The sequence below is a fragment of the Martes martes genome (genome assembly GCF_963455335.1).
Source record: "Martes martes genome assembly, chromosome: 11".
In the NCBI taxonomy this organism is placed as follows: Eukaryota; Metazoa; Chordata; class Mammalia; order Carnivora; family Mustelidae; genus Martes; species Martes martes.
In genome coordinates, this window is record NC_137899.1 from 86,436,481 (window position 1) to 86,580,659 (window position 144,179).

At 42.3% G+C, this 144,179-nt stretch overlaps 3 protein-coding genes across 3 annotated transcripts; all 3 read right to left on the reverse strand.

The window, feature by feature from the left end:
- Positions 1 to 13,580: 13,580 nt before the first annotated feature.
- COPG2 (COPI coat complex subunit gamma 2) lies at positions 13,581 to 86,079 on the reverse strand. Its single transcript, XM_080818008.1, has 20 exons — positions 85,984 to 86,079; positions 84,740 to 84,792; positions 84,084 to 84,164; positions 81,580 to 81,651; positions 64,440 to 64,519; positions 56,251 to 56,326; positions 54,657 to 54,749; positions 53,262 to 53,348; positions 52,064 to 52,221; positions 29,596 to 29,729; positions 28,728 to 28,795; positions 26,293 to 26,481; positions 21,902 to 21,997; positions 21,343 to 21,586; positions 19,478 to 19,553; positions 18,536 to 18,639; positions 17,917 to 18,042; positions 16,758 to 16,820; positions 16,163 to 16,302; positions 13,581 to 15,591 (listed from the first exon to the last, which is right to left on the reverse strand). Exons 1-20 carry the CDS (start codon positions 86,018 to 86,020, stop codon positions 15,238 to 15,240), a joined length of 2,331 nt encoding a protein of 776 aa, XP_080674134.1. The 5' UTR covers positions 86,021 to 86,079; the 3' UTR covers positions 13,581 to 15,237.
- Positions 86,080 to 86,425: 346 nt separating this feature from the next.
- On the reverse strand, positions 86,426 to 98,647 carry TSGA13 (testis specific 13; the record flags this gene model as incomplete). Its single annotated transcript, XM_080818739.1, has 8 exons — positions 86,426 to 86,592; positions 88,493 to 88,620; positions 89,435 to 89,574; positions 94,224 to 94,430; positions 95,514 to 95,585; positions 97,569 to 97,647; positions 97,841 to 97,909; positions 98,637 to 98,647. The coding sequence occupies 8 exons, from the start codon at positions 98,645 to 98,647 to the stop codon at positions 86,426 to 86,428; spliced, it is 873 nt and encodes a 290-aa protein (XP_080674865.1).
- Positions 98,648 to 141,803: 43,156 nt separating this feature from the next.
- KLF14 (KLF transcription factor 14) lies at positions 141,804 to 142,787 on the reverse strand (the record flags this gene model as incomplete). Its single annotated transcript, XM_080819114.1, has 1 exon — positions 141,804 to 142,787. The coding sequence occupies one exon, from the start codon at positions 142,785 to 142,787 to the stop codon at positions 141,804 to 141,806; it is 984 nt and encodes a 327-aa protein (XP_080675240.1).
- Positions 142,788 to 144,179: the final 1,392 nt, after the last annotated feature.

The window sequence follows — 144,179 nt, forward strand, 5'->3', positions numbered from 1 at the left end:
TGCAACTACATGACAGGCATCAGGGATCTTAGAGATGAGATGCGTGGGTTCCAGAGAAGAGGTGGCCTGAGGAGGAGAGGAAGAAAAGTGTCCCACGGGGAAAGGTGGCAGGAAGGATGGTAGAATGGGGCTTTGTTGTAACTAAATGGGAGTGTCACCTCCCAGAGACAGATAAGGTGATGGGAGGCACCAAGAAGAGGAAGAAGTGTGGCAGACAGGAGGAAGGCTGGACACTAATGGGGGTGGGGAGGGGAGGGGAAGGAGAGGGAAGTGGCGGGTTGAAATCCAGTCAGATTTCAGAGGTCCCAACCAGAAGGAAGTTTGGAGCTCGGGGTCTGCCAGTGGAAGCAGAGGCATTGGGTGGAGGGGGAGGAGAAGGGGTAGTCAGCAGTGGGAGTGGAGCCATACCTGTTCTGTGGCCTTGATTACTGTGGTGGCAAAGACAGAACTTTCTGGTGGGCTCTTTACCACTGATTCTGACAACACGTGAGGGAGGGTTCAGGTCTGCATGTGGGTGGGTCTAAACAGGGTTCAATGGGAGGGCAAGGTGGGCATTACTGGGTGCAGAGATAAGGAGGGGGCACAAGCTAAGATCCAGACACTGACAAATCCATCTCATTTGACTGAGAAGGGGGCTCATTTTGCATCCTGTGTGGTAGGTGAAGGCTACAGGGTGGGGAAGCGGAGGGGGAGAAGTGAATCCATCCAGGAAGGACACAGAGAGGAGCTGGGGGGCAGGTGGAGAGGTCTGGTTAGCAGGTAACACAAATGGCCAGGAGCACCAGAACAAGGATGTACAGTGGGACTGCTTCACAGATCTGATGAGGACGGGTACCGCAGGAAAAGGGCCAGTGGCAAGCATGGAGAAGGACCAGATTTGGACCACACATGGTGTCGCAGGGAGTCATTAAGAGTTGGGAGGAAGGGGGGAGTGTGCTGAGGGGGTAAAGAGAGAACGAGGCTGGAATGCAGCCCAGGGTCGGGGTGCAGGGCTGGCATCTGACTGTGGGCAGTGCTGGGACTTGAGGAACCCAAATTGCTGGCAAATGGCAGGAGGCTCGAGGTGCGCAAGGGGAGTGGCCACCCAGGGAGGCAGGCTGGGCTCTCGCCGCAGTGATCCTTCCCTGGGATGGGGCGGTGGGCATGGAACACAATGAAAGCCCAAGAAAAGACTGGAGGGGTGAGTAGGGCTCAAGACAAACCATAAGCAAACAAGTAAATACAGGACAAAAACCTGGGCTGCGGCTGCTGGTGACAGGAGTCCGTGTGTGCTAGCAGTCTTGGGGAAGAACTGCTGGGGGAAGGGGCAGAGTGGGGAGATGGGTGGAGAGATGAAGCCCAAGCAGATGAGGTCCCCATCAGTAAGGGTGGAGGCAGCAGAGTCAAGACTGTCAGACATGGGGTACAAGAACTCAAGACGAGGCAGACGGCGAGTAAATGGACACAGGCCACAAGGCACCGGGAATGATGGAGGCTGTGCTAGGATCTGCCGGCAAGGTTGCGACTGGAGAGCAGAGGCAGTAGCCCAGAAGCTGAGGACACTTGAGGAATAAGACTGAGAGATGGGAGGAGCAACCAAAGGTAGTTGGGTTTTATGGACAGAAGCAGAGAGCACTGTCTCTATAGGAAGGGGCAGACAGGATAGGAGACCGCACTGAAGGGGAGCATCTGGGAGAGAGATGCCTGTGAGGGAGGGAGGGAGGAGGACAGGAGGAGGACTGGGCGGCAGGACCCAGGGCTCTCTGCAGCTGGACATGGAGTGCAGGGGTGTCGGGCTGGGGTTGGTGGGGGCCAGGGTGGGAGGGCAGGCAGAGCGTGGAATGCTGCCCTGAAAGGGAGAAGGGAGGAGAACTGGGAACAGGCTCCCTGAGAGCACTGTCAGAGGAGCATAAAGGGGTCTGAATAGAAGCATGAAAGGTTCAGGGAGGGACATCTGTGGGGCCCAGGAGGCTAGGACGGCGTGGGTGCACAGGGGCGGAAGCACGGGCTGGAGTGGGTTCAGCACCATGTGTCTGAGGCAGAGACACTGACCTGGGCTGAGCAGCGGGCGAGGGATGGAGAAGGGCGCGCTCGGCAGAGAAGACTCCGAGTCCAGCGGGATGACTCCCACAGGGTGGCTGAAGGAACATCCGGTGGCTTAGGTCACAGGACAGTCCCTGTGCCGCATGTGCAGAGGAGACGCCAAGCAGGAGGGGCGCCGAGCCAGGGCCCTGGAGGTGGGGCAGACAAGCAGGCTGCAGCAGGTGGGAGTGTGTGGGAGAGCAGAGGTGGTGCACAGGGTGACAAGAGTGACAAAGGACAGGTGATGGGGCCTGGCAGGGAGGGCGGGAGAGGCTGGTGAGAGGACCAGGGAGTGCACTGTGACGAGAGGGTGGCAGAGAGCCCAGAGGAGGGAGAGGACATGGAGACACCAGGAGCTGTGTGCCCTCACAGTGAGCCAGAGGCATGAGGATGCCCATGTAGGAGGACATGCACAGCACAGATAAGACAACCATGGAACCTGGGAGACACAGGAGGCCAGAAGGATGAGGTCATATAGGTGGTGGCTCATTGAAATGTTGGGAGACAGCCCTGTCAGCGAATGCATGGTAAGATGATGAAAGTTCAGAGAGGAGCTTAAGGAAGCAACACCCTCCAAAATGGCAGACCTGAAAAGGCCTTGGGCAAATTGGGACAAGAGACGGGTTTAGTATGGCATGTTGGGGACAAAGGTGACAGCAAGGAGGAACAAGAGGGCTGGTCCAAATGGAGATGTCAAGGAAAGCCTTGGAAATGTGCTGCATGACAGGCGTGTAATGGGGAAGTGGGATGGCATGCTGAAGAGGAAGAGGTCTCTAGGAGAGCAGGAGCATATGTGGGGGATGGGCCGAGCCAGGTCAGTGTGCAGCTGGTGTGGAAAGAGAAAAAGACAGCCATGGAAGGTGGTCCTTCAGATGAGAGGTCATGGAACTTAGGAAACAAAGCAATAAGCAACATGGAAAAGGGGAGAAAATCATGACATACCAGGGACTCTGGGTCTGTAAAGGGGGGCACCACATAATGGGGGAGGCTGAGGAGCCCCAATCTGGGGACAGCGGGCAGGAGATGGCAGGAGGGTAGGGGGGCCAGGGCAGGAACAGAGCTGAGCTCAGCAGAGCTGACACACCACAGTTCAGACTCCTGACTGCCAGGGGCCCTCGGGAGCAGGCGGGGAAAGGAGTTCTGATAACTGAAGTGAAAAAACAAAGGGGCAACACTGCCCATTAAGAGAGACCCTGTACAGAAACCATGACGAGTCACCTCAGGGTCACTGAAGTGGGTTCTCAGGTGGGTACGGTCCAGTGTGTGAACAGCCAATCTGCTTAGAAGTGGTGGGGGAGTGGGTAGGAACCAAGGTGGAAGGGACTGTAAGGAAGGAAGCCCTGTAATCCAGGGCTGAAGATGGAGGGTTAGCATGGGGCAGGGATACCACACAGGGAACCAGAAAAGGGCTAAGACCTTCAAAACCAGTGGACTGTCACAGGTTTAGAGTAAGATGATGATGAGGGTTGTGAAGGTGCAAAAGAGGGGAGAGCAAGGGGGCAGACAGCGGGGACTGGGGCTTTGGGGACCCCTTTCCTCTGGTGGACAGCAGATGGGGCAAGGCACAATGGGATGGAGAGTGAGAGGAGGGTCTTAAGTCTACAGGTGGGTGTTGTGAGGGGAACATGGCCAAGAGGGAAGGAGGGCAGAGGAGGTCTGTACCACGTCAACGAGGAGTGGGAGATGAAGCACAATGGACTGGGGGGTTCCTCAGACCTGATGGAGAGAAGGAAGCACCAAAGTCAAGGGAAGAAAGAAGAGGAGGAAGTGGAAGAACTGGGGTAAAGTCCCATGGGCAAAGGCTTGACTCAAAGGGGAGACAGAGGAAGGAAGGTGAGGTGGGGTGAGGCTAGGGAAAAGGGAGCCTCATGCAGGGAGTGGGGTCAGAGCCAGTAGAAGGACCAGAAGAGCGACAGCAGATGGTTTTAGAAAGGACAGTGGCCTGCTGAGGGGATGGAAAGAGTGTGAGCTGAGAGCAGGTCCCAGGAAGGCAGCACATCCAATGGTGATGACCTAATGAGACCCCATTAGGGATCTCATTAGGTCTGGGGAGCTTTGAGGTGCATAGGTCCTAGGGAAGAAGCAGGGCTCTCTCCCTGAGCTGAGCAGGGAAAGGAAAGAAACGCAGTCCGTGAGGCAAGATCATGGGAAAGACTGTCCAAATGGGGCCTTGATGCAGTGTGACCGGAGGGTCACGTCTCAGAGATGAAGGGAGGCACTGGGAAGGATGGAGAATGAAGTGTGGAGGAAGGATGATGGGAGACAGACACCAACAGGGGGAGCAAGGAGAAGTGAGAACAGGCAGGAATCCATGCAGGTCCCAGTGATGCCAATCAGAAGGAGATTTCCAGCGGTGGGGCCCTCCAGTGGGAGCAGAGGCAGGGGAAGGAGGGGGAAAAGGGCTGGCGAACAGTGGCTGCTCCTATAGTCTTGAATGTTGTGGCAAGGGGATAATTTTTGGCCAGGCTCTACTATGGATCCGGCGGGGTTGGGGCGGGAGGGGGGGATCGGGGTGGGACAGGGGATGGGGCGGGAGGTGGGATAGGGCGGGAGGGGGGGTTGGGGTGGGAAGGGGGGATAGGGTGGGGGGCAGTATTTGGGTTGGGGTGTGGCATGGGTTTATGGGAGGGTAGGGTTGGGATCAGTGGGGGTTGGGAAACATGAGCCATGCTCTGGGTACTGAAAAAACATCTTTTTTAACTGAGCTTCTAGGCTGATTACACGTCCAGGTTTGAGGATGAGGACTATAGGCAGAAGAGAGGGCAGAAAAGACCAGTGAATCCACCTGCAGAGGACAAGGGAGACAGCTGTGGGAAAGGTGGAAGGGAAGTGGGCTTGGCAGGAGTCACAGAGGGACGTGAGGCCCACAGGGGCAAGGCTCTGCAGGGATACGGTGTCACGGGTCTGAAATCGGGAGGGTAACACAGGGAAGGAGACAGTGGCAAGCACTAAGACCAGTATTGGACCAAAGATACTGTCCCAGTGCCTTGTGTCCTAAAGGGTGGGGGCGGGAGGGGTGTGAGGGTGAGGGGGGAGGAGAACAGTGCCCTTGTGCACACTGGGGTTTGGGGCACATCAGTGTCAAAGAGTAACTACGGAAGGGATGTATGTGGTGGTTCCAAGAGGACAGAGCCGGGGCAATGTCCGAGTGTGGGAAAATGCTGGGAGTTTGAGGAACGGTGTCAGTGACAAGTGGTGGAGGCCAGAGGTGCGTGAGGGCGGGGCGCAGCCCGGGCAGTCGGGGCGGCCTTCCACTGCGGTGATTCTCCCTGAGGATGGGGGGGGGTGGTTTTCACCCGAGGGGGGCTGTGGGCACGGCCCCCAGGGCAGGCCTATCAGAACATCTGAGGGGGAGCAGTGCTCTGCTCAGTGCAAAAGCAAACCCCAGAACATGCCCAGACGATGACGCTGATAGGCAGTCTTGGGGGTTGTGGGTCCTCGGGTGAGAATCACTGGGTGGAAGGGGCCGAGTGGAAGGCGGGCAGAGAGGTGACGCTTGGGCAGGTGAGCCCCGGGGCTGGGGCAGGTGACGGGGGAGGCTGCAGAGTCAGGGCCGTGAGACATGCGGGAGAAGGAGCCCAGCCCAGGCAGACAGCGAGCAAATGGATGTAGCCGAGAAGGCCTCTGGTTCGATGTGGGGATGGGGGCGGTGGGGAGGTGGAGGGTTGAAGGCTGGGGTTTACTGTCAGTGGGTCAGGGGTGCAGACCAGCTGAGGACACTTGAAGAGGAAGGCGGAGGGAGATGGCAGTGGCTGGGGTGGGGTCAGCACCGTGTGTCTGAGGCAAAGACGGCTGACCTGGCTGACCTGGGCTGAGCAGCGGGTGCGGGATGGAGAAGGGCACGCTCGGCAGAGAAGACCCCGAGTCCAGAGGGACGACTCCCACAGGGTGGCTGAAGGAACGTCAGGTGGCTTAGGTCACAGGACAGTCCCTGTGCTGAGTGTGCAGGGGAGACGCCAAGCAGGAGGGGCGCTGAGCCAGGGCCCTGAGGGGGCAGGGGAGCAGTCTGCAGGGGTGGGAGAGTGTGGGAGAGCAGAGGTGGTGCACAGGGTGACAAGAGTGACAAAGGACAGGTGATGGGGCCTGGCAGGGAGGGTGGGAGAGGCTGGTGAGAGGATCGGGGAGTGCGCTGTGCCGAGAGGGAGGCACGGAGCCCAGAGGGAGTGGATGTGGAGAGACCAGGAGCCGGGTCCCCCAAGTGGGGACAAGGGTGTGAGGAAGCCCCTAGAAGATGTGGGAGGATGAGGTGGCCGAGGTAGAGTCTCATTTGAAGGGCAGGAGTCAACCCTGTCTGTGAAGGGCATATGGAGACAACGAGAAGTCAGACGTCCAGAGAAGCAACCACTGTCTCCAGGATGGTAGCCACAGAGGGTAGAGTATTTGGGGTGGACTGGGGAGCAGATGAGTTCGGTACGTCAGGCTGGGGACCAACGCCTGGCTGCAGAAGAGCACGAGAGCTGGTCCGAAGAGAGCAGACGTGAAGTAGAGACCACTGAGTCCAAGGGAGGACCGGAAGGTGCTCGGGGAAGTGGGATGGGACGCTGAGGACGAAGCAGAGCGTTTCTGGAAGACAAGAGTAGGCGAGGAAGCAGAGGACGGACTGTGTGAGGTGCTTCTGCATCCAGTAGGGAGAGAGCAGCCTTGAAGGGAGGAGGAGGGTGCAGGCTGGGTCAAGGTGTCCATGAGCAGAGAAAGGGCAGGGAACCTCATGAGTGTGCAAGGGGCTCAGTGGTGAAAAGAGGGAGGCGGCCTGGAAGCTTCTGTTGGGGACATTAGCATGTCTTAGGTAGGGAGAGGACTGGTGGTGTGTGGGGTGTTCAGGCCCGATGACGGGCAGGACGGAGATTCCACAGGCTGGACATTTGGAGACGGGGCCCCCAGAGTAGAAGGAGAAGGGGACCATCATACGGGTAAACAGAGGAAGTAGGGCAGCACAGCACATGACGACAGGTCCGGCCCAGAGACCTCTAGCAGGTCCCTTCAGAGACTCGGGATGGACTCACGTGGTTGGAGTCCACTGCGTGGGTCGAAAAGATGCGCAGAGTGGAGGAGTGGGTGGCAGCCGAGGCAGAAGGGAGAGTGTGCAGCAGCCACGGAATCTGTGGGTGCTACCTCAGGAGGCTGAAGGGCTGCAGGGCCGGCCTGGGGCAGGGACTGTACAGGGAGGGTATGAAGGAACTTCAAAGCAGTGTGGTGCCACAGGTGTGGTCCGGAACATGATGGCGGCAGCAGAGGGGCCCAGGGGGAGAGCAAGGGGCAGAGAGGGGGTAAGGTCCGGGAAACACTTATTTTAGAGGCTTCATTGGGTGGACAACTGAGGTGGGAAGCCTTCCCGGGATGGAGAGAGACAGGATGGGCTCAAAATCATGTGGCCGAGCAGGAAGGAGGGCAAACGGGCATCTGGACAGTTCAGTGGGGTGTGCAGGGTGGGGGTGCCTCAGGGGACCCATGGGAGAAGGAATGGAAGCAAGGGAGGTGAGGGAAGGAGGACGAGCTGAAAGTCCAGGTCTGGGGTAAAGTCCTGTGTGCAAGGGCTTGACTGAGAGGGAAGAGAGAGGAAGGAGGAAGGTGAGGTGGGGTGAGGCTAGGGGAAGGGGAGCCTCACACAGGGAGGCGGGTCAGAGCCAGTGGAAGGGCCAGAAGAGCGACAGCAGATGGTTTCAGAGAGGACAATGGCCTGTTGAGGGGATGGAAAGAGCGTGAGCCGAGAGCGGGTCCCGGGAAAGGAGTGCCTCCGATGGTGAGGGGACGACCCAATGGGACTCCATGACAGGCTCTGGGGAGCTTTGAGGTGCACGGGTCTTAGGGAAGAGGCAGGGCGCTTTCCCCGGGCTGAGGAGGGAAAGGGAAGAAATGCAGCCTGTGAGGAAAGATCATGAGAAAGACTGTCCAAAGGGGTCTTGATGGAGTGTGACAGGAGGGTCACGTCTCAGGGACAGGCAAGGTGAAGGGAGGCACCCAGGGGACGAAGGAGAGGGGAGACAGGCTGGACACCAACAGGGTGAGCAGAGAAGAGGGAGGTGGCGGAGAACGCATCTGGACCCGTCTCCGAGGTGCCCCCAGGGGGAAGCTCAGAGAGGTGGGCCAGCTGAGGGTGGCCTGAGGGGAGGCAGAGGAAGGAGGGAAGAAGAAGAGGTGGTGGCAGGAGCTGCTCCCATGGCCTTGAATATGGTGGCGAGGGTAGAACTTTTTGGCCAGGCTCTTTACTACGGATCCGGAGGGGACGGGGTGGGAGGTGGGGACGGGGTTAGTGACAGGACTTGGCTTTGACGGGGCTGGACGTGAGGGCAGGGTAGGATCAATGGGTGTGTGTGGAGAGGGGTGTGGGGAGACATGGGCCAAGCTCCAGGCACAGAGATAAGCCCGTTCTCAAACTGAGCTTGTGGACTGATTCACACCCAGTGTTGAGGGCGACGAGCACAGACTGAAGAGACGATGGGGAAGACCGGGGAGTCCACATGGAGAGGACAGGAGAGCAGCTGCCAGAAAGGCAGAGGGAGAGGTGCACTTGGCAGGAGTCACAGAGGGACGTGAGGGGCAAGGCTCTGCAGGGGAACAGTGTCGTGACTTATACCAAGAGAAATAAACTAGAGAAAGAGACAGTCACCGAGGATGTCAGGAAGAGAACAGTGCTCTAGTGCACACAGGGGTTTGGGTTAGGTCACATGTCAGAGAGTAAATATGGGGCGGGGGGACACGGGGGATCCAAGGGCAGAGAGCCGGCCTGGGTCAGCAGTTGGGGCGGAGGACAAGTGTTCCCGGCCGCTGATGGAAGCAGGAGGCTAGAGATGCACGAGGGCGGGGTGCTGCCCGGGGAGTCGGGGTGGCCTTCCACTGCGGTGATTCTCCCCAAGGATGGGGGGGTGGTTTTCACCCGAGGGGGGCTGTGGGCATGGCCCCCAGGGCAGGCCTATCAGAACATCTGAGGGGGAGCAGTGCTCTGCTCAGTGCAAAAGCAAACCCAAAAACACACAAAAGCAAACCCAAAAACATGCCCAGACGATGACACTGATAGGCGGTCTTGGGGGTTGTGGGTCCTCGGGTGAGAATCACTGGGTGGAAGGGGCCAAGTGGAAGGCGGGCAGAGAGGTGACGCTTGGGCAGGTGAGCCCCCGGGCCGGGGCAGGTGACGGGGGAGGCCGCAGAGTCAGGGCCGTGAGACATGGGGGAGAAGGAGCCTGGCCCAGGCAGACAGCGAGCAACTGGATGTAGCCGAGAAGGCCTCTGGTTCGATGTGGGGATGGGGGCGGTGGGGAGGTGGAGGGTTGAAGGCTGGGGTTTACTGTCAGTGGGTCAGGGGTGCAGACCAGCTGAGGACACTTGAAGAGGAAGGTGGAGAGAGATGGCAGTGGCTGGGGTGGGGTCAGCACCGTGTGTCTGAGGCAGAGACGACTGACCTGGGCTGAGCAGCGGGTGCGGGATGGAGAAGGGCGCGCTCGGCAGAGAAGACCCCGAGTCCAGAGGGACGACTCCCCCAGGGAGGCTGAAGGAACGTCAGGTGGCTTAGGTCACAGGACAGTCCCTGTGCTGCGTGTGCAGGGGAGACGCCAAGCAGGAGGGGTGCTGAGCCGGGGCCCTGGAGGGGGGGGCAGGCGAGCAGTCTGCAGGGGTGGGAGAGTGTGGGAGAGCAGAGCTGGTCCACAGGGCGACAAGAGTGACAAAGGACAGGTGATGGGGCCTGGCAGGGAGGGTGGGAGAGGCTGGTGAGAGGATCGGGGAGCGAGAGGGCGGCACGGAGCCCAGAGGGAGTGGATGTGGAGAGACCAGGAGCCGGGTCCCCCAAGTGGGGACAAGGGCATGAGGAAGCCGGTACGAGAGGAAGACCACGGCCGCTGAGGACCGTGGGGGAGAGGGTGGAGGAGGCCAGCAGAGGAGGAGATGGGAGAGGTCGCGGCCCGTTTAGAACGCTGGAGACTACCATGTCCGTGCAGGGGATAGTGACAAGACGGAAGGTTAGAGAAATGCCCAGAAAATGACCTACCAAATGGCAGCCCTGAGAAGGTAGAGGGTTTAGCATGATTTCAGCGTCATAGGGTCTCAGTACAGCTCACTGGGGACGGAGAAGCTGGTCACCCAGGGTGCAGGAGGGCAGGCCAAGTAGGGAGCAGATGTCAAGGAAAAGAGCTGGGACTCCCTCATGTGCCTGGCGGGCGGCAATGAAGTGGAGCAGAGCCCGTGTCTGAGCACAGTGATCCCGCACACAGTGTGGAAAAGAGAGTGACAGGGGAGTCTGGGGCCGCCACGGCAGGGTGGTCGTGGGTGTGTCGCCGGAGTAGATGGGACAAGAAAGGGATAGGCGGGTGGAGGAGTAGAGAAGCTCTGGTGGCTTGAAGGGCTCGGGTTTGGTGAAAGGGCATTACGGAGAATGGAACAGTGCCGTGAAGAACTCCCCATCCGGGGACACGGGCAGCTCTGGGGGCGAGAGGAAAGGCTTGTGTGGTATTGAGGCCAGAAGGCAGGAGCACGCTAGGAAATATAAACAAGTGGGTGCTGTTGTATGTTCAGGCAAGCGCTCTGATGGGACGATAGACAGTGCAGAGGATCTGCAGAGGGAGCGGCTGCCGGACAGCCAAGCAGAAAGCACGGTGGTCCCGGGCAGCCCACTGGACTCTGAAAGCACCGCTTCGAGCACTGGAAAATATGCATGTTGTTGATTGTGACACACTACTTAAGTATTTACTGTCTTTCTAATGGAAATGAGCAGAGTAAAAACGGGAAGAGAAGTGGTTAAAATAAAATTAAGTTGACCGTGTACTTACTAAATAATTCTTGGAATTACTGAGCAACATTCTAATGGTTATGATGCACAGTGCTGCCTGCGAACTTGATCACTGTTAATGGGATAAAGGAAAATGGGAGAAATATATAAAAATAAATTGTCATAGGAAAACAGGTGTCTGCCTGCAAACTCTCTCAGATCATCACATGGAAGTGGGTAGGTCCAGGAGAATAATGTCATATCATCTGGAGATAAATTCATGAAGTGAAGCCTGAAGGTGCTTCACGCGCTCCTGGTGTCCAAAGATCAAGGCGCGTGCCAGTCATGAGAGGAATTGTGAGTGACGAGAGTAGTCACTCGCAAGTGGAACCAAGCCTGACTGCTGCAGACAAGCGGAGGGTTTTCTCTGTGGCCAAAAGAAGGGAAAAGAGGAAATGAGTGGATATGCCACCTTTTGTTGCCTTCTGGAGAGACAATATCATGTAGGAAAGGCAGTGATAAAGATTTGTACGCCGATGATGCTGTGACAAGGGAACATGTAGTAGGACGGGAAGCAGGCAGGAAGTAAGCAGAGAAGGGAATGATAGAAATTTCAGTGTATGTGAGGGGAGCCAGCTGGGGGGCAAGATGAGTGAGCAGGTGGATAAGGAGATCGGAGACTGGGAACCTTGGCCAATCTCATCGTGGGTCAGACTGGAGGAATACTGGCCAGACTGCTACCCGTTCTGGTGACTGAGGCAGAGGAAGTGGTGGTTGAATAATAATGTTCTACCTGTCCTACTTTTTTAGTATTTGAATAAGAAAGTGGGATATGTGCTTAGCTTGGAAGGATGCAGAGTTTCATGAAGGGTCATGAAGAAGGATTCCAGAGAGTGGTTGGAGGTGGGTAAAAGTGAGAAACTCTGGGATGTATTTCAGTTGAGTGAAGCTGCTCATCCAGTGTGTCAGGAGTTAATATGATTAATATCAAACAGCAGACCATGGAATGGAGACTACAGACCGGCAGCGGGCCGGGGCAAGGGGGCGGGGGGTTCGGAGCCTGTCGGAATCCTGCGGTAGCTCAAGTGAGGATGGGGGTTAAGGACGTGCCGGCAGGAAGTTGAGCCCAGCAGCAGACATGAGTTAGGAATTGTCACTAGCGTCCCTCGTGACAGAGAGAGAAGCGCCTACACGTGTGCTGTTCAGCCAGATCTTAGGATGGATACTTTCCACTGCAGACTTTTTAAGTGAGTCATTTAAATGCGGTGAAGACGGCTGAGATGAGAAGTGTGATACGCGAAGGCCGAATGGTCCCATAATGTAAACAAAGAGGGGTCACAGTGATTCAGAACAGGGAGTGGGACAAAAAGTTCAACAGGCAGGGGTCAGCGAGAGGAAAGGCTTGTAGGATGTCGCACACGTCCTCTGTGAGTGCAGTAAAGCCGCAGGGGAAAGAAAGCTGCTGGATGGGAAAGGACGCTAAGAAAGCTAAGAAAAGCCTTGAAGGCTTTTCTAAACATTTTGGCATAAAGGGGGAACAGCTGGAGGACAGAAGATGGCCAGTAGGACTCACGGAATTGAGATCTGTGATACCGATAACTTTCCACACACTGCCCATGATCCGAGGGAAGGACTTACGGGACCATCTTGGTGTTGGGTTTAGGTAAATCTTGTCAGATGGGGTTTAGATGTTTTGTACACATATATAGTAAGGGGGGAGAGAGAAAGTCTCAAGATACAGCAAAGATCAGGATAATTGCTAGGACAACTCTCTGGAGGTTGGAGGGCGTGTGTCCTGTGAACTGTGATAGACTTGAAAGAAGAGAGAGAGGAAGTGGGTAGTTCCAGATGAAGCAATAACAACTTCCATTTATTGAGTATTTACTGTGTGTCTGGTACCATGCTAATCATCTTATGAATTTCATTTCATCCTTGTAACAGTCCTAAAAGGTTTACAGAGAATTAATAATCTGTCTAAGTTACCCAGTCCATATGTAGCAGTCAAAATCCAGATCCCAATCTATCTCCCAAAAATCTATCTATCTCTGTCTTTCTATTATGCTATACAGTTTTCGAGTTGATAGAAATCGCAATCTGTGTAATTTCTTTTTCTCTTCTGTGGTTGTGTGAAAAATATACTTTTTGCAATTAGTAGAAGTGATGTATAGCTCTTCAGGTGATTGGAAAAATTCGTAGTATTTGCGGTGGGGAAAATGCAAAATGGCGGGGGTGAGGGAGAAGACTCTTATTACCACCTATGCCCTGGTATTTCACTTCTGTTCTTTGCACAGCAAAGACTCTGAATTGGCCATTGATTAAAAATGTGTGAATTTCTGACCAAACTAAAGAATAGAAAGGAGTTTGGTTTTAAGCAGGTATGTGATGGGTCAAATTTTAAATTGACTACTGACAATTAAGTTTTAAAAGTCCAAGTGTTGAGACAAAATTCCATTTTTCTCCAAGATGCAAGGACAAGAGTTTATAACTCTAAATGAGAGTTTGACACCAACCAGCAAACCCCTTGAAAAGTTTAATAGGAAACAGAGAAAATTCTTCAAGTGCCAAATTTTTATAAATAAAATACTAACAAACCATCAAGCAAAAGAGTCCACAGCCAGCAGATCAAAGGTTGAAACCTCTGGGCTAATTTGTAAGATCTACGCTTTAAAAATAAATTAACTCTTTAAAAAGGAGGGGTGAGAAAACCTTCCCTATGCTTCTTCTCTTGGTAGAAATGTTTTCTCTTATTGTTGTGGTTGTTTTCTCCTGTACAATGTAATTTCTGTAATTTCGATATTGTTGTTTTCTGTATTTTGATATTGTAAACTTGTATTTCTTGTATTCTGTGAAGACCACTCCCTGGGGTGTGAGGCACCTGAGTTGTCGACTATCCAAGTGAGCCTGGGGAAATGGAAGGAGCTAGTATTCTCAGTTGGGAAGAGTTGGATTCTTCAGTGAGTTCAGTATTTCACTTCCCTTTAAAATTAAATTGCAAAGTAATGGCATCCTTTAAAAAAAGAGAAACCTTAGAAGTCTAATAAGGGGAGGAATTTTGAAAAAAGGAGAGGGGGCTATTGGAAAAAAAAAAAAAAAAAGATAAAACGCAGTTTCCCAGGATGATGGCGGAAGCCACAGGGCCATGTTAAGACTGGGCCCTGATACTGGTTTAGAACAAGGGTGACTAAAACTGGCTTGACTTCAGAGTACAGCCAGCTTCATTAGTGGCTGGTGGACATCCTTTAGACGAATGTCAGAGGGAAACGACCAGGAGAGAAAGTGAAGCCAAAAGGGGCTGGAGCTAGAGAAACTTCATAAAGGGATAAAGGAGGTGATTAAAAGTCAAAGTCAGATGGCCTGATGCTTGAAGGAGAAATACTGGAGGCCAGATAGGAAAGTGCCTTCCTACCCAGGGGGTTATGGATCCAGAGTGGCTACAAAAGAGAACAGCAGGTCCGCCGAGGGCCAGAAGGAACCACCTGGGATTCAGACCCAGCAATGGTGCCAACTTGAATCTACCTCGTGCTAGAGAGAGTAGCCTGGTCTATCGTCCAACACAGAGGAGATTGGGCAGGGGCTCCCAGAACCAACATCTAAAAAGGGAGTTGGGAGAGGGGCTAAGAGAAGGCAGGTTAAGCCCCAGACAGAACTGAATGATGACCAGGGATAACTATTTACTAGTACTTTTACAATTTCTTGTAACTCTGTAACTTCTTTCCCCAGTATTTGTGAATTTTGTTAACTTCTGTTTTTTCCTGTACCAGTAGTAAAAATTGTTTCTTCGTGTACTAGTAGTAAAAATTGTTTTTTTGTGTACTAGTAGTAAAAATTGTTTTTTTGTGTACTAGTAGTAAAAATTGTTTTTCTCCTGTACTAGTAATAAAAATGGTTTAAAACATAGATGTGATACGTGTGCTTATTTCTGTAAAAACTGGGTAACAGTGTCAAGATGTGGAGTGAATGTGGGAAGAGAAGAATTCAGGCGGAAAAATGGGAAAAGAAATCAAGTACAATAAATACTTGACATTCACAGGAGGTCGGTCGCAAGACCTCAAACCCCAAGATTGTAGACACTGCTGGCCCTAGCGGTTGGCCCTCCTTCATAGGCCTCCCCGCCCCTCTCTCAAGACTGCACATGGGTCAAGGAGAGAATTACATCACCCATCTCAAATGTGGGTACACAGAAGTTGGCTAAGCCACTCATTAGGACGGGACGTACTCTCAGCCACCAGCCTTGCGCTACAGGACCCCAGAAGCAATTTTAAAATGCCATGGACCTACTAGATACAAAGTCCTTAGGCTGCCCCAGAAACAAACATCAAGGAGGAGGAGACCATGATCCTTCACAGGAGACATCAGGAACGTGAACCCTCTTCAGTGGTTACACTGTTCTACCAGGAAGCGGGAATTCCTTGTTGAGCTACCACTGTACATTCAGCTTTTAACATTAAACATCCAGCGAATACTACTCAGAGACTTAGTTACAAAACTAGTATTTCTGTAGCACTAATGAATTTTATAAATATAAATACACCGTCATTATCATTACATTTCATTCTGGAAAAGAACCATGTTCCCGAACCCCACACATCTGCCCAGACATTTAAGAGCTCAAGTTGTAATGCATTCCTACTCCGCTCTCTTCCCTCCTGGGGCTTAGTACCTGCGGTCGAGTCATCATCAGGCAGGCGAACCAGAGTGTAACATATTCCTGGTTGATTGTAAGCGAGGCTGGGGGCTGGGATGCAACACAGCACCTCGTAGGAATCTGACGGCTCTACCTGGACGGTCACCTTCTCCAGCAGCTGGTCGTTTAGGGTATTGGTGCAGTCAAACTGAAAAGTCAGCAGACAGAGAAGTGACGAAGGCGCACAACTCCTTCCTAGAATGTTGGTCCTTCCCACCCACGACCCACGACTCCGTTCTGGAACCCACTAGCATTTTCCTCCCTCGACTATCCTGCACATCTCCTCCTAAGACTTTTCTTGAGGCAATAGGGGTTGCCTTGAGTTCCTTTTGTTTCTTTTATTTATCAGTTCCTTCTCTTTCCTGAGATTGAGTTCTACCAAATGAGATGGTAGAAGTCTGATAGCTAAGAATCAAACCGAAATCCAAGTTCTTGGAAGAACCCACTTAAGTTGCCCTGATGTTAAATGATGATTGTTTTTGAATAGGTTGTACATGATGTTGTCTGACTTATTCACACATTTCGCTTTTATGTCCTTTTACATTTTAACCATCATATGAAGGCATTTCTATAGCTATGAAGTTAGGAAACACCCCAGAAATGAGGCCAAGTTCCTCTTCTCAGTAGAAAGCAGCTAGAATCATAAACTGAAGGGGAATCAACACTGATCTCCGGGTTCCTGGAGATGCTATGGGAGCCAGTGGGGGCACCCTCCTCACCTGGAACACGATGTGGTTGGTAAACATGTGCTTGATACAACGAACAAAATATTCCGTCTCTGCTTCTGTAAGTTGAATGGGCTCAGAAGACTTGAACAAGGGTCCCAGATCCATAAACTCGGGAACAGCAGCCAATTGTTCTTTTGAGAAAAAAGATGAGAAGAAAGAAACATGAGAGAGGAAAAGACATTACTCTGGGTGCCTAAAATGTTTTAAGTTTCCATGTTTTAGTCACAGTGGAAGGCTCAACTATGTCCCCAAGCTTTAGTGAAATAATCTTCTAAGAGAGTTTATACACTGAATTAGTACAAGGGGGAAAAAAAAGAAACTAAATTCCTAATTTTGTAGAATTTGAGTTCCCTGTTAACCAAGATAGAGAGTAAGGACAATATTCCCAATTAGTAAGTTAGCAGGTGGGAATTACCGTGGGCTCCAGGTAGCCCCAGCAACTGTCACTTGGAACAACAGATACTCAGTCATACAAAGATTTCCTGCATTAACAATTAATCACTTTGAATAAAAGTAGTGGAGACTTCACTGTATTTACAGTGCCTGGGATGTAAGACTATTACTTCTACACATCAAATCAACATACCTTGGAAAATGTCTTGCCTGGAAGGAGCCAACTTCTCTGGCTTAGTGGCCACAAGTGTAATTTCTACAAAGACAGATATGAGCAATCAAGTGAGTTTCCCTCCCACTATCACGCTAAAAATGCAGACAGAAAGAAAAGCGGGCAGAAACTTCTAGCAGATACATAAAGAGCTATTCCTAAATCATACTGGTAGACTCCTTGTCACCTTTTTTAGAGAGAAGCTCAACTTAAAGTGTATTTAGTGAACATATTTTGTGAAATAAAGTGGCTCCCCAAATACAGAATTTGCTTCAAATGGGCCAGGATGGGGGAAAGAAATTATTCTTAAAAGGAGGAACGATTTATAAGACAAATCTCATGATTCAAACAGGAAAAATTACTGGTATAATATCAACAGAAATAGTGAAAGTTTTGAAGGTTAGCATAATATCTTTCATCCTCAGTTTGAGCCACTAAACACTTTCCTTCCTTCCTTCCTTCCTTTTTTGTTGTTGTTGTTGTTGTTGTTAGAGTTTTAAAGTTAGATATTCTTTGGGAATACTTTTCAGGATCCTGTCCTATATATTCTTTCACAACAAATCTCCAATAGCAAAATTAACTAAGATTTTACCAAATTCAGAAAAAAATAAAACTAGGAGGTAACAGCACAATCACTGTTCTGAGACACACAGTGACCCACTAACTTCAAATGCTGTAACACTCAGCATTAAAAGAAGAAAACACGCAGTCTGGGTCAGGCTTCCTATTCTATGTGAAAACCAAGGGAAAACTTTTAATTTTTTTTTTAAAGATTTATTTGAGAGAGAGTGTGAGTGCACACGTACATGCAAGTGCGGGGAGGGGCAGAGGGAATCTTTCAAGCAGACTCCCCTCCCTCCACCCCAAGTGCAGAGCCAATATGGGGCTTGATCTCGTGACCGTGAGATCACTACCTAAGCCAAAACCAAGAGTCGTATGTTCACCTGACTGAGCCACACAGGTGCCCCAGGAGAAGACTATTTAAATCCCTAATTAAGAAAATACGCCCATCTTCGTGCCATAAGATTTAGAAGTGACAATTAAACAAAAGAAGTATTTGAGAAAATGTGTTAACAGCATGTTCAACGAGTATGAAACTACTCACACATTAGAAAAACTAACAGTTAAGCGCTCCCCTTACCTGCTTTCTGCTCAAAGACAGGGGCCACAGCAAGAGGAATAGACTTCATGTCAAAGGGTTTCTCTGAAGGCTCCAGTGTGTACCGGTGGAGGGCCTTCTCCAGCCCTGGCACCGAGACCGTGAGGCCTACGAAACAGAAATCTTGACATTATCACAATCCCAGGATCCGGACAGGCCCAGATTTGTAATACTTACCTAAGCTTTCTGACAAAGAGAGAAGAGTAAGACCATAGACTTTACAGCTGAAGTCATTCAAAATGAAGCTATTTTATAAAACTGCCTTATAATTTTGCCCAAGGGAGCATGGGAGCAGAGCATAAAAATTTCCAACAGATTAGAAGTACCTTCTGGGAAAGAAAGCAACTTAGCCATGTGAGAATAATCCTAACATAAGAAAAAAAGGCAAACCCAACCAAGAGGGAGCTTGAAGAGAACCGGGAACAAGCCATGTTCTTTGGGCCCTTATATACTTGAGGTTCCCCTAAAAATGGAAGTGCATTCAAAGACAAAAAAAATCAAGCATTTTGCCTAATGAAGTCGGCTCGTATGCAAATAACGCTTCCAAGACCCCATTTGGGGCATAAAAGTGTGTTTGTCTCAATTCCTGGCTCTCACTGACCATTGAAGATGTACGTAGCATTCAGCGCCATCTGCCTCTGCTGCAGCACATTCAGGTAGAAAGTAGCCCTGTCCCGAACCTCATCGTCCGTGTCCATCATACACCTGTCCAGGGGACACAGAAGGGGCATGTCACAGTACCCTGACAACTTCCAATCGCCTTCTTTACCACCACACTGCAAGGGCACAGTTGAGGCCCTCTGCTACCCCCTTTATAAAAGAGGTCCACGATGGCCAACGGTGGATCTTACAATCCCCATAAATTTCGGAGACTGTTCGAGATTAGTAAAGAAATAGGGTTGTTACGAACCAGAAGCACTACGCAAGTAAGCGTTAGAATAATCAGGAAGGCTACGACGACGTGAGCTAGCAGTTTGGCCTCTATTCTTGAATATGCAACCACATGACCCCAGCAGACTTCGACTTCTTTATAATTACGAGACGGGAATATTCTGCTTTCCAAGGATCCTAACAAGCATTCAGAATCCAGGCAGTGTTACTACTCAAATGGCAATTTGTTTTAGTGAAACCAGCCAGCCTCTGGCTTGTAATTTTTCTGCTTCGATTATAAGATGTAATCACAGTATATTTGTGAAAGCAGGTCTTTTCCTCACCAAATAGGGAGTCATGGAAACCATGAAAAGCTGATTTTTCAACTCTCACAGTGCATCACTTTGAAGTTGGCCCCTATTATGCAAATTGAGGCACACGCATTCAGATTACTTCCTCAAACTCACACAACAGAAATTCAAAGTCAAAATTACGCGTACACAGCACACACAAGATTACTAGAAAAGGTAACAGAAATACAGTTTGCCCTTGACTTATTCCATCAACTCTACTCTCAGGCCTCACAAAGCACTTGATAGAAGGAAGTCTCTATTCAGCCATATGGTGTTCTTCAAAAAAAAAAAAAAAAAAAAAAAGACATTGCCTTACTTACCTTTGTAAGAGTACTAGGATGCTTGGGAGAAGATTCTCATTTTGAGCCCCAAATTTAGCCAAAGCACTCACAGCAGCTATAATGAAGCATAAAATAAAACAACGTAAGTACTGTATTGGATTCTCAAAAGTTAAACAATAGTCATTCCAAAAAAATGAGTGTGTGTTTCTTGATTTTATTTCTTTGCTCCATGTAATAAGCATAACTAGAAATCTGCAGGCCCAAGAGAGCTATGAGTAGGAAAATTCTCCATGCACTGAGGAAAAAGAATCATATATATTTCTTACAGGAGCTCTCCTCCACTCTGACCACAACCCCTCATATTCCACAGAGAGGTAATTCAGCTCTAACTCAAACAGCCAGCCCGAAGCATAATAAGAAACTCTATTATCAAATTCACTTCGTTTAGTCAAGATTTATGGCCCACCTAACTTGTGTCAGGAACTGTGCTAGGTGCTGGAGGTGGAAAAGAGAAAAGCCATGGTTCCTGAGCTCCGGGAGTTGTACTTCAGTGGGGAAGACAGGCGAGGGAAGAGATAAGGACAGGGGAGCAGAGGAAGCCCGGGGAGAGCGACACCCAGGATGCCATGTGAGAACATAGAAAGGGCTGAGCCTTGCTGGCTGCGCTTACACTGGGAGGCCAAGCAGCGCTCGCCAGGGGGCCAAGGCAGGAGAGGAGCACGAGGGGCAGAGAGAGGGGGTCCAACCCTGGGACAGACACAGCCGGGCGAGGCTGAGGCAGAGGCTCTGCGCTGGAGACCAGACCGGGTAAGCGTGCGCCTCAGAATTCTCTGAAGCGGAGGGGAGCCCACAGCGGGACTGAGAGAATCCTGTCAGCGGGCAGAGGGGGCTCTGAAACAGCAGCAGGGGCTTCCGTCTTCACAGCGGAGTGGATGGTAAAGGTGAGGATCTGCCTTTGGGTTGAACCCGAAGTTGCCGGAGACCGTGGACACGCGGGTTCAGGAAAGAGACACGGGACGGCGGTGTCCCCGCGCCCTGGTGGGGGGCTGAAGACGCCCCCCCGGAAGACAGCGTGTGTTGTATGACAGTCCCCCAAGGGAAAACTAAGTATTTTATGGAATGAAAGAGGGGCCCTATAAATCAGACAGGGAGAGATGGAAGGGCCAGGCTACTGTGGACACCACAGGGGGAGAGCGTTTCAAGATGTGTTTAGTCAAGAGTCCGTCAGGCTGAGTGAGAGTTGAACAAAGGTAAGAACGTCAGTGACTGACTTGCTTTTCCAACTAGCTTCTAAGTAATTTTTCTAAAACAGTACCTTCAGAGGGCTTTTAAGGGAGAGAGCTAGATTATAGTGAGTTGAAAAAATGGAGAATAAATTCATGGAGGCAGCTAGTAACCGCTGCTTCGAGTTTGCCTGACAGGGGAGGTCTAGTCAGTGAGCTGGTAAGAAACAATGCATCAGAGGTGGGTTTATATTTTTAACAGGAGAGATTTTTGCCTGTTCGCATGCTAAGGGGAGGAAGGAGAAGTAAAATAATTTTCTACCACCTGTGTAAAAAGTCACTTAAACACACACACACACACACACAATTCATAGATGTTCAAATCGATGGTGTGAGTAACTCTAACTCTGGAAAAACAAAAACAAAAACAAAACATGCTGCCATCACTGTGTTCCCATCGTACTGAGAGTCAAGGATCATCTGTCTCTAACATAAGGCAGAAATCGGGGTGGAAACCGGAGTGCAGACGAAGAGCAGTGTGCCTGGCCTAAGCGTGCTCCAAGATCCTACCATCGAACAGACGTCGCGACTTCATTTTCCAATGTCCTCACCACCCCCCTGAGTTAACAAGCATTTCCACAGATGAGCAGGTACATCGGTATCAGTGTTCCAGTGACTCACCAGCTCTGACAGCCTCATTCTCCAGTACGACCCTATTAAAAATAAAGCGGATATACTTGGAGGGGACAGGCGTTCTGGGGCCCTCTTTGCCCAGCAAGTGTAGAATCTTAGTAGCCAGAACAGTGTGTTCACAGTCCTCAATGAATTCACAAAGGTGGGCTAGACCTGCTTCTTTACCCTCGGGATTCTCCTCCACAATGCTGATTATGCAGTCCACAATGGCCCGCTTATATTCAAAGCCTCCCTGGCAAAAGAGAAAACCGCCATTCATTCTGAGGACGCTTTTTGAAGAAATGCTTCTACTCCCAGGCTCAAGCTTCTAATAGTCAAATTTCATTTCCTTTCCCTTCTGAAAGAAACAAAAGTGTTTTTTTTTTCTCTCCAAGTGAGAAAACTAAAACAGCAGCATGTTTAGTAATGATAAAACAGCAAGCAGAATTATGCATACCGTTCCAGAGGCATGCCAAGGTGACAGAGCTGTTTTAAATACTGTCTAATATTTCATGGGAATCATAAAAATTTAAGAGCAACTTCCTGTGATGAAAACATGTCTACCTACATCATCTCGGAGCATGTTGGAGAGGAAAGTCATCATGACACTGTGCTTTCGAGGGTATTTCTGACAGAGAGCACTAATTGCCTGTACAACCACCACCTGTGGAGAAACAAACACAGAAAGGACGTTCATCTTCACACCTTGAGCTACAAGGCATACTTTCCCTCTTATTTACTGCAAGCTAAGGTGGCGCAACACTTCTCTAGAGTGGTTCTTCATGAAAGACAGGCAAGGAGACCTCCAGGGAAATAAAAAACAATGTAAAAATGAAGTTCATTCAAGAGACCCCATTCATTTGCTCTAAGCCAATAACCACATAAAATTTTTAAAGTGAAGAGTAAAGATAAAAAGCAAACAGTGGGGCGTCTGGGTGGTTCAGTTGGTTAAGCATCTGACTCTTGGTTTGGGCTCAGGCCATGACCTCAGTCATGAGATCAAGCCTCGCATCGGGCTCTGTGTTCAGCTCGGGAGTCTACTTGAGATTCTCTCTCGCTCCCTCTCCCTCTGTCCCTTCCCTCTGAGCACTCGTGCTCGTGCTCTCTTCTCTAAAATAAACAGATTTTTTAAAAAAGCATAAATAGGCCAATTTCCATAGAATAGAAAATTACCAGGGAACAACTTCACAAAATGGTTTCTAGAAAAATTTTACCACAATTTTGAAAACCACTGTCAAGAAGTGAGAAGGTTATGAGATTTTCCCCTACTTCCAAGCTAACAAGTTAGTCTGTCACAAATTTCATGGATTGTGGTAGAGAAAACAAGACTCCTGGATCAGGAGGACAATTAAATACAGCAACAGCGTAGCTAGAGCATCAGCATTTGGGGGCCAGTTTCCTCAGAGGACAATGTCTAAAGGGCCACAGTAGCTCTCATTACAGAAAAATCCTGAGGTGTGGAACTCAAATATTTTCAAGAGGGTAGTAAGCCTGTGGGAACTTTGTGCTGAAGGGAAATGTCTTTATTATTCTGGACAGTGAGCATGCTTGCTTATTGCTCTAGGGGCAGCACTAGCTGTATCTTCTAGGGCTGTGTGGAAACCTGCCCTTTACTTTTATTTTTTTTTTAAAGATTTTATTTATTTATTTGTCAGAGAGAGAGAGGGAGAGAGAGAGAGTGAGCACAGGCAGAGGCAGAGGGAGAAGCAGGCTCTCCGCCAAGCAAGGAGCCCGATGTGGGACTCGATCCCAGGACGCCGGGATCATGACCCGAGCCGAAGGCAGCTGCTCAACCAACTGAGCCACCCAGGCGTCCCTGCCCTTTACTTTTAGAGGGAGACACTGTATCTTCTAAGGCTGGAAGAGAACTTGCACTATACAAAGGGAACATATACATGCATAACTAGTTAGAAGATAAAACGGATACAACGATTTCTAACAGCAACAAACAAGAGAAAATAAGAAAAGCATTTTGAAAGCTTTCAAAACTAACAAAAATATTATAAAAGATTCTTAAAAGGCAAAACTGTAGATTTGAACAAATTAAAAGATATCCCTTGTTCTTGGATAGGATCTCTCAACATCATCAAGATATCTTGATGTGATCCCAGTAAGAATGCCAATGATGAGATCTTTCATGAAGCTAGACAAGTTGATACTAAAATTTATGAAGGAAAAATAAACATGGAAGAATAGTCCTGGAAACAATGAAAACAGTCATGCTGAGGGGGGGCTGAGAGATATTAATATGCCCTACAAAGTGTGTATATTTAAAATAGTGTGTGATACTGATATATGAATAAATGAACAACAGAACAGAATAGGAAGCCCAGGAACAGACCCACATACATATGGAACTTCAGCAGATAATAAAGGTGGTACCTCAAATCACTGGGGCAAAGACAGTCTTTTAAATAAAGGGGGGGGGGCTGGATAATCATTGAAAATGGGTAAGATAAGCTCTATGTCTCATATATGATAATAAAATCCAATGTATCAGAGATCTAAATGAAAACATGGAATTATGCACCCACTGGAAGAAATCATAGGTGAATCCCTATTTACTCAATCATATTCCAAAATCTGAAGGGAAAGCTTTCTTCCTTTTTTTATTTTTTTAAGGCGTCAGGGGAAGGGCAGAGGGAGAGAGAAAACGCCCAGCATGGAGCTCTGTGTGGGGCTTGATCAAAGATCTAAGATCAAAGATCTAAGATCTAAGATCATGACCTGAGCACAAATCAAGAGCTGGACGTTTATCTAACTGAGCCACTCAGGCGCCCCCGAAGGGAAAGCTTTCTATTACCCAAAAGTCAAATGCAACAAGATTGACAAATCTTACTACATAAAAAGAACAAACTTTTGCACAACAGAAGACATCATAAGAAAAGTCAAAAGACAAATGACAAACTGGAAGAAAATATCATAACATATTTCATATATAAAGAACTAATATCCCTAACATACAAGAAACCTGAAATAACTGAGGACACGACCAAAATTCCTATAGAAAATGGAGAAAAGAGATGAACAAATGATATTCGAAAAGAAATATTAGATGATCTTTAAAAATGTAAAAAGATGTTTAACTTCCCTCATAAGAGGAAAAATTCATTAAAACTACACTAAGATCACTTTCTCACCCGTCAGGCTGGCAAAACTTCAACACACAATACACTCTACTGGTGAGACCACGGGGAAATTGGCACTCTTATATGTGCTGGTGGAATTTAGCATTCTCTACAAACAGACTACATATTGATTTACCCTTCAACCTAGCATATGAACTTCTAGGAACTGACCCTGAGATACACCTTCAACATTTTAAGAAAACATATGCACCAGGTTATCTGTTGTAGCATTATTTGTAATTGCAAACTGAAATTGCAACTGAAAACTCTCTAAATACCTAAGCATAGAAGGCTCATTCAGGAAGCCGTACAACACAATGACCTTCATAAACTCCTAAGGTTCGCCAAGATTCAAAATGTCTACTTGACTATACAGGCTAAGTTTGATTTTTAAAAGTCTAGATATAAGAGTATCTGGGTGACTCAGTCAGTTAAAACCATCTGACTCTTTACTTTGGCTTGGGTCATGATCTCAGGGTCCTGAGATCGAGCCCTGCATCAGCCTCCGCACTGAGTGTATAGCCTGCTAAAAATTCTTCCCCCCACCTCACTGCTCCAGTGTACTCTTAAAAAAAAAAGGAAATAGTCTAGATATATAGTAGAAGAGAATAAATAGAGCCAGTTATACTTGACTGAGAAAAAAGAATGAAATAATAAAACCTTTCTACCTTACTTTTTTAACTGAAATTTATTTTATTGTTCATTTGATCATTTGTTCTTTTGACACATTCTCACCAGTTCTATTCAACACTATAGTGGAATAGTGGAAGTCCCAGTTATTTTAGTAAGGCAAAAAAAAAAAAAAAAAAAAAAAGGAAGGCATTTGGATTGGAAATGAAGACACAAAACTGTCTCTATTCATAGATAGCATGATTATTTATACAGACAATCTTAACAAATGTGTAACAACTACTGGAACCAATAGGGGTACCTATTGGTAAGGATACCAAGTTATGAGAAAGCAAAAAAAAAAAAAAAGTATTTTCATATACCACTAGCAAACAATAAAATAGAAATTTCAATAGGATATAAAAGCACAAAATATTTAGATATAAATTTAACAAAAGATATGCAAGATCAATAGAGTAAATGCTATAAAACATTGTTCAGAGAAATTAAAGAAGACCTAAATAGAGGGAGAGGTATACCATATTCATGAACTGGAAGAATACTGCAATGATGTCAGTTCCCCCCAGATTTATTTATAGATTTGACATAACTCCAATCATAATTCTAGCAGACTTTATTTAATGGAAATTATAAGCTGATCCTAAATATCATATGGAAATGTAAGGGCCTAAAATAGTAAAAAAAGGACAAAGTCAGAAGACCACACTGCTTTACATTTAAAAGGTACCATAAAGCTACATTAATCAATACAGTATGCTACTGGCATAGGATTGACAAACAGATCAACAGAATGTGATAAGGAAACAAGAATATACCTACTATTATATAGTTATCTGCTTTTCAGACAAAGATGCCAAAGCACTCCAATGGGGGGAAAAGAAGATGTTTTCAATACATTATGCTGGAATGACTAGATATTAGTGTGGGGAAAAAACCTTGAACTTATCACATACAATACATAAATATCTAATTCAAATTGGATCATAGACCAAAATGTAAAAGCTGAACCCATAAAACATTTAGAAAACATAAGAAAATATCTTTAAGGCCTGGAGATAGACAAAGGCAACATAACAGTGAAAGAAATTAATAAATTAGACCTCATAACAATTTAACACTTTTGCTCATCCAAAGATACTGCTAAGAAAAGAAACAGGCAAGCCAGAGACTGGGAGAAACATGATCATATTTAAGCTTTTACCTTGAACTCATCTGAGATTTCAGACACAAAAGAAGATATCTGCTTCATGAGCCTGTCCACACTGCTCTCACTCCCTGTTTTGAGGAGGGTAGTGATGGCCAGAGTAGCAATGCTTCTGTTTGAGTCTGTGATCAAGTTTTCTAAGTCCAGATTGCAGGCAGTAACAGCAGAGGGGTGCTTCATTGCCACCTTGTGGAAGGGCAAGAAAAATAAAGTAATAAGCAAACTGCTACTGAAGAAGACTGGAACTTTCAAAAACAAAGGAAAAGGAAAACAGAAATTTTAATTAACATAAGCAGTTTTTAGAAATCTAAATGGGACAATATAGGTCAAAAGTAATTGTTTTAAGAAGAATATTTCCAACTAATAAGGTATGATATATCATCGGATAAAGGATTAACTGCCAGAGTCACAGTATAACAGCACTTTCTCCTCCTAGGTTTCTATAATCTTTATAACAATATCACAGTCTGTGCTGTGCTATAGTTGGCCCGTTTCTCTTTACAGTACGTGCGTCCATGGGTATCTACTCCCCTAGATGTAAGGATCTCGGAGAACAGTACCTACCATGGTAAACACGGCTCAAAGACTGTTAATATCTTATCACTTCGAAAACATTTCTGTATTTGAGCAAACTCCAGCCAAACTGGACTGCTCACACTCACTGAAACATGTCTGTCATTCTCCTGCTTCTTTGTTTTTGTCAAAATTGTTCACCTCTCCATCTCAATACTGGAATACTGGTATAGAATCCTTTACCCACAATTTAAAAATCTGAAAACTCAGCGAAGTATTGGCATCAAAATTCATTTAACAGGAAAATGAGACCCAAACTAATGTAAAATTAGTTAAATATGAATTTATTCTACATAGTGAGAAGAGTCCTATGTACAGCACAGAAATACTACTAGATCTTTAAAAAAGAGGGGCACCTGGGTGGCTCAGTGGGTTAAGCCTCTGCCTTGGCCTCAGTCATGATCCCAGGGTCCTGGGATTGAGCCCCGTGACAGGCTCTCTGCTCAGTGAGGAGCCTGCTTCCCCCCTCACCGCCTGCCTCTCTGCCTACTTGTGATCTCTCTCTCTGTCAAATAAATAAGTAAAATCTTTTAAAAAAATAAAAATAAAAAGAAATATTAATGTTTTTAATGGTAGGGTACTGCTATAGGCTCAGTGGGGTTAGTATATAATATAAGAGCACCATTTTGCCTTCCTAAAATTCATAGAATACTGAATTCTGAGACACATCTGGCCCCAAGATTATAGATAAAGGAAATGGCCTTATATCACTTCTTAAAAATACAATTCATGTTGTAATTCTGTAAAGGGTTCTTCCCTGGCTGTCCTGTAAAGGTTTATCCATGGCTTCTCTTACCTCCAATTAGTCATACAATTAATTTATAATAGATCACACACTGCCTTATGACAAGCTTCTACTACATTAAACTTTTATTTCAAGAGTGCCCTGATGGTGGCTCAGTTGGTTAAGTGTCTGCCTTCAGCTCAGGTCATGATCCAGGGGTCCTGGGATCAAATCCCCTGTCAGGCTCCCTGCTCGGTGGGGAGTCTGCTTCTCCCTCTACCCCTCCCCCACTGTTTGTGATCTCTCACGTGTGCTCTCTCTCTAATAAATAAAACCTTTTTAAAAACCCCAAACTTTCATTTCAAATGTTTATGATCATTTAATTTATTCTATGTTCCTGAATTGTATCCTCTAAACCTATGGTGTCCAATATGGTAGCGAATAACCAAATGTGACTATTAAGCACTTGAAATGTGGCTAGTCCAAATTAAGATATGCTCTAAACATAAAATAAGCACTGGATGTCAAAGACTTAGTGTGAAAAAATATAAGGTAAAATAGATCTTTAATGATTTTATACCAATTCCACGTTGATACGACATTTTATAAATATAAGGGTAAATAATTCAAATTAATTTCGCCTTAAAAATTTTTAACGTAGTTACTATAAAATTTAAAATTACACATGTGACTCACATTGTATTGCACCAGCATTGTCCAAGAGAACTTTCTACAGTGATAGAAATGTTCTATATTTTTGCACTGTCCAATATTAGAGTCACTAACCACATGACAGCTGAGCAGATGAAGTGGGGTGAGAGTGACTGAGGAGCTGAATTTTTAGTTTTATTTAATTTCACTTAATTTAAATGGAAATGGCCACTCATGGCTAATGGCCATCATACTGGACAATGTGGTTCTCAGCTATAAAGTGCTCAAAGTCAGAAATGAATTATAATCTTTAGCTGAATAGGAAAAATGGCCACACCTCGGGCCACAAATACAAGGAAGGTGCTACAGAAGTGAAGCCCAAAAATCCTTTCTACTAACCTTGGAGAGGAAGCCAAATGCTTCACATGTAATGATTCTCAAGCAAACACTGGTATAAGTCAATAGTTGGCAAAGGGACACCTACCTTGTTCAAGGTCCTCACAGCTGCATATCTCAAAGCTGGCTTAGGAGAGCTACAGAAAAGTTGAAGAACTAGGAAGAAAAAAGATTGTTGTTAATATAGCTCATTTCATCATATTGCATGTATTTAAGGGGTATAGCTCAGGGGTAGACTGTATCATATTGCATGTATCTGAAAATACAGTACATGAAGTATTATATTCAAAATATGCATAAAGAGATTAGGTCATAGCATTAAAACTTCACATGAGAAATGTATCATCAAAAATAACAAAAGCACTTTTTGTAAAACTGTTATACAAAGTTCAAATATAGGAAACAAAGTTTATTTTTCTGTAAGAATTAATATACCTATTAATATCTGAATTTGTGGTAGCAATATTTATAGTTATAAGAGCAAATGGGGGGGCGCCTGGGTGGCTCAGTCATTGAGCGTCTGCCTTCGGCTCGGGTCATGGTCCCAGGGTCCTGGGATCGAGCACCGCATCGGGCTCTCTGCTCGGCGGGAGGCCTGCTTCTCCCTCTCCCACTCCCCCTGCTTGTGCTCCCTCTCTCGCTGTGTCTCTCTTTGTCAAATAAATAAAATCTTTAAAAAAAAAAAAAAAAGAGCAAATGGGCTTTTCAAACATTAAAGAGAACTGAACGCATGAAAGTTACAAAATTTTTAATGATAGGGAAATGGTAAATTCTGAAAAAAAGGTAATTAGGTAAAGAACAACAAAAATAAATCATCTACGTATCAGAACACAAAGGTGTATATAATAGAGCTAGGGTTCAAAAATCATTCTTACTACCTACCCTGCAGAACTATGGAACTTCAAACAAAAACACATGAATAAAAACAAAATCCAGCTATCAAACACACAACTAACCTGAAACAGCAGGTGCCAACTCCCTTGCAGTACAGTTAGGAAGATGGATGATTGCTGATGCAGCTTCATAAATAACCATTTCATGTTTATTTCGCAAGCAGCTCTCAATGAAATCAAAGAGTGGACTTTCATGGCTGACAATAAATATAAACAGGGCATCATTAGGTATCAAAAAGAATAGGTATAATATGTATAGCAGTTAAAAACACAGGCAGACTGAGAAGCACTTTTGGAATTATGGATGAAGGACCCCTGAAAATCCATTCCTCCATAAAAGCAATGAGAACACTGGCATAAATTTTCAAAATTAACTTTCTCAGCACTCTAGAAATTAGCCAAAGGCTTGCAACAATCCCAGAAATATTTATTCAAGAAAAAGAGCTGAATCTTCATAACAACAGCAAACAAGCTTTCTGGTGTTTTCACTTGCTCTATTTTCTATTCCCTCTTCCCAGTTTCATGGTAGCCTTGGAAATCAGCGGCCTCAGAATTGCAGTAGCTCTGAAAGCCAGCAGCCTAGCAGCCATTGGAGGAGGCACATGGGTTTGGAGCTCTCTTAAAAGCCCTGTCCCCAAGGAACTTTCACTATTTGACCTGACTGGTGCTCCCTAGAAAAGCCCCATTCATAGAGCTAGTCTTTATTTCACCTGACTCAGAGCCCAATTCGTGAGGAAAGCCCTAGCCTCAGCCAGCTTGTCCCAAAAAATCAGTGGCAACTGTTTAACACTGCAGTTGCCAGGCCAGTGATTCCACCTGGGGTAAACAAGAGGCTGGCCAAAAAAGTTAAAAGGAAAATCTGAGAAATAAGATCATCATAAGAGACTTTGGCAATTTCTGACACATTCCTGGGGATCCAGAAGGTCATGCACATGTAGAAAGGCATGTAAATACCCAGAAAAGACAAGACAAGCACTAAGAAAGCTCTTATCCATGCCTGACTTTGAGGTTCTGTGCAAGTAGGAAGTGAAGGCTAAGGCAGGGTTGTAAACTACTAGACCACGGAAGGCATGTCCCAACATACAAAGTGCCCATTAGAAAAAGAGTTGGAGACCTACTGGCTTAAATCATTTAAGAAAATCTGTCAAATCATCAGCTGATGACTTAGCTAAGCAAGCAGAGACTTCAGTGACTGCACCTGACAAAGAGTAAGACTGCAGAATTCGTCCGGGAAAGTCACTAAACAGACGACAACCAACAAGCAGCAACAATAACAACTTCTGAGGATGGGGAAGAGGGAAATGTGATTACTGGAGTTACCACAACACTTAAAATACCCAGTTTTTGACAAAAAATTATGACACATGTAAAGAAATAATGAAGTGTGCAGTCCATAGCAATTATTCTTGGGGAAGCCCAGGTATTAGATTTGGTATTGGATTTACCAGGCAAAGACTTTATAATGAATATAAACATGTTCAAAGAAATAAAGGAAACCATATCTAAAGAATAAAAGAGAATTAAAGACATGACAATGATATCTCACCAAAGAGAGAATATCAATAAAGAAAAAGAAGTTTGGGTTTACTTATTGTGTTGTTGTTTTTAAAGAAACCAAATAGAAATTCTGGATTTGTAAAGTACAATAATGAATTAAAAAGAAAATTTAAATCGGCAATTCAGCAGCTGATCTTCACTGACAGTAGAAAGAAATCTGTAAACCTGAAGGAAGGTAAAGTGAGATAATCCAGCTGAGAAAAACAAAGAAAAAAGAATGAAAAAAAAAAAAAGAAGAAGAAGAATAAGAACAGAGCTTTGGAGATCTAGGGAATATGACCAAGGGTATGAACAACTGCATAATAAGAGTCCCAGAAGGAAAAGAGAGAAACAAAGGGGCAAAAGGAATATATGAAGAATAATGAAAAAAAATTGCCCAAATTTGATGAAAGCATTAATCCATGCACTTGAGTAGCTCAAAAAAATCCCATGCAGGATAAAGAGAAAAAGATTCACACAGAGACACACCATAGTCAATTCACCGAAAGCACAAGACAAAGAGAAGATTTTGACAGCAGCAAGATAAAAACTACTCATCTTGTTTTACAGGGGAACATCAATACAATCAGGTGGCTACCTTTCCACCCGAATGATGGAAGAGGTAGGGCAGCACAATGCTATAGTCAAAGAGCTGAAATAGACAAGAATTCTATATCCAGCAAAACTATCCTCCAAAAAAATGAAGGCTAAAAAAGACATTACCAGATATGGACATTGGGGAGGGTATGTGATATGGTGAGTGCTGTGAAATGTGTAAACCTGGCGATTCACAGACCTGTACCCCTGGGGCTAATAACACATTTTATGTTTATAAAAAAAATAATAAAAAAAAAAACATAGTCTTTAAAAAAAAAAAAAAGACATTACCAGATAAGCAGTGACCAAAGAATACACTGCTGCCAGATTTACAAAAAAATACTAAGGAAGTCTTCAGACTTAAAGATTTACACTAAACAATGATGTGAATCATCAGGGAGAAATAAAGAGCAGTAGAAATGATAAATATATGAGCTGTCATAAAAGAGTCATTTATCAAAAATGATAAATTTTTTTCATTTTTTCATTTCTCTCAACTACTTTAAAGGACACAAAATGTTACAAAGCAATAATTATAACATTACAGTTGACCCTTGAACAACAGGTTTGAACCACATGGGTCAATTTATACATAGACTTTTTATAACAGAGAACTGCAAAGATATTTTCTCTTCCTTATAATTTACTTAATAACAGTTTCTTTTCTCTAGCCTACTCTATTGTAAGAACACAGCATATAATACATATAACATAAAATACATGTTGTTTACAGTATCAGTAAGGCTTCTGGTCAACAGTAGACTATTAGTGGTTACATTATGGAGGAGTCAAAAATTCCATGCAGATTTCCAACTACCTGGGAGGCTGGCTCCCCTAGCCCCCACATTGTTCAAGGATCGACTGTATGTTGTTGGATTTATAACACTTACACATCATATACATGACAATTATAGCAAATAGGAGCCCAGAGAGAATGAAAATATGTTGGAGAACAGATTCTATATTTTACTAAAATTAAATTAAGTAATAATCTGAGGTGGACTGTGGTAAAGTAAAATGTATACGCTAATCCCTAGAGTTACAACTAAGAAAAAACAAAAAAAGTGAAAATATTGACAGAAAAATTAATGTGATACATTGAAAATATTTATTTAAGAAAAAACAAGGCAGTCAAAGAGGACAAGAAAAACAAACAACAAAAAAAGCAGGAGACATACAGAACAAATAGCACAATGGGAAAAGTAAATCCAAATATATCAATAATTATATTAAATATAAACAGTCTAATTACCCTAACCAAAAAATAGAGATTGCCAGACAGAATAAAAAAGCAAGCTCCAACGATATGCTATCTACAAGAGCAGACATTAGATTCAAAGACAGTTCTTAAGGATATATTAAGTGCCGGTCATGAAACAAATGTCAATACATTTAAAAGAACAGAAATCAAAGCATGTTTCCTAACCACAACTGAATTAAATTATAAAACAACAGAAAATAAATTAAAAAATCCCCAAATACTTGGAAATTAAACATTTTCTAAGTAACCCAAGTATCAAGAATAAATCAATGGGAAAATATTTTAGGCTGAATGAAAACAAAGACACGAGATGTATCTAAAGCAATGTAGGAAGGAAATACATAACTTTAAACACAGATACCAGAGAAGAAAAGTCCCAAATCAATAATCTAGGCTTCCACAATTAAGAAAATAGAGAAATTAGAAAGAGAAGAGTGAATCAAGCCTACAGCAAGCAAAAGATAGAAGATCAGAGGAGAGATCAATAGACTAGAATACAGAAAAAAAAAAAAAATCAATGAAACCCAAAGCTAGTTCTTTGAAAGATCAACAAAATTGACAAATATTTGGCTAAACTAATGGAAAAAAGGTGGGGGGGGGACGGAAATTATCAAAATCAGGAATGAAGAAAAGAACACCACTACGGACCCTAAAGAAATTTAAATAATTATAAAGAAATATTATGAACAACTGTAAGTCATTTCTAGAGATCTGTCCCTAGAAATATCAAACTACCAAAACTGGCTTATGAAGAAATACATAATCTAAACAGGCTTATGAGTTATTTAAAATCTTCCCTCAAAGAAACACACAGGTCCCAATGACTTCATTGGTTAATTAGATCAAATATTTAAAGAAATAATACCAATCCTTTAGAAACTCTTCCAGGAAATAAAGGAGGAGGGTACACTACTTCCCAACTAATGCTGTGATGCCAATATTACCCATAACAAAGCCTGACTAATTTTTTCAAGAAAACTATAGTCCAATATCCCTGAAATAGACACAAAACTCCTTAACAAAACTTAGCAAGCTGCATCCAGCAATATATAAAAAAGTAATCAATATTCACAATTCACAGTCACCACGTAGCATTTATCCCAGGAATGCAAAATCGGTTTAACATGAGAAAATTGATGCATGTCATATGCCAAATTAATAAAATAAAGGACAGAAATCACAATATCTTAATAGATGCAGAAAAGCAACTGACAAAAATCTAACACCCATTCACAATAAATATTCTCAAAAAACTAGAGACTAAAGGAAATGTCCTCAACCTAATAAAAGGCACTTTCAAAAAACACACATCATGCTTAAGTTTTCCCCTTATGATCAGGGACAAGGCAAGGAGGCCTACTTTCACCACTTCTACGCAACATTTTAGTGATAGTTCAAGACAGTAAAGTTAGGCAAAAAAAGAAATTAAAAACATTGGTTTGGAAAGGAAGAAGTAAAACTGTCTTTGTTCACAGATGACATGATCCTGAAAATAGAAAATCCCAGGGAATAATACACACACACACACACACACACACACACACGGAACTAATAAATGACCATAGCAAGGCTACAGGATACAAGGCCAACCCTCAAAAATCAACTGTATTTCTATACACTGGCAACAATAATCCAAATGAAATTAATAAAATAATTCCACTCATAACAACATCAGAAAGAATACTCAGAAATACATTTAATAAGAGAATGCAAGACTTTTACACTGAAAACTATAAAGCACTGCTGAGAAATTGAAATACAGAAACTTTCTCTGTTCACAAACTGGAAGAATCAATAGCAAGATGGCAATTATCCCAAACGGATTTATTCAAAGTAGATCTATTATTCTATTCAGTGTAATCCCTATCGAAATGCTGGCAGGCTTCTGTTGTAGAAATTCAAAGCTGATCCTAAAATTTATATAGAAATGCAAAGGACTTAGAATAGTCAAAACAATTTTCAAAAACCTAAATATATAAAGCAAACCCTGACATAGCTGAAGGGAAAACAGACAGTGATACGATAATAGTAAAACACTTCAAGACCCTGTTTTCAGTAATGGATACAATATCCAGATAGAAAATCAGTGGACTGGAGTAACATTATATACCAAATGGACTTAACAGACATACACAGAACATTCCACCCCATAGCAGCAGGACACACATTCTTCCCAAGTACACAGAGAATATTCTCCATAGATTACATGTTAGGTCACAAAACAAGCCTTAACAAATTGAGGAAGATTAAAATCACACCAAGTATCTCTTCGAACCACAATGGAATGAAACCAGAAATCAATAACAAAAGGAAAACTGGAACATTCACAAATACGTAGAAAGTAAACACACTTTTGAACAACCAATGGCTCAAAGAAGTACTTAAAGCGGTTTAAAAAAGAAAATTAGAAAATACCATGGGACAAACAAAAACATGCAATAAAGGTAGTACTCAGAGGGAAGTTTATAGTGAAAAATTACAAGTTTTTCAAAATGCCATCTATGTTAACATACATAGAAAATAAGAAAGAATTGCCAGAGAAATTCTGAGAATTAACAAGTGAGGAGTAAGGGTCATTTCATCCGAAACTGACCTGCTGGCCCCCCCCAAAAAGGAGCTGAGCTCCTATGAAGCTCCATGACAACTGAAATCAGCCCAACGGGTATGGCAATCAATTCTGGTTCAACCACAAAATCTGGACTGGCACTCCTTCCCATCATGCCTAGGGAGGGGCTGGTATTTCCCCAACCACAAAAGAGGAAGATTCCTGCTACTAACATGCCACATCATACAGCTGCAAGATTTGGATCCCAGACCCTGAATATGCCACAGAAGGGCTGCTTCCCCTAAAAAACTATGCTGTCAAAACAGGTTCTACTTGGTAGCATATAATTGTTCACGGTAATCTCTTACAATTTCTTTCCCCTGTAGCATCAGATGTAATGTCTATCCTATTATGCTACTTCTGCATCCCACTCCGATCATGACGGTGCATTGTTGTTGCTCCTGCACTTAAAGCAGTTTAAAAGCCACGAACCCCCCTGGTCATAATCCCTGATAGACCTCTGTGCACTGAACCAGAATGAATAAAGCTGGGCACCCAGTGCACCTGCTATGATTTTGGTCTCTATGGGTTTCTCCCAATGAATGCTGCTCCAATAGGTTATGTGCGAGTTTTCCTTGGACATCTGTGCTTATTTGTGTAAGAACTGTTACAGCGAGGTGGGCATCGAGTCAGGTTTCTATTGCGGCCCTCTGGAAGTAAATCAAAGGGTTGGGGGTCAAAGACACATTTTGCCCTTACGACCAGACACTGGGATGGCTAGTCTCACTACCTGTGAGAAATAGCCCTAAAATCCCAATGAATGAAAAACCTGGGGGATATCACTGCCCACTTTAGAACTTCTTGGTTGTTATTAATGGTCTTGGTGGGAGTATCCCAGAAAGAGGCAAATTTGACTGAGCACAAGGCTAAACAATGCCTAATAAGATTACATAGATATGCACAGAAAAATAAGGATGCAAAACAAGAACTGGCAAACATGCTGGCAGGATAGGGGAGGATTTGTTCCGTCATATATCTACACTATTATGAAGCTACAATAATAAAGAACGTGCTGTTGATGCAGGAACAAATAGAGCTCCTAGAGCTGAGGAGCCCAGAAAGAGAGCAGTGACTACAGGGTACCTGATTTATGACAAAGCTGACATTGCAGAGCAGTGGGTATGAACACGTATTTCAACAAATGGCAGCAGGACTCCTCGGTATCCATAGGGAGGACAAAAAGACATTAAATTGCTACCTCATACCATATCCAAAAAACAATCCCAAGTAGATTATAGGCCTAAAACACAAAAGTTAAAACTATAATGCTTAGTGTATGTGCTGCCAAAGCGAGTGCAAAACTATAGTGCTTATAAAAAAATAGCACAGAAGATATATTTGAGAACTTGGACTAGAAGATGTCTTGAGCAAGACACCAAGAGAAAATTATTCCAAAAGTAAAGATTGACAAATTTGACTACATTAAAGAAGTTCTGCTCATCAAGACACCAAGGAAGAGAACAGACAAACTTGAGTAGGAAAACCTATTTGCAATATATACAATCCAAAAAGAACTCCTAGAAATCAGTAGGAACAAGGCACATAACCCAATTGAAAACTGGGTATTTCAATAGAAAAGATATTCAAATGGTTAAAAGACATAGAAAAAGGTTCCCAAACTCATTAGTAATTAGGGAATTATAAATTAAAACCACAATGACTTGACAAAATGTCAAGGAAATACAACGGAAAAATAATCTTTCACCAAATAGTGCTGAGGCAACTGCAAACTCCTATTTCAACCAGATCTCCACATGCAAAAGAATGAAAGTGAGTCCCTACCTCACACTATATACAAATATCTCAAAATGTATCAAAGACCTAAAGGTAAAAGATAAAATTATAAAACTCTTAGAAGAAAGCATAGGTGTAAATCTTCATGACCTTGGATTAGACCATGTTTCCTCAGTATTAATACCAAATGCACAAGCAACCAAAAACAAACAAAAAGCCCAAAATAAAACCTAGATAACCTGGACTTCATCAAAATTTAAAACTTCTGTACTTCAAAGGACACAACCAGGGAACTAAAAACACAATCTATAAAATGGGAGGAAATATTTGCAAATTATGTATCTAATAAATGTCTAGTATCCAAAGTATATTTAACGATTATAACTCAAAAAAAGACAAATAACCCAGTTTTTTAAATGAGCAAAGGCTCTGAACAGACTTTTCTCCAAACAAAATCTACAAATGGGGGTGACTGGATGGCTCAGTTGGTTAAGCATCTGTTTTCAGCTCAGGTCATGGTTTCAGGGTCCTGGGATGGAGCCCCATGTCAGGCTCCCTGCTCAGTGGGGAGTCTGCTACTCCCTCTCCCTCTGCCCCTCCCCCTGTCTATGCTCTCTAATAAATAAAATCTTTAAAAAAATATATCTATAAATGCCCAATAAGCACATGAAAAGATACTCAACAGTATTAGTCATTAGGAAAATGCAGCCTTTGTTGTTATCAAACCGAGAGCTTATTTGTACAATTTTTGGTCAATAAATTTTTTTCAGTGGGAGGGATGCCTGGGTGGCTCAGTCAGTTAAGCATCTGCCTTTGGCTTAGGTCATGATGCCAGGGTCCTGGGATTGAGCCCCACAAAAGGCTCTCTGCTCAGCTCAGCTCCCCCGCTTGTAATTTCTCTGTCAAATAAACAAAATCTTAAAAAAAAAATTTTTTTAATGGGGGAAAAAACCCACACAATGAGATACCTCATCGCGCATACTATGAGCTATATAATAAAAAAGACAGGGAGCACCTGGGTGGCTCAGTTGGTTAAGCATCTGCCTTTGGCTCAGGTCATGATCCTAGGGTCCTGGGATCAAGCCCTGCATCGGACTCTCTGCTCACCAGGAGCCTGCTTCTCCCTCTCCTTACTGCTCCCCCTGCTTGTACTCTTTCTCTGTGTCAAATAAATAAATAAAATCTTAAAAAAAAAAAAAAAAAGACAGGGATGCCTCAGTGGCACAGTCACCAACTCTTGGTTTCGGCTCAGGGTCACGGGATTGGGCCCTCAGTTGGGCTCCTCACAGAGTCTGCTTGAGACTCTCTCCCTTTCCCTTTGTCCCTCCCCACCCCTGTAGGCTTTTTTTTTCCCCCTTTAAAAAATAAATAAGTAAATCTTTAAAAGAAAAAAAAGACAATAATGAGTGTTGGGGAGGATGCAGAGAAATTGGAACCTTCATGCACTGTGGGCAAGAATGTAAAACGATGCATCCATTTTGGAAAACAGTTTGGCAGTTTCTCAAAAAGTTAAACACAGAGTCACATTATGACCCAGCAATTCTCCTCCTAGGTATAGACCCAAGAGAACAGAAAACATACTCACATAAAAAATTATTCATGACTATTCATAGTGGCATCATTCATGACAGCCAAAAAGTGGAAACATCCCAAATGTCCATCAACAGAAAAATGGATAAATAAAATATGGGATAGCTACCCAATGGAATATTATTTAGCCATAAAAAGAATAAAATACTGATACTTCTCTAATACAGATGAATCCTAAAAACATTAAGTGAAACAAACGAGAAACAAAAGACCACACATATTGTATGATCCCATTCATATGAAATGTCCAGAACAGACAAATTCAGAGAAACGAGAAGCAGATTAATGTTTTCTAGGGGCTGAGAGGAGGGGGGAATAGAGAGTGACTGCTAATGGGCTAGGGGGTTTCTTTTGGGGATGATAAAAATATTATGGAATTAGTGGTGGTGGTTACACAACTTTGTGAATATACTAAAGACCACTGAATATACACATTCTAAAAAGGTGCATTTTATGGTATGGGAGTTATATCTCAATAAAGAAAATCTAATACACCCCCTCTGATTAGTAAAACTTTTAAAATTTGACATCAAGTCTTGGCCTCAGGGGATCTCAGCCCACTGGCTGGAAGGTAAATTGGTATAATCACTTTGAAAAACAGTCTTAACAATGATCTACCAATTCCATTCCTGGAGACCAAGCTATAGAAATAAATGCTTATGTAGAGAGAGAGACAGCTATGGTAAAGAGGTAGCATGGTATAAGCACAGGAATGCTGTTTGTGGCTGTTTCATTAGTAAGTGCTCAAAACAGAAAACAACCCAGATGCCCATTAATAGAAGAATGAATATAAATGAACCTGGAAGGATTCAATCAAGGAAATAGAAAATTAAAATGAACTAGAGCTTCAGCAAAAACAAGGTTGTATCTTACACCGAAATACTGAGTGGAAAAAAAAAAAAGATACAAAATCTAGCATGATTCTATTGACATAATGTTCAAAACAAGACAAAACCAAGCCTTACTATTTATGGAGGCATGCACAGGGGGTAAAAATCTAAAGAAAAGCAAAGAAATTATTACCATAGATATCAGAATAGTGACTTCTACTGGGGGGTAGGTATGACCAAGAATATGACATAAAGCATTTCTAGGACACCAGAACTGCACAACTACGTAGCATATGGTCATTAGATGGGCATTCCACATACAACTTTAAGTCTTACGCATTTCCCTATACATATACTATGTAAAAATTTTCAAGAATATTGCATATTCTCTCTTGGATCTAGATTCTAAATGAGGTCAGTCTTGTTACCAGTGATATAGAGACTGACTACAGTCTTCTACTTTTGTAAGTGATTTGTCAGTTTCTCAGAGATGAGTGGTTAGTCATCTTCCAAACCCTTTATTTTCTTATATTTAAGATTTTGCTAGACGTATCGTGAAGCAACGTTATTAAGTACAGTTAGTACTTAACCCCCTGAGCAGTGCAGGAATGAGGGGCACCAAACCTCTAAGCGGTCAAAAATTCATGTATAACTTTGGACTCAAACTTGACCACAAATACCTGTTATTAAACTGGAAGCCCTACCAACACGATAGTTGATTCACACATACTTTGTATGTCTATGTGCATTCTATACTGTATTCTTATAATAAAGCAAGCCAGAGAGAAGGAAACGTTAAAATCAGAAGGAAAATACATTTACGGTACTGTACTATATTTATCCACGTGTAAGTGGACTGCACAATTCAAACTTGTGTTATTTGAGGGTCAACTGTTTATATAAATTCATTTCTGTGATACTGTTTTTTAGACCACTCCTTTTGTCAAAATACAAAATCCCACTCTGTCATTTTTAATGCTCTAAATCCTGATTCCTTGTGTTCTGGCTTGTATTACTATTGCTAGCAGCAATTAGTGTATGTGGTGTTAGTGTCTATCAAGCATGTATTTTTGATACATTTTAAACTTTTCCTTGTCACTGTTTAAAGTGTCTTTTTTAAAAATTATTATTTTTTAAGATTTTATTTATTTATTTGAGAGAGAAAGAGAATGAGAGAGAGAGAGAGAGTGAACACGAGAAGGGGGAGGATCAGAGGGAGAAGCAGACTCCCTGCTGAGCAGAGAGCCCAAAGCGGGACTCGATCCCGGGACCCCAGGATCAGGACCTGAGCTGAAGGCAGTCGCTTAACCAACTGAGCCACCTAGGAGCCCTAGAAGTGTCTTTTATAAAGGGCTATATAATAGGTCTCTTATTTTGTTTACCTGACCTGATACTTTCTCCTTTAAAGATTTTATTTATTTATGTATTTTATTGAGGGAGAGAGTACATGCGGTGGGGGGACAGCTGAGCAGGGAGCCCGACATGGGGCTCAATCCTAGGACCGAGATCATGACCTGAGTTGAAGTCAGACACTTAACTGAATGAGCCACCCAGGCTCATTCAGTTATCCTGAAATAATGTCAGTAAACCCACCCACATTTATTTGAAATATTTTTACTTGCGAGACAACCTCTACGATGGTCCCGCAGACTCTGTACTTTCGAAAACCCACTTCAGCGTGTGGTCCCCTCCCACATACTAGGCTTGGTCTCCGTAACCAAGGGAATACATCGGCGGTGACGGCAGGTCACTGTCAAGATTAACCAGCTTAGGGCACCTGGGTGGCTCAGTGGGTTAAGCCTCTGCCTTCAGCTCAGGTCATGATCTCAGGGTCCCGGGATCGAGTCCCACATCGGGCTCTCTGCTCGGCAGGGAGCCTGCTTCCTCCTCTCTCTGCTGCCTCTCTGCCTACTTCTGATCTCTGTCAAATAAATTAAAAAAAAAAAAAGATTAGCTAGCTTATATGGCACTGCAGTTTTCTGCCTGAGCCTCTCTCCTACTGCTCGCTTGCTTTGGGAAAAGCCACTGCCATGCTATGAGGACATTCAAGCAGACAGCGGAGAGGCTGCCAAAGCGAGAAACTGACGCACCTGGCCAACAGCCAGGGAGAAACTGAGGCTTGTCCACAATTATAAGAAGGAAATTGGAAGTAGATCCTCCAGATCTAGATGAGAGCAGCTCTGGCTGACAGCTTGACTGCAACTTCATGAAGGACCTTGGACCAAAACTGGAAGCTAAGCCACGTCCAGATTCCTGACCACAGAAACTAGGAGAGGATGTCTGTGATAAGCTGCTAAGTTTGGTGCTAATTTGTCACACAGCAAGAGATAACTAATATATTTACACTGAACTCCACCTGATTTGTTTTCTATTTATATACTCCATTGTTTTTCTCTAAACTTTGATCAAGTTTTCTTTCTTGCATTTTTATTTTTTAAGCCTTACATTACATTTATATTCTTAGTTACTAGGCCATATGTTTTTCTGACAAAGTTTAACATTGATAATTAACATCTTGGGGTGCCTGGCTGCTGGATCTTGGGCTCATGAGTGCAAGCTCAATGTTGGGGGTAGAGACTGCTTAAATAAATAAAAATAAGAAGATAAAAATTAACATCTTCCTCCCCAGAAACACCAAAACAGAACAAAACAAAAAAATCCACACCAAAATCTTAGCATGCTTTCATTTCCACCTAATACCACCAGCTACACCATTATTTATCATGCTGCTGTCTTCTGAAATCTGAGCTTTTTATTAAATTTTAAAAAGTTAAAATATTTATAATTACTAATACTTATACTAATCCATTGTTCATTCTTACTTTGTAAATCCCACTGCTGCCTTCTGAGCATGTATTTGTTCATGCTGGAGTAAATCTATGAATAATTCCTACAAAGTGATTGATAGACTATTTATGGTAAACCCTTATGCTTAAAACTACCTTGCTTTGAGCCCCACTGTTGAATGAAAGTTTGGGAGAGTGTTCTAGGCTGACCATTATTTTCCCACAGCACTATGAAGACACTGCTCCATTGCTGCTTTGCATACAATGCCACAGAGAAACCTAAAGTAAAACTACAGGTTAAGTATCTTTGTTTTCATACAATCTCTAGAATTTTCTCTTTACCCTCATTAAGAAAAAATTCAGTGTTAAAGCGTGCTCGCTTATCTCTGCATTGCGTTCTACTTAGCTTCTGGTGCTGCATGTGTGTGTGCTCACTCTAAGGATCCTACCTTTCCATAGGCCTGAGAACTGACCAGCCACCTCAAAGTGTTAACTTCGTATTAAATTATATAAAAATACAGAAGGTACATGAAATGTCTATATCCCCCTCACTCCCCCAAATTCATAGTCAAGCCCTAACCCACAGTGTGACTCTATTTAGAGATGGGACCTCTAGGAAGTAATTAAAGTTAAACGATGTTATAAGGGTTGAGTCCTGATCTGATAGACCATTTGCTCTTGCCTGCTACATGTGTGCATGTGCGCACGTACACAAATGTGCCAAAGGAAGATCACGTGAGCGCACAGTGCTAAGGTAGCAGTCTGCAAGAGAGTTCTCACCCAACACCAACACCAACCCTACTGGCATGCTAATCTTGGATTTCCTGGCTTCCAGAACTGTGAGCAAATACATTTCTGTTGTTTAAGCCAACTAGTCTGGGGTATTTTGTTATGGCAGCTGTAGCATACTAGTACAGTAGCCGAACTTGGAGACGCCCCCAGGGATTCTTGGTTTCTGGTATTCATTCCCTTTTCTAGTCCCCAGCCACACTGAAGAGAGTTGATCTTTTTATCCAAAACAATATTGCAGAAATGTTGAAATGTGGTTTCAAAGACTAAGTCACAAAAAAATGACCGACTTCTGCAATGTCATGAGGATGCTGAACAGCCCTATGGAGAGGTCTACACTGCAAGGGACTCAGATGTCCTGCCAACAGCCTGCACCAAGGAACCAGTCATGTGAGTGAGTGATCCTGGAAGCAGATTCTCCAGCCTCTTCCAAGCCTTCCAATGACCGCAACCCTAACCAACATCTTGATTATAACCTCATGAAGGATCTCAAGCAGGAACCAGCTAACAACACTCCCAAACCCCTAATCTACAGAAACCGTGTGGGGGAAAATTAGTATTTGTCCTTTTAATCTAGTTGAGTTTTTCAGTAATTTGTTCTACAACAGGAGTAAGTGAATTATTACAAAGCTACCATGATGAAGATGAGTATCTCAAGCCCTTAGATGCCACCTCCCAGGCACAACTGTCTTTCTGCCCTAAAGATAAATAGGAACTTTTAAGGCTACAGGTCGGTTGTGCCTACTGAGTCTCAAATTAACTCCAACAGAACCATACAGAATGTATCTGTGTGACTTAGTGACATTTATCCACACGGTTGCATTTAACAGGACTCTGTACATTTCTGGTTTTTTGTTTTGTTTTTTTTTTTAATTTGACAGACAGAGATCACAAGTAGGCAGAGAGGCAGGCAGAGAGAGAGGAGAAAGCAGGCTCTCCACGGAGCAGAGGGCCCGATGCGGAGCTCGATCCCAGGACCCTGGGATCATGACCTGAGCCGAAGGCAGAGGCTTCAACCCACTGAGCCACCCAGGTGCCCTGTACATTTCTGTTGAACACTGCTGACTGTATGAATACACCACAACTGATTTTCTCATTCTAACATTGTCAGACATTCGGACTCCTTCCATTTGGACGGAGTAACAGCACTAGAAGTATCCTTGGTTTGTCTTTTGACCCACAAATGAATGCATTCCTGTTTGGTATTTAGAAGATGCCAACTGAGATTCTGCTCGGGGATCCACTGAATCCAAAGATCAAAGTAAGAAGATGTGACATCTTTATAGTATTGAATGTTCCAATTGAAGAAAAGGATTTAACCCTTCATTTATTCAGGTTATACTTCAAGAACATTTTATAATTTTGTGTAGAAATGTATACGATTTTGGGTAGATTTATTCCTAAGGATTTGATTTCAATACAAATAGTGCCATCTTTTCACAATTTTACTTGTTTTTTATGGTGAACTTTCTTTTTTAAAAAGATTTATTTGACAGAGAGAGAGAAACAGTCTCCCTGCTGAGCAGAAAGCCCAACACAGGGCTGGACCCCAGGACCCTGGGAGCATGATCTGAACTAAAGGTAGATGCTCAACCAACTGAGCCACTCAGGCATCCGTCAAATTTTTATTTTATTCTGGGGCACCTGGGTGGCTCAGTGGATTGAGCGTCCGACTCTTGGTTTCAGCTCAGGTCATGACCTCAGGATCCTGGGACTGAGCCCCCAGATCAGGCCCCTCACTCAGCCTAGAATCTACTCCCCACCCCCACTCTGCCCTTCCCTCAGCTCATGGGCACGCACACTCTCTCAAATAAATATGTCTTTTTAAAAAATGTATTTTATTTTATTTTATGTAGAAAAGGCAAAAAAGTAGGAGAGGGTAGGGCAGGGGAGGGGCAGAAGGAAAAAGAATCTTAAGCAGGCTCCACACCCAGTGCAGAGCCTGATGTGGGGTGTGATCTCACAAACCTGAGATCATGACCTGAGCCTAAATCAAGATTCAGACACTTAACTGACTGAGCCAAACAAGTGCCCCTCAAAATCTTATTTTACTGATTGGTTGCTGGAATATAGAAATAAAATCAATTTTGGAATCTGACCTATCCAGTAACCTTGATAAATTCACATATCAGTTATATCAATTCTGATAGCTAATGCATAGACTTTACATTCTCTACATACACAATCATGTTGTCAGCAAAGACAGTTTTATGCCCTCTTTCCAATCCTTAGATTTTTTTTATTTATTGCATCAAATATGACTTCCAGTAAAATGCTGCTTTAAAAAAATTTTTATATATTCATATATATAAACGTTAGTAGGCATCCTTGTTTCATTTATAATCTCAAGGGGAAATCCTTAATAGGCCACCAATAAGTATAAAGTCTACTGGAGATTTTTCTGGCACCCTTATCAGAATAATGATGTTCCCTTCTATTCTTTGCTGTGAAAAGAGATTTCTAATCATAAATTGTCACTCAATTTTATCAAGTGCTTTTTCTGCATCCATTACGATATTGAGATTATTCTCCTTTATTCTTTAAATGAGGAATGTTATGTTGGGTTTTGACTGTTAAATGAACCTTGCACTGGTGGAATGAATGCATATTGGGAAATCCGTTCATTATTTCTTCGTATAGCTTTTCTGCTCCAGTCTCTAACATCTCCCTCGGGAATTCCAATTACACACCAAGTGGTATAGCAGTTGACAGTATCCCACAGTTCTCTGAAGCGTTTATTCTTCTTTCATCTGTTTTCTGTGTCCTTCAAATTAGTTACTTTCTATTACTCTGTCTTCAAATACACTAACTCCTTCACTTTTTTGTTAGCCATCTCTAGTCTGCTGCTAAGTCTATCCAGTAAATTACCTATTTCGGTTACTGTCTGTGTGGCAGGCAGAATGGTCCCCCAGATGTACAGGCTTCTTCCATGGAACCTGTGAATATGCTACCTTACATGACACACACCAACTCCTGGCTGACAGCCATTAAGGAAATAGAGACCTACTGATCTTTAACCACAAGGAAATGAATTTGGCCAACAACTTAAATAAGATTAAAAGTGAATTCTTCCCCCAAAGCCTCCAGTAAGCATCAGCATCCTGCTAACGTTCTGACTTTAGCCCATGAAACTTCTGTCTAACCTTCAGAACCACAGGATCATAAATGGATGTTTTAATAGCCATTATGTTTATGATCATTTGTTACAGTAACAATAAAGAACGAATACAGATTTTGGTATCTGACAGTGAGGTGTTACTGTAACGAAAATGTGAAACTATGGAATTGTCTCTGGAAGCAGGCAGTGGGTAGAGGCTGGTAGAATTCAGGGGAGCATGATGAAAAAAGCCTAAATTGCCTTAAACAGACTGCTATTAGAAATCTGGTTTTTAAGAACACTGCCTGTGAGGGTTCACAGACCACTGGTAGAAATCTGGTCTTGGACTCTATCCTAAAACAGCAGAACGCACATTATTTTCAAGTGTACATGGAACATTCTCCAGAATAGATAACATATGAGGCCACAAAACAAGTCTCAACAAATTCAGAAAGATCGAAGTCATTCCATGCATCTTTTCTGACCACAACACTATGTAACTAGAAATCAACCACAAGAAAAAATCTGGAATGAGCACAAATACATGGAGGTTAAATAACATGGTACTAAACAATGATGGGTCAACCAAAAAAATCAAAGAGGAAATAAAATACATGGAGACAAATGAAAATGAAAACCTAACAGTCCAAAATCTCTGGGATGCAGCAAAAGAAGTTCTAAGAGGGAAGTTTATAGCAATACAGGCCTACCTCAAGAAGCAAGAAAAATCTCAAATAAACAACCTAACATTACACCTAAAGGAGCTAGAAAAAGAAAAACAAAATCGAAAACCAGTAAAAGAAAGGAAATAAAGATTAGAGCAGAAATAAATTATATATAAACTAAAAAACAGAACAGAGATCAATGAAACCAGAGCTGGTTCTTTGAAAAGATCAACAAAATTGATAAACCCTTAGACTCATCAACAAAGAGAGGACTCAGAAAAATCAGAAATGAAAGAGGAGAAATAATAACCAACACCACAGAAATACAAAGGATTGCAATAGAATATTATGAAAAACTATATGCCAACAAACTGGACAACCTAGAAGAAATGAATAAATTTCTAGAAACATAACCTCCCAAAACTGAATCTAGTAGAAATAGAAAACTTAAACAGATGACCAGCAATGAAACTGAATCTGTAATCAAAAAACTCCCAACAAACAAAAGTCTAGGACTAAATGGCTTCTACCCGACATTTAAAGAATTAATACCTATTACTCACAAACTATTCCAAAAATAGAAGAGGAATGAAAACTATGAGGCCTGTATTGCCCCCATACCAAAACCAGATAAAGGCACTACCAAAAAAAAAAATAAAAAGTACTACTATCTGTGATGAAAACAGATACAAAAATCCTCACAAAATATTAGCAAATCAGGGCACCTAGTGACTTCAGTCAGTTAAGTATCCCACTCTTGGTTTCAACTCAAGCAGTGATTTCAGGGTAGTGAGATTGAGTCCTGTGTAGTGCTCCATACTCAGCATGGAATCTGCTTGAGTTTCTCTCTCCTTCTCCCTCTGCACCTCCCACTCATGCTTTCTCTCTCTAAAATAAATGAATAAATATTTTTAAAAATATATATATTAAAAAATCGAATCCAACAATCCTTAAAAAAAATCATTAACCACAATTAAGTGGGATTTATTCCAGGGATGCAAGGGTAGTTAAATATTTGCAAATCAATCAATGCAATATATCTCTTCAATAGAAAAAAGGATAAAAACCGTATGATCACTTCAGAAAAAGCATCTGACAAAGTACAGCATTCATTCATGATAAAAACGCTCAACAAAGTAGGTTTAGAGGGAATACACATCAACATAATGAAGGCCTTAAATGAAAAACCCACAGCTAACATATGCAATGGTGAAAAGCTGAAAGCTTTTCCCCTAAGATCAGGAACAAGACAAGGATGTCCACTCTCACCACTTTTATCCAACATAGTACTGGAAGTCCTAGCCACAGCAATCAGACAAGAAAAAGGAACAAAAGGAATCCAAGTTAGTAAGGAAGAAATTTCTTTCACTATCTGCATATACTATATATAGTATACTATATATACTAAAGACTCCACCAAAAAACTACTAGAACTGATAAATTCAGTAAGGTCATGGGATGAAAAACGTCAATGTACAGAAACCCACTGCATTTCTACACACTAATAATAAACAGAAGGGAACTAAAGCAATCCCTTTCACAACTGCACCAATAATAATAAAATACCTAGGAATGACTTAACCAAGGAGGTGAAAAACCTGTACTCTGAAAATTATAAAACACTAATGAAAGAAATTAAAGAGAACACAAATGGCAAGATATGGATGGAAGAACAAACATTGTTAAAATGTCCATAATACTCAGAGCAATCTACAGATTTAATGTAATCCCTAACAAAATACCAACAGTATTTTTTACAGAACTAGAACAAACAATCCTAAAATTTGCATGGAACCACAAAAACCCCAAATAGCCAAAGCAACCTTGAGAAAGAACAAAACCATACAGGAGGTATCACAATTCCAGATTTCAAGTTATACTACAAAGCTGTAGCAATCTAAACAGTATGGTAATGGCACAAAAACAGATTAACAGATTCAAGGAACAGGATAGAAAGGCCAGAAATAAACCCAAAAATTAAGGCCAACTAATCTACAAAAAGAGACAAGAATATGCAATGGGAAAAAGACAGTCTCTTCAACAAATGGTGTTGGGAAAACTGAACAGCTACCTGCAAAAGAATGAAACTGGACCAGTTTCTTTCACCATACACAAAAATAAGCTCAAAATGGATTAAAGAGCTAAATATGAGACCTGGAAGCATAAAAAAACCTAGAAGAGAGCACAGGTAGTAATTTCTCTGACACTGGCTATAACAGTATCTTTTTAGATACATCTCCTAAAGCAAGGGAAACAAAAGCAAAAATGAACTATAGGGATTTCATCAGAATGAAAGGCATCTGCTTAGCAAAGGAAACAATCAACAAAACTAAAAGACAACCTACTAATTGCGAGAGGTCATTTGTAAGGAGAGGACATATCTGATGGAGGGTTAGTATCCAAAATATATAAAGAACTTCTAAAACTCAACACTCAGAAAACAATCCAATTAAAAATGGGCAGAAGACATGAACAGATATTTCTCCAAAGAAGAATACTGATGGTCAAAAGACCCATGAAAAGATACCCTCTATCACTCATCACCAGGGAAATGCAACCCCAAACCACAGAGATACCACCTCACACCTGTCAGAATGATTAAAATCAAAAACATGAGAAACAACAAGAGTTGGTGAGGATGTGGAGAAAAAGGTACACTCATACTCTTGGTGGGAATGCAAACTGGTGCAGCCACTATGAAAGACAATATGGAGTTTATGGTTTCTCAAAGTTAAAAATAAAAATACCCCATGATATTCACCCAAAGAATAAAAAAAAAAAACAACACTAATTCAAAAGGATACATGCACCCCTATGTTTATTGCAGCATTATTTACAGTAACCAAGTTATGGAAGCAGCCCAAGTGTTTATCGATAGATCAATGGATAAAGAAGACTGGGTATGTGTGTGTGTACACACACACACACACACACACACAGGAGCATATTCAGCCATAAGGCAGAATGAAATCTTGCCATTTGCAACAACATGGATGGAGCTCAAGAGTATAATGCTAAGTGAAATAAGTCAGAGAAATATATGATTTCACTTATATGTGGAATTTAAAAAACAAAACAAATAAACAATGGAAAGAAAGAGATAAACCAAGAAACAGACTCTTAACTATAGTGAACAAACCGATGGTTACCAGAGGGGAGGTGGATGGGGTGAGGTAATAGGTGATGGGGACTAAGGAGTGCACTTGTTTTGATGAGGACTGGGTGATGTGTGGAATTCTTGAATTGCTATATTGTACACCTGAAACTAACAGAACACTGTATGCAAACTATACTAGAATTAAAAAGGAAGGAAGGTAGGAAGGAAGAGAGGGGGGAAGGGAGGGGGGAAAATCCAGTCTTGGAGGATCCTGCAAGAGCACAGAAGGAAGAAGAAGTTATTGTGAACTGGAGTAAAGTGGATCCTTGTTACAGGTTAGTGGAGAGATTAGCAAAATCGTGTCCTGCAGTTATATGGAAAGCATAACCTGTAGATAATGAATCTGACTCTTTACTGGAGGGAATTTTCCAGGGAAAGTGCTGAAGGTGTGACCTGGTTTCATCTTGCTGCTTATAGTAAAATGTGAGATGACAAATTCCACCAGTGGACAGCAGCTTCACCCTGCGCCCATGAGTTTCAACCTGCCTGTGGTATCTTCCCTTCCCAACAGCCTGCCCTAAAGATCTTGGACTTGCTTAGCAAGCTCCCACTGCAAATGCCAATTCCTTGTAATAAATCTCTTTATGTATTTATCTGCTACAGGTTCTCCTTCTCTGGTTGAATTCTGACTGGCAAGGAATTTAAAGCTCTGGAATGTCTTTTTAGTTCCTTTTTATAGTTTTCATTTCCCCTGCTCATCCATATAACTATTTCCCACTTAAACTCTTAAAAGCATCTTTTATAAATCTGCTCAAGTTTTTGTCTGCTGATTCCAATGTCCAAGTCATATCAGAGTCAGTATCTGTTGACTGCTTTATCTTTTAACTACCAGTCACATTTTCCAAATTCTTTGCACTTCTATCAATTTTTCACTGTATATAAACCACAGAGTTTTACAGAGTTTGAAATGGCCTTGGGGGGGGGGGGGCTTATCCCAATTGTGATTCCCTCCTTTCCAGGATTTCCACCACAGGTTTTCATCACTCCTCCAATCTCAAACTATGTTCTGACCAGTAAATACTTGTCCAGTAAATACTATGGCTTTCTGTGATCCCACATCTGAGAACTGTAGGATCTCAGGAGACTAGCCAGAAATATAAAAATTTCACCTATTACAGCTTCTGCCTCTCAGACATCAACTTCCTTTCAGTTTTGCCTACTTTTCACCACTCACCAGTACTTCAAACAGTGGTGGGTTTTCCTACTTTTGAGGGAAGGCAAAGTTTTGTACTAATGATAGAAGTATTTGCAGTGGACTAGTATGAACAAGCTACTCCACCATTACCAGAAGCAGGAAGCTCAACCGAATATATTTTTTTTAATATTCCATTTTATCTTCTCTGTTGACATTTATGCTAGATCTATTTTCTTTTTTGTGGTTAGTTAAGGGATTACAATATTCATCCTTCTACTATCACAGTCTACCATCAAATAATATAACACTACTTCATGAACAATTTGAGCCTTACAAATGTGGAATTCTCTTTTCCTCCTTCATGCCCTTTAAATAAATAAATCATTAAATACAGCACTTCAATATTCTTTTATAAAAATAAAAGGAACAAACAAGATTCTTCATGTCACTTCTAGCTTTCACATTATTGCACACCCTAAAATCTATAAGTATTTCTTATTCGATATCAGTTTCTTAACATATTATTGGTGATCATAATCTATTAAACATATATACCAGAGCATACATTAAGGTAAATTTAAAAAAAAAAGTTGCATTACTTAGAATCCCATGAATTTTCTTTATTTGGAAAACACCAAATCCGTCTGTAAAATCAGCACTACCCCAAAAAAATTCATGAAGGAAATAAACTCGGAAGTAGGTTAACCCAGCAAACAGAAAATAACTGGGGTTTAGGTGAAGACACTTACCCCTCTTCGTTTTCTTTTAGTAAGCGACTGGCAATTCGGATCAGCATGCAGTAAGCAAACTGTGATTTGAGACCGGATTTAGTAAATTTATTCAACATCTTAGAAACAGCAAGGCGATCATTCTTTTTGAGGTGATACAGGACTCCCAATGCATGGTACTGAAGAACAAGAAAAATGATGTCACACACAGAAAGCTGAGGAGAGAGAGGACAAACTTCCAGGAAAATCAAATCATATGGCCCTAGATTTTTAGTAAAGAGATACCCAAGTGAAATGTATACCAACAGAATATCTTTTTCATACTGAATCAAACACAGGCAAGACTGAGAGGATAAGAGCTTCACCCCCAGAAATCAAAGACTCAGATTGGACCAGTGGTATTAAAGAGGTGACCTACAATCCAAAGATGGCTCTAGAAGGTTCAGCGTGGCCCCACATATCCTTAGGACAAAGGCTCTCGGGTCCCGGGCTTTACCAGTGTCACAGGTCTCTGTTAGTGGCTTTAAGTCATCTGCGGCCATGTTAGTAGTTAAAGGAGTAAACTCCTAAAGCAGACTTAAGGAGTGTAATTATTGCGGCACTTTGTGTAAAAACACAATAAGAGTTAGAAGAGTGAGAATGTTCCTTGAGGGAAAAATTACTACTCTGTTTCCTCATAACTGAATATGTTAACGTGAGAAATTGTAAACACTGAAAGGGGATGAATACGTATCCTCTCAAGTACACAAAATTGCCGGTTAAAATTTTAATCTTATTCCTTTTAATTAGGAACTAATGAGTATCAAAAGATCTTCCCAAGAAGGTTTTTAAGTTTCACAAACTAAAAATTACTCTTCACGGTTTGTGTAATGTCTACCATAACCAAGTTCTGAAAAGCTTAGAACTGGGACATCCTTCATCACAAATTATTTTTCAAATAAAGGTCAGAAATGCAATATGAAGGACCTTTGGAATGAGCATCTCCAACCACCACTGAACGTAAGAATCTTTCTTGAACTTTCCTACAGCTTTTATGAAACACTAGCAGGGCCTCAGACAGTAATTCTAATCAATGGGATACGTACTTGAGAATATGTACTAATAAGCCACTCCGTATTAGCCTTTAACTAGTACACATCTGGGGAGTCAACACATTGCCCCGAAGTCGGAGGGTTAAAGAAAGCTGGTCCCAAGACCCAGTGTGACTTGATGGCGGTACCTGGACCATAATGTTGTCGCTGGAAGCGGCTTCTTGGGCTTCGTTGACCCAGCGCTTAACCACATCATGGCTTATCTTCATCATGTGCTAGACACAGAGCAAAGTAAGAGGAGATCATGCACGATGACTAGAAGTTTGCAAGCATGAATTGGTTTTCTTAGAAAATCACTAACAGACATTTACAAATGAAAGAGACAACTCTGTAGCTTTTAGGAATCTATTTCAAATCTCTACTCCCAAGGCAATTAATAAACCAGAAACTTTCTCCAAGATGTTGGGGCGGGGTGGGGGGTGTCGCTGAGAGACATGCATGAAAGGACACAATGAGAGGGGAAGGGCAGCAAAGGAAGGGCTAGTGAATAGAATGGTGCTTAAATAACGCTCGCATTCTAGGTTCTACTTCCAGGAAAAAGAACTCAACTGGAAGGGAAAAAAAAAGAGAGAGAAATAGTACTGATATAGCCCCTGCTTGACCAATTATATTCCAGACCCAGAACCTCTTCTGGGTCTGACCTAATCCATTCACACAAGAACAACCAATTCTCATCAAATGCAATGTGAAAAAGCTGTGATGAATGCATTTTGTTTGGATAAACAGGAGAAAGAAAAGGTATTGCTAAAACAAAGACCACTTTCCAGTAAGAAATTTAGAAGTGGGACAGGAGGCTCTGAACTGAAGGACACCACACACACTACGGAAAGCAGAGGATAAAGCGGCAAGAGGCAGAAGTACAGGTCACAAAGATTTAAAAAACAAATAAAAATTTTTAAAAATTGGCCAGTGTCTTGCCTGTCCACCACTTCTCCCTTACCCCCATCTTCATTATATATACAACAGAACTCTAATTACCAAAACCTTTCAACATGAAGATTTCCTGGTTTTGTTTTTTTTTTAAACCAAGATTTAATGTTCATTTATTCTTAAAATGTGGAACATATCAAGATTTCATACTGAATAAATGATATTCATTAAGCCAAAAAAGGAGGAATTTACATCAGTTTTGGGTACACTGAGATACAAACATCACATTTTATCACTGAAAAAAAAATCTCAATTGTGTTTTTTCATCAGGAACTTCAACTGAATCTGGAACTCTTTCACACCTTGATTAGAAAGAAAACAAAACAAAAACCCAGAAAAATATAAACTAAGTTGATTGGTTGCTGAGACAGTAAGGACTTTTTAGAGACCTGTACAGACAGCATCACACCAAGAGGGAAAATTTCATGTTTTTAACTGCCCATTTTAACACTCCTCTGATAAAACCCTCTGGGATAAAGAGTAATGTATGTACATTTTGTGAATATTTCATCTGTGAGAGAAACGCAGCAATACTTGGTTTTTGTGGTAGAAACTAACGGCCGCTAGAAGCAGGCGGCTGCTTGCTCACTTACTAAGGAAGACACCAGTGCAGAGCTGGATACGCTGGAGACTTTATCCACGATGGCCTGCTTCATGTATCTCTCGATAGCCTGCAGCATTGTTCCCTGGTAATGCGCATAAAGAAAATGCTGTTGAAGCAAAACATTTTCACCCAAAACTACTGCTTCCAAGTAATTTACAAAACCAGTCATCTATTTGTTTCTGTGCCAATATTTAGAAAGCATTAAAAGGATTATCATATAATAGAGTAATCCTATCCCAGAGGGCAGGACCCAGACAAAAATCTTCAAAGAGGAATATTTAAGTGTATATGGAAGGAAATAAACTTAATTGTTTGACAATGACATCATTAGTCTCAAAGTGGAGAATCCCAGTTTGAGCAAAGGTCTAAGGAGAGGCTCAACTTACTCAGGGCGATTATAAAAGAAATTCCTAGATGGGGATAGAGCTGTTTTGAAATTCTGAAGATACCTCTGTATGAAGGGGATGTATTTTATTTGGGTTCCATAGAGTCCTCTCAATCAAATGGAATCCCTGATTATTTTAGATACCAAAGAATTAAATGTTAATAAACTACTATAGTAAGCCCTCACAATAGGAAATTCCCTGAAAATAAAGTTCTTTTTAAATTTAACTGGAGGAAAGCTGAGCACTGGGAGGCTGGTAGCAGATGAAGATGTGTAAACAGATGGAGATCAATACTCAGACAGCCTTATTGCCAGCACTGCCTCTGTCACGTCTTCTGTGATCAATTTAAATACGAAAAACAAAAACCACCACAGCCAAACAGCTGAGCAGCAAAGAACACTGTACTGTACCATTTCTACTACTCCTCTTAGCATCCAGATTTACCATTTGCTGTTACACAGCCTTTAAAACTTGAGAAGACTGTAACCATCCACATAAAACATACCCACGCATGGTTAGAGCTGAAATATTATTTGATATGCTTGGCAATGCTCAGCCTGCCCTTCCTTTTAACCTTTCCTACTCAGAGTTCCTAGAAAGGGACAGCCTAATATACTCTATAACCTCATCCCTCCAGATGTCAGGGATGGAGTCAAGGTTAAACACCTGACTCACATCTACATGACTACACGGCCACAGGCTGGCTGATGGCTAACCAGGTTCTCTCCACTATTTCAGTGAGGAGGCCTGAGCCTGGTAAATTGATGGATCATAATCGTAAATATCCTAGAAATCTTGCTGCTGAGTTCCTCAGAGATGTCCTATTTCTTGCTCTGGCATCTGCTGTAAGCTTCACCTCAAATTCTGAGAGATCTACTCCCTATAATAAAGTTAAAAACAAAAACAAAAACAAAAAAACTAAATTCAAATGGGTTTTGGTCTCCTGCAAGCAATGTTCCCCGACTAGGACAAAATTCCATGAGGGCAAATAGAGAGAGAAAGAGACCAATCTAAATACACAAAAGGAAAAAGATGACCTGAAAGAAAAAAAGCCTGGAGACACAAAAGCCTTTCTGGTGGTTTCTGTAATACCAAAGACTCACAAAGTCAGACTAGGGAACCCTATTACATGTACATGCCCACCTGTAGATAAACACACTGTCCCTTTGGATGCTTCAGTAAACAAAGAGAACTTACATCAGTGATTCTGCAGAGAGCCCTGATGGCTGGGCCTCGGTACACATCTTCCTTTCCAGTCATGTCCTTAGTCAGACTAAGAAAAATCAAATGAAGTACCATGAAATCAATTAACACTCTCCTGTGGAGCCCACCCCCAGCTAATTTCCATTGTCCCCATAATTATCTTAATGCAGCGATTCATTCAGCAAATATTCACCGAGTGTCTTCTGTGGAAGAATATTAAAGCTATTGGGTAGAAGGCTCTCAAAGCCTAAGTTTAGAGCAGCAAGCAAAACAAAGTCTTCGCCTTCACGGAGCTAACATATTAATGAGAGGGGAGATAATATACTTTATCACATAAACAAAATACATAATTTTACTTTACATAAAAAGTAAAGACAATGGTGAAAGCCCCCAATTCCTAAAAACCCATCAGACTCCTTAAAAGACACGGACTAAAATGATTAACTCTCGAGGTCATGCCCTCTCTCAGGAATGGCTTCCTAAAGCGACAGTTGTCAGTGGCTTCAGACCTTTCTACTGCGTTTCAAAAATAAGCAGAAGAGTTGGACGGAGCTACTGAACTCCATGTCCATACTTTAAAGAGGTTTTTAGCCCTTACACGCTGTTATGGACCCTTTTATCTTCCTGTCCCCCAAACCGACTATCCATCCCCTCCCACTTATGCCTCCCCTTCACAGGATCCAAAACAGTCTGCAACTCCAACTTGCTCCATCAGGTTGCCAAGAGGAGAAAGTTGTGAAGAACTGATAGTCCTTCAATTTCTTCATTTTTTTAGTTACAGAAGTATTTTCATGTCAGAGTATGCATTGAAAACATTCAGAAAGGCATAATATAAAGTCGAAGTCTCACCTCACCCACCCTCGTCTCCAGGGCCACTCAAATAAAGACAGTCATTGTGAACAGTCACTTACGTTTTCTTAAGGAACTTTTAAAAAATATATAAAACCACAGAGACATAAAAACACTGCAGGTGAATCTCCCTTTTTCACTTAATAGATCTTAAGAAGCTTTCCCTATTGGTAGATTTTAATTTTAGGTATTTATACATTTTTAAATATCCAAATATATACCTAAAATATAATTTTAATAGTGGCACAGATTTCCACTACTGGGATATAAATAATTTATCAACCAGTCTTTTTCACAAATATTTGCATTTTTCCAATTAGACAGAAACTGTGGCTTGGCAGGTTCAGTTTCTTCTGAGGTCTCTCTCCTTGGCTTCTGCATCACATGAAAGCAGCCATGCAGAAGACATTAAAAAAAAAAAAAAAAAGCATGGCTGTGTTCCAATAAAACTTTATTTACAAAATGAGGCAGTAGTTTTAGCCACGGGCCAAAGTTTGCTGACTGCTGTTCCGTGCTTCTCTTAGTTTGAGCTGCCCTGACAAAGGCTTACAGATAGGTAGTTTATTTGGGAATGTGTTCTGAGGGAAGGGAAGTGAAGACAGGGAGGTGAACAAAAAAGGAGGGAAATTAATACAAAGAAATTTTCTCTAGTGGGTCACTGCCGCCACAGGCATGAAAAAGAAAGAATTTACCCACTAGGTCACAGCCACTGGCGGAGAGTTAAACCCAGAGTGTTAACTCCCCGTTGGGTTAAATTCACGTGTTAACTCCCACAGGTGAGTTCCAGGTGAGTGCCCAACCGGAGCGCCAGAGAAACAGCAGGGCAAGAGGAGAAGCGCGCAGCACAGTGTATGCCTGGAGGGAGGCACTACTGAGGCCAGGGAGCCGGCCCCTGGCGGGCAACAGGCACAGCCGGGATCAGAGGGAAGGCCTGAGAAAACGGGAGGTGGCTCAAAAGCAGCACCCAGAACGGTCCATCCTTTGCACCCCTCAAATTTGAACGTGTCCTCCAGGAAACTGAACCTATCACCAAGTGTCCAAGATGGTAACCATCCACTCTTTCTACAAGACGCAGGAAAACGACAGGCATATGGTACAATCCTTGCTGCTACGACACACTGCAAAGCCGTAACTGAGGTTCACCATCTCCTTCCCATAATCACTCTTCCTATATCTCTCTCGCTCTCTGCCAGCACCTTAGCACTCTTGGTCTGGTGTCTGGTAAGTGGCTCAAACCTTTACCCCAAGGGATGTGAGCTCTCTGTTGGGGGATTTTAGCAGGGCTGGACCACTGGTTGTTCCCTATTCTCTATTCACCACTGTCTCAGGCATGAACACATCAAAATATACCCCATACCTTGAATTCTAGATGGAGTCCTCTCTTCCATGTTTGTGTAACAACAAGCCTAGCTCCAGACCATGATCAAGGTCAATTACCTCTATGACAACTGAGGACAGCAGTTCCTTTTTTTTTTTTTAACCTGCTGGTCCACTACATAAATAATCCAAAGTGGCCTAACAGTAGTCATCATTCAAATGTGCAAGCTGGCTCCCTGTCTGCCCCAGGACTCTCTGACACTGGAGCATGGGGTGCCTGTGGTTGCTGACCGGTCACTCAGACACACAGATCCAGGCAATCCTCAAACAGTGGGAACCAGGAGTCAATGGGAAGTCCTACTTCCACCCCTTGATTCCTGGACCCACATATTATATTTCTTGGTACCATACACTACACTGACCATCCATTTAATACACACACTGCATCCTAGAGGAGAATTTTCCAACCAAATAGGGTCCCATCTCTAACCTACTACCCCAGCTGAGCATTCCATAGGTCATCCCACCATTGCATCAGGCTGTCGGCTCCTAAGTGAAACAGAACATGGTAACACTACTGGATCTCTTAAGTCATGAGCCTACGGTCACACCACTTTTGTCATAAAAGGAGTGGCAATGTCGTGTAGGATACCGTGGACATAAGAAACTGTACCACTAAGACCTACTGAAAATCCCTGGCTCATCTTCTATGTAGTGCTTTTGCCACGTAACTAAAAGAAACTTATGTAGTAAATTTCTTATCACTTTTCTTTCACTGCCTCTGGAATTTAGTCCTAACAAAACTTTTTCCTACAACAAAAATAAAGAGGAATACACTCATGTTTTCTTTTGGTATCTGTAGGCTCCCATTTTTTTAAAATTTATATCCCTTATCCATTTAGAGTTTATTCGTGTATAGAATGTGAAATATGGATCTACTTTTATTTTTCCAAGTGACTACTCAGTTGTCCCAGCATCATATATCAGGAAGTACCTCTTTATCCCAGTGATTGGAAATGCCACTTTGGCGTACACTAAATTTCCATATGTATTTGGGTCTAATTCTATGCTCTCCATTTGTACCAGAAAATTCTGAAAATGTTGATCAGCATGGCCAAGGTGACTCATTACAGAGTCATCACATGATTTTATTCTGGGGTCTAACCCTCTGCCAATATCGCACTGTTAAATGTTCAGGACTTAATACTGCACGGACCCGTAGGGCTCACAGTTTTTCTAGAGTTGTTTCCTGGCTACTCTTAAATGTTTGTTTTTCCACACAAACTTTAGTACCAACTTTTCTAACTCCATAGTATATAGCCTGTTGATTTTTCACTGAGATTGCCCTGAATTTACAAATTAATTTAGAAAGCACTGAAATCTTTGTTTAATTGATCTATGCAGAAACATTTGTTCAAGCAAACTTTGAGTCTTTCGGGGCTTTAAGTTATTTTTTCCTCTTAGAAGTTTTCTGCATAGGTTTTTCTAAGGCAACTGTATCAATCTATATTCCCACCTACAATATACCTGGTGATTTTGGTGTTGTCAGGTTTCGTTATTTTAACAGATTCTAGTGGGTACGGAAGGATAACTCACTGAAGGTTTGTTTTTTTTTTTTAAGATTTTATTTATTTATTTGACAGACAGAGATCACAAGTAGGCAGAGAGGCAGGCAGAGAGAGAGGAGAAAGCAGGCTCTCCACGGAGCAGAGAGCCCGATGCGGGGCTCGATCCCAGGACTCTGGGATCATGACCTGAGCCGAAGGCAGAGGCTTTAACCCACTGAGCCACCCAGGTGCCCCCTCTCACTGAGGTTTTAATCTGCATTTCCCTCAGGACTAATACTATTGAGAACGTTTCCATGTGTTTATTGGCCATTTGTATACCATTTTATGAAGTGTCTGCCTTCAGATTTTCTTAATCTCCATGGTTTCTCAGGTCACACACCAGTCTACATATGCAGAGTGGTCATCTACTCTATTAGAGTTCTATTCCTGCTGTAACAGAGGACCATGATTAGTGGCTTCAAATAAAAATTTACTATCTTACAGTTCCGTGGATTAGCAGTCCAACATAGGGCTCACGGGGCTAAGGTCACTGTGTCAGCAAGGCTGCAGCCATCTCACAGGTACAATACATTCACCCCACGCCAAGATCCCCCCCAGATCTCAAGGCATTAGGGCACCAACTCAAAGCCCAAAAGCTCATTGAAATCCCACTGACTCAAAAATCCTGACCTTATCAAAAATTGGCTCAGTTAGGTACAGGTAAGACTGGGCATACTCTCTCCTGAAGAGAAATTTCTCTCCACCTGTGGGCCTGTGAAACTAGAAAACAAGTTCTCTGCTCCGAGAATACAATGGTGGGGCTACCACAGGATAGCACTTAGACTTTCCTGTTCATAAGGAGAATAATGGAATGAGGAAGAAAAAAAAAAAAGTCACTGGTCCCAAGCAATTCTGAAATCCAGCCAGGCAAACCGGCAAAGGTTTCAGCTGCTGGGTAGAATTCTCCACGGTTCCCAGCTCCACGCTATGGGCCTGTACCCCTGCCCTCAGAGCCATCCTTCCTTCTGTGAGGGCGGCATGGGTTTACAGCTGAGCAGTCTTCTCGGCCAGTATCCTGTTGGGAGAATTCGGGACCCTGACAACCTTCTTTCACTTTGTCCCCCTCCATTCCTTTCATCCAGACTGGCCGTCGTGCTCCTGCTGTAAGATTCTCACGAGCCTTCTGGGACACCATAGACAGGCAGGGCCTCACTCCCTCAGACGAGGGACTGCACCACAGAACTTGCCTACGGAGGCCCATCTCTGTTTCTGGCTTCTGCTTAGATGCCGACGGAATCTATGAGTCATACTCCTGATCTCTTAGGAGTGTTGTGTGTGAGTGAAGACTCTCTGACCTTTTCATCTTTCTGAGGTGTTAGCAAATGGCTGCAGAGTAACTCCTTTGACTTTTTCTGTAGAGCACACTTTCTTACTGAATGACTTGATTTTTAGCATCCTTTGCCATTTTGGTAGGCTGAAAATTTCCCACATCAGAAACTCTTGATTTTGGCGGGGGGGTGGGTACAATTGACATAACCTATCTGTTTCAGGTGCACAACCCAATGATGTATTTATAAAGAACTCCTGGCTCTTTAACAGGTGTCTCAATTCATTTCTCTACTCTCCACTTTTACTCTAAGTGGTAAAAAGAAACCAGGCTGCACCTTGACATTCTGGAAATCTCAGTTCAACAGCCAAGCTCACAAGTCCTGATTTCTATATAATCGTGGGACACAATCCTACTAAGCTCTCTGCCCCTGTAGGACAAGGGTCCCGTTCCCTCCAGTTGCTAACACTTTCCTCATTTCCTTCTGAGCCCTCCCAGTAGCACCTTTAGCGTCCATATTTCTACCAACAGTACGTTCAAAACATTGTGAGCATTCTCTGTAGGGATAAGTGCTTTCTCTACCCTGCTCACTTCTTTCTGAAGTCTGCCAAGGTCACTGACATCCAGCTTTCCATTAACACTCTGTTCAGGGCAACGTACGCCTTTTCTGTCATGTCCCCCAAATTCTTCCAGCATCTACTCATTGCCCAATGGCAAAGCCATTACCACATTTCCGGGTATTTGTTATAGCAGTGCCCCACTTCTGGGTACCAAGTTTTCCCCCCCAGCTTTGAGATATAATTAGCATGTAACATTGTACGATTTTAAAGTACACAATGTGTTGATGTGATATTTACATGTTACAAAATCTATTCATTTTCTATAGCTACTATAACAAATTACCACAAACTTAAACATGAAAGAACATAATCATTTATCTTAACAGTTCCATAAATTAGAAATACAACACGGATCTCACGGGATAACATCAAGGTATCCAGGGTTACATTCTTTTCTGGAGGCTGTAGGGGTAAATCCATTTCCTTGCCTTTTCCAACTGCCAGAGGCCACCCACATTCCTTGGCTCATGGCCCCCTTCCTCCAGCAACCTCACTTCTGTGACTTGCTTCCATCGTCACATCTTTTCACTGACCCTTCCACTTCCTTCTTCCGCTTTTAAGGACGTTTATCCTTATCAGGGCCCACCTGGATAATCCACCCTATTCCCCCTGCCTGCTGATTAGCAACTTTACTTCCCCTCTGCAGTATAATGCAACATATTCACAGGTCCTGGGACTTAGGCCAGGGATATCTTCAGGGGCCATTATTCTGCCTACTACAACTACCAATCCCTTAAAATGAGCTAGAAGAAAACCATAATTCAGGGCAGCCTAACAGGATTCCGAGGGAAGTACTAACAGCTAAACAAACAAAAAAAACCCTAATCTATTTTTAATTTTTCCAATATTTAGTGAGTATAAGCAATCTAAGTGAAGATTTTTCATTTGTTACTTGTGGCAAATATTGTTAGCTAACTAATCTAATACCCATTTTCAACCCCTTCTCCTTTGCCTGCCCCTAATACTTGGCCTTTAAAAGCGAAATAAATATTCACTTTCCTGGTCCTAACGAGAGTCGTATAACACAGCTGTGTCAAATGAAATCTACAAATTGCCTTGGGAAAAGCTACTGCATACCTGATAAAAGAGGCAGATGGTGCTGGCCCTCGCTGGCCCCCTTCCCGGTACCCCTCCCACCTTGAACGGTGCCCTGCCAGTAATTCAAGCATCTATTTTGCAATAATGTGAAATTCAAGAGACACCAGCACTCACACACTGTTGCACGACTGAACCAACACTAGCTACTCTATGCCTAGTGACTATATCTGCCTTTCTGTTATTTTCAGTTGAAAGCTTCATTAATTAAAACTTATTCAATACAACTGCTAGTTAAAAACAAGCACCCTCCTCCAAAATTTATGTTGTTGTACATAGACTAAATTCACTTAAATGAATTACAATTAATAATTGGGTTATATATCCTCACTCTAGGACATTGGGAAATTCTCAAAATTTTAAAGAAAATAAATACCCACAATCCCAGACACCAGAGATAACCTACTGGTTATCATCAGTATATTTCATCAGTATATATCATCGGAATATTTCCATCCATATATTTTTATCTATGTACATAAAGCATTTTTTAAAGAGAGACTATATAACCTATAAGGCTTGAATCCAACTCTCATTCAGCACTTTATGAGGACTTTTCCATATCATTAAAGATGTCTCAAAAAAATTAAAATAATCCCACATAATCTGATTATAACATGGTTAATTACATATAATTATATATACATAATCAAATTCACCAACAGCAGACATTTACATTGTTTTACCCTTTCTGCTAGTGGAAACAGTACTGCAATGAACATTATTATATATAACTCTTCCTGTGCTATCTCTGATTATGTTTTGAGCATAGTTCCACCGATGTGGTATTACTGGGTCAAAGGGATAAAGCTTTTCAAATGTTCAACATTTGAATGCTGTCAAACTGCTTTCTAGAAAACCCGAATCAACTTATTATTCTGCCTCCTATTATATACAAAATACCAGTCTCCCTTATAAGCATCTACTGCCTTTTTTCTTTTTTGCCAGTTTGATGGGTAAAAATCTTATAACTCATTTGCATTTTTAATTTACATTTTTTGATTACTAGTGAGAATGATTAAAAACAATCAGATGCTTTATATTGATGGTTCTACGAATTATCACTTGGAATTTTTTTGAAGTACAAGAGTTCTTTACATACTGTATTTACGAGCCTTTTGATATGCTTATTGTAAATATTTTATGTCAAAGCATCATTTACATTTTGGGTGCATTCACATATTACGATGAGCATTTAAAAATGTATTAGCAAATCTAGTAGCATTACCCTTTGTGACTTCTTTACTTTATCAGATAGGCCTGGTTTTCACATGACGACAACCACATTCTAGGAAAGAATGCTTTAAGATCTTTTTTAACTCCTTATTTAACTCCTACAGTCAAAAAAGTAAAATTAATAGAAAAAGAACAACAAATACTCCATGAAATACATAAGTGCCTCATGTTAGGTTCTGACCATTCACATACCTGCTTGTGACAATTATCACATCCTCAGCGATTGTAGCCATTTCTTTGATGGTAAGGTAGCACATTCTTCTCAGTGTTTGCTGAAAAATTATTTATAAAAGGCAACAGGTTATTCATGAGGAAATGCTTCTTTAAACTCTTGAAGTGAGGGCCCCAAGTAGATATATTTAGAAGGTTTTGTTGTTGTTTTTTTAAGATTTTATTTATTTATTTGACAGAGATCACAAGTAGGCAGACAGGCAGGCAGAGAGAGAGGGGAAAGCAGGCTCCCCGCCAAGCACAGAGCCTGATGTAGGGCTTGATCCCAGGACCCTGAGATCATGACCTGAGCTGAAGGCAGAGGCTTAAAACCCACTGAGCCACTCAGATGCCCCTAGAAGGTTATCGTTAATAAGATTCTCATCTACTCAAAAAATCCTTTTGAAAATATCTGGATAAGAAAATATTCAAAACACTGCTGTTTCCTAAACAAGGAAATGATGCACTGATACAGTGAACAACATCTAGGTGAAAATTTTAAGATTTAAACTAAAAATTTAAAATTCCTATTGATGCAGAGATCCAAACTTTGATGGTGTGAATCCAAAGACATAGGTTTCCCCAAGTGTGAAAGACTTATCCTGGAAAATGTATTTTTACAAATTCTTTAAATATATGGATGGAGAGACATTAGACTCTGTATCTCCCTCAGTCCAGCATATGCAGATGTTTTTCCTTGAAGTATTTGTGCCAAATACTTCCATTTTCAATTACCAATTTCAACTTCCATTTTCAATTAACAAGCTATTTCCATCCAAATTAACTGTTCACCTAACGATAGTAAAGTTTCATCTACGCTCCTCCTCACCTGGTCTCTGGTTTATTCATACACTATGGGCCCTGGTTCCTCCAGCCTATCTAGCCTCATTCCCTACCAACGATGTCACACTTCTTATAAGAAGTGAAACTCAAATGCCCCAGACCCAGCTCTGGACTCCAAGCTGTACAAAGAACCTGGTGGAGACTACTGAGCCCATTAAGGAAAGAGAAGAAGGAAGTGAGGATTCTCATGGTGATTAAACACAGAAAAAAATCACCCCAAGAAAGAGAAAGTCAGTCGGGGTCAGAAGAATGGGGCAGATAACACCCATATGAAACAACCATGAGAAGAAAACAAAAAATAAAAACCAAAACTTCAGAGCTGAAGAATATCTGTTCCCCCTCCCCCACCAAAATAAAAATCTACCACAAAGCAGAATAAAACTGGAGACACAAAAAATTGAACTAATCTAACAGTACATTAAAAAGATTATTCACCTCGACCAACTGGGATTTATTCCAGGGCTGCAAGGTTGGTTCAACATCCACAAATCAATCAATGTGATACAATACATTAATAAAAGAAAGAACAAGAACCATATGATACTCTCAATTGATGCTGAAAAAGTACTGACAAAGTACAGCATCCTTTCCTGATCAAAACTCTTCAGAGTGTAGGGACAGAGGGTACATACCTCAATATCATCAAAGCTATCTATGAAAAACCCACAGAGAATATCATTCTCAATGGAGAAAAACTGAAAGCTTTTCCCGTAAGGTCAGGAACGCAGCAGGGATGTCCATTATCACCACTGTTATTCAACATAGTACTACAAGTCCTAGCCTCAGCAATCAGACAACAAAAAGAAATTAAAGGCATCCAAATGGGCAAAGAAGAAGGCAAACTCTCACTCTTTGCAGATGATATGATACTTCATGTGGAAAACCCAAAAGACTCTACTCCAAATGTGCTAGAACTTGTACAGGAATTCAGTAAAGTGTCAGGATATAAAATCAATGCACAGAAATCAGTTGCATTTCTATACATCAACAACAAGACAGAAGAAGAGAAATTAAGGAGTCAATCCCATTTACAATTGCACCCAAAACCATAAGATACCTAGGAATAAACCTAACCAAAGAGGCAAAGAATCTGTACTCAGACAACTATAAAGTACTTATGAAAGAAATTGAGGAAGACACAAAGAAATGGAAACATGTTCCATGCTCATGGGTTAGAAGAACAAATATTGTGAAAATGTCTATGCTACCTAAAGCAATCTACATGTTTAATGCAATCCCTATCAAAATCTCAACAATTTTTTTCAAAGAAATGGAACAAATAATCCTAAAATTTACATGGAACCAGAAAAGACCTCGAATAGCCAGAGGAATGTTGAAAAAGAAAGCCAAAGTTGGTGGCATCACAATTCCAGACTTCAAGCTCTATTACAAAGCTGTCATCATCAAGACAGTACGGTACTGGCACAAAAACAGACACACAGATCAATGGAACAGAATAGAGAGCCCAGAAATGGACCCTCAACTCTATGGTTAACTAATCTTCAACAAAGCAGGAAAGAATGTCCAATGGAAAAAAGACAGTCTCTTCAACAAATGGCGTTCGGAAAATTGGACAACCACATGCAGAAAAATGAAACTGGACCATTTCCTTACACCACACACAAAACAGACTCAAAATGGATGAAGGACCTCAATGTGAGAAAGGAATCCATCAAAATCCTTGAGGAGAACACAGGCAGCAACCTCTTCGACCTCAGCCGCAGCAACTTCTTCCTAGGAACATCGCCAAAGGCAAGGGATGCAAGGGCAAAAATGAACTATTGGGACTTCATCAAGATCAAAAGCTTCTGCACAGTAAAGGAAACAGTCAACAAAACCAAAAGACAACTGACAGAATGGGAAAAGATATTTGCAAACGACATATCAGATAAAGGGCTAGATCCAAAATCTATAAAGAACTTAGCAAACTCAACATCCAAAGAACAAATAATCCAATCAAGAAATGGGCAGAGGACATGAACAGACATTTTTGCAAAGAAGACATCCAGATGGCCAAAAGACACATGAAAAAGTACTCCACATCACTCGGCATCAGGGAAATACAAATCAAAACCACAATGAGATACCACTTCACGCCAGTCAGAATGGCTAAAATTAACAAGTCAGGAAATGACAGATGCTGGTGAGGATGTGGAAAAAGGGGAACCCTCCTACACTGTTGGTGGAAATGCAAACTGGTGCAGCCACTCTGGAAAACAGCATGGAGGTTCCTCAAAAATTTGAGAATAGAGCTACCCTATGACCCAGCAATTGCACTACTGGGTATTTACCCTAAAGATACAAATGTAGTGATCCGAAGGGGCACGTGCACTCGAATGTTTATAGCAGCAATGTCCACAATAGCCAAACTATGGAAAGAACCTAGATGTCCATGAACAGATGAATGGATAAAGATGTGGTATACATACACAATGGAATACTATGCAGCCATCAAAAGAAATGAAATCTTGCCATTTGCGACAACGTGGATGGAACTAGAGGATATTATGCTGAGCAAAATAAGTTAATCAGAGAAAGACAATTATCATTTGATCTCCCTGATACAAGGAAGTTGAGAGGCAACGTAGGGGTTTGGGGGGTCCGAAAGGAATAAATGAAACAAGATGGGATCAGGAAAGGGACAAACCATAAGAGACTCTTAATCTCACAAAACAAACTGAGGGTTGCTGGGGGGAGGAGGGTAGGGAGAGGGTGGTTGGGTTATGGACATTGGGGAAGGTATGTGCTATGGTGAGTGCTATGAAGTGTGTAAACCTGGCAATTCACAGACCTGTACCCCTGGGGCTAATAATATATGTTAATTTAAAAAAAGAAAGAAAGAAAGAAAGGAAGCAAGCTGTGAGTTAACTTTTCCTCCTGAGATGCCTTCTGACAGTTAAAGATAGCTATGCCAGCTACTCTACATGTCAAACTTTGAATAAAACATGAAAGCATTAAAAAAAAAAAATTGAACTAAAGCACAAAAAATGGGGGGGGGCCCTCAACATTACTCATAAGGGAAATACAAAAAAGCGTATTTCAGATACCACCTGACACCCACCAAAATGGGTAAAATTAAAAAGAGTGACAATACAAAGTGTTGGCAAAGATGTGCCAGTGACCACTGAAACACAATGCCTAAACAAACATGCTGAAATGTTGAATAAAATAGGAACAAAAAATTTCACTATGTAGCCAAGGGTAAAATGAAGTGAAATTCACAGATGCCAATGCAGAAAGGCAAACACCTCACAGCCACAGAAGTACAGGCCCAGGGCCTTTCAGGCAGAGGATGAAATATCCAACATCTAGGAAGGACAAGATTTTTAAAAGCATATTCTTTAGGCTCAGGAAAAATTATTCTAGGTAATAACTCAGAAATAGAGCAAGAAATGGAGAGTGAGGAAAAGTGGTACACAGTAATGAGGTAGTCTGGTTGAGCTACAGAACAAACAGATGAACGCACGTACATACACTCAATTGATCTTTGACAAAGGAACAGAGGCAGTACAGCAGAGCAAAGATGGTCTCCTCACCAAATCGTGCTGGGACAACTGGACACCCACATGCAAAAGAATGAATCTAGACACAGACCCTATACTCTTTTTTTTTTTTTTTAAAGATTTTATTTATTTATTTATTTGACAGAGATCTCAAGTAGAGGGAGAGGCAGGCAGAGAGGGAGAGGAGGAAAGAGGCTCCACACTGAGCCACCCAGGCACCCCCAGACCTTACACTCTTAACAAAAATGAACCCAAAATGGATCACAGACCCAAATACAAAATGCAAAACTGTGAAACTGCTAGGAGAAAACTTAGATGACCTTGGGATGACTTTTTTTTTTAAGGGTTATTTATTTATTTATTTATTTGACAGAGAGAGATCACAGTAGACAGAGAGGCAGGCAGAGAGAGAGGGAGAGAGGGAAGCAGGCTCCCCGCTGAGCAGAGAGCCCGACGCGGGACTCAATCCCAGGACCCTGAGATCATGACCCGAGCCAAAGGCAGCGGCCCAACCCACTGAGCCACCCAGGCGCCCTTGGGATGACTTTTTAGATACAACCACAAAAGTAGGATCATAAAAGAAATAATGAATAAGCCAGTCTTTTTTAGGGGGTTGGGTGGGGAGGAATAGCAGAGGGAGAGAAAGAATCTTAAGCAGTGTCCACACCCAGCATGGAGTCCAATGCAGAACTGGATCTCATGACCCTGAGATCATGACCGGAGAGTTGGATGCTCAACCAACTAAGCCATCCAGGCACCACCACCAACCCCCCACCCCCCACCTTTTTCTAGAGAGAGAGAGAAAGAAACCAGCCTTTATTTAAAGTAAAAACTTCAGCTCTGCAAAAGACAATGTCAAGAGGATGAGAAGACAAGCCACAGACCGGGAAGAAAATGTTTGTAGAACACTTATCTGATATAGGATTGTCACCCAAAATATACAAAAACCCCTTAAAAGTCAAAAATAAGAAAAACAACTTAACTAAAAATGAGCCAAAAACCTTAAACACTTCACTTAAACAGATAAATGACAAAGATATGGAAGTATAACGATTGAAGTACAAGAATTCTTCATAGATTATGGATGCTCCACATCATATGTCATTTGGGAAAGACAGATTAAAACAAGATACCACTACACTCCTATCAGAATGACCAAAATTCGGGGCGTCTGGGTGGCTCAGTGGGTTAAGCCTCTTCCTTCAGCTCAGGTCACGATCCTGCGGTCTTGGGATTGAGCCCCACATCGGGCTCTCTAGTCAGCAGGGAGCCTGCTCCCCCCCCACCTGCCTCTCTGCCTACTTGTGATCTCTGTCAAATAAATAAATAAAATATTAAAAAAAAAAAAAAAGAATGACCAAAATTCAGAACACTGACAACACCAAATGCTAATGAGGATGTGGAGCAGCAGGAATGCTCTCATTCATTGTTGGTGGAAATAAAAACGGTACAGCCAATTTGAAAGAAGGTTTGGTGATTTACAAAACTAAACATACTCTTACTGTACAATCTAGCAATCATGTTCTTTGGTATTTAACTAAAGGAAATGAAAACTTATGTCTACATAAAAACCTGCATACAGAAGCTTATAGCATTATTAAAATTTTTTATTTTATTTTTAATTTTTAAAAATTTTTAAAGTATCTCTACACCCAACATAGGGTTCAACTTACAACCCCAAGATCAAGGGTCACACATTCTACTAACTGAGCCAATCTGGCTCTCTATAGCAGCTTTATTCATAATTGCCAAAACTTGGAAGCAACCAAGATGTCCTTTAGTAGGTGAAAGGATAAACTGTGGTACATCCAGAAAACAGAATATTATTTAGCACTAAAAAGAAAATGAGTTATCAAGCTGTGAAAAGACATGGAGGAAATTAAATGCATATTACTAAGTGAAAGAACCAATCTGAAAAAGATACATGCTATATAATTCTAGCTACATGACATTCTAGAAAACGCAAAACTATGGAGACAGCACAAGCATCTGTGGTTGCCAGGGTTTGGGGGATAGGATGGGGAATGATTAGCTGGAGCCCAGAGGATCTGCAGGTCAGTGAACATACTCTGTATAATATTTAATGATGAATGCATGTCATTACATATTTGTCCAAACCCTTATACTGTATAACACCAAGAGTGAATATTAACATAAACTATGGATTCTGTGTGATTACGACATGCCAACGTAGGCTTATGTATTGTAACTAATTTACCACTCTGGTTAAGGATGTTGATAATGGGGGAGGGGGGGTCTCTGTATCTTCCTTTTAATTTTGCTGTGGACCTAAGACTTCTCTTAAAAAATAAACACTTTCTCGGGGTGTCTGGGTGGCTCAGTCAGTTAAGCGTCTGCCTCCGGCTCAGGTCATGATCCCAGGGTCCTGGGATCGAGCCCCGCTTCAGGCTCCCTGCTCAGCGGGAAGCCTACTTCTCCCTCTCCCGCTCCCCCTGCTTGTGCTCCCTCTCTCACTGTATCTCTCTCTCAAATAAATAAATAAAATCTTTAAAATAAATAAATACTTTCTCTAGAAAGTGGTGAGGACATGGATAAATCGCAATGAACAACCCAAAAACCCACAAGAAATGATGTGTTATGACACACAGGAATAAATGTGCATGTGTGTATAAATATGTTCATGTATATGTTTAAATATTCATATACACAATAAGAGTGTCCTAAGGTTCTCAAATCTTCCACGAACAGGTACAAGATAAAGATGAATATTAGATTCTGAAAGTCAAATAATCATGTTGCAATTTCTAGGATAACCACCAAAAGAACTTCCAAACTATTATCCCACTAATGCTCTGTTCATTTTTATTCAGTCTTTTTTCTCTCTTGGTTTCATTTTGGATCATTTCTATCTGTCCTCAAGGTTACTAATTTTTTCTTCCCCTACAGTCTCTAATCTGTTATTAACCCGAGGTGTATTTTTCATTTTACATGCAAGCTCATATAAATTTTTTAAAGATTTTTTTTATTATTATTTATTTGACAGAGATCACAAGTAGGCAGAGAGGCAGACAGAGAGAGAGAGAGAGAGGGAAGCAGGCTCCCCGCTGAGCAGAGAGCCCGATGTGGGACTCGATTCCAGGACCCTGAGATCATGACCTGAGCCGAAGGCAGCGGCTTAACCCACTGAGCCACCCAGGCGCCCTATAAATTTCTTTTCCTTAACTTCTAGAAGGTGCACTTGGGTCTCTCTGGACGCCTTCAATTTTGCTCCTCATTCTTATTATGTCTTTCTATATATTCTTAGGCACAAAGGCTCTACATATTATAGCTGCTTTATGTCATCATCTGCTCTTTCCATCATTATATCACTTCTGGCTTTGGAGCTACTGATCCATTTTGCTCCTGGTTATGAAAAATATTTTCCTGCTTCTTGGCTTACCTCATAATTTTTCATTGGATGCGGTACACTGTCAAGTTTAGATGCTAGATTTTGTTGTATTCTTTTACATAGTATGATACTTTACTCTTCATGAGATTAAAAACCTGAAATCAGATTTTTACTTTTGAGGTTTGCTTTTAAGCCTTTTTAAGCTTTAGCACAAGTCTCATATGTCCCCATTGCTGAAGTGATGCCTTTCTGAGAACTATACCAAATGACAAGGTTTTTCTGCTCTCTCTGGAAGGAAATGGGGACTATTCCCAGCCCTGTGTTCTGGTGATTCTTTCTTTAGCCTTGGGAAGTTTCCTTTTACATAAGCACAGATCAATTCTTACCCAGGGATTCAAGGGGAACCCCTAAGCAAATTGCTGGAACTACCTCCTTCCTTTCTTGCTTCTCTCCCTCTCCCCTGACTTCTTTCCTCTCTATTACTCTGCTCTACAAATTTGCGCTTTCTCGGTTGGCTTTCCCATACCCCAGAGAGATAACTAGGCTCTTTTTCAGTGTGCCCTCCTTGACCTAATACCTGTAATCTGCCTCTGGGCAGTGAGCTAACGCAATCCTAGAGCTCACTTAGTTTTTCTTTTTCTTCAGATCACAATCCTGGGATGCCCGTTAATCTAATGTCTAAAAACTACTGTGTAATATATTTTGTTTGACTTTCTAGGTATTTGCAGTAGCAGAATAAACCTCACCCCTTAACTGCATCATGGCTGGAAAGAGAAGAGAAATAAGTTTTGAATATCAAAACATATGGTGAATTACCTAGGGACTCTTTTATTATTCATTTCCAACACCAATCCATTGCAATTAGAGAACATAGTTTGTACAATTTCATTCCTTTAAAAATTTGTTGCATCTTGCATTATGGCTCAGTATATAATCGATTTTTATAAATGTTCTTTGTGTGCTTCATTTACATTTAATGTAGACAGTAATATATTCAGGTTTATATTTACCATCTTATATGATTTACATGTGTCCTTCTTGATTAATCTATCTCTTTCTTTCTTTCCCCCTTCTTATGGCTTGATTTTTCAGCATTCTTTTTTTTTTTTTGCACAATTAGTGTGGAAGAGAAAAACAACAGAGAAAAATCAATGAAACAAAAAGCTGGTTCTGTGAAGAGATCAATAAAGTTTATAAAGTTCTATATAGGCTTCCAGGAATAAAAGAGAGAAGATACAATTTACCAGTATCAGAATGAAAGAAGAGACATTACCACAGATCCTACAAACACTAAAAAAAAAAAAAGGGAATATCATGAACAGTTTTTGGGAAACAAAGTCGAATAACTTCCATGAAATGGATAAATTCCTCAAAGGACGAGAACTACCAGACCTCACTGAAGAAAACAAATAATCTGAATAGTACCATATCTATTTCTGTTTAATGGAGTTAATTTTTAAAAAGCTTCCTTTAAAAAAGACAGTTTTGGGGTGCCTGGGTGGCTCAGTCGGTTAAGCATCTGACTTTTGATTTCAGCTCAGGTCATGATGTCAAGGCTGTGAGATCGAGCCCCTAGTTGGTTGTATGGGCGCTGGGAAAGGAGACTGCTTAAGATTCTCTTTCCCCTTCTCCCTCTTAAAAAAAAAAAAAAAAAAAGATGGCTTCAATAGTGAACTCCATCAAACACCTCAGGAAAAATTAATGATTCTACAAAAACTCTTCCAGAAAGCAGAAGAAGAAGAAAGGAAGAAACACTTCCCAAATCATTTTACAATGCCAGCATTATCCAAATACAAAATCCAGACAAAAATATCATTTAAAAAACCTACAGATCAATATATTTCATGACCAATGAATAAAAAATCCTTAACAAATTTTAACAAACAGAAACAAAAGACTTTATATTTTCCAGAATAATAAATAAATGCATCTTACCATATTAATAACATACTGAAAAAGAAACGCCATAATAATCCAATGGGTATAGAAAAATCATTTGACAAATACCCATTCTCTTACACACACACACACACACACACACACACACACAATCTCTCCGCAAACTAGGAATAGAATGGAACTTCCTCAAACTGATAAAGGCCATTTGTGAAAAACTTAAGAGCTAACACCGCGCTTAGTGGTGAAAGACTACATACCTTCCCCCTAAGATCAAGAACAAAACAAGGATGTCCCCTACCATCACTTCTATTTATACTGTATAATAGTGCAAGATGATAGTAAGTTAAGGCAAACAGATTGAAAAGTAAAACTTCTAAGGTATCTTCCAAAATACCCCTAGAACTAATAAATGAATTTAACAAAATCACAGAAATATACAAAAACCAATTTAATTTCTAGAAACTACTTATAAACAATACAAATACAATAGTATTTTTTAAATCTTAACTACTTTAGGAATAAATTCAAAAGTATGTATAAGACTTGTATGCTGAAAGCTACAATACTGCTAACAGGAATTAAAGAGACCTGAATAAGGGGAGATAAATACCATGTTTGTGGAGTAAAAACCACAGTATTATGTCAATTCCCCTCAAATTGATCTTCAGATCCAATGTAATCCCCCTCAAAGTTCCAGCAGACTTTAAAAAATAGAAATGGAAGTTGATTTTAAAATTCATATAGAAAACAAAGAACCTAGAAGACCCAACCTTTTGAAAAAGGGGGGGAAAAAGGAACACATGCACTACCTGATTTAAAACTTACTGTAAAGATACAGTCATCAAGACGGTGTGGTACTGGAATAAGAAGAAAGATAGAGATCAATGTAACAAAACAGAATGTTCCAGTGTGCCAGTGTAACTCAGTCATCACCTCTTCCCCCTCCTTCCATACTGATATGCAACGACTCCAGCACCATTTGTTGAGAAAATAAAATAGGAGGAAAAGGAGGAGGAGGTGAAAGGAGGAAGAGGAATCCAACCTTACCTTATACCATATACAAAAAATAATTCAAAATGGATCAAAATGCCTAGAAAAAAGGTATAGGAAAAAATCTTTGTGATGCTGGGTTAGGCAAAGAGTTCTATAATTCATATCAGAAGTATAATTCACAACAGAAAAACAACTGATAAACTGGATTTCATCAAAACTTAAAACATCTATTCTTTGAAAGGCTAGAAAATGAAAAAACAAGCTACAGACTGGAAGAAAATAGTTAAGAAACATATCTGATAAAGGACTTATATCCAGAATACATGAAGACTTCTCAAAACTCAAAAGTAAGAAAATATACAACCAAATTACTTAAAAATGGGCAAAAGTTATGGACAAATCCTTCAGCACGGAAGCTACCTAGAGAGCAAAAAAAGCACACAAAATGATGTTTGAGATTATTAGTCATTAGGGAAATGCACATTAAAACTACAAAGAGATACCACTATACACCTATTAGAATGGCTACAATTAAAGAGAAATAAATTTTAAAAGGCAAAAAAAGACAATACCAAGTGCTGGCCAGAAATGCAGTCACTAGAACTTTCAAACCGCGATGGCAGAAATGGAAGGGAGGTTGGCAGCTTCTTACAAAGTTAAACATATGATCCAGCAATCCCACTCCCAGGAACTGACCCAAGAGAAACAAAAACTTATGTTTAAAAATCTGTACCTGAATGTTTATAGCAACTTTATTCGTAACCACCAAAACCTGGTAACAAACCAATTATCCTTCAAAGGGCAAACAGATAAACTGAGGTATGTCCACATAATAGAACACTACAATGAAATGAAAAAAAGCAAACTCCTGAAGCAAACAGTAACGTGGACAAACATCAAATGCCTTATGCTGACTCAAGAGGCTTCCTGTGGTCTGATAGCATTTTTGTGACCTCCCAGACAGGCTAGACTAGGCAGAAAGAAGAGACCAATGGTGGCCTGGGGCTGAGGACGGTTAGAATAGATCATATGCAGAGGCAGGAGGGAACTTTTTGCAGTGACGGAAACATTCTAAATCTTGATCGCAATAGTGATAATAACTACTGTATGCATTTGTCAAAAGTCATGAAACTATACCATAAAAAGGGGGGATTTTACTCTATTAAAATTATACCATTTTTTTTTAATGGAGAAGGCAAGAGTATAAGTGAATGAAATATATAAGCAACTCATTGGGAGGATATCAAAACACCTATCTGATAAAGGTCTTGTATCCAGAAAATATAAAACCAACTTGCAACTGAATAAGATGACAAAGTACATGATTTTTTTTTTAAAAAGTAAAAGATCTGAACTGACACTTCACCAGAGAAGATATACAGATGGCAAATAAGTATGTATTTGCTTAATACATTCCTCATGAAGGAAATGCAAACCCAACAATGCCACTTCTAGATATTAAGCAAAGAAAATGAAAGCAGGTCCACACAAAGACCTATACTTGAATATTTTTAGCACCTTTGTTCATAATACCCATAAACCAGAAATAATTCAAATAGCCAGTACTTGTGAATGCACATGTAAACTAGAACACCTCAATATGATGGAATATTACTCAGCAATAAAGATGAAAAATGACTGATACAAAGACTTGGATCGGTCTCAAAGGCCAGAGGCTCAGAGAAAGAAACAAGACATAAAAGTCATAAAAGGCTACATACTATATGATTAAATTAAAGAGAAATTCTAGAAAATGCAAAACTCTGTTGTCAGAAAGTAGATCACTCACTGACTTTCAGGAGCTAGGGGTAGAGGGAGGAGTCAGACAACTAAGCGACACAGAGGCACAGTCTGGGGTGATGAGAGGTTCCCGCATCATGACTGTGGGGATGGTTCCCGGACTCCAGACAGGGGTCCAAACTCACTGAACTGTATATTTAAAATTGGCAAATTTTATTACTTTGTAAGCTATACTCGACAAAGCTGATTTTTTAAAATACTAAAATAAAAAAAGTTTTCCTGTAAGTCAGTAAGAGGAATATAAATAAGCAAAGAATATGAACAGACAATTCACAGAGGAAGAAAGTAAAACAGCCACTTAACATAGGAAGAGTTTCAAGTGCAGCGACGATCATGAAAACGCAAATTAAAACCACAAAGGATGACATTTCACATTCTTCTGGATGGCAAATATTTAGGTCTGATAATAAGAAATTATTATCAGAACAAGTAAGGATGTGAAGCAACGTCTGTGTAAATTAGGACAAGATAATTTCAAAGATCAATTTGATAAGATCGAATCACGGCCATTACCTAGAAATTCCAGTTGTATCTATCCCAGAAAAATCCTATGTGCACAAGACATGTACATAAACATTGTATATGATATCACTTGTAATAGCAAATGAGTGGAAGCCACATGTATCTACCCTGGGAGAATGGATAAATGAGGAGAATACTGTGTATTAACACACTGGGATCACAAGCAGCGGTGAAACTGAATAAAGTGGAAGTAGGTGCAGCAAGAGGGTTGTACTTGAAAACATTAATTTTGAAAACTGCAATAACAATATGATCACTTATATATTTTTCTAAGATTTATTTATTTATTTGAGAGACAGAGAGTGGCAGGAGGGGCAGGGGGAGAGGGAGAGAGAAGCCTCAAGCAGACTCAACGTTCAGCATGGAGCCTGACGCAGGGCTCGATCCCAGGACCCTGAGATTATGACCTGAACTGAAATCAAGAGTCGACTACTCAACCGACTGAGCCACCAAGGTACCTCTGATCACTTACGTATTTTTTAAAGATTTTACTTATTTATTTGAAAGAGAAAGAGAGAGAGAGCGCGCACGCGTCAGCACGCGCCCGTGCGCCCACAAGTGGGGGGAGGGGAAGGAAGGGAGAGGGAGAAGCAGACTCCCTGCTGAACCAGAAGCCCACCGCAGGGTTCAATCCCAGGACCCTGGGATCACAACCCAAGCCGAAGGCAGATGCTTAACTGAGTGAGCCACCCAGGCGCCCCCACTTATATTTTTAAACAATAAAAATGCTAGTATAGATTATGGATACAAACAAAAATACATAGAGATATAAACACTGATAGGTGGTTACCAATCTCAAGATAGTAATTACCCTTTGGTAAAGGATGGCTGGAAAAGGAAGAAGCCCCCCACACTGCCAGCAAAACCCCCACTTCCCTCTCCTCCCCCCAAAAATCACACCCCCCTTTCCATATTCTGCCTAAGGGACCCACAAAATGAATCACAGCATGCTGCACCTTACCTCAGTTACTACAAAACCCTGAAATATCCTGGTCATTATTCATCACGTGGTCATTTATCACCATGCAGCTGGGAATAGCATCTAATCTGACTCTATCTTCCATCCTTCTCAAATCCCAAACCCTCCACCATGTCCTCTGCAAAATCTCAGCAAAATCCCTTATATCCTTAACTCTTCTCCGAAAGTAACCATCTTGTCTCTAACATGGTTCCTCCCTGAGAATTCCCTCCCAAACAATGGCTGTCTCTCCTGTAATCCTCACCCACCAGAACTACAGGTAGAGAAGCTCACTGCCTGTTCAAAATCTCGGCACTGGCTTCTTTCACTGTACCTCGTTCTTCCCTAACAATCTCTGGCTTTAAAGCTTATGCCTTTAAACGGCATCACCCGCCACCACTCTGGTCTGTATATACAGACTTCTGGTTACTTCCCTTATTTTAAAAAAATATATATTAGTACCTTGTTCACCATCACTATCTTCAATATTAGTCCAGTAATAATTATTGGTGACTTTATTTTTTTTTAAGATTTTATTTATTTTGAGAGTGAGAGAATGAGTGAGAACGCAAATAGGGAGGAAGGGGTAGACAGAGAAGGAGAAGTAGACTCCCCACGCAGCAGGGAACCCCACATGGGGCTCGATCCCAGGACCCTGAGATCATGACTTGAGCTGAAAGCAGATGCTTAATCAACTGAGCCACCCAGGTGCCCTATTGGTGACTTTAATACCCATACAGACAATATTTCTAAAACTCTAACCGCTTGATAGAATTGACTTCTCCCAGGATCCCATCCTCCTTCCTTCTGCAATCACCCACTTCCACTGTCACCCCCTTCGATAACCGAATCCCTTTCATAATTTCATTTCCAAGCATTTCACTCTCCAGCCACCACTCCTGACTCCAACAGCCCTTTCACTACGACAATTCATGGATCCGATCAACCCTTTACTGCCCCGATCAGCCCCTGTTCATTCTTGCCTCCTAACCAGATTCCATAGTTATTATTTCAAGCACTCAACTCCCTTGCTCTTCCCTCCGTTTACTAACCTGGCAAAACCCTAACCCTGACTAAAGCCAGTCTCCAACCGTTCCACGCTTTAACCAGAAGCCTGCAGCTGGAGGAAAACATTCACCATACTACCAGCTAATACTTTCAATTCGTGCCCACTAACTCCAAGGGGCCATTCGTACTGTCCAGCAACCTACATTTCCCTAGTCCATTTCCTAGAAAACGATTTCATGCCTTCTTTCCTTAATACAACCTCTGGGCCAGAGGCTTCGAGTTCGTCCTTGCTCGGTCTCCTCCCTGCTCCACAGCCAACTCTCCTTCCCAGCTGCCACCCCTCTGGGCAACAGCAACCTGGAGCTGCAAATTCACAGAGCCACAAAGAGGCAACAGCCTTCCATAACTTTTATAATAGTCCCTCTCCGTGACCTTGCTCCAGCAGCCTGAAATGCCTGGCTTTCTAGTCTAACACCTCTAACACATAAATCTATAAAAATCACAGTTGGTTCTGCTTCCCTGATTGAACCCTGAATTTCTGGTAGAGGAAGCGATTAAAGGGAAACGGGACCTTAACAACAGAAATCTGAAGGTGCTTCTCTGATTTGATAAAAGGCACTAATGGCCCTGTTTCCAGTGGCAAAGGGGAGACTAGTCGCCCATGGCGCGCAGAGTCAAAATACTTAAATCATCACCTGCAGAGAAGCATCATTAAGGACCTATAGAAGAGAAGGCTTGGGTAACCCAGTAGTTGCTGCCATAGTATATTTTGTAGAAATGTGTTATACAATAGGTTAGTTGCTTCTAAGTACACTGGAGAACTTGGTATAAGAAATGAGTCCAGAATTTTAAACTCACAGCTCAAGGTCTGGGAAAGAGACTAGAAGTCTTCCATAACACCTTCATAGAAAGCCTGTGTCATGTGGACGCAATGCTGAGAATTCTGAAAAGCAAACCCCCCATGAGGCTAAAGACAACGAAAATTCAACACACACCCTGTGGGGCATCTTAGATTAAAAGGAAGACTTTGGACTGGGAAGGAGCAGGACCCAGAAAATTGGGGTAGGGACATAGGGGAAGATTCTGATGAAGATAAGTACCTTGAACTCTTAAATTCCCCAAGACTCCTCTGCAAGTAGAAGCAGCTCTTCATTCTCTGTCTGAGCAAAGAGTCTCCCTTTGCCTGAAGAATCAGTAATGGCCTCACCTGAGACAGCTACCCTACCCACACTGCTAAGTTCCTGGAGACCTATCCCCAAAGCCTATCGTTATCCAGACATATAACCACACTCAAATCCTAGAAGTTCCTGGGGGTTGGGCACAAAATGTGGCCTGTGAAGGTATGTAGTTACATACCAAAAATAACCGCAAGATTTGGACAAGTTACGTCAACAGAAAGCTGGGAAGTCTATCTCGCAGAACTCCTTCCCCTGTAGGTTCTGAGCTAGAGCTGGGCGAAAGAGAAATGTGCAGCACATTTAGAAAACAGAAGTTAAGCTGTAGAGCCACGGTGCTCTGGAAGTCAGGTGCTTTAAGGCAGTGAGACACAGACACAGAGACGCTGGCAGCTTTAGTTGGTCCTTACGCTTCTTGTTCCCTACCCCGTGTCCTCTTCCCCACACTGCTCCCGCTCTTCTTCTCAAGCAGCCAGGCCCGCTGCTTACCAGCAGCTATTCCAAGCCCCCCAGAAACTTGACTGGGACTTAGAAATGTGGTAGCTACGTCCAGTGACTTCTGCCAGCCCATCTTCCCAGGGGCATGCTACACGCTGGAAAATGAACGGCTTTTGTGACTGCGTGAGAGATCTGTGGGGGAAGAGCGTTACGCTGTATACTGTTTTTCTTTCACATTCACATGGCTTTTAATGAACATTTAAAAATCTGATGAAGAGGCACCTGGATGGCTCAGTGGTTTAGGGCCTCTGTCTTGGCTCGGGTCGGGATCCCAGTGTCCTGGGATGGAGCCCCAAGTCAGGCTCTCTGCTCAGCAGGGAGCCCGCTTCCTCCTCTCTCTCTGCCTGTCTCTCTGCCTACTTGTGATCTCTCTCTCTCTGCCAAATAAATAAATAAAATCTTTGAAAAAAATAAAAATATAAACAAAAAATAAAAATCTGATGAAGATAAATAATGTTTAAGTAATTTTAAATATTTCAAGCGACGTTTTCTAATTTGGAATGCTCTAAGCTCCCCAAGAAGAAAGAATAAAAGGAGCTTTTCCAGCCTAAAAGAAGAAAATAAAAAGACTTACATCATTAGATTGAAACAATCGAGTCATTGCAAAGAAGGCTTCTGTGGCTTCCGTAGTTCCAAAGTGTTCACCCTAAGGAAAATTGCAAACAACTCCTTAAACTTAAAAAAAAAAAAATGTATATTAAGGATTTTCCTTTTTTTCTGCAAAAATCTTTCAGAACTCAGAGGGAAAATTTCTTTGTAAACATTCTGCCTCTGAGCTATTTTTCTGGCTTTCAATTTATAAACTTGTATGGGCATGTGTCCACTCCTTATTTGAAATAATTCAGTATTACACACCATGCTAGAAAAGTTCTGGAATAGTCGTCTCTAACCTTTTAGCAGGAACTATTTTGATTTCCCTAGAGAACCACAATTTACAAGAAGGTAGAAAGTAGTAGCAAGTTGAGTTCCTAATCAGAATGGCATGTTAATACTACACTGCCTACAAGCAGAGATCACACCTTTTATATTTCTATAATCCAATGCCCAGCACAAAGCCTGACATATTATAGGAGCACAATTTGGATCAGAACTTATGCTTAATAAATCATCCGAGGATCTTTCCAAAATGCAGAATCGGCTTTAATAGCCCTGGGTGAAGGCTGAAATTTTGCATTTCTAACCAGCTGCTGGTGATGCAAATGCTGCTGAGTCTGAGAATGGCATGTTTTTAAGTAGCAAGATGTTAGATAACTTATTTCACTCACAGTCAAAAAATTCCAGATTAGAGACCACCTGAGACATTAACATTTGAATAACCAATTTCATTAAAAGCAATCCTCATAATGCATTAGCCTCAATCACTTTTCAGGCTTCAGATCTCGCTCGGAATATAACTAGTTCTCGATCTATTTGTTATGGGTATAAGAATAAACAAATTTTGGTGAAAAATTTTAAAAGTTGAGTTTGAAACACAGAGTATAAGAATTCACAGTTACTTAAATCAGAGGACCCAACATGCTCATCAGTAAGAGACTTCCCTCCTTTTCCTCCATAATTACTTAGTGAACATATAGAAGTCCAGGCACTTTTCAGTAAGCTCAGTAAACCCTAAGTCCCTACTTTTGGGCTTGAAATTCAGAATATATGAGTAGATCAGCTGTAGTAGGAATTTGAAAGTATGTTTCCATAAAGCAATACCAAGAACTAGGCCAAAGATAAAACTAAGCTTCCCAAACCTGTTTCTGTAGTTGACTGTGTTTATTTATCAGATTACACTGGTAATTTCCTTATCAAGATAATGAAGTGTTTCAACATGAGTTTTCCATCAAAGAGGTACTGGTCAATATAAAAGTGTTACTCTGCACTGCCTTCAACTACTCAAAACTCTGCTTATACAATGGATTTAGCCAACCTGGGCTCAATGTGTGTTATGAAAAATTAAATCAAACTGACTTTGCCCTAAATGCTTCTAATATGCTACCACAGAAGAATATGATATTGGTACAAGATTATATTTTATGTCAAAGTAAGTACTTGTTGCTCAGTCTCCATTTGCAAAGGACAAACCTTCATCGTGTCTTCAGTAATGAAATACAGTAAAAATATGATATCCTCATGGAATTCAAATTGGAAACCATGGTCTTCTGAACACCATATGTAAGCCACCTGACGTATATATAAGTGTATATTTGTGTGTGCGTGTGTGAGTGTGTGAATCTAAGAAACAAAATCACATTTTCTAAGGTCCTAGACATTTCATGAGAATTTTTGGCCTGAAGCAAAACAAAGAAACAAACAAAAACACAAGAAAAAATAAAATTAATAGCAATAACAGCAAACAGAATCCATGTTCTATCAGGGCAAATACTTTTGTTGGTTTTGTCTGCTATGTCCCCAGTGCCTCAAACAGTGCAGAGGAATCAGCAGGTGTATTATAAATATTTGCTGAATGACTGAATGAAAACTATTCCTGAATGTGCATGTCCAGGATTGTTCTCAGTGCTTTCCATTGATTATCTCATTGAATCATTACAACTTTAGAAAACAGGCATTATCATAATCCCCATTTATAGAAAAGGACACTAAGGCACAGAATGGTTAAGCGCAGCATCATATCGCTTGCCATGGTACAGTAGGGATAATACATATAAATTCTAAATATGAAAATCAAAGCTTGGGGAAAAAAAAAATCACCACTCTACTCTTCCCCCGCCAAAAAAAGTAAACTATCTATCTGGAATTTGTTTAAGATTTTGTACTGTATTTTTGGAGGGACATGAGACCTCTGAACAAATCTAAACAACATGTTTTAACATCAACTAAAACTTGTTAAATTCAAATCAAGATTGAGGACCTACTATGCATTTAGCTGATCTAGTACCTCATGAATAAAACAGAAGTATATGTCATAATCCTTGTCCTATATAACCCTTACATATCTTTACCTTAATGAAACACTGTATATTTTTAAATTAAGTGAATTTAAAAAAATTAACTGTATTTTCCAGAAAGTATTTCACTGCATGTTATGTATTTCTATTCCAGGAAACAAAGCTGAGGCAAATCAAAACAGTTTACCTGGTTCAGTAAGTAAAGAATCTTTGTAAGAATATGCAAACATCTTCTCGGATTGATGGGTGTTTCATTGAATATACGAGCCTGTGGGACAAAAAAAAATTGTTATACATAGTATATTTTCTATCATGTCTACCACAGATTATAAAAAATCAATTTTAATCAAATAAACTACATATTTTGATCACAATATCCAAATAATGTTAATTACCTACAGTTTTCAATTTATCACTGTATAAGATACATTATCACACACGGCCTTGATTTTCCATTCCACACTAACTCTTTCCCTTAGATCTAGTACTTCAACTTTATGCACTTTATGTGTTAAGTAAGAATCACAGTATCTACCTACAGCATTTGAATACAATTAGTTTAATGTCTGCAACTTCCTTTAGTAACCTTGTACTATACACCTCTTTGGCATTTTATTTAAAATTATCAACATGCGGGAGAGTCTACATGTTTTTGCATTTTCTATAAGCTCTAGACCCTCTGAGGATAAGTAACCATCTTCTTTTTCCCTCATGTCTGTATTCTCCGAAAACATTATTGCATTCCTCAATTCTTATTTTGGGTCATCATATTCCAGGGGCTCTCTGACCACCATTCTAAAATGGAATAGAAAAGAAAGAACACAGCATACTTCCAAGTCATACCTCCTGTAAGACAGCACTCTTCTCCAGATGCCGAAAAGGATTGGAGCCACTACCTACGTTATAAACAAAAAAATGTCTTTAAGAGCTGTCCTAGACAAATTTATGTCTATAGGTTATTGAATGCTTGGGATAGCTCACCTAAGTGGAGCGACCACTTGGATATCACAGTGAGAATCATTACAAATACACATATAAATTGAATAAAATCATTTCGATTCTGGTACTAGCTGTCTTTGCTAGTCATTGGAGATCTTGTACTTCTCTTTTGCAGGATCCCTGCCCAAAATGAGTGCCCTCTTCCCCTGTCCTCTTTTCACATGGATGTGACAAGTGTATGTCACGTGCACGCAGCTAAGATGGATGAGACGGTGGCTGGGCCCTTTGGATTTCCCCAAAGGCAAGCACTACCTTACATGTTTCCAACAGTTACTGCGAGGCAGAAAAGAGTTTAGCAAAGAACCCTATCATATCAAGCTGGAAGAGGCTATGGAGATTTCCTAAACCAAATCTCGACCATACCGTCGGAGAGCAGCACCAAACACCGAGGGGTTTTGGTTTGGGAGTTTGGAAGGGGTTGTTGTTTTCAGGTGGCTTGGCATCTTCCCCTTTTGCTTCCCCTTTTGCTCTGGACCAAGGACAGGTATCAAGAACGAACTCACTTCTGGATGCCTGAGCATTAAATGACCTATGTACCACGGGACAGTCTGAACCCCCTGGGTGGCGGAAGACTGGAAGGTACAAGGCACTTCCAAGTTCATACACACACGTACACACACTGTCCCGTCGAGCCCAGACCCGCTACGGGCCTACCACGACCAGCGCCCCCCGCTCTCACACGCGCGCACCCACTCCCTCGGCCACGCGCCGCGGGCCCGCCTCCTCTGCGGACAGCCCACCCCCCGCGAGCGCGGCGGAGGCGGCTCCGAGGGGCTGCGCCCTGGGGAGGGGGCGGGAGCGGGGGGCGGGAGCGGGGGGCGGGGCCGCCGAGCCGCCGGACGCGGCGCGCGGGCGCGGGGCGAGAGCGCGCGACCCGAGGGGAGGCTCCGGCGCCCGGGGGAGGGGCTAGGGGCAGGCCCCAGGCTGCGGCAGAGCGGAGCCGGGCGGAGGGAGGGGCGGGCTCCAACTCCGGCCCCCTGGCACACCGGCGCCCACGCCTTCGAGTCCGCGGCCCCCAAGAGCAGGTGTTGGCGGGCGGGGAAGGGGCCCCCGCGGCTGAGGGTGGGCGTCAGAAGCCCAGCGCGTACCAGACTCCTCGTCCTTCTTGTCGAATTTTTTAATCATCTTGGACGACTTCCCAGCGCCCAGACCCACCGCAACCGTCCCAGGCGCCGCAGCCGGCGAGCGGAAGAGACTGCAGGAAGGCCGGCCCCGTGCTCTGGCGCCGGTTGGGTCGCCGTCCCGTCACTCGGGGAGAAGGCCCGCCCTCCCCCGGCTGTCGCGGCCGCTCTGGTCCCCTGGGGACGCGGCCACGCCCTCTCCTCCTCCCCCAGCCGGGCGGAGGCGGGGCCAGGGGCTGGGGCCCCTAGGCTGCGTCCGGGCCCCTGCAGCGACAGGTTGGAGTTGGGGGCTGGCCCTGGCCCGGAGCGGGCAGAATGCGACTTTATTAGGTTGGCACGCCCTGGAAGGTGACTTCTGCAGGCCCCTTAGTCTCTGGAGACCGAGGCGGGAGGCCCGGAGGGTTTGTTTTCACTTGACGACAGTGGCGTTTTTGATAACCCACTGCTGGGCTCTTCCATTGCGGAACCTGCTCCCCCCTGGCACAGTTCTGATGGGTTTCTCTTCCAGGAGCGAAGAAAGGGTTAGTGGTTCCCAAATCATCTTGGAAGTCGGCGGGTCACTCCCTGACTTGGCGACTGCAACAAAGCACAGGGCACCTTGGTGAATGTGGATTTCCAGAAGATTTAGGACACTGAATGTGAGGCAGGATGGAGACCCACTTGGAGAGACCAGGAAACTTTACTCTTAGCAGGAGAGTCAATTTTGGACCACGGACTACCATGCCCAACCTTCTTTATAGTTCTGGATTCCTTCCCTTCATCAAAACCCTGTTTAAAATACTGCCAGTTTGGAGACTTCCCTGTTTCATCCCACCCCTTTGGAATGATCCCACCTGCAACCATATGAACACTTAGACAACTCAGTAAGGTGTACTCACCGGTCCATTCATTCATATTCCTCTTAGCCTTTTCCTAAAGTGTAGGTGGTTTTCTGTTCTCCTGTCTGAGCGTGTACCTAAGAAACTGTTTCTACCTTTGGCTTCAGTGTCCTCACTTTATCCAGATTCTCTTTCAACCTCTGCCTGTTCTTGGAAGTTTCCAGTCTGGGCTCTTCTTGCTTCCATCCCTCCTTCTTTGATGTATTATGTCGTGTAAATACCTCGTGAATCTGTTTCCTTATTGCTACTGCTATCACCTTAATTCGGTTCCTATCATCGATCTCTTGGATGGCCTCCTAATCACCCCCCAACCAATTATGATCCCCATCCAAACCATTCTCTACCTAATCTTTCTTTATTTAGATGCCGGGCAAACTGGGAAGGAGACTGGCTATTGGCAGGAGGGTCGGCTAGCAGTCTCTTTTGCTTGAAGTGGAGACACTGTTTCAACTTCATAGCCCCATTGTCTTTGTTCAGGGAAAGCATCACAAGGGGCCCTTTGGATACATAAGGGAGTAGGGTACTCACTTTTCTTGGGGGAAACTGTAAAGTCACCAGAAATCTACTAATTGCTATAGATGGAGATATTATGTGTTCTATTTAGAAATGTAAATTGGGTAGATCCTTAAAGATTTATGCCCTTGAGAAAGAGAAATTCTAATCTAGATTAGATTCTAGATTCCAGAGAAATTATTTCTCCCAGTATTGACTTAAAACAAACTGCTGATATCCTATATATAGTATCATTTAAGATGTAACTCCAGCTTTACTAAATGTGCTATTAACTGTTATGTTCATCATACCTTGCTTATAAAGCTCAAACCTTACCTTGGTGGAGGGGTGGAATTTCCCATGAAGGAAATAAACATCCCTACTTATTATTATAGAACTGGGGGGAAAAACAGTCTTAGAGCTTGATAAGTGTTCAACACTTACAGTTGCCCCATAAATGTTAAATGAATGATAATGTGTAAGGAGCATTTTCATTGCATTCTCTTCTGTAAAACCTTATCACAAACCCCTTCCATGCCATGTCCACCTCGACCCCAAAGAAACTCATGAACCTCAGATTTATCCTTTGGTCATTCTAGAATAGTTTTCCACAAAATGTGATGTGCAAAATACAAGGTGGTTTTAGGTGATATATAGATAAATATTTTAAATTTTAATTATAAATTCGACTAAATGTATGTCAGGAAAAAACATGTAACTATTATATCGTATGATACAGTATTAAGAAAGGAACAACAACAAAAAAAAACCTTTTAAAGAAAAACACCAAGTAACAGGGCAAATAATACACCAATATGGCTAAAACTATCAAAGTGGTAGGCGATGTAGTTTGGGAAACACTAGGCTAGAGCTTTCTTGAAATTTGAGAGTTTAAAAAAAAAAGAAATTTGAGGATTGAACAGGGTCCAAAGCCTAGTATCACTCAGGCCTCTTAACAATTCTTAGCATCTATGCTACAAGGAAAAATAGTTTCCAGAACTTCCATGAGAGAGGTTGATTTGCCCTTATCTCTTGTCCACAAAAGGTTGTGCCTCCTGCCCACATCTCAGATCTATAAACCTTTGCTTTAAAAGAAAGAAGCTTACCATCTTTCCTCATATCTCTTTTACAGACTGAAGAAAAGTTGAGCTGGGGATACATTTGTTTCTGTTTCCTCAAAGCATACACCTTTAAATACTTCCCTTCGCTCTTGAAATCATTGTCGGTGGAAAACCTTAAGAAAGAAAGCTCATTTAATAGATCCTAGGGCAGGGCATTAATGGAAGCACTCACTACATTCCAATTCTGGGAGAAAAGAAAGGACAGTCACTAGAGAATGCTCATTGGTATGGAGTGGGAGTATTGCTCAACAGGAGGGATGCTTCTAGAACCCAGCATTGTAAATCTGTGAAGGAACTCTAAAATCTCTTCTTGGTTGCCTGGGTGGCTCAGTCAGTTAAGCATCTGCCTTAGGCTCAGGTCATGATCCCAGGGTCCTGGAATCCAGCCCCATGTTGGGCTCTCTGCTCAGCAGGGAGCCTGCTTCTCCCTCTCCTTCTGCCATTCCCTACCTGACCCCGCTCGTGCTCTCTGGCTCTCTCTGTCAAATAAATAAATAAACTCTTTTAAAAATAAAAATTTAAAATATTTAAAAAGTAAAAATAAAATCTCTTCTCTCCTCCCCAAATTAAATGTGGGGTGCTCCTGTACCTGGTTTCAAATGAAATCTCATAGCATATTGTTCCTAAGCCACAGCTCTTTACATGCACTGGGGGAAAATACTGTTCTGTTTCCTCTTATAGATCTTTGAGTACTTCTTTTCACTCTTGAAAATCATTCTCAGTGAAAAACCTTAGTTTTGCATTACTCTCTCTTTTCATTAGGGTATAAATGAGGTTGGGGGTCATGTAGGAAAGCTGTCTTATTATTATGCAGTTCTATATATTTCCTACAATCAAAAAGCTTTTGTTAAATTGTGATGAAAAAAGATAGTAACATGAATAAGGAAACGATAGGGAAGAAAATGAGTACAAGAGCCAGGACTTCACCTAAACCACTGTTCTCGCTTGGATGTAGGATCCTCCAACAGGGTCATAGGAAAGGTTGGTTTCAGCCCAGATCGTAACTTTTTTTCCTGAGACATGAAGGGTAGGCAGAAGTTCTCAGCGGGCTTGTGCCGATGACCTTCCTGCCCAGAGGAGAGAAGAGTAAGTGATGGAGTAAGCTGAGCCCTTGAGACTGGACTGATTTCCTGGACTCCGCTTTAACTCCTCTAAAATGATGCAAAAAACCTGCCAGAGAGGGAAGTGGGGACTGAAACCAAAAGAAAAGGAGGCAGTTCCCTGAGTGGGCTACTACAGTAGCCCCCTCTTGTCCACAGAAGATACATTCTAACACCCCCAGCGGATGCCTGAAATCATAAATAGTACCAAGCTCTCCAGACACACTATATTTTTTTTCTATACGTACATACCTATGATAAAGTTTAACTTCTAAATTAGGCACGGTAAGAGATTACTAACAATAACCAATAAAATAGAATAATGATGTTGTATTAAAAAGTTAGGTGAATGTGGTCTCTTTCTCACTCAAAATAATATACTACACTGACCCCTTTCCTTCTTGTGATGATGTGAGATGATAACATGTGCCTACATGATGAGATGCAGGGAGGTGCGTGACACAGGCATGGTGACTTAGCGTTAGGCTACTGCTGAAGGAGGAACAGCTGCTTCTGGCCCCGGGTTGACTGTGGATAACTGAAACCACAGAAACTGTAGATAAGAGGTGGGGGTGGGAACTACTGTACCCATTTGTTTTGTTGCCAGATGACACGTCCAAAGCTTGATCAGGGTCTTGAGTCACTGGCTGGACTTGCCCAGTGGCCCTTGGAAGTGAATGGCAGAGGACTTTACCCAGTTTTGAGAAGGATTCAATTAGTGAATCACTTAGGCAACCAAGCATTTGGTAATACATTGGGAAAGAAATCCATAGGACTCTACCTTCCTTTCTCAAAGATGACTGCCTCATTCACATTCCATTCTCTGTCTGCAGTGAAAAGGTCATGAAATGGGATGTTTTGTGAGGTAATCATCTCACCATTACTAAAGGTCATAGAATCAAAGACTTTAAGAAAAGATCTTAAAGGTCATCCAGTCTAACCATTCATCTGACCCTCTTATCCCCTCTACAGTATCACTATCAAGTGGTCAATCTTCCTGTACCAAAAGACTCAACCCATTTCCTCTTTCCTCAGCTGTTGGCTGCCCACCCCACCCCCCACCTTCTACCGTGTACCCCAAACAGAACAAATCTAGGGTCTCTTCTGCAGGGTCCTTAAAGAATTTGAAGAGATCCATCACATGCCTCCTAAGCTCCTTCTCCTCTCTTAGGCTCAACATTGCCCCTATTTTGAACTTTTCTTCATGTGATCTGGCTTTCGGCTCCCTATTCTCCTGATTTTTCCTGTAACTCACTTGAGAAAGCTACTGTTTAGATTCATCCCAATGTGTGGCAATCTGAAATGAAAACAACATGCTAGGAACAGCAGGACACATCCCATCACCCTGCTAAAGTCTCTATTCCAATGTCATCACCTCTTCTGAGAGTCTCGTCTAACTACACTATCTAGAATTGCCCCTCACACCCATCGTGCTCTGTTCCCTTATCCTGCTTTGTCATGGCACTTAGCACATTCCACAGTATCTGTGTGATTGTTGGCTTGCTTCTGATCTGTCTGCCTCCCTGGAATTAAACTTCACTCAGCCAGACTTTGGCGTACTCACCCCTACCGCCCATAACAGTGCCCGGCACAGAGTAGGTGCTCAATAAACACTTGCCGAGTCAATGAAAGAATAAATGAATGACCAGACTGATTAAATGACACACACTGAGCTGCTTCCCCAGAATTTTAAAGCCTCTCTAAAAAAAAAAATACTTCCGGGGTGCCTGGGTGGCTCAGTGGGTTAAAGCTTCTGCCTTCAGCTCGGGTCATGATCCCAGGGTCCTGGGATCAAGTCCCGCATCGGGCTCTCTGCTCAGTGGCGAGCCTGCTTCCCTTCCTCTCTCTCTGCCTGCCTCTCTGCCTACCTGTGATCTCTGTCTGTCAAATTAAATAAAATCTTTAAAAAAAAAAAAACTTCCTGTTGAACCATGTCTTTTAAATTCTGTACTCTCTCTTTAAGCTCTTCTGGTTTTGATGAACTTCTAAATTACCTCAACAGATAGAGGTTTTACTCTAAGAGCTCATGGGCCTAGGATCTAAGACTTAGCTAACAATCTGGCCACAAAAAGAGCAGAAGCGTTACCAGAGCTGGACCTCATGGCAGAAAATCAGGAGAGGAAAAGTATCTGGAATCCAGGACGGCACTAGCGAAGGACAACCACGGCATGAGTTGGTGTATCTCGTCTCTGCCCCCTGTCATTAGTTTGTCTCCTGCTTTCTTCCGTCTGCTTCCTTCTCTCTCTACCATGTTCGCTCCCTGCCTTTATTCTGTATCCTTCTTCTCCCTGTAGCTTCCACTTACTCATTCCTACTTCCCTAGAACTGTATCCTGTCCCTCCTCTACTTTCATGGTCCCAGCACACTCCTCTTCCTCCTGATTTGATTTTTTTTTTTCTTTAATGGCCTCTCTCTACCTATCCTTTCAGCTTTTCATTCCCACCGCTTTCATCTTCCCCTTTCCCAACTCAGATGCCTGGAAGCAGGAATCTGATCGGTCTGGTGGATTTTTGGTTGTTGATAGGTTGGTGGGCTTTGGTGTTGGTTTGACTGTTGGTCTTGGGGTGGCTGGTTGTTTGTTTTCACTTGGGGATACCACTCTGCACCACGGGTCACCAATCAGCTTATGAATTGTGCTTCCCTGGGTCTGGTGTCCTCCTCGGGTCCCAGCTGGCTGCACAAGTGTATCCTTTTCTTCATGAATGGTGGTAGGGCCATTTCACTTAGAAGGGGCTGTGAGGAAAGCCATCCTCGTGACAGACATGCCAGCTCCATTCTTCGATTTGCCTGCTGGAACTCACCCTTTTCTTATACACGTGCCTGGGCATAGCAAAAGAATGCTTCTTTTGTATATGATCTTAGGCTCACTAAAGGCTGTCACATTTGTCTAGCAAGGAAAAGGATGTTGTAGCATGAATATGAAAGAAGTGTTCTAGATATTGGCCTTCTCCTTGGACTTGTCCCAGAGAGCCTGTGGAATTACCACGGAGTCAGTCCTTGACAATCAGTGCCTTAACTCTGTAGCACAATTTGCCCACAGATATGATCAGGTCCTGCATGTGATCTGGAAGGCTCAGAAAGTGCCAACGGTTGGCAGATAGCTCTTTTTACTTCGAGCTACACGATAGTCTTGTAGTTCCTTTTCTACCTGGAGTAGGACAATCCTGGGCCGGCATGCGTTCCTCTCTCGGTGTACATTACCCACAACCACTGAGAATGCACCACTGAGTTGATGCTCAAAGGACACAAATTCTGAGCCCCAAGACACCACAGGCAATGAATTCATTAACGAACTCACGTTCAGCATGTATCATTGCATATTGGCAATTTACCCTCCATTTGGAGAGGAAGCTTTCACTGCCTTTCATCCAGGAACTAAGGAAACACAAACCTCAAATTCACCGCATTGTATCACAAGGGTCAGTCTTGGGTGATTCCTGTGATAATTAGATTCTTTTGTTTGCACTTTCACTTACTTCATTCAATTTCTTCTTGTTGTATTAGACCTGCTCTCAAGGCTAAGATCTTTTTTTAGATCCTGATTCCTACATATCTTTTAAATTCATTTTGTTCACTTCCTCTGCTATTGATTTAGTTCAATTCTTCAGCATCTCTCACCTTGACTGTTGTAGTAACACCACAACTGATCTGTTTTGTATCCCTTCCACAGTGAACACATCTTTCTCTCAACCTCCAAACACAGTGTTTCTAAAGTGCCAATTTGATTATACCTTTTATGTCCCCCCATTTACTCTTTCACATCTCCGTAAATGCACCTCACTTTCTTGGGTCTTTGTGCCTCTGCCTTTCCTTCTGATGGGGATATTCTCTCCTTCTTTTGTCAGGGGGCACCTCCCCTGTAAAATCTCCCTGATTACTCCCTTCCCCCCAACAAAGACACAGAGCTGTACTCTACGTTAGTGCTATATCTCGCATATTCTATTATCCATATATCCTGGTATATTAATAATAACTTTTATATTTCTCATGTATTGATCAGTGTCTCCTACTAAACTCCAAGTTCCTTCCAGATAGAATATATTCTGAAAACATCTTTATATTTTACTTCTTTGTTTAGTTTATGTTTAGCAATTGTTTACTGGATTGAACATAAACTTCTATAGTGTAGAACGGAGTCCCAAATGTCTGGCTGCCATGATAGTGAATTCTCCACCCTGTTCCTCTCCATTTCTTCTGACACCTGAAAGCAGTGGGTGTAAAGCATAACCCTTTACTCATTTTCCATTTAATTATTTCTGTTCCTTATTTGTCATTTCCTGATTTATCCTTTATGCTTTATACTTAACTGGAAAGCCAATGGCTGTTTTACCTTTGGTTAATTACAAACTAAATGTCTTTGGCCAAGGAGGAACAATTTCTAATTAGGACCATGCAATGACGTTGCACAATGACACAAGCTTGTGTAGCTCTGAGTCTTTCCCAGGCTCTCCAGGCTTGTGTGTGTGTGTGTGTGTGAAGTACATAGCAAGGAATAAGAAGGAAGAAGCTGGCTTCTGAGTGCCATCTTCCCTGTTAATTTAACTCCCTTCTTCAAGCTAGCTCCCAGTTCCTGGGGGTCCTTCAGGGTTCCAGGATGCTTCCCGAGGTGCCATTACCTTGAGCAGCAACTCCTTAGAGAAGTATTTGGGGGCCATGTCCTTTCCTTCCTGGTCAATTGGGCAGGGAAGTGGGTTGTTGGTCATAATCAGTAAGGTCTTATCCTGATCATACTCTGCTACTTTCAACATGAAGCTTCTGATTTTCCCATTTCGAGCCAGGAATTTCTGTATGGCAGTGGGCTTCAAAGGCTCATAGTACTTCGCCTGAGTGACACAGAGGTTTCCAGAGAGACAAAGGGATTAGATCAAGAGAAGATTCACCAATCAATTGGCTAGTCTTCTGCCTCTGTGGGGGAGGGACAGAGGCTGCACATGGGTGGGACAAATCTGCTCTGAAATGTGTTTTACAGAAAATATCTGAAGCTACCCGTCCCTCTCTGCCCTCAGAGCAGCCCCCCACAAATAGTCTAAGGGATTAGGAAATGAATTGGAAAAGTTTCCACATAAAAGGAGCAAGATGATTTAGTTCTTCTGAAAAAGTGTCACATCTGGCTGAACCCAATGGGGCAAACGGTAAGTTTCCATGTTAAACCTAAATGGCCTTCTCTATAACTCTCTCCGAGGCAAACGGAGAAAGTGCCATACACCAAAGCTCCCTCCTTTTTCAGGGAGACCGACACAGCACCCGCCTGCGTCTTCCCACCCACCAACATTTCTCCACAAGCACAACCTTATTAAGGAAAAGCAGTCACAAAAGACAGCATGTCATTTAAGATGTGGTGGGAGAAGGGGCTGTCCCACAAAATTTGCTTTTCTGTCTGTAGGGAGAAGGCAGAGGACTGGAGAGGGAAAGAATCAAATACCTCCTGATTAGAAATAGGTTTTCTCAACTTAAAGATAAATCAGCTGCTGGGCATCCGGGTGGCTCAGTCGGTTGGGTCTCTGAAACTTGATTTTGGCTCAGGTCATGATCTCAATGATCTCAGGGTCATGAGATCGAGCCCTGCATCGGGCTCCACACTAGGTAGGGAGATTGCTTGGGATTCTTTCTCTCCCTTTCCCTCTGCCACTCCACTCCCACCCCACCTCTGCACGTGCATGCTTGTGCTATCTAAAAAAAAAAAAAAAAAAAAAAATCAAAAAAGCCAGCTGCGGGGACCACCCTCTTCCCAGTTCCTCCCTGGTCCCTCACCATCACCATATACTCAGCATTACTGCTGGCATAGTGTCCTAAGACAGGTCTGCTTCCCTGTGCCAGGAGACTGTGCAGTCATAGAAGCTGGTGGCACTGTGCCTAGACCTTACTGTTAGGGTTGTTGGGGGGGCGGTGAATCCTTTTTCACTTACCAAATTCGGATGGACCGTGTAAAGCTGAAGGTTCTTCAGAACAAATTTTGATGGCCCAACGGGATCACAAATCTAGAGACAATAATTGAAACAACGGTTTCAAGTTGCACAGAGCCTAAATACTCACCTGCGTCTAACTAAAAATTGGTCTCTCATTTGAATTAAGTGAGGAGAACATGTGCTTCAGGATTTGTACCCCGGAATTCTGGAATGCAGGAAGGAGAGCCACGTTCTGAAGCATCCCCACAGGAAAGCTTGTCCTTGGACATGTGGACCCACTTTATGGACATCAGGTAAAGCTGTGAGGGGGGAAGTAGGTAAGGGCAGCATCGAAGTTCAGATGGGGACAAACTACTCCAAGGCATCACACCTCTTCCTTCTGCCCTTTCCATTTCTACAGGAAATCAGGTAAAAATCAACACAGAGGACACCCTCTAAGGAGAAAAGCAAGTTATAAAAGGGCTATCACCTCAGGGTTGTAGTGGAAGGGAGCCCCCAGGGACCACTGCCTGCCAAGATGGAAGCAGACACATGGAGGAAGGGAGAAACAATGGTGCATTTTGCCTTTTTTTTTTTTTTAAATATGTCTATAGTATGTGATTCTTCTGGAAAAGTTGCCAAAAAATAACTGAATGCCAGTAATATTCCTGTCCACCACTTGGCATTTTTCTGCTGGTGGACATGCTGGTGATTGGCGGACTGGTAGAGTGTCATGTCTTGGTTGGACAGTTGCTGGGCCTCCTGCCTCTCCTTCACTGACCCTGCCTGGCCTCTGGCTCAGCCGTAGGTCACCCAGAGATGAGTCAAAGGGATGAGGGCACAAGGAGAGAAAAGCTGAGTTTCTTTGGGCTTGGCACAATCAGAAATCAAAAAAAGAGAAGTGGGCACAATCCTGTATTTGGATCAGCATTTCCAAAGATTGCCATGCCCCCAAGGAGTGATATGGTAAGATGGGGTGCAGAGGAAAGGGAACATGCGCTGAAAGGTAAGGAAAGCATGAACGTGAATGGAAAAGAGGGAAGAAGTAAGGATGGGACAGAACTGTGCCATGAGGGGAGGTGTTGTGCTCCTGGAGGAAAATGCCAGGGGCTGGCAATGACCAGGGGCTGTGGGGGGAGAGACCAGGAAGACTATCAGAGCCATGCCATGCGTTCCATGAGGAACAGTGGGAAGAGATAAATCCAAAGATGCAAAGATTTAATTTTATTACCCTTTTGGAAAACTGAAGTCCCTTTGTTCAAAGCAAAGATACATTATAAATAATCTGCTTCACAGATATGATATATATTTAGAACCATAGACGTCTCAGAAAAATTTTGAGAGAACTATGTGAAAATTTTTCTTTTGTAGGGTTTGTGTGTGTGTGTGTGTGTTGTTTTGTTGTTGTTGTTTTGAGGGGGGAAGAGTGGAGAGGAGCACAGGGAGAGGGAGAGAGAGAGAATCTTAAGCAGGCTCCGCACTCATCATGGAGCCCCACACAGGGCTCAATCTCATGACCATGAGACAAAAATCGAGAGTCAGACACTTAACCGACTGAGCTACCCAGGTGCCCCGATAGGTTGTTTTTTGTTTTTTTTTTAAATTAATTTTAGGGGAGAGAAAGTCTCTGAGGAAAATGCTTCTACTCTTAAATAATTCCAAATTAGTCTACAGTGGTTGACCAAACCCACTAAGTGTCCTAAGTGTAATATGTTTTTGGTTTTATGTTGAGTTACACTATCCTGGCTGGTAAAATAAAATTGGCCTGGAAAATTCACTTGCATATGAAGAAATCTTGGAAAGCAGCTGAGCTACCCCGTGGGGTTTTGCAGCAAGAGGTGGCCATAAAGTCTAGCCAAGTTGTGTTTCTAAGATAGGTTTATGGTCCCTGGCTTCTAGCCCTGATTTGTTGCTGATATATCCCTGTCTCTTTTCTAAATCTCTCTTTCCCTTTCATAAAATCAGGATAAATTAACCTTGTTCTCTATATAAACATTAACCCCTTTTTGCTTTTCAACAGGAAGTTTGTGAACCCAACTTATAAAGTACTCTCTTTCTTCTAATGCTCTTTCTCACCTCATCATTATCAACCACTGTTGCTTTCTCAAGTTTAACTGAGATGGTTCTTGGAAGGCTTGATTTGCTTTGTTGAAACCTGAAACAGAAGCAGAACATCCGATTGTATTTTCTTACTCTGAGGCCTGGTCTTTGGCCCATTCTCAATCTCCATCGACAGAGTTTGGGAGCCTGACTTAGAAGAGCCCAATTTGGGTGATCACTAATTGAATATGTATGTATAGTAAAGAATAGGATTTTTTATCCAGCCTGCATGCTGGGAGAAAACAAAACTTCGGTTTGAAGAATTAAGCAAGTAGGACCTCTTGGAGACATGATGATACCCAGTAAGTTGAATTCTTCTAAAGTAGCGATTTTAGAAGACTTAAGGAAGTGCTCTGGGTGGATTTCTTAAGGACATTCTTTTGGGCAACTGGACCTTCCTAATACCCTTAAAGACCACCTACTGTTTTGAATGCCTACCCGCCTATTCTTCTCTGGAGGGAAATGACTGTACCTTTGCCAGTAACCGATTCCATGAGAAGGGATATTATTAGTGGGAGTTCACAACCAAATTTCCAATTCCTTTTTTTTTTTTTAATATGGAACACTTCACAAATCTGTATGTCATCCTTATGCAGGGGCCATGCTAATCTTCTCTGTATTTCCATTTTTAGTATATGTGCTGATGACACGAGCACAAATTTCCAATTCTTAATGACCATGCTTGGATTACTGGCTCCCATCTTGTACCTAACCATATCTCAGTTTCTCTATCTAGGACTAAGGTGGTAAAAATCATCAATGGCAAATATCCTCACACTCTGTTCTTTCTCTTACTTTCTGATCCCCTACCCAGATACCAATTCTTTTTGGAGAAAAGAGGGACACAGACATTAAAATATTTAGTAAGAAACTATTTTAGATCCCTCACTAATTCTACTAAACCCATTCAGTGCCTAAACATAGTGAAAGATGCTTATCAGTAAAAATGGGTTAATGGTTAAAATAAATGGCCTGTTTCCTCCTTGGAGATAGTCCCTATTTGGGTATTAAACTAGCTTATATTAAGTAGGAGCTTGGGACTACCTGAAGTACATCTCGCTCCTCTAAAAAATGAGGGTGGCAGTGCAAGGACCAAACTAAGAAAAGTAGAAATAGCCAAGCTATGTATGTAGTTGGCAGGTCAACTGCTGTAGGATGGTACAAATCATCCCAAATCCAGTATCAAGTCCTGTCCAAGCATGGATCACTTCCATCACTAACTCAGGCCAGAGATCTTAAAAATAGTCTCAAGGGGAGCAGGTGACACATTGTGAATAGACCAAAATAAATGCATTCCCACTTAACATCTTAAAGTTGGTACCCTTTTGATGTGTCCTACTACCTTAAGCAATCTCATAATGATACACTATAATCTTTATTATAGCACTTCTCAAAATGCTTCTTTATTATTTCAAAGGCAACACAGGATCCCAGATGCTCTTTTTTAAGGCCAATTTAAGGCTCTAATAGAGCCGTGGGAAGAACTGTTCCTTTAATCCAGCAGCGTCACCAAGGACAGTCTGGCGCTTTCCTTTTACTAATGCTACTCTAGTTGCTGCATGAAACACAGACCAAGATCTGGGTTTTGACCTGAAAGCAGTTGGTCAATTAGAACATTTTTAATGGGACTAGACCTGTTCAAAGAGATCTGGACTACAAGTCACATTTGTATAAAACGGTATTTATAACTTAGTGAGGCAAACAAAACTACACACTTGGCATATCTCTTTTGGTCCATTGCTTTTCACCACTCAGTGGGCCAGTCCAAGGCAAGTATATACCCAGAGACCAAATTCAGTGCCTCCAAAGAGTCCACGTTCTGGAGAGGCTCAATTCAATCCATTCCTTCCTTCGGGCACATCATGTGCCCAGCCCCGTTCTTGATCCTGCGTGGGAAATGAGAGAAGACTGGTAGGTGCTGTTGTGAATGCAGAAAATGCACAAGACATGATGACCTTTGTTCTTAAGAACTTGGGTGGGGTGGGAGGGGTGGGCATGGGGAGAGGAAGTGACCTCTAAATGTGAAACGAGAATGACAAATGCATGCTAATATATTAGGTAAGTCATTTTGTCTCCTGGGGCCTTGATTTCCTCATCTGTAAAAATGGAGAGAGCTAACCAAATGATTTAAAGATAATATTCTAACTCCTTTAGACAGCAGTAAAGTTTCCCTACATTAAGACCTGAAATAAAATTGACTCATGGATCAATCGTGGGAGAAAGTTGGAGAACAATGATGCTTTCGTTTATCTCCCCTTTCAATACAACCACGCTCCCGTATATCAGGTCTGGGAAGCTAGGGAAAGTGTGTGTATATGTTGGTATGGGGAGAGGGTGGCAGGGAATTGCTACATTTTTTTTTTATATAGACAATTTAAAATGGAAGCTAAAAGTTGATGATGTGCAAGCCACCTTTTAGAGAAAAAAGGTCAGTGAGGCTTGGAGGGATATTTCCTAAAGGAGGTGTGGAGCTTGAGCTATGGGCCGATAAGATGGTGTGTGAAGTCACTTACCTGAAAGGTGTTTGTCATTGCTGTTCAAAGTAGCAAGACATAAAAGTGGATATAGGTGGGATGGGATCAATTATGGAGGTCTTGGCAATTAAGTAGAACTTCGATAGGCCTATCAGCCCAAGCCACTATAAAGCCCATGGGTTTGGAGGAAAGATTGTGTTCATGTTGACAGTGTCAATAAGTGATTATTTAAGGTTTATATCTAGTTTGATTGTCTAGACAGAAACCCTAAAGACAGTTGTCTAGAGTTTATGACTAGACTGAGATTAACTCTGAAAGTTCCCTCAAGGGGAAGAGACTAATGAGCTTTTCACCCTTTTTTCACCTTTAGCTTACTGGAAGTGAGCCCAATTCATGAGTATCTTGAAACTACAATAAATAGAAGCCATCAAACTGGGAGGTACAAATCTTGGGCTACTTTTCTGTAACCCAGGGTGGAAAAAACAAAATCACACAAACGCAAAAACCACATCTGAAACGGAGAGGGAAAGATCTGGTGTACAATACCTTGAAGGACATCAGGAAACCCTATTTCCTTGAGGAAAGGGAGATTCCTCGGCACTGAAACTTTCCATTTTGAAAGTGTCTTATTTTTTTCTTGATTCTGGAGGAGACACAGAATCTGTGTGAGTCGGCAATCTAGAATGCTGAGGTGTTCTGTATTGGAGGCAGCACAAAGACATGCTTAAACAAGATCTGCTCCCATCTGTTCCAATTTGTTTTTCTAACCTATGACTTCCCTATACACACCCTGACCTTGTCACCATATTTTAACCAACCTCTACTTTAGCCAGTGTTTTCACCCTATTCCTTAAATACAGCGAACTTTCTCTCTTATTCCCCATACTTATAAGGCTCTCTCCACCTCTTTATTTGAATCCTCTTCTTTCTTTATGTTACTACTGAAGTCTGTCCTCTTCAGAGAAGACTTTCCAGATGAATCCAATCCCAAATTCTAGCCTGCGGGCAGAGAGAGAGAGAGAAAGAGGGAGGGAGTGAGGGAGAGTGTGTGTGTGTGTGTGTGTGTACACAATTCTATAGTTCTACCTGTATTTTTCTTCTGTGCAGATACTGTTTGCCTCCTAGGCAGTAAACATCTTGAAAGTGATATGTGAATTTTACATGCATTTGTCCCCCCCCCCACAGTGCTTTGTGTATTAGGATTCAAAAATCAGTATTTGTTTATTTCAGTATATTTCCTGACGGTTTATGATGTGTTAAGCACCATCTGAGGCAATGGGAACCAAACACAGATCAGGCATAATCCTTGACCTCAAGGACCTCAGGAAGAGAGATAAAAAAAGAGTTCAATGCAACAGATTGCAATGCCCAGATCAGAGATCAGTTTGGGATGCTGTCAGATCAAAGAGGAAGAACACTAAACCCTGGGACATTTGGGACTAACAGCTAAACTGAGCCTAGAAAGGTGAGTATGAGTGAAACACGTGAAGAGAAGAGAAAAATGGGCATTTGAGAAACAGGCAGCAAATAAGCAAAAACCTAACAGAACAAAGCATGGTTTATATAGGGGAACTGCTAATAGCTTACACCTAGAACATAAGATTTAACAAAAAGGGAGAAAAGAGATGAAACTGGGGAGGAAGCCAGGGTCCAAATCCTGGAGTGTAGTCCCTGACAGAAACTTATAAGTTCTTCTATGAGGAATAAAGACCTACTGAGGGATTTTAAGTCAGGAGATATATTAAACAACATATATTTTAGAAATATGAAGATGGTGACAGGGATGCCTGGGTGGCTCAGTGGGTTAAGCCTCTGCTTTGGGCTCAGGTCATGATCTCAGGGTCCTGGGATCAAGCCTGCATGAGGCTCTCTGCTCATCAGGGAGCCTGCTTCCCCCCCCCCCTTTCTCTGCCTGCCTCTCTGCCTGCCTCTCTGCCTACTTGTGATCTCTCTCTCTGTCAAATAAATTTTAAAAATCTTTAAAAAAAATGGAAAATGGTGACAGTATGAATTATAGATTAGAAAGACAGAGAGGCCTTTGAGAAGCCTATGGTACTAAGGAAGGAATGAGAAAATGTAAGTCAGTTTGTGCTACCCACCTCTGTCTCCTTGCTCTGGATGACCTATTCAAAGATGGCCAACTAGATTCTCTCCACTAGGAATCTGAGAGTTTGATAAAGACACAGAGAGATGGGAGTGCCTGGGTGGCTCAGTTGGTTAAGTGGCTGACTTCTACTCAGGTCATGATCTCAGGTCACTGGGTTCCCTGCTCAGCAGGGAGACTGCTTCTCCCTCTCTGGCTCCCCCTGCTTGTGCTGTCTCTCTCTTTCTAAATAAATAAAATAAGTAAATAAAAAATAAATAAAATTTATTTAATAAATTTAATAAATTTATTTAATAAAATAAATTTAATAAATGTATTTAATAGAATAAATAAATAAAATCTTTTTAAAAAAGACACAGAGAGTTGAAGGATGATTGTAGCTGAGTTGTCTTAGGTAGCCTCCCTTGCAGAAGGGCTAAGCTCCACCAACCGAGATCCCTCGAGCTGCGAGCTGCGGCAGATCCAGTCCTCCCTGAAGCATAGGTATTCAGGTTTTCCCTTCAGTTCTGTGAGCTTTCCCAATAGCTTTTCAAATATCCTCCCCCTACCCTTTTTCTTCTGAAATGAGTCAGAGTCCATTTCTGTTGTTTACAACAAAAACAACCACCTAAGCTGATGTCGGCTCTAAAGCTAGCTAGCAGCCTGGGACATCTGAAAGATTTAGGAAGATAGAATAATAGGGTAATATTCCAATTGTTAACCAATTGGAGCCACAGGCTGATGGATATAGTCACAGTTTTAGTTTGAATTCTGGAGTGAATGGAGGTGCAATGTACTAAATTAGAAAAGGAGGGAGGTAGAGTGGGCTTGGGGGGATCAATGATGAGTTTTGGTTTGGGTTCGTTGGATATGAGGTAGAGGTAGGGATTTTGTCTAATCAATGGCTTAAAATATGGGTCTAGAACTCAAGAGAGAGGTTTGGGATAGAGTGCCCCATTTGGGAGACAGCCTCAAGTTCATGTGCTAGTGGAAACCATTGGAGCAGGTGGGATCAAGCAGGAGAAATGATGAGCTCAAGACACCAAGACACAGGACAGAGTCCCGGGTGACACATTCACCAACAGAAGAGCATCCTGAGTAGAGGTATAGAGAACACTGAAAAAGAGTGGCCAGAGGTTAGGGGAGAACCAGGAAAAGATAGCCATGGAAATCTTAGGAAAGAGATGATACCATGAAAAAGGGAGAACCTCTACCTTACCCCAGTTCTGAACTGCTGCTTTTGAAGGTACAAGAAAGGATTTTTAAGACTCACCGAAATGGCCAAAGCTTAATAAATAGTACAGCACCACTGATTGTAAGGCAGATAAATCTAGATTGGAAGAGACTACTAAGCTGGAGTTCATGGCAGAGCCAGGAATTGATGGACCAGAGATGGTCTGAAGAAGACAACGTGAACTTATCACACACGCTCCACTGGTTGTCTTCTTTTTCAGGCATAGGCATTAGCTCAACCAAAATTCAGGTTTATGGTCCCTTTTTACAGAGCCTAAGAGTGGGTCCCTCATACCTCCACCTCTACAACTTTTCACAGCCAGACAGATACCTCACAGACAGGGTAACAGCTGGGTGGTGAGGACGGGGTGCTAGGGTGACACAGTGCATTCTGAAAGATATGACATTAGGAGCAAGAGCAGTGAATGAGGACACCAGGCAGGAAGAACTCTTTGCAGAACCACTATCCTCCTGTCCTCCTATTTTGAACTGGTAATAAAATAGAAATATCAGGGTGCCTGTGTGGCTCAGTGGGTTAAAGCCTCTGTCTTCGGCTCAGGTCATGATACCAGGGTCCTGGGATTGAGCCCCACATCAGGTTCTCTGCTCAGCGGGGAGACTGCTTCCCTCTTTCTCTCTGCCTGCCTCTGCCTGCTTGTGATCTCTGTCTGTCAAATAAATGAATAAAATCTTTTAAAAAAATAGAAATATCTACCCCTTTGAAAGTATTGCTATGATAGCATCCACCCTTCTTTCCTCATACAGTGGACAAGTAGTAGTGGGGCACCTGGGTGGCTCAGTTGGTTAAGCATCTGCTTTTGGCTCAGGTCATGATCCCAGGGTCCTGGGATCAAGTCCTGCACTGAGGTCCCTGCTCATCAGACAGCCTGCTTCTCCCTCTGCCCTTCCCCTTTCCCTGCTCATGCTCCCTCTCCCTCTATCTCTCAAATAAATAATAAAATCCTTTTTTTTTTTTTTTGAAAGAAAGAAGTAGTAGCAGATAGTGCTGAGCAAGGATAGCTTATCCCTTTCCTCCCTCTACGTTTTATAAACAGCCCACCAACAGTGTTCTCTGTACCTCTACTCAGGATGCTGTGAAAAGCTGTTTGGTCAGATTACTAATCTGGGGAGGCTCTTCCTTTGTCAGGAGACACCTACTGTTTATCAGTGACTTGGTATGTCTTTCTAGTTCAGGGGATGTATTAGGAAGCCAAATTTATATTCAGACCCCAGCCATAGTCTCCAAACTAGCTTCTAGCAAACAAACCAACCAAACAATGAACAAAAAAAAACGCGGATTTTTTTTATAGAATTTTATTTGTTTATTTGACAGAGAGAGATCACAAGGCAGAGAGGCAGGCAGGGGCAGGGGGGAAGCAGGCTCCCTACTGAGCAGAGAGCCCAATGAGGGGCTCGATCCAAAGACCCTGAGATCATGACCTGAGCTGAAGGCAGAGTTTTAACCCATTGAGCCACCCAGGTGCCCTACGCTGATATTTTTAACTCCTCTGATTCTTGCATGTTTTTATTCATTGCTTGTAGGAATTATTTATTAATTGAATAAACACTTTATTAATTGCCGGTAGGAGTGATTGGTACCACAAGTACTTCCACAGCCTGGCTGCAGTGAGAGCTATAGCTGCAGTGTTAACAGTCTACACTGGTACAGACACCAGAGAACCAGGAGATGGGGTGAGGGGAGGGGATGCTCAGAAAGTGATCTTCTCAGAAAAGCAAAAAGGAAAGCCTGCTAGAAACTGGAGACTGGGCAGGGTGTTTTGCCAGGCAACCTGTCTTCCATCCGTGGGCAGAGGGGGACTGGGATTTATAAATTCATTCATCTCAGCTTTGACCAACACCAAATCTGAACAGAACTACCATTATTCAGAGATGAATGAATGGAAAATGATTTTCAGAGCTAATGAATTTTATGAGGAGGAGAATGTAGCAGCAGTAATAGTCACCCTGGCTTAAATGGGGGAGCTAAGAAAGACTGCCAGAAGTGAAGAAATATAAAGAGCTGGAAATCGGGAATCTGAGAATTCAAGGCCATGAAATTTGTTTGTAGATCTATAGATCTATCTATCTATTTATTTATTTGACAGAGACAGAGAGAGCACAAGCAGGGAGAGCAGCGGAGGGAGAAGTAGAAGCAGGCCCCCCTCTGAACAGCAAGCCCAACACGGGGCTCAATCCTAGGACCCTGGAATCATGACCTGAGCTGAAGGTAGATGCTTAACGGACTGAGCCACCCAGGTGCCCCTGTGTGTAGAGCTACTAAAAAATATACTACCCAGAGTAATCCATAGATTTAATGCAATCCCTATCAAAATACCAGTAGTATTTTTTATAGAACTAGAAAAAATAATCCTAAAATTTGTATGGAACCACAAAAGACCCCAAATAGCTAAAGCAATCTTGAAAAAGAAAAACAGAACTGGAGTTATCACAATTCCAGATTCCAGGTTATACTACAAAGCTGTAGTAATCTACACAATGTGGTCCTGGCACAAAAATAGATCAGTGGAACAGGATAGAAAGCCCAGAAACAAACCCATGATTATATGGTCAATTAATCTTAGACCAAAGAGGCAAGAATTGTCTCTTTCAACAAATGGTGCTGGGAAAACTGGACAGCTACATGCAAAAGAATGAAATAGGACCACTTTCCTACACCACACCCCAAAATAAACTCAAAATGGCTTAAAGACCTAAATGTGAAACCTGAAAGCATAAACATCCTAGAAGAGAGGCCAGGCAATAATTTCTCTGACATCGGCCACAGCAACTTCTTTCTACATAAGTCTCCCAAAGCAAAAGCAAGAGAAGCAAAAATAAACTATTGAGACAACATCAAAATACAAAGTGTCAGCACAGCAAAGGAAGTAATCAACAAAACTAAAAGACTATTTACTGAATGGGAGAAGATATTTGCAAATAATATATGAGATAAAGGATTAGTATCCAAAATATATAAAGAACAGATACAACTCAACACCCCAAAACCAAATAATCCAATTTAAAATGGGAAGAAGGCATTTCTCCAAAGAAGATACCCAGGTGGCCCACAGGCCCATGAAAAGATGCTCAACATCACTCATCACCAGGGAAATGCAAATCAAAACTACAATGAGCTATATCCTCACACTCGCTGGATGGCTAATATCAAAAACAAGAAACAGTAAGTGGTGGTGAGGATGTGGGGAAAAAGGAATGTTCGTGCACTGTTGGTGAGAATGAGAACTGGTGCAGCCACTGTGGAAAAAACAGCATGGAGATTCCTCAAAAAATTAAAAATAAAACTACCCGATGACTTAGTAATTGCACTACTGGATATTTACCCAAAGAATACAAAAACACTAATTCAAATGGATATATGCACCCCTATGTTTATTGCAGCATTATTTATAATAGCCAAATTATGGAAGCAGCCCAAATGTCCATCAACTGGTGAATGGATAAAGAAGAAGTTGTATGCATATACAAAAGAATGTTATCCTGCCATTAAAAAATGAAATCTCACCAATTGCAACAACATGGATGGAGCTAGAGAATGTGATGCCAAGCAAAATAAGTCAATTGGAGAAAGACAAATACCGTGACTGCTCTTATATGTGGAATTTAAGGAACAAAACAAGTGAACAAAGGGGAAAAAAAGAGACAAACTGAGAAATAGACTTTTAACTATAGAGAACAAACGGATGGTTACCAGAGGGGAGGTGGATGGAGAGATGGGTGAAACAGGTAATGGGGGTTAAAGAGTACACTTACCATGATGGACACTGAGCAATATACAGAATTGTTGAATCACTATATTGTATACCCGAAACTAATATAACATTGTATGTCAAGTATACTGGAATTTAAAAACTTTTTAAAAATATGGGGATATAAAAAAAAATATGGGGATATCTACTCACAAGAGAGGGTGGAAGCTCTCTCTGTTTTGAGGGTTTTTTTTTTTTTAAGATTTATTATTTATTTGAGAGACAGAGTGAGCAGGAGAGAAGAAGCAGAGGGAGAGAGAGAAGCTGACTCCCCACCAAACAGGGAGCCCAATGTGGGCTCCATCCCAGGACTCCAGAATCATGACCTGAGTCCAAGGCGGAGGAAGATGCTGAACCGACTGAACCACCCAGGCACTCTCTATGCAGAACTTTCTTTCCTTCCTTCCTTCCTTTCTTTCTTCCTGCCTCCTTTCTTTCTTTCTTTCTTTAAGATTTTATTTATTCATTTGACAGAGAGAGAGAGTACAAGCAGGGTGAGTGGCAGAGGGAGAGGGACAAGAAGGCTCCCCACTGAGCAGGGACCCCCCCCCAATGTCATGGGGGCTCAGTCCCAGGACCCCAAGATCATGACCCAAGCTAAAGGCATACACTTAACGGACTGAATTACCCAGGTGTCCCTACAGACAGATCTTTTAAATGTAAAAAAAAAAAAATCACAGAAATTTCCTGCTTGATAACTTCCTATTACACTTAAAATAAAATCTGAACTTCTTGCCATATTATACAATGCTCTGTGATTCTCCCTGCCCCTCCCAAACTTCATCTCCTACTAGTCTCTTCATCATGTCAGCAACTCTTGCCATCTTGAACTTACTGCTATTCTTTGAACATGTTAAGTCATTCACTTTCAGGGCTTTTGTTAATTCCATTCTCTGGAACACTGTTCACCATGAATTTCTTATGGCTTTCTTCCTCACTTGAAAATAGGCAAGAGTTACCTTAGAGGAGAGACCTTGGTTAACCATACCAAATAGGTACTCACTCCCAATCATATTGTATCTCTTTACTATTCTTCAAAGCCCTTATGTTTACCTGAATGTTCCTACTTGTTCATTTACTATCCATCTCCTTCATGAGAATGTATGCTCCAATGTGGCAAGAATTTTGCATGCTTGGTTCACTACTATATCCCTAGTGCCTGGAAGAGCAGTACTTGGTGCACAGGAGACACACAGCAACTATTTGTTGACTGAAAAAGTGACTGACTCAACTCAAATTTCCACGTAGACTATGCGATATTTGGGAGTTTGATTTTATAGGCATTGTTGGTGGTACTTGACAACCATCCCAAACTTCCTTCCTTCTAATCTTGTTTTAAAGATAAAATACCAATATCAATAAATAAATAAATAAAAATAAAAAGATAAAATACTAGGAATGTCCGGGTGGCTCAGTTGGTTAAACATCTGCCTTCGACTTGGGTCATGATCCCAGGGTCCTGGGATAGAGTCCCATATCAGGCTCCCTGTTCCATGGAGAGCCCACCTCTCCCTCTCCTTCTGCTACTCCCCATCCCTCCCCCACTCATGTGTGCTCTCAATCTCTCTCTCAAATAAGTAAATGAAATTTTAAAAAATAAAGAAGAAATACTAGGTTCAAGGAAATATCGGGGTGAAACCTGAGTTAGGAGATTTATAAGGCTTCTCCACAGCCTCTCTGAGGGATTTCCTTACCTACCCATGCTCTGCTCTGTGTGCTCAGTTTGGCCCTGATGTATCCATTAGTTATGACCCAATTGCATTATGAAGACCATAGCAGTATTGTGAGGACTAGATAAGAGGAAGAGGTCTTTGCTTACAAGAAGAATGATATAATACCATTTCAAGGGCTGAACATTTACTCCAGGGAGCCTGCCTCTACTATGTCTCCATTTAGGAGTCAAGCTGGACAGAAACAACGGGAGGGTCCTGATCAGCAGGTAGGGCCAACCTACTGGGTGTTTCAGATGAAGAGAGAACTATGTCTTTAGAATGTTAGCTTTAGAAATAAAAGAAGGCCACCTAGGGACATATCAGCAAATGAATGAAGAAAGGAGGAGGACGACAGATTTGAAATGTTATGCTGGTCTTCTATAAAAGAAAAGAATGTTCCTCTGATTTTATAGCTGGACCTAACGGCTTTTACATTTAGGAACTGGGCTAGGAAAGGGTTGGGAGATGTTTTTATGATGGTAGATCTGGGAAAATGACTGAGTCCCAGAGAGATTTAACATGAGATGAAAAGAATGATATTTGGGAACAATTTGGAATTACACCCCAAGGGGGAGCCTGGATACAGGAAATTATTGAAAGTCGCCCTCTGATGGTAGCAGCTAGAAAGTCCTTAATGAAAAGAATGGGAGAGTACTTCTCTTTGATGATTCCTGGGAATAAAAACTTTGGGAAAGAGTAGTTCAGGAATCCATTAGCAGATACAGAGGAATTTTGAATTTTTAGGACCAGTTTAAATATGAGCCAAGGTATTGACTTGGAGTTGAGGGAACCAATACAGCTAAATAGGTATTGGAGAGCTGATCAAATTAATAGTTATTACATTATTACATGTAGTTTGGGAGTTCAAATTCCTAATTTGGGATGTGAAAAAAAAAAATAGCCTCTAAACTGTGACTAGAGCAATGTCTGAGCTTTATATAATTGGATCTGCAAGGAGTCCAGTCTATTTCCCCAGTGCCTGCCCTCTTTAGCTTATATATATGTCCAGACATCTTTGAGTGGTTCCTAATATGCTAGAGATTGGGGTAAGGAGTAGTCCTCCTTCTTCTCTCTTACTGCATAGGCTTAGGCAGCTACTCAACACATACAGACTTTAACCTTTTCCTGAGAATTTGTCCTGGAGATGGTCCATTGGACTGGTTGCTAGAGTCAGCCCACAGATACCCTCAGGAAATCTAGATTCTATGTTGGTTCATAAGCACTTTTAGAAATTCTCCTGGAAAATTTCATAATGAGATTTATAAAAAGGAAAAAAAACTACACACATGTACCTATCAGATTAAAACCTTAACCCAATCAAACCCCCAATTACTATAGGGGGAAATATCTACACACAGAAGAGAAATACATTATCCTGTGAAAAGCTGTTTGGTCAGGGATACTTCAAGTCACACAGTTAAAACATCTAGGGGTCCCTGACTGACTTAGTCTGTGGAGTTTGTGACTCTTGATCTGAGGTTGTAAGTTTGAGTCCCATGTTAGGTTAGAGATTACTAATAAACTTAAAAAAAGAAAAACATCTAATGACACTACTTTTTAATATTTGGAAAACCTTATATGTCTTTTTATGACCTAATTCAGTGAGTCTAAATGTTCCATAGGGAAAAACTGGCTGAGAAAAATGAATAAAGCCTCAGTGGACCTATAGGACAATAACAGATAGTCTAATCAATGTGCATTTGGAGGCCCTGGTAAGGAGAGGAAGTATATGTGAAGACATAATGGCCAAATGTTTCCAAATTTGGAGAAAAACAATAATCAGTGGATTCAGGAGGCTATAAATGCAAAGCAGGATAAACAAAACCAAAATAACATGGAGGCATATTTTGCTCAAATTTCTGAAGACCAAGGATGCCTGGCTGGCTCAGTTGGTAGAGCAAGCAATTTTTGATCTTAGGGTTATAATTCGAGCCCCACCACTGAGTGTAGAGATTACTTAAAATCTTTTTTAAAAGGGATGCCCCAGGGGTGCCTGGGTGGCTCAGTGTGTTAAGCGTCTGCCTCCGGCTCAGGTCATGATCCCAGGGTCCTGCGATCGAGTCCCGCATCGGGCTCCCTGCTCAGTGGGAAGCCTGCTTCTCCCTCTCCCTCTCCCACTCCCCCTGCTTGTGCTCCCTCTCTCGCTGTGTCTCTCTCTGTCAAATAAATTTTAAAAAAAAAGGGGGGGAATCCCCCAGGGTTGCCTGGGTGGCTCAGTTGGTTAAGTGTCTACCTTTGGCTCAGGTCATGATCTCAGGGTGCTAGGATGAAGCCCCACATCGAGTTCCTTGCTCAGCGGGGAGCCTGCTTCTCCCTCTCCCTGCAACTCCCCCTGTTTGTACTCTCTCTCAAATTAAAAAAAAAATCGTTAAAAAATAAAATTAAAAAAGGGACACCACGGGGCACCTGGGTGGCTCAGTGAGTTAAGCCCACTGCCACTGGCTCCGGTCATGGTCTCAGGGTCCTGGGATCAAGCCCCACATAGGGCTCTCTACTCAGCAGGGAGCCTGCTTCCGCCTCTCTCTCTGCCTATCTTTCCGCCTACTTGTGATCTCTGTCAAATAAACAAGTAAAATCTTTAAAATAAAAAAAAAGGGACACCTGAGTGGCTCAGTCAGTTAAGTGTGCCTTCGGCTCAGGTCATGATCCCAGGGTCCTGGGATTGAGTCCCGCAACGGGCTCCCTACTTAGGAGAGCCTGCTTCTTCCTCTTCCTGCTTTGCCTGCTCGGCCTGCCACTCTCCCTGCTTGTGCTCTCTCTCTGGCAAATAAATATATAACATCTTTTTTTTTTAATCTTAAAAAAAAAGGCTAAAAATTTTCGGAAAACCAGTGATAATGGGGCAAAAATGTATACAATTGTTTAATCTAGGTTAAGGGCGGATACTATTCTCGCAAATTTTTCTCTAAGTTTTAAATTCTTTCAAAATGAATAGTTACCAAGAAAACAAGATGGAACCAAAATACTGGTCAAGGGTAGGGAAAATAGAAGGGGAAGTTCGGACGGAAACAGTTTTCCAAACACTTTCTGTTTGGGAGGATAACATATTTCTTCACTTTGTCAAGACTGCATGTTGAAATTTGAAGAATAATTACTAAGAGCATATACAGATATATCCCACAATATACCTTGCCGGTTAATATTGTGAATGTTCCCTTGCTTTGAAATGCCAATTTTAGTATATGTGCTGCCAAAGCGAGCACATGAAATGCCGATTGTATAAAAGCATCTCTCTCAATACAAATGTCTTCCATTGTTTATTTAAGAAAAATTCATATCCATGTCCACAAAACTCAATATGACTTTGAAAATGCGTATTTTAAAAACACGCAAGTAGTAATTTGATTTACATTCCAAGTACAGTTAGCAGAATGTTGAAATCATATGTAGTCATTTTATAAAGCACAAGTATTGACAAGGGAACATGCATTTCAGATGTCGCTGTGAGATGTGTTGAGATGTGTTGAGAGACCAAATTATTGCATCAAATCAACTGTTTAGCAATTATATCGTTTCTGATCAGAAAGCAATTGCAAAGCATTTCTCTTCTCAACATGATGATTTTTTCTTCCTAAATGTTTAAAGAACTTGATCAGGATATTTTTGTTGACATAAAACCCATTATAATATTTTCATTTAAAATGATAAAAAGTACACTCCTGCTTAGCATTTTTAATATAGAACATCTGGTGTGCAGGAAAGGATTATTGACTTAAGTAGGAGATACCAGAGAAGAAACTTAAAAATTTTAAGTAAACAGAAGGAAATAAAGAAAAACTGATGCAATATAAGTCAAGAAAGGGAAAAGAAGAGAAGCAGAAGCAAAACATGGTAAATTGAAAACATAAAGTTAAATATTAGAAGCCCAAATAAATTAATATTCATAATAAATATAAATGGATTAAGCTCACCTATGGAAGAGACATTCTCAGGTTGGATTTTAAAAATTTAGCATGTACATTGTTTACTGATACACATCTGAAATATAAAAATACAGAATGGCTGAAAACAAAAGAACATAGTACGTGGAGATTGTGTCCGGCTCACACTCTTTCCAATTGTTAAATCTCCTCTACCTCTACCTACTTTGCCTCCTGTACCATCACATCTCTATGCTATCAGCAATGTCCAAGAGTCTCCCCTGCAAAATAGATCCACTAACAGAAGCTTAGTGAGACCCAGGTGAATTTAGGTAGGTGTTGGGTTATCTTGGCTAGGATTAAAAAAAAAAAAAAATCTAGAAGCTTTCATCTGGCAGGCCAGCAAAATACCTTTATGCTATAGTGCTGGGACTGAATTCCACCAGCTTCATTTTCCAGATCCCCTTGCTAGCTAGCTCCTGTTTGGGTTCTGCCAATTGGTGGCACTTTTAGGAATTGGAAAGTGGAGGAGGAAAGAAATTTCCAGTTTGAGCCTGCATACTCGTCAGCTCCAGCCTCCAGCTTTTTCAAGAATTCCCAGCAATAGCCTCACCATGCTCCATCCAGATAGAAGTAACAGCCAAGCCCACCATACTCTTTTATCCATTTTGCCATATTCCCATTAAGTGGGCTGGGCAGTCTATGCACCAGCACTGAAGTGTCCTCCTCTCTAGGTTCTGGTAAAATCACAGCTTCCATTTTATTCTTCTAGCTCTGAGGAGGGTAATTTCATCCTAGAGATATTAACCTCTGAATTACCTCAACCTCTCTTTTTTTGCTTGTTCAGTGTTCCAACAATTGTGTAACCAGTTACCTTTTATTCAATACCCTTCATTTGAAATATCAAGCATGGGAGGGGAGGGGCAAGATGGCGGAGAAGTAGGAGACCCTGTTTCAACTGGTTCCCTAAAATGAGCTAATTACCTACCAGAACACTCTGAACGCCATGAAATCAGCCTAAGATGTAGGATTATACACTTCTGGTTCTCTACGGGGGCAGAAGACATCAGTCGAGAGATAAAGTGGAGTGGGAATGTTCGGGCTGATATTGGAGGATAAATAGAACGGGGAGGTAGCTACCAGGAGCAACCCACTGGAAAGTAACACCCCAGTACGAGAGTGCCCTGTGCTTGGGGACCAGCATTAACTTAGAGTCTGGTTGAAATATCAAGCATGGTTTCCACTTTTCTGACTGGACCCAGATCAATACAGGAATTTTGATCCTTTCACTATCCAAAAGATTATTATGCTGGTCCAGGAAGTATCCTAAAAGCCTTGTTAAAATTCATATATGCCAGGGGGCGCCTGGATGACTCAGTCAGTTAAGTGGCTGCCTTTGGCTTAGGTCATGATCGCAGGGTTCTGGGATCGAGCCCTGCATCAGGCTCCCTGCTCAGAGAACATGTTTCTCCTTCTGCCTTCCTTGTCCTCAGCTCATGCTCTCTCTCTCTCTCTCTCTCTCTCACTCTCTTTCTGTTGCTCTATCTCAAAAAAAAAAAAATCTTAAAATTCATGTATGCAGGAAGTGGGATATAGGAGGACTTTGACAAGAATACATCTTGTAAAGGGTCCAGTTTTGGGGTATGTGAAGATGTCTCCTTCCAGGTAAAGGACCGATCTCTCTTAACACTAAGAAAAAGGCTCGATGTTACTTGGAGGCAACAAATGACACGTTTGGGTGTGTTGTGTTGACAAATTCAACAGGTGACTCTTGGAAAACTGTCAAATTTGAGTGGAGCCCAAAGCAAGAAGTTTCCTCAGCTGGTCCAGACTGCAAACAAGCAGTCTGTCACTCGGCTCTTATGATTCAGTGATCCAATGATGCTAAAAGTTCAGGATGATGAAAGGAGCCTGTCTGAAGCCTTGGTAATAGGATCACATTCCCAGGGGGAAAAAAAAGCCATGTCTTTGTGGACATGTCCAAGTAACTGTTCTTCTTAAGAACCCACGTTATAACTTCTTTGGGACATAAATCCAAAAATAAAAATACTGGATCATACGATATGCATATGTTTGTCTAATACAATTTGTCAAAGAAATGCTGGATCACTCACCACAATTGCATATTCAATCTGTTTTCCCACCAGTAGTCCTGGAGGTTCCTGCAATCCTGTATCTTGTTGCAGACACTATTCCTGCCTTGCCCAGAAACTTATGGATCCCTTTTTCGGCCTCTGTGGGCTCATCTCCCAGTTTCTGTGTGATTTGCTTCTAGTCAGTCCTAAAAAACCTTTACAGGATTGCCCTTGGGCTGTTGGAGCCAACAGCCTTAGATCTGAGAATAGGAAGTGCATAGGGGTTTAAGTCACCCCAGGGCATCATGTAGGCAATGGGTGTCTGCAGTAGTAAATATTTAAGCCCAGGGGCACCTAGGTGGCTCAGTCAGATAAGCAGCCAACTCTTGATTTTGGTTCAGGTCATGATCTCAGGGTCCTGGGATGGAGCCCTGCACTGGCCCCCCACTCAGCGGGGAGTCTGCTTGGGGATTCTCTCTCTCTCTCTCTTCTCCTTCTGCCCCTTCCCCCCTAAAATAGACAAATGCATTCTTTTAAAAAGATGTATTAAAGCCCACTCCTTTGCCTTAAAATGGCTCAGATTGAGATGTAATGTCCTTTCCAGAACTGCCCCCTCTGGCATCAGATTGAAGCTGGAACTCTGTCTCAAAGACAGACGGTGTCCGACTTACTATGGCTTGACCAATGATTTCTTTATTTTACAATGGTGTCCAAACAACATACATTCAGTAGAGACCATACTTTGAATTCTGAATTTTGATCTTTTCCCAGGCTAGCAATAGAGGGTAAGATCCTCTTTCACAATACTGGATAGCAGCAGCCAGCCCTTCTGGTCAGCCACAGGATCCCAAGTGTGAGCAAACCATTCGCTTACAATAATTCTGTACCTGTACACCCATTCTGTTTATCACTTTTGTGGTGGTACTCAATTACATGAGATATTCAACACTATTAAAAATAGGCTTTGGGTTAGGTTATTTTACCCAACTGTAGGCTAACATAAGTGTTCTGAACACGTTTAAAGTAGGCTAGGCTAGGGATACTTGGGTGGCTCAGTCAGTTAAGCACCTGCCTTTGGTTCAGGTCACAATTCCAGGGTCCTGGGATTGAGCCCCACATCAGGCTTCCTGCTCGGCAGGGAGTCTGATTCTCCCTCTGCCTCTCTCCACGACTCGTGCTCTCCCATTCTCTTTCAAATAAATAAATTCTTTTAAAAAAATAATAAAGTAAATCAGTCTAGGTTATGATGTTTGCGAGGTTTTGTGTATTAAGTGCATTTTTGACTTATCAATATTTTCCACTTACAATGGGTTTAACCCCATCATAAGTCAAGGAAGATCTGTCTATTCCTGTCTGGTTTCTTCCATTTTTCTGTCCTCTGTCTCCCTTTACCAAGTTATCCTGGGATGACTTCCTTAATAAGTCACTTACAAATAAGTCCACAGCTCAAGATCTACTTCTGCAGAGTATGATCTAAGACACATCCTCACATACACACTTAGTATCATTCAACTTTCTAATTTTCTTTTAATAGATGTAAATTAATATCTCACTGTTGTTTTAATTTGCATTTTCCTGATTAGTAGCAAGTGTGAGCATTTCTTCAACTTTATCAACTTTTGGTTTCTTCGGCAAATGCTGGTTTCTATCTTTGCCCATTGTTTTATTGGGGTTGCTCTCTATATCTTGTAAATTTGTAAGATTTTTTTCTGCATATTCTAGATATCAGTCCGTTGTCAATTTTAAAGAGTACAAGCAATCTGTAATTCTACTATCTATTAATTTTTTCCCCAGAGATAGGTTTTCTTTTTTTTTTTAAGTGCCCCCGCCAAGACTTTAAATTAACAATTTTCTTTTCCTTTTTTTTTTTTCAGATTTTATTTATTTATTTGACAGAGAGAGAGAGAGAGAGAGAGACAGTGAGAGAGGTAATACAAGCAAGCAAGCGGGAGAGGGAAAAGCAGGCTTTCCACCAAGCAGGGAGCCTGATGCAGAGCTCCATCCCAGGACCCTGGGATCATAACCTGAGCTAAAGGCAGATGCTTAATTAAGCCACCCAGGCACTCCCAAATTAACCATTTTAAAGTGAACAATTCAGTGACATGCAGATCTTTAACAATGCTGTGCAATCACCATTTCTGTCTAGTTCCAAAACATTTCCATCACTCTAAAGTAAAACCCCTTATGCGTTAAGCAGTTTCTCTCTGTCCTTCCAACCCTCAAGCCCCTGGCAATCACCAATCTGTTCTGTCTATGGATTTTTCTATCCTGGATATTTCCTATAAGTGGAATGATATACAATATGTGACTTTTTGTGTCTGGCTTCTTTCACTTAGCATAATGAAGTTACTTTAAACGTGAAGTTCATTTGTGTTATTGCATGTATCGCTACTTTATCCTTTTTATGGCTCAGTAATATTACATTTTATGGGTGTGCTACAATTTGTTTACACATTCTTCCACTAATGGACATTTGTCTGTTTCCACCTTTTGGCTATTATGAATAGAGCTACTATGAAATGCATGAACATACACTTTTTGGAGGACTTGTTTTTACTTCTTTAAGGTATATACCTCAGAGGGAAATTGCTGGGTCTTACAATAATACTATGAAGAACCATCAGACTGTTTCCATAGTGGTTGAACTATTTTACCTTACCACCAGCAATGTATGAGCATTTCAATTTCTCCACATCCTTGCCAACATTTATTATTTTTTCATTTTAAAAAACTATAGCCATTCTAGTGGGTATGAAGTGTTACCTCACTATAGTTTTGGAAAACTTTAAATTTGATGTAATCAAATTCATCAGTATTTTGTCTTATGCTTTGTGTAAATAAATAAATAAAATCTTTTTTTTTTTTTTAAAGATTTTATTTATTTATTTGACAGACAGATCACAAGTAGGCAGACAGGCAGGCAGAGAGAGAGAGGAGGAAGCAGGCTCCCTGCTGAGCAGAGAGCCCGATGCGGGGCTCGATCCCAGGACGCTGGGATCATGACCTGAGCCGAAGGCAGCGGCTTTAACCCACTGAGCCACCCAGGTGCCCCTAAATAAAATCTTTTTAAAAAAAAATATCAGGTAGGACAAATTCCATCTCCACACTCATTCTTTTTTTTTATGATTTTAAAGATTTTTTAAAAGATTTAATGTTTTTAATGTTTTTGACTTTTTAAAAAAAGAGTTTATTTATTTATTTGACAGAGATCACAAGTAGGCAGAGAGGCAGGCAGAGAGAGAGAGGAAGGCAAGCAGGCTCCCCGCTGAGCAGAGAGCCTGATGCGGGGCTGGATCCCAGGACCCTGGGATCACGACCTGAGCCAAAGGCAGAGGCTTTAACCCACTGAGCCATCCAGGTGTCCCTGTTTTTTTTACTTTTATTCATATTTAAAAATCAGGTTACCACCTTCCTCAGAATGTCCAATTTGCGGTTGGACTGGTTAAAGTCATAGATTAATTTAGGAAAACATTATTGTAACATAAAGTTACATTATACCAAAATATGAAATTTTATGTATAGATCTTTATATGCTTTATTAGTGTTTTCAAAATTAAGTCATTCTACTATCAAGTTGTACCATTTGAGAAGATCAAATTCTGTTTATTTAAATTTTCTTTAAATACTTTTAAAGTTTTCTTCACAAAAATCTTATGTACATTGGTTTAAATGTAGTTCTAGTTACTTCATAGTTTTATGGTACTGTGAATAATATTTTATTTTTGTTACATTTTCTCGCTGTCTATTGTTGGTTTAGAGAAATTAGTTCTAATGGTTGTTAATTCTGCTGGTTTTCCTAGGTCCATGATCACATCACCTGCATATAGTGGCAGTTTTATCTCTTCCTTTTAGCCACTTATTTCTTTTTATTTCCTCATAAAGTTGGCCAGGGCCTTGAGTAAACAATAGTAGAGATGGGGCATCTTAATCTTGCTCCTGATCTAAAGTTTCTCCATTAATTATGTTTGCTATTGATTTTTGACATATAAACTTTATTAAGGTGAAGAATTTCCTCCTATTCTGTTTTTTGAAAGTTTTATTTCCATCATAAATATACGTTTATCAAAAATCAAGTGCTTTTGCTGCCTACTAGTGTAAGATATTTTTCTGCATTTTTTCCTTTAGTGTATTGATGTGAATTTTATTGATAGATTTTCTTATTCAGACTCATACCTCAGTTTCTAAGGTAAATTTTAATTGATCAAGATTAGAGGATTGGTGACAATGAGGTTTAGAGAAAACGTCCATCTTTCCTCTTCTTCCCTTTATAACGAAATTCTTGAAAGTTGTATATATACTTATTATCTCCAATATTTCTCCTCCCATGTTTCTTGATGCCACTTCAACGTGCTATACGTCCCAACACTTTACCAAAACTGCTCTTACAAACGTCATCTGCATTGCTTCTTCCAACAGTAATTTTAGGACAAATCTTTAAGCTCTCAGCAGCTCTTGTCATAGCTGGTCAAACCCTCCTTGGTTTCCAGGCACCACATTGTCAAAAACATATTAAAATCCAGACTCATGTATCCACCTATCACCTTCATGCTTCCAGTAACCCAAAACCTTTGGCATCAACCTTCTCCCTTTCTCTTCCCATCTACATCCAGTCCTTCAGCAAATCCTGTCACCTTTACCATTCACTAACCCTGCTACCATCATGGTCTAAGCTGCCATTGGCCCGTGAATAGATCACTGTAATATCCTCCTAGTTAGTGTCCTTCTCTTAATCTCAATCCTCCTTTCCATGTGGGGTCTATCTCAACACGGCAGCCAGAATGATGAGTGAACACGTGTCAGATCATGCTCCCTCTCTGTTCAAAACCCTCCAATGATTTCCTGTCTTATTTGGAGTAAAAGCCAACTTTCTATAATGTCCTACAATGTCCTTTCTATCAATGTCCTACAAATCCTTACATGGTATGGCCTCCACCTGTCTCTTCCACTCCTTTACTTCTCTGATATTATCTCTTAATAGCGTTCTCCCTGCTCAACCTACCTCACCCACCAGCCTTTTCTCTGTTCCTCAAATACTCCGGTACACTCACATCGCAGAGCCTTTCCGTGTGCTATTCGCTATGTATGATTTGCTTTTTCCCAGTTATCTATAGGCTGCCTTCCTGACCTCCTTCAAGTTTTCCCTGAAATCCTCTCTGTCATCTTATTTAAGATGGTGATAATATTCCTCAGCCGATATATTGCATATCCCTTCCCTGCTTAATTTTCTTATTGTAACATATGAATATATAATATGCTATATATTTTATGTGTGTACTTTATTTTATGAGCTGCTTGAGGTTAAAAGATTTTGTCTCTTTTTTTTTGGACTGCTCAGTCCCCAATATCTAGAATAGTGTTTGGCACATAGTAGATACGCTTGATAAATAATTTTTAAAGAAATGTGTGCTGGATATCTCCCGTTTGCTTCTCTAGACCCACTCTTGACTTGTTTCCAACTCTCTGCCCATTTCCTGCTCTCTGCCGTGAGATGCTGATCTGTTTGTTGTGCATCCTTTGTCCTCTGGCTTCCCGTTGAGTTTGGTAGATAAGAAACCCAGCAGGAGATGAGAGGGAAGAAGGAGATTGAAGTCAGATGATATATTCCCTTGGCTCTCTCCCTATTGGGTTATTGCAAATGAATGTCACAGCTTTCCTCTAGGTGGCCCTCTCTTCATGATGTTATCCTGGGACTTCCCCCGCCCCCCCCCCCCCACTTCTGCCTTTTGGGTCTAGCTATGGTAACAGCACTTGGGTACTACGCTCTCCTTTGTGCTACATGCTGCCTGTACCTTTGTAAATAACCCTTTTTACCTCCTTGAAACATCTTAATTTTCACATGCCATTTGTTTCTGCTGGGAACCTGAATGTTAGAGAATGAATGAAGGAACTGCTCAGAATGAACCCAGAGTGTAAGCATATCTGTGTTCCCTGTGGCTGGTCACTGAGAGGCTCCTACTGCAGAAAAAGCTGAATTGTCAGGTAAATAGCACGACCTGTACTACAGATGTCAATCAGACTCTCCCAACGCTGAGAGCTTGTTTCACGGGCTCATGAATGAAGTGAAATTGGGGCAGATTTGGAGTTTATACATACGATCCATAACGTAGATTTATTTTCTGTCTCAAGTTATGAACCTGTGAGTAGCAGCAACCTCTGAGCCCTCACAGTCAGGTGAATGGTAGCAGATCCAAAGCCCTTCAATCATGAATGGAACTGCTTTTTCCCACCCTGGGAATAAACAGTTACTCTGGATAGGAATTGGTCTTTCTTGCCTGCTCTTTCTCTCCCATAAGCATCATTTTTGGACTTAGTGTTCATTCACTAACCTGACATTTCATGTAACTTTGTTTCGGACCAAAAAATTCTCTTTCCTGAAAGAGTAGAGCGAAAGGTTGACTACGCGCATGAGACCCACTGGTTTCTGCCATGTGGGGCACCATCTAGAAGCTGCTGGGTAGAAAGGTTTTTGAAGACTCAGTTTTGGCGTCAGTTGGGAGACAACACTTGCAGGATCAGGATGCTTGATGGGGCATGTGTTCTGAATCAGTACCCTATGGGGTTGATTCTTCCAAAGTCAGAATACACAGGTCACGGTAAGTAGCTGGTGTGGGATTCTTCTATCATTTGCAAAGGTTTTCTCCCCCCCTTCCTTCGGTGCTTTGGGCTTTGCTTGTTTAAAGCTCCTAATACCAAAAGAAGAAATGCTTCCATCAGGAAATCCACAACAGCCCCGTTGAATTAGAAGCTGAGACTGCCTCCTGCCCGTTTGGGGCCCCTCATGCCATTTGAAGATTAGATTTAAAAGGAGTTTATGATGTTGGTTGCTGTGCATTTGATCCTTGAGAAAGCTGCCGCTGCTGTACTAAGAAGGCAAAGATGGAAAGAGGAGTATGGGTAGAATCCAGGGGTCTTAGTGACTGCTAGTAATTGTTCTTTTGAAGCTTCCTTTCCTGCCGATTCCTACCAATTCACCTATCAGAACAGTCATTTTCAGTTCTTCTGACTCCTTGCTGTTCATCCCACAACTCAAATCCTATCGTGATTTTAAGGTCTTCCCTAAACCCTTTATTCACCCTAGTTTCCAGTGGCTTAGAGAGGAGGGAAGCAGTCTGGCTCTCACCCCTCTCTCTCTCTCTGGCACATGTTCTTCTGATGACAGGAAGAGCAGAGGTAGAAACCTTACTTTGGGTTGCTCAGGAAGAGATTGTCTATGTCTCTCTTTGGCTATGGCCTCTGGACACAGTGTTGACAAGATGGTGGCTTCCATAATCTCCCCTGAGACCAAACTCACTGTCAAGTTCTCCCCCTGGCTACCTTCCAACTGGGGTGCTCACAGCACATTCCTTTCATGGGGTGCATCTTTGCCTTGCTGTGGCAGCCCCACAAGACTGCCCCCAGTCTCTCCTGCCCTCTGCAGCTAACTTCCGGGCTCAAAGGCATTTGGAGGAGCCAAATGTGCAGTTCCTTCCCAGAACTGAGAACTTAAGGAAGGAGCGGAGTCTTGACTTACTCCCTTCCTTGTCAGCCCTCCCCTGCCATCTCTCCTCCACTTTTTCCCTTCGCGGTCTTTTGGCTGAGGAGACATTCAGCTAGAGAACCAACGGCCAGCTCCCTTACAGGACATGGCTGGGTGCTCCCAAGAAATGCGCGCTGTGAGGGATTACTATGTTGAAATGCGTCTTTCTCTTTGTGGCCAAGAGACAGTCCCCTGAATGAACTGAAACCTGTGTCAGTTTATAATGAAAATAATGCAATTTCTCCTGTAAAACAGGGCCAAGTGTGGGATCAGACAGACACATGATGCTCCTTGGTAAGCCCAAGCTGCACTCTCCAGGCTGCGACTGACATCCGGTTCAATGCCATCCTGCAGGGCTTTGACCCTGTTGCTAAGCCTCTTGCCGTTTGGCTTTTAGAATCACAGACAATCTGATATCCTCAACTGTACCCCTCAAGGGAATAGGCTCAACCCTGAAAAACAATTTAGGAAGGCATCTTAGCATCTGGCTCTATTTTATGCCAATTCTCAAGGTGACGTGCTCAGCCGGAAAGAAAGATTTAACCCAGCCCCAATGCATTATTCTACTTAAATCAGCACCTGACAGGTAACAGAAGGCTTTAATTTCTCTTCTTTCCCTCGTGATTCCACTGTGAGGGAGGTTGTTTATGTCCTCGCAGGAATGACTAATTTCTCTAACTCCTATACCAAACATTTACAATTGGACACCTGGAATTGACTTCCCCACAATGATGTACTATGCATTAAATAAGATGGGACGCCAAGCTACAGTATCTTAGGAATGCAGCATCACTGGCCTGGCCGCCCACGATCTGGCTCAGTGCCTCCACACATCCCCTCACAGGTGACCTTCTGAGGTCTCCCTCTGAGCCCTCTCATGGCCACCTGATACCACCCAGGCTAGCCCAATTTGAAGCGTTTCTTCTGATTCAATAGGAGCATGGCTGGACATTTGTCACCCAGGACCCTCCACAGCTGGTCTCAGAAATGCAAAGAGACCGTAAGGCATTTGCAAAGCTCAAGGGTGCTTAATTTCTAGATAAGTCTGCTCTGATCTGATGAAAGTCTTTGATAAGGGCTCTGTCATCATTATAATTCTATTATTCTTAATTTTGAGGATTCCCCATTACACTTGGGGGTATCCGATGGTTTCGAGGTTATTGGCATAAGTTGCCTCTGCTAAAATTTTAAAATTATTATCAAGTGATTCAAGGAAAAAAAGATAGCTATATGTGTGTGTAAATTATAATCATGTATGTGTGTGTGTGTATGTAGGTACACAGAGAGAGACGGAGATGAAAAAGTGAAAGATGAATAAAGCAAATGTGTCAAAAGGCTAACATTTGGATGATCACTGTGAAAACGAGATGGCAATTGTGTGAAATATTATTGCAACTTCCTGTCTAAAATCATGTGAAAATACAAAGTTAAAAATATATACAAATACCTATGTAAGGTATGCTCAAGAAACTTACAATATATATTCCACAATATTAGCAGTGATTAGCACAATGTGGGATTACAAGACTGTTTTTCTTTTCCGTTTTCAGTTTTTCTAAATGGTCTACAGTGGAAATGTATCGTTCCTGCTCTGTAATAAGGATAAAAGAGCATTAAAATTGTAAATTGGTAAAAGGTAATGTTTTTCAAAGTTGATCTTACTGGCCACGCCAACCACATGGGAGTACTGCTTGTCTTAGGGAATGTCAGTGAGACCTACTGTTCCATGATGTGCTTTCGGGATCTCCTGTTTTCAGTGAATAGGAATTTTTTTCTATCACCTAAGGAAGTTAAAAAACAAAACAAAACAAAACAAAACCCACTGGTATCCCAATAGCTCTCCCAAGTTATTGACATTTTCTTGGCTAGCTTTCAATATCCCTCCTTTTGATATCCCTCGATAACCACACTCTACCTTTCCCTGCTTCTCATCCTCAGCAGTCTGACCCAGCCAAAACACTCTCTTGTCCTCTGGCTTCTAGTTAGGTTTGGCCAATGGGGAATAAGTAAGGAAAGATCTGTGGAAGGGAGGAGAGTGAGATTTGGGTAGTTTTTTCTAGATTCCCACCTAGCAGCTTTTTACAAGTTGGCTTCCCCCTAAACTGAAGAGCATCACACCTGTCTGGGGACCTCCCTGCACAGCTCTCTCTCTTTTCAGGATCTGGCCAGCCCTTCTCCTTGCTCTTTTAAGTCTAGAAACGGTAATGGCACCCCAAGTTACTAGCCTCAGGATACTGAACTATCCCTTGCTTAACCTCTATGCACAACTTTGACGATAGTAGCTTTATTAGTCTCTCCTCTATTGACCCAATTTGAGTGTGCCGTGTTTCTTGCTGGGATCTTAAATGACATGGCAATGTCTGGTGCCTTGTGACTTTTAAGGAAAATACATCAACTAGGCCTGATAGGCTCCAAGAGAAGTCATTTTCCTGTTATCTCTTAAATCTCCCATACGGCCTCTTAAAAAGATTAGCCACAGGTGACTCATAGAGATTGTTGCGTGCGTCTCTAACTTGGCTCGGATATAACACCTACTACAATTATTTGCTGCCATTGATATGGTCCATGTTTTTCTTTAGATCTTGGTGTACTCCAACGAGCAGCATTCCCCTTACTTGTGATGCTCGGCAGCTTACTCTCAGCATAATTAACTATAGTTGCTTGAATTCTTCTGACTTCTACCATTTTGTGGAATGGCAAGACCTTTCTCCTGGTGTTCCTTTCTCCCTCAGAACTTTCTTGCAGGATTGCATCAATGATGCCCTTATCCAGAGCCCATTCAGAAGTATTTGTGGATCTCCAAGCTCCATAATCCCAGTGACTTTTCTCACTTCTGAGTATAAAATGCCTGTTGTCATGTGGATTTGCCCCTGAAGGTGGCTTTTTCAAAGAAGACTCGGGGCCTCATAAACTTGTCGAGTTACCAGTATCTTATTATAGCTTATCTACCTAGTCACCCATCAGCCTTCTACCTGGGGGCTCCTTGACTGGCCTCCTTGTTTGGTGTTGTGCCTCCTATCGCTTTGGCAGGACATGGAGTCTTAAAAAATAAACAAGTGGTCTCTGAACCTCTGGATGTATTTGTATATTATATATATATAATATATATAGTATATATTTTTATAATATAAAATTATATTTATATTTAAATTTATAATTTATAATTATATTTATATTTTTATAATATTATATATTAATATATTATATATTTTGTATATTATATATATTCTGTATATTGCCACAGACAGCATCCAATTACAGCCCTGGAAAAAATCTTTCAGCTTTTGTTGAACTAAACTTGGTATTCTGGGCAATAACGGAATGGTTGACCTACCATGCCCTAGTCAATAAAGTGCCTTATGTCTCCGCCAAAGTATAAAGAATGAATGCTGAAACCCTTTAATGCTAGACCTAAAGCACACACAGTGAGGGGCAAGGGCAAATCTCACAAATAATCCCAGGGAATATCACTGTGACACTGTCTATGACCCCAAACCCATTAAGCTGATGGCTGCCTGAGAAGAGTGTTTTTGTGTTCGCTATACAAATACTTGGGAAGATGGGAAGGTAGGTCTATTTTCCAGGACTCCAAAACAAAAACTATCTCTATACCATAAGAACTACATCAGGATGAACCAGACCCTCAACACAGTCACAGTGGTCCTCTAAAGAGGACTGCATATATGTTCAGGACCTCCTGGGCAACAAGGCAAGATTGCCTGTTACAAGGACATTACTGTAACTAATGACCAACATTTTGCCAAAATGGACTAGAAGACTCTGTCTCAGTCACTCCAGTAACTCCAGATCAAAATGCCCCCACTCATCCTTAAAAATGGTGCTGGGAAGAGAAATTATAAAATATTAATAATCTAAGGATAAAGATATGTAGGGTTTGAAACTCAGAATTAATACCTCAAAACTCTTTTTTTTTTTTTTAAGATTTTATTTATTTATTTGAGAGAGAGCTTGAGAGAGGAGAAGGTCAGAGGGAGAAGCAGACTCCCCAAGGAGCTGGGAGCCCGATGCGGGACTCGATCCTGGAAGTCCGGGATCATGACCTGAGCCGAAGGCAGTCGCCCAACCAACTGAGTCACCCAGGCGCCCAAAACTCTTGATGGACCTTTTCCTTTTACTGTCCAACCTGGAAATTCATCACGGAAGCAAATGCCCCATTATAGACTTTGTAGTCGTAATTGAGTAACTAAGGGTTATTAAAATGTTGAACAGGCTTCGATGGGGAAGAGATCTGGATCTCCAACTACTTCAAAGATGAAATATCCATTCTCCTCACTAAAATTAATGCCTCCACATCTGCTCTAGATTCCAATGCCCTATGCCTCCTCAAGAATATCAGTCTTTCAGGGCGCCTGGGTGGCTCAGTCAGTTAAGCATCTGCCTGTGGGTCGAGTCATGATCTCAGGGTCCTAGGATGGAGTCCCGCATTGCATCAGTCTCCCTGCTCAGTGGGGAGTCTGCTTCTCCCTCTGCCTCTTCCCGGGCTTGTGTATGCTACCTGTCTCTTGCTCTCTCTCTCTCAAATAAATAAAATCTTAAAAAAAAAATCACTCCTTCAATTCTCCCCATCTCTGTCTTGCATTAGCAACTTTTAAGTCTCTCTTGGATCATTTTCGTTAGCATATAAAGACTATTTTTCCTCATTTTAAAAAAAGATTTTATTCAGGGGTGCCTGGGTGGCTCAGTGGGTTAAGCCTCTGCCTTCAGCTCAGGTCATGATCTCAGTATCTTGGAATCGAGCCCTGCATCGGGCTTGCTGCTCAGCAGGGAGCCTGCATCCCCCTCCCTCTCTGCCTGCCTCTCTGACTACTTGTGATCTCTGTGTGTGTGTGTGTGTGTGTGTGTGTGTGTCAAATAAATGAATAAAATCTTAAAGATTTTATTCATTTATTTGAGAGAGTGAGAGAGAGAAAAAGAGCACAAGGGGTAGGGGTGGGGAAGGCAGAAGGGCAGAGGGAGAGAGAGAGCAGCAGACTCCCTGCTAAGCAGGGACTCCAATGCAGGACTTGATGCCAAAACTCTGGGATCCTGCCCTAAGCCGAAGGCAGACCCTCAACTGATTGAGTCACCCAGGCATCCCTTTCCTCATTTTTTTTAAAGTAATCACTTTCCTTTACCCCGTTTTTTCCCAATAATTTCCATTCCATTTCTTTGCTCCCATTTGCAGAAAAATGTCTCAGAATAGTGCCCTATAATCATGGTCTTCGGGTTCTTTCCTGTTTTCCCCAAATCATGGCAATCTGGCATTTACTCCTACCACTCTACAACCAGAGTGCTCTTACCAAGGTCACTAATGACCCTCTAGCGGCTAAAGTGAACGGCCAGCTCCCCACGTCTCATCCTACTTGAAAATAGCATGAGCACCTGACCAAGTGGACCACTCCCTTTTCGGATACTTTCTTCACTAGGCTTCTGGGACGCCAGGCGCTTGGCTTTCTCCTACTCCTCTGGTCACAGCTCAGTCCCCTTTGTTGTTTCCTCCTCAACTCTCTCAGTTGTTCTGTTGGAGCACCCCAGGGGTCAGTCCTAGCCCTTCTCTTCTCCCTCTACATTCTCTCTCGAGGAGCTGATGTGGACTTACAGCTTTAAATATGCTGTCAATTCCCACATGTTTATTTCTAGCCCAGACCTTTCTCTCCAACTCCAGACTGACTTCATTGTCTCTTCAGATTTTCTACGGGGACACTGAACATGCTCAGACTCAACATGTCTGAAGCGGAACACCTGTTCTTCTCCTACAAGCCTACCTGCACTTCTCGCCTTCCTCATCTTGGTTGATGGCAACTCCGACCTCCCAGCACTCTGGTCGAAGAACTTTGAGTCACTCTGATTCTTCTCATTCTCTCCCTCCCCATGCCAAATCCCCTAGAGAAGTCTATTGGCTTGTCCTTTTAAAATGTCAGATTCGGGGTGCCTGGGTGGCTCAGTGGATGAAGCCTCTGCCCTCAGCTCAGGTCATGATCTCAGGGTCCTGGGATCGAGCCCCACATCGGGCTCTCTGCTCGTCAGGGAGCCTGCTTCCTCTTCTCTCTCTGCTGCCTCTCTGCCTACTTGTGATCTCTGTCAAATAAATAAATAAAATCTTTAAAATAAATAAATAAATAAATAAAAATAAATTAATAAAAAATAAAAAATAATAAATAAATAAATAAATAAAAATGTCAGATTCTGACTGCTTCTGTCTTCTCTAAGCCACCATCATCTTTTACTTAAATTAATTACATTGTCACCCAACATATTTCTTAGTTTAAATCCTTCAAACAGCAGTCAGAATGATCCATTTAAACCCAAAATAAATCATATCATGCTTCTGCTCGAAATCTTTGGTGACTCTCCATTTCACCCAGAGAAAAAGCCTTTGTCATCACAGTGGCCTATAAGGTCCATATGATCTGGGATCCCTTCTTCCTTCTGATCATAACGTGCTCCTACAATGTTGCTCTCCTTCCTGGCTTTGGTTTTTGTTTGTTTGTTTTTATTTTTGGTTTTAATTATTATCTCGCTCCCTATGGTGGTTTCTTTCACTGTTCCGGAGACCTGAACACCTTCCCCCCTGGCTACTTCAAGCCCTTGTTCTTGTCTTGTTTGCATGACAAAGCCTATCCAGATCACCCTGTTCATTACCTCAATCTAACCCCTACTCCCACCCAGCAGTCCTAATTCCACTTGGCCTACTCTATTTTTTTTTTAAATTCCATACCTTTATGGAATTTTTACCTAACATACTATATAATTCACTTATTGTTTCTTTCTATATCCCTTCTGCAGGAATATGAAATCATACAGGCAGGGATCTCCCCCTCCCCCCCCACATATATATCCTAAGTGCCTATAACAGTGCCTGACACATTGTAAATGCTCAATAAATATTTGTTGAAATGTAGTCCTGGCCCATGAAAGCCTGATTCTTTTAGGTAAAAGCCATGAGTACACATAACCCCAGAAGGAAAGCTTCTAGCACCGTCTTTGGGGCTGCTAGAGGTACTCCTGTCCAATCCATTGCTGACCCCTGCTGGAACCCACTGACCAAATTGCCTTCCCTCTCTTGACTGGATGAGTGGACCTAGAACTCCTTGGGGACCAGCAAGGTGACAGGATACTGCTGATACCCTCTGATGTCACTTACTTGTGCCATACATACCCTGCTCAGGGAGGTAATAATTGTCATCCTTCCTTTCCCTTGAGCTTTTCTGGATTCTAGGCATCTGCAGAAGACTAATTAAACTTCCTCTGGTTTTATTTCTATTTTGTAGGTACGTTCTCTTATTAAGGCCCGATTAGTTAGAGGGAAGTACAACCCTGTTCTTAGCTCCACCTTCAGAACTAATAACTTGATCTTTAACCAGACTAAAAATGGGGTGTGGGAGAGGTGTTTTGAAAAATATTAATGTGATTTTTCTTTTCCCCTTATTTCCTCCCATGTGATCATTCCCTTTTTACCCAGAGGCATCTATTTGCCTCAGAGAACATCGTGATTGTTAGAGCAGGAATGCAAAGGTAATTAATGATTCTAGTTCAGCTATTGAAGCCTATAGCTAAATAATAGTCTTAAAAGCTTTGTTGGGACAGTAAAGGAAGTTCTGAATTTTAAACACTCTTAGATATTAAGAGGAAAGCCTGTAGTCTGGACAGAAAGTTTTACTATAATCAATAGGCAAAGTGAAGTTGGCGTATGATGGTGGGAAGTTGTTACCTACTGAAGGAGGAAATGAAGTGTTCTAGTTGGGAGAGCCAAGGAAGGGGGACGGTTAGAGAAGTTGAGACTAGGCTTACTTGGTGCTTCGATGACTTAGAAGGCTTCCATCAGCCCTTCATTCCTTGGGCTTTGGCCCAGAATGGGGAGGGGGGATACAACATCAGGAAACCCAGATAAGTTGAGGTAGAATCTGGAATGTCACATCCACTCCATGTTCAGTGTGGTGCTTAGCAATATGGTACCAATCCAGTAGTAATTCTGAAATGGCTGTGAGGTGGTTAGGCAGATGGACCTGTGTCTGTTACAGTTCTCTGTGGCCTTGCAGTGTGTGGAGAGGAACCAGAGTGTTTTTCATGCCTTGGTAAGAGGGTCCAAAATTGCTGGGAGAACCCAAGGTCCTGACAAGGTCTGCATTTGGAATAAGACCAAGTCTCTCCATAGAGACCTCATAATAAGAGGCTGCAGCAGAAACATAGGTTCCAGCAGTATGAGAAAGGCAGCCAAAAGAACCCAATAGGACCTGTTGCAACTCATTTGGCACAAGCACTATATGCCTAGGGATACCTGGAACAGCCACACAGCATGGAAAATGAGTGAGGACCATAGGACAACACAGAATACAGTCCTGAGACTGCTTCCCTTTCTGCCCTCAAAGGAACATATACGCTCCCAGCATTCAGAAACCATGGTAGGAAGGAGGAAAGAGACCCTTGAAAGGAGGCAGCCCTGAGAGAGAGTCTGACAACTTTAGATTTTTCCTCTATCATTAAAGAAGTAGGAGCATGTTAGTAAGGTACAGTTAGCAGTTAGCAGATGGCAGTTAGCTACCGTCCTGTAAATGTTTGTACATTTTAAGATTGTTTTTATTTTCTTGCCCTTTACTAAACTAGAATATTTTGAAAGGGGAACTAGCATTCTAGGTCAAGCTGTTGTGGAAAAATGAGAGAGACAAAGAATATTCTGAAGGAGAAGAAAGAAGTGTCTTGGGGTTGGGGGGGTAGTTTCCCGAGAGAATTTCAGTTGGGTTTGGTCCCTTTGGGATTTAACCTTTATTGGCATTCTTCCCCTCCCTGCAGTGAGTTTAGACAATGGGAATGGGTCTTTGAATTCCTAGTGAGGGATGGGAGAGGAAACTCTTGTCCAAGTCCTAGGATAGGCTCTAGAACTCCTGAGCTGACATCCCTAATATATGGGCAAAAAGGGTCTTGGTTGCTTTAGAAACTTTCTCTCTAGGAAATCTTTGCCCCATGAATGTTTTGGACTTCGAATTTGGTTTTGACTGATATTTTGTCACACCTCCTTTTATTAACATTTGCCTAGTATGTCATTTCCTACTTTACCATCTGCTTTTCTTTTTTAACCAATAGTGTTTTCCCCTCCTAAAAAATATTAAAACTGTTAACAATGTAAGCGATACATGAAGATATTCTCCTTTTAAAAGAGCAAAAGCATTAAACATATAAAGCTAAAGATTGCCAGAGTGTCTCAGTCCTTTCTTTAAATTGCTTGTTGTTATCTTTTTTTTTTTTTTAAAGATTTTATTTATTTATTTGACAGATAGAGATCACAAGCAGGCAGAGAGGTAGGCAGAGAGAGGAGGAAGCAGGCTCCCCGCTGAGCAGAGAGCCCAATGTGGGGCTCGATCCCAGGACCCTGGGATCACGACCCGAGCCGAAGGCAGAGGCTTTAACCCACTGAGCCACCCAGGTGCCCCTTGTTATCTTTTAACCACTTTTTTGGGTCCTTATCTCTTACATCTTTGGGACTTTATATATTCTGGATATTAATCCAGTGCCCGTTAATTTTTTTTTTTCCTCAGAGTGTAGCTTAATCTTTAACTTGGTGGAGGTTTTCAGATAGAAAACATCTTGGAAAAGAACCTAGATGTCCATTAACAGATGAATGGATAAAGAAGATGTGGTATATATATACACAATGGAATACTATGCAGCCATCAAAAGAAATGAAATCTTTCCATTTGCAATGACGTGGATGGAACTAGAGGGTATTATGCTGAGCGAAATAAGTCAATCAGAGAAAGACAATTATCATATAATCTCCCTGATATGAGGAAGTTGAGAGGCAACATGGGGGTTTGGAGGGTAGGAAAGGAATAAATGAAAGAAGATGGGATCGGGAGGGAAACAAACCATTTGAGACTCTTAATCTCACAAAACAAACTGAGGGTTGCTTGGGGGATGGGGGTAGGGAGAGGGTGGTTGGGATATGGACAGGTATATTCCTGGTATAGGTATGGACAGGTATATTCCCCAGGGGAAGGTATGTGCTATTGTGAGTGCTGTGAAGTGTAAACTTGGCGATTCACAGACCTGTACCCCTGGGGCTAATAATACATTATATGTTAATAAAAAGACAAAAAAAATTAGAAAGTGTCTTGGAATTTTGATGCAATTAAATCTGTCTTTTCCATCTTTGAATTTTTATTTAAAAAATTTTTGTGTCTTGGGGATCCTGGATGTCTCAGTCAGTTAAGTATCTGCCTTCGGTTCAGGTCATGATCTCAGGATCCTGGAATCAAGTCCTGCATCCGGCTCCCCGCTCAGAGGGAGTGTCTGCTTCTCCCTCTTCCTCTCTCCCTGCTCCTGTGCTCACTTGTTCATTCTCTCTCAAATAAAATCTTAAAAAAAATTTTGTGTGTGTCCTTGGTAAAAAAGTCTTCCTTATCTGCTACGATAATTCCCAGGGGTTTTTTTCTTACTAATATTTTTATGGCTTAAATGTTTAGATATTTGTCATCTGAAATTTATTTTTCTGAAAGATTTGAGATAGAAAGTAATTTTGTGTTTTGTTACTTTGTTTCATCATGAAAAGCCAATTATCTCAAAAGCATTAACAAACTAGTCTGTCTTTTCTCCACTGATCTGAAGTGCCACTCTCATATGCCAAACTCTTCTATATTCACAGATCTGTTTCTGAGTTCTTCATGCAATTCCACTTACCCGCACTTTATCACACCATTTTAATGACCAGACCACAGCTTTGTAACATTTTGATATCTGTAAAGCAATTCTTCCTCATTTTTCCTCCACAATCTACTATAATATTTCCTTGAAAAAGTTTCATGAAACATCTTTTTGGGGTTTTGACTGGAATTGCATTAAGTGTATAAATTTGAGAAAAAGACTGACATCTTTATACTATTGAGTTTTACCACCCACAGATACAATATTTATCTCTACTTAGTCATATTTTCTTTGACGTCATTCAGTAAAAGTTTTATAGACTTACCTATAGAGGTTCTTTATGTTACTAATTGCTACCATATATGGTATCAGTCTATTACCTTTTCTGATTGATGACTGCTGGCATATAAAAAAGACATTGATTTTTCTCCTTTCTTCAATTAATGAAGTGAGTTATATTGATAGATCTCTATTATTGAATTAAAATGCATTTTTAGATAAATTTCATACAATCATAATGCATTATTTTTTCATTCACTGCTGGATTAGAATTTCTAATAATTTTTTCAGGATTTTTGCACCCATCTTCATAAATAAAAGTGGTTAGGGTTTTTTGTTTGTTTGTTTGTTTTGCCTCTCATTTGTTTTGGTATTACAGTTAGTTTAACTATATCATGTAATGTAAATTGGATAATTTTTTTCCTGTGATTCGGAACAATTTATTAAAGATGGAAATTACCTGTTTCTTGAAAATTTAGAGAATTTTCCTATACAACCACCTAGACCTAATGCCATTTTGGAGACTACATCTTTGACTGCCATTTCAATTTCTGATTTTTCTACATTTTCTTAGACTATCTTAAAGTTTTCTATTTTCCTATAAAATTATCCATATTTTTCAACTCTACTGATACAAAGTTTGTTTGCATTTTTCTGTTTTGATTTCTAAAACCTGCTCATGTGCTACATGATTTTTCATCTTTTTAATTCCTGATAAATTTTTTGTGTCTTTTCTCTTTTTTCTTAATCATACTTCCGTAGTTTAAAAACTAGGCTTTTAAAAGTTTTACTCATCGGTTCTCACTTTTTCTTTCTGTTTCACTAGGTTTGGCTTTTATCTACAGCATGTCTTTCAACCTTTCTTCATTATCACCCTCTCTAGGAGACTTTCAAGACATTTTTTTCCTGATGACCAACTCCAACTCCTCCCCACCTAAACCACCTAAAAAGTGTATAGTGTTTATGTGGTATGGTCTTTTGAAGGGCCACAATCATTGTAATATCAAACATGTTTCGACCCCTCAAGAACCAATTTTTGCTACCTTGGGGGCAATATCTTCCATAATGAGAATGCGTAGTTCGTGGTAATGTCTTTTTCTACTTTCTTTGGGTTTGTTTTCCTTTTTCTTTGGAGATGAAAGCTTAGTTCATTCACTTTCAGCATTTCTTTTTTTTTTTTTAAGATTTTATGTACTGGGGTCCCTGGGTGGCTCAGTTGGCTAAGCATCTGCCTTTGGCTCAGGTCATGATCCTAGAGTCCTAAGATCGAGCTCCTTGTCAGGCTCTCTCTGATCCGCAGGACCCTGCTTCTCCCTCTGCACCACCCCCCACTTCTGTGTGTGTGTGTGTGTGTGTTCTCATTCACTCACTCTCTCTCTCTCTCTCAAATAAATAAATAAAATTGGAGAGAGAGCCAGAGTGAGAGAGAGCAAGAGAGCAGGGGGAGCAAGAGAGGGAGAAACAGACACCTCACTGAGCAAGGAGCCCTAGGCAGATGCTTCAGAGCCTGAGCTACCCAGGCGTCTCTTCTCTTTTTTTTTTTTTTTGCTAAACAACTTAAGGCTATAAAGAACATTTCTTCTCTGTTTGTTTTCGTGCATCCCAGAAGTTTTCCTCTGTAGTGCTTTTGGTTTTCATTCAGGTCTAAATTTTGTAATTGTCCTTGTTGTTTGAGCCATGTACAGGTTTGCTTTTACATTTTCCAATACATGAGTTTTGGTTATATTTTTGTTGTATTTTTATGTGATTACCTGCCTGGAGTTTTTAAGACTATTTATCTCACTATATGGTCAATAGAAATGCCTGTAATCTTTCAACACTAAGTTTGAGGTTTACTATAGGTTTGTTAAAGATACTCTTTATTATCTTTTTTTGTTACTAGTTTGCCAGAGTGTTTTCTTTTTCCTTTTCCTTTTTTAAAAAATTATTTTATTTTTATTTATTGGACAGAGAGACACACAGAGAGAGGGAACACAAGTAGGGGGAGTGGGAGAGCAGGCTTCCCACTGAGCAGGGAGGTTGACACGGGACTCCATTCAAACTGGAATCATGACCTGAGCCCAAGGCTGACACTTAACGACTGAGCCATTTAGGCACCCCTGCGAAGGAGTTTTCAAATTATATCACGAATTGGTGTTGAGTTTTCAAAAATACTTACTTTGAAATCAAATGAGATGATCATGCTTATTTCTTCCTGATTCCTGTTAAAAACTTTGATGTTTTACATGTTTCTTCCACCCTATGCTTTCTGTCGGAGACCTAACTCTGTATGTTCTCTGAGCCATACTTGTAGTCCTATTCCATTTCTTTCTTTCTTTCTTTTTTTTTAATTTATTTCAGAGAGAGAGAGAAAGGAGCAGAGGGAGAGGGACAAGCAGACTCCACACTGAGCACAGAGTCTGACTCAAGGCTGGATCCCAGGACCCTGACATCACAACCTGAGTCAAAATCAAGGGTTCTCTGATGAGCCACCCGGGCACCCCAAATATTCCTATTCCATTTCAGTGGTGATATTCCTAAGACTAACCAAAAATGTTGAAAGTATTGTCTACGTACTCTGTATCCAACATATCCCAGTGTTAAAAGGATGATTTTCTAATGGTTTATCTATAGATTTAGGTAGGTACCTCTCAACATTCCCATGGATCTGAGATACCTGGCAGAAGTATGCAGTCTTGTTTTCTCTCTGAGAGCTCCCCTTCTTCTATTATTATCTCACTGCATTCCAGTCACCTCCTCTAGCCTATCAATGACTAAACTACCACCCTCTTATATATCTTATCTTTAATATGCGTTAGCTTCTGAGCTTTTTTTAATTTCCCATTTGTATTGTCAATTAAGAACACCACCTTTCTTCTAAAGAAATCCTTCCTTTCCTCCAGTTCAATCAACCTGTCTTTATTCATTTTTTACCCTCCCACTCTTCCATTTTGACTTCCAGATCTAAACATACATTTGAGACAAATATGATCCCTATTTTATTTCCTCAAGACTTGATTCTTAAGAAAAGAAGAATCCAGGCACACCCTTTAAAAAACAGCCTTCCTATTCTTTGCGGTTATAATGGCATGGCTTCTCTCTATCCCAAGCCCATATACAACAAACATTTGCATCCTCTTTTTTTATATTTATGATTAAAATCCACTATCCCTCTGTGACAAAACATAGATTGAGTCCCTGAAATTTCACTGTCAGGGTTTATATAGTCCACATACCTGGCACCAACTTGGGACAAAAACAGAAGGTGACGCTGGGTACCCCTTGTGAAATAAAGAACTTGGTCCCTCCCGTAGGTCTCTCCCTGACCCTATAAAGGATGTAATTCAAATCAAGATGAAAGGCAACAGGGCACCTGGGTGGTTCAGTCCGTTGAGTTTCTGCCTTCAGCTCAGGTCATGATCCCAGGGTCCTGGGATGGAGTTCCACATGGGGCTCCCCACTCAGCAGGGAGTCTGCTTCTCCCTCTCCCCTCTCCAGCTCATGTTCCCTCTCTCTCAAATAAATAAAAAAATCTTTTTTAAAGAGAGTCTTAAATTTTTTTTTTAAATTTTTTTAAAAGGAGAGGGAGAAGAAGGCTTCCCGCTAAGCAGGGAGCCTGATGTGATGCGGGGCTCAATTTCAGGACCCTGGGATCCTGATCTGAGCTGAAGGCAGACACTTAATACCTGAGCCACCCAGGCACCCCAAATAAAAATCTTAAAAAAAAAAATAAAAAGATAAGAGAGAACCAAATTGGATGAAACTGATCTAATGCCACCTGCTAATCCCCAGCACAGTTTTAGGGATAGAATCTGCTAAGCTTTTGTTTTGAAGTTCACACAGAACTTATGCCATTGCACCTTAAAGTACTCATCTACAATTCTGGCTGACAATAAAGGCAGCACAAATTGTTCCATTCAACAGTGCTTCCCCTGGGGCACCTGGGTGGCTCAGTCGGTTAAACATCCGACTCTTGATTACAGCTCAGGTCATGATCTCAGGGTCCTGGGATCAAGCCCCTCAGGCTCACTACTTAGTTTGGAGTCTGCTTCAGGATTCTCTTTCTCTCTCTGCCCCACCCTGTGCTCTCTTTCAAAAAAACAAATCTTTTTTTTTTTTTTTTAAATAGTGTTTCTCCCTTCTGCAACAAGTCTGCCTCAACTATATCTATGTGAACCAAGATCAGCCACAGTGGCCCGCGCAACCTGCTTTCACAGAGTCCTATGTCCAGTACCTCTAAAAAAGTAGCTTGGGTATGCAAGCTAGTTACTATAAGCTGCTAGGCCTTGAAAAGGCCAAAGAACCGAATGGTCCAAGATCACTAACGTGCCAAAGACCTGTGCCATGGCACACTAGACGTCCCATCTCCACATGTCTTACTTTGGTTCCTTAATTCCTATCAGAGTGCTTTTTCCTAAGATATATAGCCAAAGCATATTTGCATGGGTTGGGGCTTAAGGGAGAAAATTAATCACATTCCCTTCCTCTCTCAGTTCTCAACCACCTGGGTAATAGGTACAGGAATCAGACTAATGAGGATCAAAATATCAATATTTTGGGGCACCTGGGCGGCTCAGTGGGTTAAAGCCTCTGCCTTCAGCTCAGGTCATGGTCTCAGGGTCCTGGGATCGAGCCCCGCATCAAGCTCTCTGCTCAGCAGTGAGCCTGCTTCCTCCTCTCTCTCTGCCTGCTTCTCTGCCTACTTGTGATCTCTGTCAAATAAATAAATTATTTTAAAAAATCAATATTTTGTTGATGAAGCTGTATCTATGGCCAGAATTGGGCTTTCTAATACCATCTGCTGCTCCAATCACCCCCAACTCCTGATATTGGGATTACCTACCCAAAGGAGAATATACAAAGGAAACACCTGGAGTGCTGCAAGGGGGCATGGCTGCTCCAAACGTGGAAACAGAGGGAGGTGCTCTTCAGACCTGCCTCTGGAAGGCAGGTCTGGGCCTCAGCAGGTGTGCATGCTAGGTGAAAGCTGGATCTGAATGGACTGCATACACATTGCAGGCAAAAAGTTACAAGAGAAAGAAAAGAGTGTAGAGCGCACGCGTGTGCATGCACACATCTGTGTGTCTGTGCATGCACGTGCACATGTCCGTGTGTGTGTGTGTGTTTGTGCATGTGTGTGTGTGTACAATGACCCTCTTCCCTGTGTCTCCATCAGAGAACACAACCTTCCTTTGGGAAAAAGTGACTAAGAGGTAGAGAAGGGCCAAGAGTAGTATCCCAGTATAGTTCCCTACTTGGAGAACAGGGAAATAGGGACAAATGACAGATTCTTGTCCCTGTGGATAGGGGCAAGGTCTTTACTCTTCACACCCTCCCAGCAGGGACTGGGGATCCAATTCCCTTGCACCCAAGATCTAACCTGGAATTCATTCCCAGCTCCCAAACCAGAATTCAGGAAGAGTTCTATCAGTAGATTCTGTTAAAGGCTTTGGTCATTCCTACATCAGAACTCAGGATGGCTGGCGTGGGGAAGGGCCCAGAGGTTCAGGTGACCCTAACCAATCCCCAGACTCAGTAGCTAATTGAGCGCCATCTGTTTAACAAAAAGAAGCAAAAGAAACATCAATAAAACTAGGAAGCGCTTTCCAAGACAATTCACTAATAATTGCTTTTCAAGAGCTGTCTGGCTGCCTGAGTGAAAGGGTAACAATACCCAAGACTAAAAAAGACTAGCTTATGGGACAAAAGGGGGGCTCAGTTGTTTAAGCATCTGCCTTCAGCTCAGGTCATGATCCCAGGGTCCTGGATTGAGTCCTGCATCAGGGTGTTCCTTGCTCAATGGGGAACCTGCTTCTCCCTCTGCCCCTCCCCCTGCTTGTGCTCCCCCCTCCTTCCTTGCTCAGTAGGGAGCCTCCTTCTCCCTCTGCCCCTCCCCCTGCTTGTGCTCTCCCCCTCTTCCTTGCTTAGTGGGGAGCCTGCTTCTCCCTCTGCCCCTCCCCCTGCTTGTGCTCTCCTCCCCACCCCCAATAAATAAATAAAATCTTAAAAAAAAAACAGACTAGCCTATAAATCTTGCCTCCATCATCTGGCTACTCTGAGTGTTTTGAGTGGCCCCCTCCCTACCATCCCAAGTCCTAAGAGTCATCATTGGAAGACACACCACACTTAGGTTGTCAGAGACCATCCCCAGACAAAAGTCCCCCAGGTCGAAGAACCCAAATAAGGACACTGTTTAGAAGCTTGAGATTCAAAAGTTATTTATCAAAGGTGGTTGAAAAAGCCAAGCATTCTTGAGCCCAATTCCAGAATAGTCAGTGGGAGTCTCTCTCCTGTTAGCTTCGTTGTTCATCTACCCAATGGCAGATCTTCTACTGAAGAAGACAAAGGGGAAATGACAATGCTCAAGGGGGCCCAGAGTGCCCTTCCCATCCAATCCCAGCTGAGGAGACAAACAGAGCGAAGGGAGGACTCTTCCCACCACCAAAAACCCACCTACACAATTGGGGGCCTCCTCTTCCCATATGTAACTCAAAAAAGAGCCCCACTCACCCTGCTTAGTCTGCATCAGGAAATACTGACCTCTTCAAAGTCATAGGGCATACCCTTTGGGTCCTTCTTAGGAATCCTTCCCTCACTTAGTGCAGGAGCACTTAGTAGAGTCCCAATGTCAAATTTGTATCACTCACTCTCTCAAGGAAAATATAATACCCAGGACCAGAGGAAGAATAGAACTGGCACTGAAAATTAATCTACCAGGTCAAAAGACAAAGTCTCTCCCCAAATGCCAAACAGTCATTCCCACTGTAGGTCCACATAGTGTGGAAGGAGGAATGGACTCAACCTGCCAGGAAAAGGGCTTTGGGGTTAAACGCAACAGGCAGAGTGTTCAGCAGGGACTGGGCATTAGAAGGAACTTAGAAGTGACAGGGATTAGGGAGGGAGGGGATACTGGTGGCAGGAAGGGAGAGTGGTGTCCTTTGACTAAGGGCCCAGAGAGAGAGAGAGAGAGAGAGACAGAGGAGGTGAGGTAACCAAGCCTGAGGGAAAGAGTCACTTAGAAAGCCAGATACCTAAGTTCTAGTCCCGGCTTTTGTCAGCAACTCAGCATGAGACTTTAAACTTATCTAGGCTTCGATGTCTTCATCTGCAAAACAGGGAAAAGCAGTTTGCTTACCTAGATGCTGTTATGGTCCTTTGAGATTATGACACCCTCCACAAATGAGATTGAGGGACTATTACAAGACATTCAGGAGGGGGGCCTGCAAGGACCTTACCAGAGCAGGAAATTCCTTTCAGCCCCATCTCTAGTAAAAGGGTCACATGTATACACATTCACACATACAAAAGCAGAGTGGCCGACAACTTCATTCATAGCAGCAGAGATACGTATAGAAAAATAAATACTGCTGATGCTTGAGTCCTGCATTGGGGCAGAAGGGTCCTGAGGGTGTAACTCAGAGGGACTCCAAGGTAAAGTGAGAAGGGTCCTCTTACTTGATAATAATTTTCACCTTGCTATTCCTTCCCAAAATCCAGGAAAACCAGATCTTTGGAGAAAGCCACTCTCATCTTCCCCTCCCCAAACCATCAACTCATTTGCTGCAAAAACAAAAATGCACACTTCCCAAGGGTAATAAACCCCTCATTAGCCACTAAGAAATGAACAGAGTCTACCACACCTGAGATTACTTGGACTGGGCAACTGGAACCACATGCCCCTATTTCCCTGAATGTTCACAATGGTCCTGAAAGGTCTTGTTTTGGACCGATCTCACCCAAAGTCACCAGAGGGTGAAAGGGGAACTAGCCTGGACCACTCTTTCATTTCTGGTACTTTTATGGTTGTTTCCAAATTTTTAAACCAATTTTACTGCAAGAGTGAGCCAGGAAGTTTCCCTCCACGAGTAGGAATCCAAATGGGAAGAAAGGCTATGACGCAAGTGCAGGGTTCCAAACCATGCAACAGGATCTGCAAACAAACTCGCACCGCTCCCAGACACCAAGAAGCATCTCCCAGCCATACATTCACATGGACTCTTACATGGCCTCTCCTAGCAGAGGTAGCTGGGGCAATTGGGGAGTGGAGAACAGCAACCTCCCATCAACCTGGGTTCCCTGTTTAAAAGATACTAAAAATAAATTAGTAAACATTGCTATTTACAGAAATAGAAATCATTTCTGTTTCCAAAGGCCTCTCACCACCCCAGTCCTGGACATTTCCAAGACTGCCACCCCTGACACCGTCTCCAAGGTCCGCCCTGGTGGGTGGGTAAGACACCAGAGTCCTTTGAGACTGGGAGCTCCTCAGGCACCTGAGAATTCCAGTTTCACATCTCTGGTTCCAGGGAAGGGAGAATCTTCAGGACTCTGGAGAGTACCGGGGTTCACCCCTTCTCACCAGTTCCAAGGGGCCGTCTCGAGGCAACCCTCCTTTTTAGGTCGATATACGTGTTGTAAGAATTCCTGCTGTTTTCGGGCCCCCAGTCCCTCCCCAGGGTCCAACGTGCCTGCCTGGACCGACCCTCGAAGCAGAGGAACCAGTCTTGTGCCTTGGTCTAATGACTCTGGGAAAAGAGGGACGGGCAAAGAAAAGGCAGGGACAATGGCCTGGGGGGATCGTCCTGGCGGGGACGACTAACAGCAATGACTGTCAGACAGGCAAGTGGTGAGGCTGGGCGCCTGGCCGGGGTCGGAGCCGGAGCTGTCCACCGTGCCGGTGGGTTGCGAGTCGACGCGGGGAGTGCGACGGCGCCCGCGGTACTCGATCATGTCGGGATGATAGGCTGGGTGGCGGCGAGCGTGCTTGGTCAGATGGTCGCTCCGGGAGAACTGCTTGGGGCAGAGGGGGCAGGAGAAGCGCTTCTCGCCCGTGTGCGTCCTGTAGTGGCGGGCCAGCTCGTCGGAGCGCGTGAACTTCTTGTCGCAGTCGAGCCAGTCGCAGGAGAAAGGGCGCTCACCCGTGTGGGTGCGCTGGTGGGACTTCAGATGCGACGACTTGTAATAGGCTTTGTTGCAGCCCGGAAAGGGGCAGCGATGGCGCTTGGCGGCGGGTGTCACCGGCCTCCGACGGGGCACTGGACCTGTGGCGGGGGCGGGGCCGGCCCCAGGGGCCTCGCCGGGGACCTCCCCGGGGACCGCAGGCGCTCCGGGGACGTCCGGTGCTCCGGGGACCCCGAGCTCGCCGGAGGAGTGCGCGGGTCCGGAGATATCCGCCGCGCTGCTGGCTGGGGCCGGCTCTGAGCCCAGGGTCGGGTCGGAGCCCCGGGTCGGGCCGGAGGAGCCGGACGAGGCGCGCAGAGCTTCCCCCGAGTTCTCCCCGAAGCCCTCCCCAGAGCCGCCGCGCAAGTCAGCCAAGACGCTTGCAGCCAGCAGGTGGGGCGCGGCGCCGCCCGCGCCGGGGCTGGGGGCGGGGACCTGGGGGAGCGGGGGGACCGACGCGGGTCCCGGTAGCCCCGGACCCGGCAGAGCGGACTCCGGCGGCGCCGCACCCACCTCCGAGCCGGCGGCTCCGCCCGCGCCCTCGGGGTCCGGCGGGCGGCGGTGAACCACGGCGCCCGCGGACATGGACACCAAGCACTCAGCGGCGAAGTAGTCCAGGCACGCCACGGCGGCGGACATGCTGGCACCGCCGGGCCGCCGGCGAGCGCCGTCCGAGCGCGGCCGGCCGCGGGCGAGAGAGTTCTCGGGAGCGTCCGTCCCGCAGCCTCGGAGCGAGAAGCAGGAGGCCCGGTGCGCGCCGCCCGCCGCCCGGCGCCGCCGCCGCCGCCCGCGCGGAGCCCGCCCCGCCTGACGCGCCCCTGACGCACCGGAGCCCGCGGGGGCGGCGGGACCCGCCCCGGCCCGCAGGACACCCCCTCGGAACGCGGGGCCCACCGGGCTAAGTCATTTTTAACAGCCTAAGAAATTATCTTGTCTTCGCTTTCTTGCCTCTGCTGGTGAGCCAGGTAATTTTAATAAAGAGAAAACTCCCCGATCGTAACTTCTGGGCAGCCTGCCGGCTTCGCCGCCCCCCCCCGTCCCCCCCGCCGCGCCCGCTGGTCCTCCGCCAGCTGGGTGTCCGGCGGAGTCCGAGAAACTTTTTTTTTTTTAAGGAAAAAAAAATGCTAATACCTGATATGTCTTTCGATTCATAATTACGATCGTGAGTTGAGCGGGCTGGAATTACATTTCATTTCTGTCCACCGCTGTCAGACCAAATTTAAAATAGCCCCAAGTCTGCATCAAAAAAAAGTTTTCTCATTTAACAGTTCCACTGTTAATCCGGAGTCGGTACCAATTCCCTAAATAGATCCACTACGTAGCTATTAATTAATAGCATTTTGAACCAGAAACATTTCTAACCTTGAAAAAGCAAAGAATCCTCTCATGGTTGAAATTGAAACTTAAAATCCTTTGAGTAACGATTTAACTATTCAACCAACGAAAGAAAAATGCATGTTTAAACTGCATTAACCTGTCACAGGCATACAAACAAATTTCCACGCTGAAATATAAATTATAGACTAGCAGCGAGATAAACACATTAAAATGGACTCCCACAATTTTAATAATAGAAAGTCACGTTTCCAATTAGGCAACATCTTTTATTTTTCTTTTGAAAAAATTAAAAATAAGAAAAATGCAGCAAATGATATAGAATTGTTCCTTGTGATTTTGCAGGGTTTTCTTTTTATGTGATCAAGGTATATGTTTGATTTTTTTTTTTTTTGGCATTTCATTGCTTTTTATCCTCCCTTGATTTTTGAAAAATTAAAAACACATAGAAAAGCAAACAGGATAATTTCTAAAAATAGTCATAGAACGGCTTTTGATGTATACAAGCTTTACTTACATAGTGTTGAATTATGTGCATTTTATTTGTGATTCTTCAGTACTTTTTCTTTTGGAAATTAAAAATACATATACATCAAGAATAACATACCTTCGTGTATTTACTTCCTAGAATGATCAAATGTAAAATATTTGTCATGCTTGCTTCAGGGTTTTTTTTAATTTATATTAAAAGATTGC

What these genes read in the sequence shown, in the direction of transcription:
- COPG2 (XM_080818008.1), bottom strand. Translation starts at nt 86,020, where the DNA reads ATGATTAAAAAATTCGACAAGAAGGACGAGGAGTCTG. An exon ending in GTGATAATTGTCACAAGCAG is followed by an intron (nt 56,327 to 64,439) that starts GTATGTGAATGG and finishes GATTTTTCTTAG; the next exon opens with TCTGACTAAGGACATGACTG. An exon ending in GTTGGCACCTGCTGTTTCAG is followed by an intron (nt 28,796 to 29,595) that starts GTTAGTTGTGTG and finishes TTTTCTTCCTAG; the next exon opens with TTCTTCAACTTTTCTGTAGC.